Raw genomic sequence first — 144,179 nt, 5'->3', positions numbered from 1 at the left:
ATCCGAATTTTTAATTGCTGCCCAATATTTGACGAATCATTAAAACCAAATCTCACCATTGTGATTTGGGCACTAGCCTCAACATTAATTTATGTACCAAGATTAAACTAGAGGCGTCTGCAAGTACGACTTGCGCAAATACATACTGGCTAAACGGAATGTCACCCTGGATCATTGTGTCAGAATTTATAGCCCGGTGCACCTAGTAACAGAGACCATATCATCGGAGGTCTATCATCATATTGCCCTGCGCCAGTGTCCACACCCTGGATCAAGTGGTGTTCATTTGTCAGGTGGAATAAGATTCCACGCATCACGTGAACATGATTGCTCCCACGAAAACTTATCCGGCTAAAGGCGCCAATTCCGAAAATTTGCTCGATGCTATTCGTAATAATTTTTTTAGCAGGCCTCAACAACCACGCCGTAGTTATTCACACTTTCGGAGTCACATACCTCCTGCTTTGAAAGTTTTCAATTGCAACACCGCTTCGCACAGAATCCTCGGTCTGTACCTCTTAACCCTAGGACATACTACACCGTGCCATCGCGTCCCATACGCCCTCATCAACCTACCATCTATACTTGTCAAAAATGTGGTACTTATCACCAAACACCACATGACTGACCTGCTGCTCAAGCTACGTGCTAAAATTGTCATCGTCGAGGCCACTGGGCCAATTTATGCCGCACTACAGTAACCGCACTGACTGACGCACCCGATTCGATGTCTTCAGTTTACGATGCTGGCCTGACCTACTATCCCGTCAAGCCATACTACTCTACTGATGCCGTACTCTCCTTCGACACGACCTTGATGATCTCTATATGCTTTTAATTACCACTACTCACTTTAGTACAGCTGCTCACACCAACGACGACTATTTGGATGAATGGTTTGACACGGTATACCTCAAACTGGACACTGGTTCCCAAGTCAATATCCTTCCGAAAAGCACATATGAGCCTTTACCTCTCAAGCTTGAGCTTCAACGTTACTGATTTCGAGTCGCTTCCTAATCTGGCCACCCTGTATCGATTTTGGGTGTAATCGCACTACCCTGTGCTCCTCATCTGTGCTCCACATCTTATGATTTTTACGTCACGCCCTATGACTTCACACACGAGGAATTCGATAACCTTTGGGACGGATCTGATCCCAAACTGAGTAAATATATTTGTCCACGATGTCACACTAAACGTAAAAAAGAACAACAGAAGCTGTTAAGTGCGAGTGTTTCTTCTTCAAACTCTAACACTACTTCTGGTACTTTGGGGGAGGGTGACTCCTCTCATGCCACAGACTGTAGTACCTCGAAGATGAATGGTTCAACCAATTCAAGCTCTACTCTTCCTAAAGGAGTTTCTAGGGAGCGAGACTTTAGCGACTTCAACGATATTCTTAACGAGGTTTTCAAAATGGACAGTCTTTCACGTGACAAGCAGTCGATTCTTGACTCCACTCATACCAACATCATCTTACTCGTTGACCTGGTCAGAGACCTTCAAGTGACAGTCTCCTCACTCGCCTCTGACAATGCCATCTCCAAAGCAACCATCTTTGCTTTAACCTCTGAAATAAGTGATCTTCGTTATGAAATCGCTACTCTAAAACACATACCTACCGTACAACAATCAACCTACCCCACTGTTTCAGCACTCGCTAATGTTAACACCTCCCATATTGGAGAATCTCCTCTCGCAATGTTGCCGAATAGCCAAACTTATGTTAAGTCTGTTTTAAAGACATCACAAAATTCAATAGTTCCCAAACTCTCATCCATGAGCAATCGTGAACCCATTGCAGAACCCATTCCGGTAATTCTGAACGGAAACCCTAAATCTGCTATCTTTTCTGCTAAATCTGGAACGAAGGCTTCACGAGCTAGCTATAGTGGAACAAAACGTGAGTCTAAACTCAAAGCAGCCACTGATCATCTTCGGCCGCCTAGGAAAGCGCTGTTTGTGACCAGGCTTGCGGTTGGACTGAGCGATACGGAACTATTGGAAATCTTGTTAGACGAAACCAAATTGCAATCCCTTAAATGTACTAAACTGAAAACGAAATATGATACTTACTCTTCTTTCCATGTTAGCTGTGATGAATCTGAGTTTAACCAGTTACAGGACCCGAGTAACTGGCCATCTAACTGTTTATTCAAGGAATTTAACGGCAGGCTGAGAAATGAATACCTATATTCTGTAACCACCTCTAACCAATAATGTCTAAGTCTCTTAAAATAGGATATCAGAACACAGGTGGCCTTCGCACTAAATCCAATACTTTCTTTAATCATGTTAATTTAACCTCCATGGACATTATCTGTATTACGGAGACGTGGTTCAATGACAGGCTGACAGCCACTTTGATGAAGATTACTTCCCTAACAATTTTCAAATTTTCCGATCGGACAGAAACAACTCTGCTGATCCCAATATTCGTGGCGGCGGTGCTCTTATAGCAGTGAAAAACAACTTTACGGTTATAAGGCGTACTGATCTTGAGAAAGTCCCTGAATGCGTATTTGTGGAGGTCAAGATTACCTCTGTTTCTTCCGTATTCATTGGGAATATATATCTGTCACCAAGTATTAGCGATAAAATATATGAGGAATTTAGCCTACACTGGGCATCTCACTGGGCCAACATTTCAAATATCTTTATATTCGGGGATTTTGATTTATCTAAACTAGACTGGCCAAATTTCAGTACGCTAGACTGTAGCTATACAACCAAGCGGAAGGCGTCCCACGTCTTTGATATTTGTTACTCAAGTAATCTTCGTCAATTAAACTATATACAAAATGATTGTGGTAATGTACTCGCACTTTGTCTCTCAGATATCAATGCTGTAAATATCTTTCCGTTAAAAGAACCCTGTATTGAAATTTGCAAACGACACCCACCCTTTTATGTAGAGTATTTTACGAACTTCGATAATACTATTTCCCATTCTACGCAATCTTTTCATTATCCTAAAGGAAATTATCTCCAATTGTACACATTCCTACGCGACCATGATTGGTCAGATTTTTACAACCAAAATGACGTCGACATCTGCGTTGACATTCTAACCAAGGCAACACAAACTGCTATGAATAATTCTATACCTAAAACAGTAAAACAATCTTTTAAAAATTTCCCGAACTGGTACTCTAATGAGCTCATAAAAATTCTAAAAAGAAAAAAATACTTTCATAAGAAATTTAAGCGAACTCAGAATTCTGAAGACTATAAGCAGTACAGCAATTTACGAAACATTTCCAAAAACCTCATTGATAGAGATTTTAAAGTTAATACTAAAAGTATTTGTGATATGGCTGTAAAGCATCCCAAAATGTTTTGGGGCTTCGTAAATAAGAATTTAAATGGTAAACCTATGGATATTCGGTTAAAAAATGAAAATGTAATTTTATCAAAACCCACTGCTCTCGCAAATGAATTTGCCTCTATATTCTCCAAAATTTCTACTGATACTATAACTGCTAACCATTCTATACTTGATGGTCAAAATTATTTGCATTCAGATACTTACAGTTCTTTAACGATATCTCAAAATGACATAAAAGAAGCCATTTTGAGTCTTAAATTAACCTTTTCTACTGGCATTGATGGTATCCCAGCTTTCATCGTCAAGGGCTGTGGTGACGTTCTTCTACCCTTATTAGAATTTATTTACAACCTATCTATAAAAACCAATAAATTCTCTACATGGAAAACCTCTGTAGTAAGTCCAATATTCAAAAATGGCTTTGCGGGAGACCCCAAAAATTATAGACCTATTTCGTTGCTTTCTATTTTTGCTAAAATTTTTGATTATATCATACACAAATATATTTCGAACTGGTTCAACTCATTTCCCAACTCTCCCCAACATGGGTTCTTGAGAGGGAAAAGTGTTGAAACGAATCATATGAATTTCTTAAGTGACGTCACCACAGCGGTAGAAAACCAGAAACAGATTGACGTGGTTTTCTTGGACCTTTCCAAAGCTTTCGATAAAGTCTCGCACCCATTGCTACTGAAGAAAATTGAAAAGTATGGACTTCATGGCAGTCTGTTGCGTTGGTTAGAAAACTATTTGTCCGATCGTAAAAACATACTGAAATGCAACGGTGTTTTAACCGACGTCTCCTACACTGCAAATTTGAGGTACATTTAAAGAACACAATAAAAACACATTAAGATCACCTAAAACGGTATCGATTTAAGATCACATACACTTCCGGAATGTTTGAAGAACACATACAAAGTGTCCTAAAAGTGCTCTAATCATGTTCTTAGCACTTTTCAACGTTCTTAAAACGTTCACATTATATGAACTAAAAATGTTCTTATGATCTAAAAGTGTGCTATTAAAGTGAACTTAATATGTTCTAAAAGTGTATGGTGCTCTTAAATTCCCAATTTAAGAGCACCTAAAGTGTTCTACAGATGTTGTTTTTGGAAGTGTACTTAAAATGTTCCTGGAAAAATAAAAATCAATTTAATGGATTTTTATTTACATTTCATTACAAATAAATAAAAATTAATTTAAAGGAATTTTATTTACATTTAATTAAAAATAAAAATGAAAATGAATTTAATGAAATTTTAATTATATTTGTTTAAATAAAAAAACCTATTTTAATTTGAAATAGAGATTAATTTAAGAAAATGTTAATTATATTTGTTTAAATAAAAAACCTATTTTAATTTGATTCAGTAAGTAATTTTAATAGGAAATAAAACTTCACCAATAATTCTAAGATACAGTCGACTCGGTTCAAATAATAACCCCCCCCCCCCCCCAGGGTCAAACAGAAGTTACCCAAGGTACAGCAAATTAACCCAAAAAGACCCACCAAAATAATCTAATACAGCTGCCAGTGGATTACATAAAAGTCTAGAAAGTCTGGTACTGCAATAGAAATAGTACCTGGTGGCAGTATACTTGACCATTACAAACCAGATTTGTGTTTTTTTCTCATACTTTTGTTATCCACTGGCAGCAGTATTAGATTATTTTGGTGCTTCACACTTTGAATAGTTGAGAAATAACACCTGGTGGCAGTACTTGACCATTACAAACCAAATTGTATTTTTCCTATACTTTTTGTTATCCACTGGCAGCTGTATTAAATTATTTTGGTCACTGGCACTTTGAATAGTTGAGAAATTGTACCTGGTGGCAGTACTTGACCATTACAAACCAGATTTGTGTTTATTTATCATACTTTTGTTATCCACTGGCAGCAGTATTAGATTATTTTGGTGTTTCGCACTTTGAATAGTTGAGAAATAACACCTGGTGGCAGTACTTGACCATTACAAACGAAATTGTTTTTTCCTATACTTTTTGTTATCCACTGGCAGCTGTATTAGATTATTTTGGTCACTGGCACTTTGAATAGTTGAGAAATAGTACCTGGTGGCAGTACTTGACCATTACAAACCAGATTTGTGTTTATTTCTCATACTTTTGTTATCCACTGGCAGCAGTATTAGATTATTTTGGTGTTTCGCACTTTGAATAGTTGAGAAATAACACCTGGTGGCAGTACTTGACCATTACAAACTAAATTGGTTTTTCCTTTATTTTTTGTTATCAACTGCAAGCAATATTAGATTATTTTGGTCGCTCTCAGCCTCACACTGAGTAGTTAAGAAATAGCACCCATTACGAATGGTCAAGTACTGTAAACTAGGTGCTATTTCTCAACTAATTTTAGATCAAAACACCCAAATAATGTAATAGAGCTGCCAGTGGTTTAAATTTAAAGTATTTAAAATGAAAAATCTAATATTCTGAATCAAAAAGTTTTGAACATTAAAATGTGTTCAAAACCTTAACACGTTATGCCTGTGTAATATGTAACTAGAGACATCTCAAGATCACTTTGAAAGAATTGTGTTCTTGATATGCGAACCAAACGTTCTTGAAATTGAAAGTGTTCTGAAAATTTTAATTCTACAATTTTAGAACACTTGAACACTTTAATAACACCATGGTTTACAAGAAGAACACATAATGATTTTTAAGAACTTTTTGAGTTCACATAGACACATTACAAGATAACATGGGAGCACATAAGTGTTCTCGACATGTTCTCTAAATGTACCTCAAATTTGCAGTGTACTGTGTCAATACGGGGGTTCCCCAGGGGTCCTCCCTTGGTCCCCTCTTATTTAATATTTATATATACGACTTGCAATTCGAAATTAAAAATTCCTCCTTGTATCAATTCGCCGACGATCATAAAATTGGTAAAGAAATTTCAAACTTTTCGGACTCCGTACATCTACAAGAAGATCTTAATCGAGTTTCACAATGGTGTTCATCTCACAATTTGGCTATTAACCCATCAAAATCAGCTCTTGTTTCATTTAGTAGAAAAACTGAAAACATTCGGTATATTTTTAAAATTGATAATGAACCTATTCCCCGAAAAAAACTTAATTAAAGATCTTGGTGTGATTTTCGAAAAAGGCTTATTTTTTAGAGAATATATTCAAAACACTATAAATAGCTGTAGAAGATTATTAGGCGTAACTTTAAAACTCAGTAAGAAAATAAACTCTAAAAAACATTTTATACTTCTATATCATAGCTTGATTAGGTCCAAATCTATGTACGGATCTTTAACCTGGGGAGGGTGCAGCAATTATCTGTTGCAACATATCGAAAATATTCAAAAGAAATTTGTAGAATATCTTCATACATATTTTTAAAAAAATACTATTTATAATTATTCAAAAATTCTAAATGATCTCAAAATTGACACGCTGGAAGACTCTCGGAAAAAGGCTGAACTAATTTTTCTTTATAAACTACTAAACAATATAATACCCAGTGAAAAGTTAATTTCTAAACTAAATATATCTGTTCCTCAGTACAATACTAGAACTACAAAAATGTTTAATACTGAAAAGAGTACTCTGAATCCTATTAATAGAATACAAATAACTGCAAACACCCACTCCAATGAAATAGATTTTTATATCTGTAAAACATCTGAAATCAAAGCATTGCAAATATATGCGAAAATTTCTAAATTTAACAACCAATTGTATCTATTCTAGTTAAGTCTTAGATATTTTATCAGACTCAAGTTTTTTTTTTATAAATTCAGGTTATAATATATCTGATTTCACTACTGTGATATGTAAATATGTATATCTAAGTAACACGCTGTGTACCAACTAGTTGACACTGTAAAAAGGGTTGTTTTGGAACACATTAAAATTTCATTTCATTTCATTTCAAATTATTATAAACGTAATTAAATTATTATAAACGTAATTAAATTATTACAAACGTAATTAAATTATTATAAACGTAATTAAATTATTATAAACGTAATTAAATTATTATAAATGTAATTCTTAAAATATTTTTATGCTCTCACTTTCAAGATAAACTATGTGTGGCGTTGGTAGCTCCTACATAACATAGGAGGAGTTACTCTGCACCGATTGCTAATGCTACCTGTTCAACGTGGCAGAACTGCGAAATATTACAAACTAGCCGGGCCTCAGTTAGAACTAAAATCCCGTGAAGACTGTTCCAGCTAGAACTAAAATCCCGTGAAGACTGTTCCAGCTAGAACTAAAATCCCGTGAAGACTGTTCCAGCTAGAACTAAAATCCCGTGAAGACTGTTCCAGCTAGAACTAAATTCCCGTGAAGACTGTTCCAGCTAGAACTAAAATCCCGTGAAGACTGTTCCAGCTAGAACTAAAATCCCGTGAAGACTGTTCCAGCTAGAACTAAAATCCCGTGAAGACTGTTCCAGCTAGAACTAAAATCCCGTGAAGACTGTTCCAGCTAGAACTAAAATCCCGTGAAGACTGTTCCAGCTAGAACTAAAATCCCGTGAAGACCTTTGGATTTAGGGTCGAAATGTCCTAGGGGTAAAAGGGTCGGTCGACCGTCGCCCGCCTACAAAATGATAAGTTAAGTTAGAAGAGACCACCTATGGACTGTGAGAAGGATGATAAAATACGCGAAAAAGTAGATTAGTCCATAATTAAAAGGGATAATATATCTAAATCCTAAACCAATTGACGGCTTTTAAAATTCATTTTGCGCGTGAAAATACCTCTACATGTTATGGTCAAAAAAGTACGCAAAGAAGGCTGTGTGCCCAAGACATGTACCTGTAGTGTCGCGCGCTAAAACGTCATTTCAAAATCCTAAACCAATTTGAAGAAATTAAAAAACTTACTAATAACTCGTACCGATAGGTCTTCGAGCGAATCTCGGATTAAATAGATCTTCGAGTAATAAACTACATAAAAACTAAATAAAATAGCCAGAAATTCCAACGGTAGACCGGTTTCGTTCTATTTGGAACTCATCAGTACCGTGCGGGAAATCTGGCTGGCGACTGTTATATCGAAAAGAGAAACTAAGCCTAAACATTAAAAATTTCAAAACGCGTTGCATAGCAACGGAAAGCCGACAAGGGGGGAGTGTAGTGGAGAATAGTATATACGATAAGTTAAGTTAGAAGAGACCACCTATGGACTGTGAGAAGGATGATAAAATACGCGAAAAAGTAGATTAGTCCATAATTAAGTAAGTAAGTTTTTTAATTTCTTCAAATTGGTTTAGGATTTAGATATATTATCCCTTTTAACTATGGACTAATCTACTTTTTCGCGTATTTTATCGCCTACAAAACGTCGACTCTTTACCGCCTTTTAATAGACCTAAGAACCGACTCCGAAACGACGTCATCCCGACTTAGAATTTACTGTATAATTACGTCGAAACGACTTACTTTGTGATATTTTAAGTGACTGAAAATAACCAAATAAAACAGTATATATAGCTACATATGCATGTATATAGTTGGTCAAGTCCCATGAACGGGAGTGAAACAATGAGTTTATTTCCGTCAATCGGAAAGCTCTTGAATCTAGAGTACACAGTTCTAGAGTTTCTTGAGGCTTAGGAAAAGTAACGAATAAATCTTCATTAATAATATCTTAGCCTAACATATTTAGCTATACGAATGTAACCTACTTGAGCTGAGATATTTTTAATAAGGAAACATTATCAGATTGAGTATATAATATTTTTCGAAAAAATATAATACAGAAAGGAAGTTATTTTAAAAATATTTCAATTTGTTTTAATAAATCGCCAAAGTTTCACAGTTTTTAGCGATTAATTGGCAAAGCGCGACCTTAAATCGACTCTTTGTACTTCAGGGGTAATAATTAAATGTAAGGTCTATTTTAAGTCGGATAATGGTCGGCATACCGACCATAAATAGTCCCAAAAAAGGATTTACGGTTTTAGTGTCGAAAAACGTTCGGACGGTTTTAGGTCGGCATTTGGTCGTCGACTATAAAGCGACTTTTCGACCGTACCCCAACCCTAAAACGACTTCATGTGCTACAGGGGTAGAGAAACAGACGCAAGACAGACAGAAGACACTTAGGAATATAGTATAGAGAGATAGATAGATAGATAGATTAGGTCCAGACACCTTGAAGATAATGCAGAACACACAGGGCCATTTGATGCTACTAATAATTGATGAGTTTTCTATGGTATCTTCGGCTTTGCTAGCTTATATCCATTTAAGATTATGTGAGATAACTGGTAAAGAAGAACCGTTCAGTGGGATTTCAATTTTGGCTTTCGGGGATTTGTTGCAATTACAACCCGTTAAAGGGGATCCTGTATTTTCTATGCTTACTCATATAGAAGCTCATAAACTTATTGCCTCAGTTGGTGGATTCAATTTATTTCGTCAGTGTTTCCAATTTGATAAGTTAACAATTAATAAAAGACAGTGGGAGACTTTGCCTACGGAGAAATGTTGAGTAGACTGAGGGTTGGGAAGGTCACTTCTGAAGATGTTGATCCTTTGAAGACACGCCTCATTCCAAAAGCAGAGAATATTGAGGAGGTTGCGAGCTATTATGATACATTGTGCAAAGAAGGTAAAAAACCTATTTGTCTGTTATCAACCATCAAAATGTGCAATGACATAAACAGTGCTATGCTTCAAAAATGTGGTAATCCTATTTTAGAAATATTGAGTGAGGATAAGGCCTATGGGCACAAAAAAATGCATAAAACAGTTTAAGAGCAGCTTGGGAAGCATGAGAGCAATTTATCAGTGACAGCAGGATTGGAATCCAGACTTCTGCTTTGCCTAAATGCACGTATTATGTTAAGGAGAAATCTTGATATGGGCAAAGGACTTTTTAATGGGGCCCTGGGTACTGTAAAAATGTTTAAAAAGAGTGCGAATGGAATTATTTCACAGTTATTGGCTTTATTTGATAATCATACCATTGAAGAGAAAATTGAAAGAGTTACAGTGAAGTTTGAAATTATGACAAACCTTTATATTTCAAGAAGTCAATTTCCAGTGGTTTTGGCTTATGGGATTACAAGTGTCAAGGTATGAGTGTGGAATGTGCTTTTATAAATATAGGACCAAGCGTCTTTCAAAGTGGGATGGCATGCGTCGCTCTTTCGAGAGTCACATCTTTGGATGGCCTTCAGTTGCTTGATTTTGATGCGTCTAAAATATATCCTGATTGTAAAGCAATAATTGAGTATAATTGCCTAAGAATAGAGTTTAGGCCTGATTTACCACAAATAACCTTTAATCTAAAAAGATCAGCAAAAACAAGTTTACCCGTGTGAGTAACGGCATTTGAACAAACTGGGAATGAAATGGATTTGGGTATTGAAGCTGTTGTAAGCAATGAAGCTGGTCCCTCCAAGGCTAGAGTGCCTATAAGTGCTAGTATTCCTAAAGATAATTCACTTTTGGTTATTAAAGGATTTTTGAATAACGATAACTCCTGCTATGCTATCTCCACTTTACAAGCTTTTTTACAAATTCCAGAATTTGTCAGAAGCATTCGAGAAAAGGTTATTTCTCCAGGACCAGCAACTGTTGCATTGCAACAATTGCTGCGTCAGAGGGAAGATCCTGATATTTCACTTTTAGGAACTTCTATTGTCAGGGGTACACTTGATTACTCTGTTACGAAAACTTGAAGATGAAAAAGTTCTTATTGATAATTTATTTTCATGTCGTATGCAGTATCAAAGTAGATGTCCAAATTGTCCTAATGATAGAGTTTATAATCAGCAACCTCATGATGGTAATGTTTTCTTTGTTAATGTATTAGCTGATAAAAAAACTTAAGTTTTAATGAATTGTTGGACTACTGGGAGTTGTTCGAACACCCTTGTGTTCAGTGCCAAAATAAAGTGAAGGAACGTCAAATGATTTTGTATTCTTCTAGTAAATATTTAATTTTGAATTTGGCCAGGTTTACTAACCGGGGGGCTGAACAAATTAAAATTCACACCCCAATTAAAGAGTTTAGTTCTGATAAAGTAAAAATTAATGATTCCTTGTTCAGAACAAAAGCTGCTGTAGTTCATATTGGAAACGATTGCTCAGCGGGGCATTACATAGTTGCTCTAAAGAATCCTGGTTCTGGAACAGTGTGGACATTTTGCAATGACAGCCAAATAAGTCAAAGAAAATCTATAATTTCATAAATGGCTGCATGTGTTGGAAATTATACTTGGTCGAGGTACTTTAGTGTGTTCTAAGTACTTGGATCAAAAAGTTGGATTCCCTTGACATTCAAAAGTTTCTGATGGCAAAGTAGTATTCACAAAAAACGTGAGAGAAATTCATTGGTTGTATTAGTTTGTTACCAAAAATAGTTTCCAAAATTGGTTAAGTAATATATTGCTCCCTATTAGTTTATACTTATAGATAGTACTATTTTATAAGTTATGGGAGGGTAAGAAATGAACTGGAATACGAACGATGTATGAGACAAACCCTGCAATCATTTTTTCTGTTTAGAAAATGCAATTTATCATATTAGAAAAGTTAATGAAAAGTTGTTAATTTAATGACCTAAAGTAAGTAACAGAGCATTAGGATTATGTTTCATGTATAATTTTATTATTTTTACTACTTGTGTTTTTTTATGTAGAAAGAGCCCCCTTACCCGTATATTGTAGTTTCTTATAATGCAGTTAGGGTTTTAAATATGTATTAGTTTTATAAATTTTAAAATTATCTTAAGTTATGTTGAAATTTTACAAGTAATCATCTATAGGACTGGGAGTTACTGATTAATAGTTTGGCTTGCTTTTACTACAATATATTACTTCACAAACACTACTAATTATTCGTTTACTATATGCTGTTGTAACAATCAAGAAAGAAAACGTTTTTGTACAGTAACATTAGTGGTTTAACAATGCAAAGCAGATATCATTGGACCAGTGCCGTATATTTTGCTAACCCGTGGGACTGTGGGGACTGAAGAATGTGAAAGATCTTGTAAAACATTTTCTTGATGGGAGTAGTGGCATAATTCTTTGATATCAAGTGGCTGGATACCAGTTTATTTCAAATCATTCATTCCTAGATAATTAACTGTTCAATTACTGCCAAATATTCATCTACTAAGTCAGTAAAGGTTTCGTGCTGCTACATTTCTGGAATTGGCATACAATGTAAAACAGCTGTCATTGGACTAGTGCTGTATATTTGTCTAACCCATGCGACTGTGTGGACCGGAGAATAAAAGTGACCTTGTAAAAACATTCTCTTGGTCGGAGTAGTGGCGTACTTCTTTGATATCAAGTGGCTAGAGACCAGTTTATTTTGAATCCGTCAGTCCTTGAGAATTCACTGTCAAAATACTGCCAAATATTCATCTACTTTATACTATTGGCCAAATCAAGACAGAGAAAGGTTTTCTACTGCGACATTACTGGAATGGATATATAATGCAAAGCAGGTGTCATTGGACTAGCGCCATATATTTGTCTAACCCATGCGACCGTGGGGATCGGAGAATATAAGAGACCTTGTAAAAACATTCTCTTGGTCGGAGAAGTGGTGTACTTCTTTGATATCCAGTGGTTGGAGACCAGTTTATATCAAGTCAGTTAGTCCTGGATAATTCACTTTTCAAATACTGCCAAATATTCTTCTATTATATACTATTGTCAAAATCAAGACAAAAAGGTTACTTACTACGATATCAATGGAATGGATACACAATGATTAGCAGATGTCATTGGACTAGCGCCGTATATTCGTTTTTTTCGTTGATTGTGAGATGATATCAATTGGCTGAGAAAGTGGTTTATTTGAACTCAGTCCTTTATAACTCATTGTGCAGATGCTGCCAAATATTTATCTATAATATATCAGTTGGATATCCAAAAGAAAAAAGGTGTGTAGATCTAATTGAGCGATTGCAGAAATTAGAATTCTAGTGAGCTTACAAAGTTGATGTACTATTTCTTGTGAGAAAAACCTGAATAAGGTATTTTCACTAATTTTCCTAAACAATTCAATTCAATTCAATTTTATTAATTAATTTCAGCGCAGGTTGGGGGCCGAAGTCATCTTGTGACCTATTTGCAAGTTTTATTGATTGCTTTTTTGGCTTTTGACTGTCTAAATTTTTAATTCACTCCATCAAGGCAGCAAACTAATGAAATTTATCAATCACACCACAACATGAAAAGTGTTGTATTTTATTTTACAGACTCTTGCACTGGAGTTTTACAGAGGTTTTTATTGGGACATAGTTCAATTGCTGAACTCGTGAATTAGTATTTTAGTGTTATTTTGAAATGTTAAACCCCTTCCTTTAGTTATTATTGATATTTCCAAGGTGCCACTCGTTTCATTTTTAAAAATGGTTCTAATAAAAAAATTCAGTTCAAGACAATACTTTAAATAAAGTATTAATAATAATATTCAGCTAAGCTAAGGCTTTATGTGACCCGTTGACTTTAGTCAACTAGCGAATTATAAAGTCGTGTCTGGGATATGCTTACAATGTTAGTTTATAAATGCAGGTTTTTTTCAAATCTGCAATTTAAGGTCAGTGGGTTTGTTGAATGACGATGTGGCACCAGAACATTTATTAAATATGGTATAATGTTATTATTAAGTTCAAAATCATTTTCATTTATAGATAGAATATAATTAAATTAAATGGAGATAAACGTTACTGTATGCAATTTGCAAAATAATTTAAGAATTTAACTCAAAATGTATTTATGGTTTGATTTGAAAAGTAACATTGTACTAATTTTGAAAACTATTTTATTTTTGGAATGACAAATTCAGTACAAAAAATAATATATTTCAATATTGAATCAGCAGCTGTTTTGATTTATAAGTGTAATTAGATAAGAAAGTTATAATCTGTGTATGTTATAATTTTATAAACAATGAAATTTGTATCTCAATGTACATATTTTAATTTCAATTTACTAAATTTAATATAACAGTACATCAGCTATTTGGTGTTATTTGGAGACAAAATAAATAACTTATAATAAATTACAACTTTTTAAAAGGAGCAATTTTTTATTGTAAAATTGAAACCCTCTTTATTATTGTTTACATTAAAATCTAGTACAATGGTCCTGAAATTTTATTTTATTCCTCAGTTCAGAAGAAGGGTAAGATATTATCGGAAAAAGCTCAGCTACGCTGAGAAAAAAGGGGATATATAGGTACACCTGGGCATTTTACTGCGGCTAAGAAGGGACAGGTATTAGGTAGGATGGTATTAATTGAAAAAACCCTAACTGACATCGTACCTATTGACATCTTATTTAGTGACATTGCCTTTAGTAGAATAGTACCCAGTGGTATCGCCCTAAATGGCATATAGTACCTGGTGGCCTTGCCCTAAGTGGGATTGTACCTAGTGGCATCGCCCTAAATGGCATATAGTACCTGGTGGCCTTGCCCTAAGTGGAATTGTACCTAGTGGCATCGCCCTAAGTGGAATTGTACCTTATCTGGTACTGAAGTCTGGTGTGTATTGAGAGGGGAGTTTTGCTTTTCAGCCTATATATCACGGCCTTTACAAACTAAATGGTCGCAATGGATATCCTGTACTGCGAATCTAAATGGTTTCTCCTGATATCCGACTACTACTTTAGGTATCCGGAACTGATCCAGCTCAAAGATCAGACGACCAACACCATTATCGAAGCGTGAAAATCTATCTTTGCGAGATATGGTATCCCTGAGTTTTTATATCGGATAATGGGTCACAGCTGGCGGCGACGAGGTCAGATGCGTTCAGGAGATTTTCAGAAGAGTATGGTTTCAAGTCCGTAACCAGTAGCCCGAAATTTTCCCAGAGTAACGGGTTTATAGAAGCTGCTGTCAAGATCGTCAAGGGTCGACTAAAAAAGTCTGAAGATCTCTACTTGGGACTGTTGGCATATCGTGCAACTCCTCTAGCAAACGGATACAGTCCAGCGGAGCTTCTGATGAACAGACGACTACGTACAACCGTTCCAGTCAGTCCATCCAGTCTACTTCCAGCCATACCACCACGAGAGCTTGTAATTAAACATGAATCGCAGTCTAAATTGGCCCAGAAAACTAACTACGATAGACGCCATGGCGTTCGCGACCTGTCAGATTTGAAGAACGGGGATCTTGTGTGTATTCGAGACAAAAGAGTCGACGGCTGAGTAATCCGAAGAGCTGAGTGCCCGAGATCTTACGTGGTTGCTATGTCGTGTGGGGAGCTACAACGCAACCGCTATCACGTCATTCCACTAACGGAACCTGCCATTGATCCGTGCTACTACCAGTCCAAATCCGTTCAGGCTACCGTACCTGATGTGGACCGGAACGAAGCAGATCCGCCGACACTAACAACTGAGTCATCTAGTCAGTTGAGGTCAAGTCCAGTTCAACAGAAGTCTACACCGATAACCACTAGATATGGCAGAGCTGTTGTTCCACAGAAAAGTTTGAACCTATGAACTTAACTTTGAATAAGTAATTATAAAAGTCGGGGAGGATGTGTTATCACGGTTCTGATAAAGAATGTAAAATAATATTTCGTCTATTGTGTCGGTTTAAGTGACCTTGATATTATATATATATATAGCCGTACAGAATTATTAGGGTCACTCTCTATCTCACTCCGTTACTTCAGTGCAGTTGTTTTTACTATACTTTTATGTTACGAAATAAATTATGAGTTTAACTGTTGAACCAATTTGTGTATCTCAATTGAGCCTACCGTAACATTACAATACCAGATGGCGCCAATTGCCTTGTTTGGTGAGAAGGGAATAAATAAATAAAAAAAAACTATACACTCTTATTTTGGGAATTTTGCTGGGCGCGTTCATGTTGAATTTACCCCCCTTAACCCCCATTCTCCATATCCTGGGACCAAAGACCTAGATCCCCCACTGGTGGTTCCAGGTAATGGCCGACTAGCGGGCGGCCAAAAAGAGGGGTCGAAAAGACCGCGAAAAAGAGTGTATAACCAAAATTTAACGCAAGAAATATTCCGCAAAAAGAAACCCGTTAGAAAAAATATTTTTCGCAGTTTTTAGGTAATTTAAAATATCCATCTGGCTAGACTTGTGTAGTTAAAGAAATTAACGTGGGTTAGGTTGACTATACTTTATTTATTTATTTATTATCTAGGTGGAGAATGAGGTGCTGCCCCAACAACTACCTAGTAAGGAATGCCTAGTGCCCTCTATGTTTTATACCGCGAACTATTACGCCAGATATTCAAATACAACAGACACGCTTCTTTTAATGACGTTACTAATGTAAAAGGATCTTTCCCGTTGACAAGTGTGTATCAGTCTGTGACAAAAATTTACGTTAATATTTAAGAAGACACACAAGCTTCCGTTTCTTCATGAAGTGTCATATTATGAGCAGCTCAGAGAACCAATCTATCTATTGCATTGTTTGGCTGACGTCTCATGGATATTACCACAAAAATATAGTATTGTTCTTAAGAGCGAGTTGTTCATCTACCTACCTCACTAATGTCATTCGCTCGAAACATACAACTTCGTAGGCTCCCGGCGATTTTTCAAAAAACGTTAGGGAAATGTAGACCCTAATACCTTGATTTTCTATTACTATTTCTACGGTAATATATGCTTTATCAATAGGTTATAGCAGAAGTAAATGAACCGAAGTTATCAGACTGCTATAATCCCCATGTTGGAGGCGTTTTCCTCATGAAGTTACATTTTGACCTCGAATTTGAAATTTTCCTAGGCCAAAAGAAGTTTTTATTTTTATGAAACCGTTTTTTGTACATAGAAAAAGTTATACCCACAATTCCCAAGTGCAATTTATCGCGTCAAATGACGGGGATGGAAATTAGCTTTTATTTGACTCGATTTTCATAAGGAAAACGCCCTCCGATTCTGAGCGCTATTTCGATAACTTCGGTACATTTACATTTATAGAGGCTTCAATAAAACTTCTTCAAGGAAATCGCCTAGAAGTCATATTTCCGAGAACCAGGATCTGCAAGTTAATGTTTATATGATGCTTGTTGAAATAATGGAAACTTTTTACATGTAAACAGCACGTTATGTTTTTCCAGTCTTAATATATCAAAAAAGCTAACAGGTTAAAAGGAAACAGTGAAATTTTTTCCATTATTTTATGATAATCTAAACTAACCAAATACAACTTAACCAGCCCAATTAACATAACGTAACTTAACTTATCCTTACCTAACCTTGAACCAAATGTTCTGATGAATAATTCATAAAAGTGTTATTTAGTTGCGTTGGCCAACCCAATTGGAAGCAGCAGACGAATTTATATAGCAGACTACAATTCAGAACAGTCGAGTGTTGTTCTTTCCTACTTACACAGATTGCCGCTACTATCGAACAGTAGTAAATCGTGTAACAACAAACGTCCCAAATACATCGAAATTATACCAATAATTTACAGTGCTATGTATTTAGTGTAAAATTGGGAAGCGCGTGCAAATTATCTTGAAGGAGATAATTTCCTTTAAAATATTGAAGAAATTACGTTCAGATTTATGTTCTTACTGAAATTAAATTATAGAAAGATCAGTGAAACTTTTTAATTTGCGGAAGTAAAGCAACTCAAAATAATTGCCGGCTTAAGCTTTCGATAGACAAATTAAATTACTTAATTAAGCAAAATTGGAGGAGATAAAATTAAATTGGTTCGATGTCCGAAATGTTAAAGACCTTCTGTTTTATTTACTTCCTGGCTTTATAGACAGTTTGTTTGGAGTATTTTGACCTTACCACGAATGGCCAAACACTATTTTTAGCTTCAATTAGAGTGAATTTATATCGTGGGAAACAAAAAAAGCCCTAAAGATTGTTTAGAGGTCGTTGGATCCAGGAAGATGCTTGAAGAAATCAAGGGGTAGTTTGTCACGAGCCGTCGGAAGACATTAAATCGGATGGATGGCGACAGCGGTGACAGTTCAATGTCCCGCTGAAAAACTTGGCAAACAGACAAACCGACCTTCAATTACGAAGAAGGAATTATTATATCTCAAACAATATTTAATTAAATCAACCTAAGTTCGAGGTAAAACTGCTAACAAAGAGGACAAAAATTCGACCTTTTTTCAGTAGCTGAGATGGAGTGGTTTAAAGTAATATTTCTATCTCAAGAAAAAGATTTGCAATCAACCACTGAGTCATAGCCTTTACATGGTGGTTACCAGGGCGATATAAACCATTATGAAATAAAATAAATATACAAAATTAAATTTTTAATTACATTTATGAGATAAAATGAAAGAAAAAAGTGTTGGGTAGTATTCTCCTTGCACGCCAGTGTAAATGTAGTTTAATGCTCCAACATCCGTTTTGAGTCATTTATTTAAGTTTAATAAGTTTTAATAACGCTTTCTTCCATAATATGCAAAATATTGCACAAGGAATAAAGAAAGAAACGAAATTGTTTTCTAATTTACGTTGGGAAAGTTGTTCGAGAAAGAATGATTTCCGGTAGACCAAAATGTGTTTTAAAGTTTACTAATGTCCATAAGAACTATTTAAAAACCTTTAAGAATATTATTATGTGTGTATTTTCTTACTGCAAAATGAAATTTTTATAAAATAATATCTGCTGAGTCAGTCGTTATCGGTCAAAAACCCCGAGAGTGAAAAGCCCTTACGTCGTCTGTCTTATTATTAGTTTGTAGCTTTTGCGTCGTTGGGTTCACATGAGAATCAATCAACTCATATCAAAAACACGCAATCAATTATCTTACGCCATCATACGGAAAATATATTTCGTTTAATTTTGGAGTTCAGATCCCAAAATTCCTTTTACGCTAGAGTTATCTTTACAATGAATTTAGAATTGAGCCAAAAAACCTATGGAGTGCCTCTATACTTTCGTGTAGGAAAGTGTGTATTTATTGGCGATCGAAACGAGTCTAGGTGGCGCTGCGTTGCTTTGTTCTTCCGAGGTAGCGCCTAATACCTCGCGTCCTAAAAAATGCCTAAATCTGTTACCATGGAGGAAACATAAGACTAAAATATAATAAAAATTCTAATATTAACTTTTTATAACTTTTATTTCATACATACCAGAAGCCTATAACAAGAGAAGACTCTAACTCGCCCAAAATCGTGAAACGCCTCGTTTTCGAACTAGAGGAATTCGGAGGGATACAGATTTGTTGAGGCAATATGTGGCCAGAAAATATAGTCCTCTCGATATATTCATACACACAAATCAGCTGTTAAATCACTTGAAATCATGTAAATTTAGTAGCTTTAAAAACTTTAATCAATTAAATAATGAAATCACTTGAAATCTGAAATCATATGTACAAAATTTCTAACATAGGAATGATTGAATAGCCCCCCGATCACGGCCCACTGCGCATGCGCTCACGTTATCTCGCTTCATAGCGGCCCGCTCAATTAGCCCAAAATAGTGAATTCCATTTGTGGCCGCTACGTAGGCTGTGGCGCTATGATCTGACCCCTCTTTAACATTGAATACTACGGAGATATGTTGGTTTTTGATTCACTATGAAAAAGATTGAGAATTAATTGGCATTTTCAAGGAAATGAAAGGTAAATCAACTCTTTTTATACGTTTTAATTACTTTTTCAAAATTTTTCCTTTTGTTTTTCCCACCGAAAATAATATTTTAAAATCCAAGATGTCAGAAGCTCTCGCTAGAGTCGCTATTGAGTCAGCTCATGGACTAATTAGGGACGGTCCGGCCCGGGAAAAAAGTAAAAAGAACAAGCATCGACGCCCTCTAGCGGTATTCGCGGGCATAACAGGAAATGCTTGTATAGGCTGGTTATTCAAAATAAGCGGGGGGTGGATGAGAAAATATTGAAAGAAGCTTCCTTGGAATGCTTGGAACTTAAAAGTTGAACCACGAGATTACCATGCGGTGCTAATATATTAGTCTTTTAAATTAATCATCTTAAAAATTTAGAATGGCGAGCTTTTCCGATCGTACATACAGTAAAATATTCTGCTTACCGTCTGGAAGCAATTCCCAAATTTGTTACGGTAATTATTATTATCATATAATATTATTCATAAATATAAATGATTGTACCAAGGCTTAATAGTTGTTTACCTTTTCTTATGATGAATAATTTCCGAGATAATTTCGAATCTATCTTAGAATCGGAGGTGGAAAACGTATCATTTAACTATACCAATTATACTAAAATAATAACTATAATTATAGTTATTTAACGTGATAACATGGATGGTTATGAGAGACGTTTGAAAATTCAAATCACAACCGCTAAAACCGTTAAAAATCAGTTTCCTGTTTATGACGTTTGAATCACCAGGATAAAAAATATTTGCCTGGCAACGCTGCTGAACGCGTTAACACTTTTATTTGGGGTCTTTATAGGGAAATGTTATAGATCTGGGCCGTCCCTGCACAGAGTAATGTTGTCAACACATCGATGTAAAGAGACTGCTTGGATAATCACAATTTACGCTTATAGCTAAGCCAATAGCAAATATTTTAATAACTGAGAAATTGAAAGTAAGCTATTATTAAAATATTTACAATCCATAATATGGAGAAGTTTAAACAAAGTTATTATTTATCTTTTTCCAGGAATGACTGCCGTAAATGTTGTATTGGACGTTTCACATTTTGAGGCTCAAAACTAAGTTCTTTAAGTTTCTCGTAACAAGCTGAAATTTAACCGTGTTATATTATCAACTAAAGGTGGAATTATTATGTCACAGATAAATTTTGCAGAAGTTGAAGCATGAGTGTCATTGAAATCACACAGTAAAAGAGCACATTTAGAAAGCTTCGGCAATAGGTAATATTCCATTTTGTTACAAGTTCCAGGAGTTTCTCGGAAATATGGAATTTCTCCCTCTATGAAGGTCAAAACAATTGAGATAATCATGACAAACTTCTGCTTTGGATATTTTAAACCACCTCTGTCTGATAGTTAAATTAAATCAAGGAGCGGAGAATAGTAAATCCCAATTCGAAATTTGATTCGTTTAATCAATAAATCTAATATTTGTTTGAATTTGGTTACTTAATTTTTAAGAGGCAAGAAAATGATTAAACATTATTTACATTTTTGAGGGGCTACTATGAGATTTTTAGGTTGGGCTAATTTTTAATTTCAGGTCAGTATATCCCACCCCAAGGGTCTAGAGACGTCAGTGCATTTATAACCAAATTGTTTACAGGTTCTTTGAAAATGTCAAGCCCCACAAATATTGTCTTTTCAAAGATGAATTCTGTACCTTTACGATAATCTGTGTCACTAAAGTGTAAACTGCATACTACACTTGATGCTGATGTGTCATTTATTTTGTAATTATCACGTGATGTGATATGATTTTCAGCGATCTTTCTCGCAGAGTTTCATCACTTTTTTAGATTTGCAATAAGGAACGCAACACAAAAGCATTTAAATCTAGTTAAGTTAAATTCAAAACCACATAAATATATGTTGGATCTTATTCTTAAAAGGGTTTCAAATAATGTAAATCTTAGAACATGTTTATAATCAAAATTGACAAATTCCACCTAAATAAACATTTTATTTTCTTTAGAAGATTATATAGTTATATCAGAAATACATAAACCGAAATTATCAGCGACTGCTTTTTTATTCTGAGGCGTTTTCCCACAGCGCTAGGGGAGGGTGACAAGGAAGCATTCAAATATTTCAACCCACCCGCGGCCAAGGTATATTTTTGAGTGCATGCCGGGTAGAGTATTATGCCATCTAGTGAGTGAAAAATGAAATAGTTCCAGTTGAACGAAGGTCAAATTATCGAACGTATTATGGTCAAAGGCTTAACAGTCTTAGTTTGTGATGTTGTAAATTATTTTGAATTTATATTACTTTTAATCAAATTACAAACCACCGATTTATCCTTCACTTTAGGCTTGTTAATTAGAAACATATTGCACTGGGTAAAAGCCTCCTTAATTGACATTTTGACGTTTTAATTTGAACTAAATTGATATCTGATATAATGGTAGCTGTAATTCTTTACACTGACTGAAAAAGGTACTTTTTAAGTATTTTTTTAGTCCGTGTTTTTTTAAAGTTTCTCACGGCGGCCACCACGGTGAGTATTCAAATCTGCCCCACGGACCCGTAGAGGATTGCATTCCGCGGAGGGAGGGACTACAACCGAGTAAAGAGAGGGGGAGACGGGGAAAACGCCTTTAGTATAAGCGGGATAGGTCGCTGATAATTTCGGTTCATGTATTTCTGGTTATATCAGAAATTCATGTATTTCTGGTTATATGTATGGAAAAATGGCTACAAGACAAGGTAAAAGTTGTAACTAAAACTATCTAGGGTTAACTTTCTTCCTAAACAATTAAAAAAAAACTGAATTGAAACCTGATTTTTTAAGTTATAAATGGAAACGTAACTTTCAATTACAATTTAAAAATGAAAAAAATTCGCTTTAAGAATATTTAGGTACTTTTTAGTACCACGTATGATGTTAAATCGGCTGTAAAAGATCGGAGAATGCATTTGAAAAATGCAGACAATTCTTTCTTTACATTTTAGCTTGTAGAATTCCCATATGATTTTGCTGGGGATTTTAAATTTTGAGACTCGCCTCGTTTTGATTGAACTTGGTAATTTCTACATTTTAAAGGTAATAAATGTGAAAACTATATTATTTTCTATCATAAATATACATACTTATGAGCAATAATCGTGACTCTGAAGGCGATATCTCCGTATCATTTTATCAATACGCTTTGAAAAACCTTAAGCCTTGTCCGTCTTTCGCGTTTAAAATTTAAACCAAGGATGATCTATACACGGCCAACTTTGATTTCGCGCTGCCGCGCTATAGCGGCCATAACAATCGCCGTGTATTTGCAAAATAAGATTTTTCCCGCCAGGGAGAAGTAGCGATAGAGGACCTCACATATTTTCACTTTTTATTGCCGCCTTCCAGTGCAATCAGCTGTTATTCTTCAAAAGTCGTTTTTTTCAGGTTTTATATTTTTATTTTATTAACGAAAGAATAAAATAATATTTTAGTTATATTTAAATTATATTTTTGCTTTGAAATATTTTTAATACTCTATAAAAATAAAAAATGTGTGTCTCCGGCTCTGCTCCAGCAGATGTGGTCAACACCTTATCACGGTAATGCGTAATTATGAAGTCTTTTTTATAAAACCAAAAATTCAAATATTTTAAATTAGGTAATTATTTACCTACATCTTTAAAATAATGTTGTTGATAATCATTCTTGATATTAAATAGATATATTTTTGTATAGTTGTAAAGTGAATCTTTGAATAACAAAGGAAATGTTACTGAAGTTTGTATACTTTTCTAGATATTGGCTTATATATACAAGCTCTTTTACTTTTTCATGCTTAGCAGAAATTGTGCGCGTTATGTTATCAATAACCGGAGGGACTATTTTCTGACAGACTATTCCTGCAATTAATTTGGCCTGTTCTGAATCACAACTATGAAATAGTGGACAGAGCTCGTGCTTTGACAAAATGCATTTCTCAAGTTCATCGTACACATCTTGAGACCCGCAAATGTAGGGGTATGCGCTTTGCAAAAAGGTGACTATTCTAGATACAATTAAAACGAATGGACGACTTGGATATTTAAGATTTCCTCCATCTTGGTTTTTAATCAAACCCAATAAAGGAGAGCTGTGACATGGCTGGGAAATGTTTTCAACGCAGCAGCCACAAAATTCCTTCTTTTGCAATTCCCTCAAAACATACCCAGCTAAGTATGCTACACAGGCTAATTTTAAGGTAGAACATTGAGTTTCAGGAGTGATCAAAAGGGCATATAAAATATTTTTACAGCCTTCAAGAATTTGATTGTCTGACGATTTAGAAGGTCTTGTATCACACCAAGGAGATGGCTTTTGTAACTCCCGTTTCACCATCAATTTTTCCAACGTACCTCTTCAGTGTCATCTTTGATGGGAGCTTGAGGAAAATAAATTTTTCCTTGAAAATTGGTAAAATTTAGAAGTTGCAAAGTTCCAGATTGCACATAGCCTTACAGTGTTTGTTGACCATGTGGGACGTTTACTTTTACAATTTCTTACTAAATCTAACAAGAATAAGGCTTCTTGGTTTTCTGGCTCAGCAGCATCTTCAATCATTTGTACTAGTTGCAGGTAAGGCTTTTGTTTAAATTCTAATGAGCTCTCTCTTAATGAGTCAACTATTTTTTGTTGCTGCTGTAATTTTTGGTTTTGACGCCAAATTTTTTATTGCAAGTTATTTATGGTGACTTTAAGTTTTTATATTTCTACAATTACTTTTTCGATTTCATCGTCAGCCACCTCAGAAATATCTTTTCCTGAAGAACTTGCACTAGCACTTTCAACATGACTGATAAATATTTTTTTAAATAAAGTTACAAACCTGAAATATAATCGTCGTCCTTGAAATGTAGACTATATACTACATCTTTGCCATTTTCACTCATTTGAAAATCTTTTCGTTTAATGTTTTTTAACCATAATAACCGAAGATTTTCATTGCTTGGGAACTCGTGAAAAGACAAATCTTTTCTATTTCTTGTATTTGAGTATACAAGACGGTATGGTTTCAAATTTATATACGTTTTATTAATAATAACAAGAATAAATCAAAAATTACCGAGACGTTTCTAAGCCCGATTTTCAAATAATGCTTTCAAAAATGACGCCTTGTATCAATAACGCGTCTCTTTATATGAAAATCTCCCCTCTTTGACTAAAAAACACATTTCCTATAATTAGTTTAGTTTATCTGGCAATTTTACCCGAACATAATTCCAAAACATGTTATTTTCATTTATGACAACGTGTTTTTCCCGAAAAATTATGTTATTACGAGAGAAAACGTTTTCTTCGGATTTAATTCGATTCCCCGGCTTTGCCTGTAATAAAATTTACATATTTCGGGAGGAGACGTAGCGCCCTAGCGGGACTATTTTCTTTCGCTTATTTACATGGGATTTGAAAATATTGTTATGACCACTATAGCGCGGCAGCGCGAAATCAAAGTTGGCCGTGATCTAGACCTACGTTTCAGGTTTGACAACCGACGTTTTGGAGAGCAAACTACTTTTTCGTTACAAAGACTAAATATAGCGTTCACTAGATTCGCTAGTCCTAGGTCGCGTTAATTTCATCTTTGCTCCGTGTCGAGAACAAGACGTTTCAAAAGTTTTACGTTGGCGGTATAGAGAGTTAGAGGCTTCTCTTATTATAGGCTTCTGATAATACGCGTAAATCCTACTGGCTACAAATGCTAGTAGCTATCTTATCTATTTAGGTTTCAACTGCAACCAAAAGGGGGCGTGGCGATAGCTTTCAGTCACGAATACGCGATATAGATATTGACAGATTCTAGTTCGTTTTGAACAAACGAGATGGCAATGTTCAGCTTCACCAAAATACGGTTGGATATTCATCTAACTCCTGAAACGACATAAGGGGTCATAGATTCGTTTGAATTTTGAGAAGTGGAGCTACATAATCACGTAACGTAATTCTGAAATTCGGCAGAAATTTCAATGGATTCTGTGAACTTTTAAAGAGACAGCACTTTAATTTTTAAGCAAATTCAAAAAATGTTCTTAATCTAAATATTTATTGATCCCATGGATTACGAAAGTCTCACATTGAGGGTCAATTTTTTTTCATTTTATATTGAGTGAACTTCACTGAGGAACGAAAAGATAGCCTGAACAACAGATCAAGAATGTATTTATTTATACCTAGGGAGAATGTCTATGTCGAGACGGTTTTTAGTCTTTCTCTCAGTCCACCCGTTGGTCCCCCCAGTACACTCCTCCACTTAAAATAAAACGAATAGTCTTTGTATTTCATTGGCTGCTTAAAATTTACGTCACCTAACGCGATGGTAATCAAACGCCAGTGACGTGTTGTCTTTCCCCCCGTGCGAGACGGGGCAAAGGCGTTCAACGTGCCCGGCGATTGTCACAACATAATCATTCTTCCTAATTATAAATAAATACATTCTTGAACAGATACTCTAATTCAAAATTGTAACAGAAAATTTCGGGTCTTTTCCATGAAAATCAGGGTGAATATTTCTAAATTGTATTTGATTGAAATTTACAATACACAAAGTCACTTAATTCAGTTAGTTCATAGCACATTTATTGTTGTGTTATAGCTTATAACGAAATTATCTTAGGAACCATCGCCGCTATCACGAAGGATTCCCAATTAGTAAACATAATTCAAATATTTAAATTCCAAAATAGACGTATGTGAAGTCCACTGGAAGAAATATTGTTTTTCTGTTCAAATAGAGATTCGAGCCTTGCCCCGTGTAGCGACGATGTCCAGAATTTTAAAATTCGATCCAGAAGCTCAATAATAATAATAATCTAGGCTAATACCATTATACCAAAGGCACTACCTTAGGCTCAGGCCAAATCATCAAGCGACTTTTAATGCCTTTAAATCCGGTGGCCGTGTAACAATGCGTAGGAGGGTGGTGGCGAGCCCTTCATGCCACGCGAGCCAACGGCTCCCAACACTTACTGTTACCGTTATTATTATTACTGTGTAGCGAAGATGTCCCGAATTTTAAAATTCGATCCAGAAGCTCAATGGTCTCCGCGTTTTAAGTGTAACTGGCCATAAATTGTGATTTACCCACTCGAGCTACGCTCTATCATCTATGTAGATTATTTAAGGACGTACTAAATGAGCAGCAAAAGGTTAAAATTTTCGTTTCCGATAATGCTCAGAAAAATAAACTCAGCGTTGCCAGTTCCTGAAACTCAAATTATCGTGCCACAGAAAAACAATCATCGATCTCAGAAAAAATTATCGTATGCCTGAAAACTGGCAGTAGATTTAAATTGTGTGTGAAATAGTGACGTTAAATTTTAGAAATAAAAATTTTTAATAACACTTAAAGCTCGACCGATTAAAAAGTTATGTTTAAAAATCTCAGTTTTAACTGGGTTTCAGGCAATTAAATAAATTATCGTACATTATCGTACGCGTGAGCTGAATTATCTAAAAATGGGTACTATAAGTAATGTACGCCATTGAAAATATCGTACGTCCCAAAAATGATCTCGAAATTATTGACGTGTACGATAATTATCGTACGTCTGGCAACTCTGAATAAACTTTAGTATAGTTCTCGATCTGGCTACCGCATGGCGCTACTCAGATATTTTTAACCCCCGTGGTGAAAATCCTCTTTATAAATCATATAAATCCTCTGACATACTTATGTTTAATTAAGAAATAAAATGTAGGGTGATTTATAACAAACTAAACTCTTTCTCACTGAATACGTTTCATAATAAAACTCAACATCTACAAAATGTCATTTCTCTTTCTAACCCTATATGTAACTGACTAATTTCAAACATCCAAAACACGCGCTCTTTAAAATACGTGACACATTTTATATTGATATACAGGGTGTTTCAAAAGGTTATGCAAAAATTTAAAGGAGTTGTAGGGGTGAGTTGAGAAGTATGCCGGTTTTTTCCCCATTTTCCTACGATGAGTTAAAAGAGCGCCAGAGAGCTTCAAAGTGTGGCCTACTAGCCCCTGGAAGTAGGCTGAAACAAGCTCAAAAGCAGCAGCAGGGAAATGCGAGCATTAAGGTTTGGGTTCGTGTGATAGGTGAAAAAGGACTTTGTAAACCAATCGAGGTAGCCAGCGTAAAAAAGTAAACTTAAACAGTATTTAAAGTGGTGATGGACGCTGTCGTCTTTGTGTACGACGCTACCTTAGAGCAAGAGTCAAGCAAGTCTAAAAACCCCTATTTGAGAAAAACCAGTTTTAAGTTCTAAATCTAGCATAATAACAATGATAATATAATAATGAAAATTGATAAAAAATAGATTGAAAATATATATTGAAACTTTTTTACGGAGTCACCTTAATTTAAAAACATCAAGGATTCTTATTTTGAATTTCTTTCAATAGTCACGTATCTTGACTTAGTTGACTTTTGCTCTCACGTAGCGACGAGTTTTAGGAAGAAAATTCGAACATTTATTGTAACTTGTACAAAATACACATTTTCCTACTTTGTTCTTCTGCGTTTAAATAAACTCATTGCACATTTCTTATTTACTCATTTGTTTTTTTTTGTTATTTATCTCAATTCCCACGCATTCGCAAATTCATCGTACCCCTGAAATCGCAGTTCCCTGCTGCTTGGGTTTAGCTTGCAGCCTACTTCCAGAGGCTAGTAAGCCACACTTTGAAGTTCTATGGCGCTCTTTTCACTCATCGTAGGAAAATGGGGAACAGAACAAGCATAGTTCTCAACTCACCCCCTACAACCCCTTTAAAAATTTGCATAACATTTTGAAACACCCTGTATATATTTACCACGCATCTATAAATATCCACTATTTCTTACAATTTTGATAATAAGGCCTGAAACATTATTTTACAATACTATAAAGGTAATCATGAAATGGCGGCGCAATGTTGTTATCAAGAAGTCAATTATTTAACCCGCATCATTTTAGCGACGGTTCTCAAACAAAGAAGAGATTGTCTTTTGTTTTATGCCAACGACAGTCCATGTAGGGGTCCTTTATTAATCAATGTTCCTTTTTTGTCAGCAGACGTTTCTATAGCCGCTCGTTTTCACGCCTGACCAAAAAATAAAGCATTTTGTGACGGAATGATAACCCGAAGGTTAAACAAGCTATCACAGCCGACGCGTTGTTTCTCTCGGTCGTATAGCCTCACGCTAAGCCTAAACGAGTATATACTTCGTCTATTCGAACCAAGTGACCCGTCGGAGTGGCGTTACTTTATGACGAATTATCCTAATCCACGCGTGGCTTTCGAAATAGCGCGCACCTAAGCCTATTTATAAGCGTTTGTTTAAAAGGCGGCGCTGCTTCCAATATCCGAGAGTTATTTTAAAAGTCGTCGAAAAAACGATTTGTTTGTAAATTTCTCGTATCGATTCGAAATTAGCCCCTTCTCGGCGCACCTACACGTGCTCGAGAGACCGATGCTTGCGTGTATACTTAGAGAGTCGAAGTTCCTTGGTCGCTTAAAAACTCTGTTGCCACGGCAACGTGCATGCGCTGTCGGCAATTCGAGCAATCCCTAAAACCGTCTATCTCCTTCGCGTTTAGCGTAGATCGATTCCCATTTTCGTCCCCTCCTTCCCACCCGCCCCCGGGGGCCACTAACGCCCGTTTTCTGCCCCCCCCCTTCGGTTCCTGGCGGGCGGGTCTCGGCGAGTTATAATACCCAATGTCCGAGCTCAGACTGTGTTCGGTTGCGTACACCTTCGTTATCGGAACTTGGGTGTGGGGATAGTTTTTGTTCCAACGGACGCGGAACGGCTTTTCGGCCACCATCCGAAGATCTTCGTAGCAAATTTAGGCCTTTGACAGGGACATCGAGATCTTCAATTTGCCCGACAATCCTCCCCGTTTATATTTTCTCGATAATATTTTCGGTTTACTTATTTGGATGTAAATGTTTCGAATTTTTCCAACTCAGGATTTTCATCTCGGCTGTATCTCGGAAAACTCGCTCTAGCGCCGAGTACTCTCTCGTGTCCCCCCAGTCGCTTTCACCTCAAAATGGTGCTCGTTTCGAGAAATGTTTTCCGTTTAGATAGGTCAATTTAGTAAAGGACTGTCCGTTTTCGGCAAAAAATTCTGAAATCGAAAAATCTTAAATGTTCGATCAGAGAGATCGCCCATTACCAGGAACCATGAACATCGCGGGTGCGGCGCGTGCAGAGTTTGATTTGGTTCCCGAACAAAACTCGAAGGTCTCACGTCGCGGCTAAGAGAAAGAGAGAGAGAGAGATATTTTATCGGATCTGAATATCAAAGGGCATCAGGTATCGCGCGAAGAATCTGCGGCCAGCGGCGGCGCCACATCCACTAACACCCGAGGAGAATATTTCCCGCCGCTCTTTCTTTGGAGGGAGTGCTGCATTTCATCTCGTTGATCTGTCCTCTTGAACCCGTGATGAGAAAATGCCAGGTGGAAGACGAGGTCTTGTGGCTCCTCAAAACACTTTCCTTGAAAACATCATCCGGCGATACAACTCATTGCGTAAGTACCCACCACCGCTCAAGGACACTTCTTCGTCCTCTGTTTTTTCTCTCCAGACAGACGCCTTCCGATTTAGAGTGACAGATTTCTACGTGGAAATTGCTACTAACGACTTAATATTGTCACGAGTATGATCTCGTGTTTAGTTGAAATCTTAGAAGGTTTTACATTCAAGGCGAGGGGTAGTCACTTAGGTAATTAGGTGTACAAATCGTAGGTAATCACGGGAATTCACTTAAAATCATTACCGGAAATCACGTAAAAATTGTGAGTAATCACTGGTAATCACCGAATTTCAGCTGTACAAAATATTTACGAGTGCTTACTATCTCGATTCAAGTACAAGTGAAATTTGAACGTTTACCGGTTGAGTTTAGTTATAGAGTTCTGGTTTACTGAATACGTCTATTCTTAAGGCAAGACAATGTGGGGTTGTACAATTTTAATATTAATAATAATAATAATCAGATAGGCTAATTAATACCGAAGGCACCAACCTAGGCCCAAGTCAGTTAGCGGTGGACGGGTCACACTAAATGTATACGAATTCGAACCAACCACGTGAATAAATTTAAATCATACTTCAGTTCACATTGAGCAAATAATCTATGGACGAGCTTCAACTTTTCTATGTCGTTTTTACGTGTTTGGACTGACACGTAGAAAGGTTTTGTGTAATAAGTTATTTTTAGAAATACGAGCAAGTTATACCTCGCGAGTCCAAGGTTGGCTTAGAACAGGTTGTATGGACCTTCTCCCTTCTAAGGTTGCAACTGAAGCCAATGAGATGATATGCAGTTTTTGCGAATATCTTCGGATAGAAAGCAATTTTCGAGAAAGTCTAGTAATTTATCCGAGGATATTGTCTGTCATATTTGGACAGCAAAGTCGTGGAATAAATTTCAAATTGAAGTGTGTAAATGCAATGTTGGTTTTATATTAACTATTTATTTGAAGTGCAAGTTGTTTAACTTACACTTAATTCATAATAATTATAATAATAATCAGCTAAGCTTATACCCAAGGAATCAACTACACTACAATCCACTGGTCTAGTTATAACGTTGGTTTTCGATACTAAATGATTAAAACTTGCAATTACACTAGAAATAAAGACTTAGTCTCAGGTAACATTTATTCATATTATAGATCAAAACATTCAGCGCATGTACCATATTTACTCTCATTCCGAAATATCTTCTAATCCAGAAATCTGGTGTAAGAGAAGCCTGAAAAAAATCGAAAACTTCGTAATTCTGCAATGACTGAAAATCTTAGCGAAACTATAGCACACTTTCTTTATTTTCCAAATTGATCTTCAATATAACGGTTTCACCTTCAAGAGTTATAGAAACTATCGAAGTTATAATTCGTTCTCACTGAATTGACCTTCTCATAAAGAAATACGAGGCTAGTTATAAATAATATTCGTTTTAAGTTTAGAAACGGCTTATCAATGACATAGGAAGAATATTGGAATTAAAGCGCTTTCTTTCTGGTTGCAAAAGACAGCACCCTAAGAAGAAATCAATACTTAGCTAAGAATCGCGATGAATTGAAAGATTATTCAAGTGTTATTCGCGCATACTTAAAGAACTACGGGTCTAGATTGAAAGTCTCCGAAAAAGCGATTGATATGATCCCAACCACTTTCATTTAAACGGTAATGTCTTAAGTTAATTAATTAATCGAATACTCTTTTCATACGCGGCTTATAAATCGGATTTAGGAAACCAAATATCTTTTTACATTCATATTTCAATATAAAAACTGACTTAGGTTTACCAAATGAAGACTAAAGACGGGTTTATAAGCATTGTCAATAATTTGAGCCACGATCACACTATCTAATTAAACTATATCATGATTAGTTCTTTTAAATTGGTGTGTTATATACTATGTTTTCTTTTTTTAGTTAGGACAAAAATTTATGGTTATTATTAGGTACGGTAATTTAAATGTAGGCTTTAATTATATTTTTGATTTTAATTTTGAGTACAACCTTAAAAGGCCAAATTCATTTAAGCGAATTGATAGATAGTTTAATCACTTATTACTCGTGATACAAAGGAAGCGAAAAAATCATAACATTTAGAGTAATGATGATATATATCTTGCACGAAATGTATCAAATACCATACGCAAGTACATAATGGTGTCCAAATTCATGTTCATTCTAATGATTATCATGAATAAAGCAATTATGGCATTGCGGAACGAAAATGGATTCTTGGTAATATACTAAACGTAATGTACTATACAGTAGTACCACTCCGTAGCTTTCGCCAAGGTCACCATTTTGGAGACAAGTTTCGTATTCGGTTTACTTCCAAAATGCCGTATCTCAAAAGTGGAAGTTTCAAGATAAATCGAGATTTGTTACTCAAATATTGTGTAAATATAAAGATTTTTCAAATATATAATTTGAAAGAAGTTTTGCTTGTTAATAATTTTTAATTGAAATAATAACACTGGGATTCACTACAATTTAATTAAAATATTTTAAAGAACAGTCTTGTACATATAATTTTGATTAATATCTCTGAATTCTAGAAACTGTCGTCCACTAAATGATGACCCCGCAAACGAATGGCAATTGCGTAATTAAAAAATTCCGTCTGCTACGACAGTAATTTACAGTAGGTAATCTCTAGTGAAATTTAACCAGCATAGGCACTATGATATGCATATGGTTTGGATGCATAAAAACAGGGAAGAACTTAGAGATCCTGGGCCCATAGGCGCCTGGGCCTATAGGCGCTACGTTGGCCTAGGCGGAAATACGGCACTGCATAAAAAGCATAACATAAAACGACGAAATAAGGTATCTGAAGATACGTTAGGTTGGAAATGAAATTACATACTTCGCAAATGGCCTTTGGCATTTCGTCTGAGGGATGGGATTAACGGATGCGGTATAATGCACCTTTAAGATTAAGTGTACGCATTACCTAATGCAAAAACGCGTCACAATCAACTATTGACCACTGCGTGAAGCTAATTAAATTACAGCGAAGATATTCCATACAAATAGAGAGAGACGCGAAGTAGAGGAAGTGGCGTTTTACACTCAATAAAGAGGCTGTTTGCGAATGCTCGCCCATACGGCCACTTTCAGAATTTAAGTTTTATAGCGCCCTAAATGGCAGAAGCTGCTTTATTGGTTTGGTAGTTCTCATATCGTACATTTAGTGATTAGCTAAGTGCAGCGGGATCCACGACGGAGGAAGGCGATTCTCGGACGAGGAATCGATTCCCGCTATATAGAGATATTTTGGGCTCGCGACGGAGGCGATTTGTTGAAGGATGATAACACCTGGAACGGGCGATATTTGCCTGAACTCGGATCAAAGGAACCGCGAATGGAATGGGACCCGTTTCGAACTTAAGCGAACGCTTCTCTTTAAATTAGAGGTTATTCGGAGAATATCAACGGCGCCGCTTTAAATATGCATGAGTCCTTTGTTGTTATCATTCAGACGCACGTGCCTGGTTTTAAACTCACGGGAACAATAAAAGGTGCCTTTTAGGGGTACGTTCAGTAGGGCTGATGAGCGGAGTGACGTTGGCAGTTACGGTCAGATTTTTTTTATTACGTTTTATCGTCTGTTAGAAAATTATATATTTTATATGATACAGGGTGACCAAAGTTCCTATATATTTCTTATTTTTCCTATAATTTAACGTCCTTCCTTTTTTCTCCTATAATTTCATTAAAATTCCTAAAATACCCTATATTTCCTATAATACCCTATATTTTAACTCAAAAGTCTAAAGAAATTAAAAAATTTGATATTTTACTCTTAGAAGTCTTTAGAACGTCAGTTTTTAAAGATGCTTACTTTCAACACTGTTCACCGATAGTTTTCGTCTATTTCTATCGGTTATCAACTTTATTTTGAATAAAGCAGAGTGGTTAGCACTTTCGACTCGCAGCAAGAGGAGCTGGGTTCGATCCCAGCTTGTGGCACTGGGTGAAAAGTCGGAACAACTCCTTTTGCGTTGAGTTTGCAAGTTCTCTCCCCACTGGTTTATGGGGTTTTACCCCCAGATCTTCGGTTTCCCCTTCCATAAAAACTTGTCGAGGTTAACGGTAATAGTGAGTGTAGTGAGCTGTTGGCTCGCGTGGCATGCAGGGCTAGCCACCACCCTCCTACGCATTGTAACCCGACCACCGGAATTAATGGCTTTAAAAGTCGCTCGATGACTTAGGCCCAAGGTGGTGCCAAGGGTATTAGCCTAGCCTATTATTATTATTATGTTATACCCACTTTAAACAATTTTGACAACCGTTTCCTATTATTGTATAATATTCCCCCCCCCCCAATTTTCTTCCTTTATTTTCCTATATTTCACTGATAAATTCCTTTAAAGGAATTTAAAATATTCTGTGGTCACCCTGATGATATCAATTTAATATATCTATTTGTACTTAAGAGAAGTGACTACGTCGAGACGATTTTGTAGCTCTAAAAACATCAAATCAACCAGGTATCTAATTGGTTCCCTAACACTGCCGTCTTCTGCGAGATTGAAGACCACCCCGGTGACGTTTTTCCTTCCCCCCTCTCGAGCCGGAGGAAAATTAGACCACGATGGCCGCCGATTGTCTCAACAAAGTCATTCCCCTTAAGCATAAATAAATACCGAGCGATAAATACATTCTTGATGATATTATGAATATAAATGGTAGCATGAATCTATTGAACCCATGAATATTAAACTCTATCATTAGCCACGGTATACTCTGAGCACGGCCAACTTCGATCGCGCGTACCGCGCAAAGCGTGGTACCCGTGATCGAAGTTGGCCGTGCTCTGAGAGAACGTGGGGCGGAGCCTATTTTCGCGCCATACGAGTGATTCTCTTTTTTAAGCGAATAAGAACGAATTCGGAAATTATTTCATTTTAGCGCCAGATAGTTTACGAGAGCAGAATAGCCGCGAAATTACTTCTCACGGACGGTTCACTTTATTTTGTTAAAAATAAGCTTTAAATCTTTCTAGAATTAAAATATAAAATGAAAAGGAATGTTACTCCGATATTTTGGAAGCGATGCTATCGAGTGCCTGTGAGGTTTTTAACAATTTAAACATACAAACTATCTCTGAAAAGCTAAGCCCTCGGTGAAACTTTGGAAGAAAACCAGGAGCCAATGTTTGCCATATTATTATTAAATAATAAATGCTCTGATATAATTTTATTCTAATAAAAACTATTCTAATAAAATATTAAATAGATAGATCTATTTATTTAAATAGATTAATGATAAATACTGCAAAAAGGAAACATAACCATAACGCGTCATTTTAGGAACTAACGTTTCGACTGTTTATAAATAACAGCTGACTCAGCTGAGTTCTACTTAGATTACGTCACTATAAATTGACGCCTTTTAAAATTCATTTTGCGCGGGAAAATACCTCTACATGTTATGGTGAAAAAAGCACGCAAAGAAGGCTGTGTGCCCAAGACATGTACCTGTAGCGTCGCGCGCTAAAACGTCATTTCAAAATCCGTTAATTGGCTCCGCTCCACGCGTCGCCGGAGATGACCTAAGGTATTCCAGTTGAATATTCATGGGTTTAATAGATTCATGATGTTAGTAAACTGTAGCCTTTCGTGTGGGGTGAAATTATCGAAACAGAGTATATCCTTGGTGGTATCTCGAAAACAATCAACATTTTGTCCTAAATATGGATATTGAATTGGAAAATGGTATTAAGCCTAGGTCAATCCGTTCAAAAAAGATCGTACGTCACTCATTGGAAAAACCAGCAGCGACGAGTATCTAAGTTAGTGTTGTTAGTCGGAAAATGACCGAGGCCTTTTTTCCGGAATATTTTCCGTATTTTTCCGAAAAAAATAAAAAAGTTTTCATTCCATGATAAGTCTAATATACTGTTTGCAAATTTAAATAAAGCGGCATTTTCGCCTCATTTTTTCGAATCTGAAAGTAAAACTAATCCTCTAGACTAGTTTAAACTGATTATGAATGTAACAATATTAATGTTTTGTAGTATGCTTACTTATATTAGACATTTTATATCGATAAAAAGTTAAAAACATTAAAAACCCTTAAGAGTAATTTATGTTTCCTTTTTTAATTTTTCCGATTTGCGGAAAAGTTTCCGCCTTTTATTTTTACGGAAAATTAACAACACTAATCTGAGTTTTACTGTTTTGGGGCACGTGTTCAGAAGAGTAATACTTATATTAGCCAGTTTTTAATTAAATCATATCATAAGTAACATAATAATCATAAGTATGATCATCATCCCCAAAGCTATTTTTTAATGATCGTCTGTTGCGCCAAAAGCAAAATAAATCATTACGTGGCTAAGGACTAACCGCTAGTTGTTACTAGTCTTAGAAAATTCTGGCCTTTAACGCTTTTTAAAATTAACAATAACGCTTCGACTGGGAAAATTATAATGAATTATTGAATCTAAGCATCAAAATAACTTTTATTAACACTCACATCGTTTCTGAATGTAGTTATTTTCTAATTTTAGAACTAAAGGTATTTTCCCGTGTATTTATCGCCATCAAACTTAGCTGGCAGAAATTTTACAAAGTGACGAGTTTCCTGTTCCGAAAGTTGCGTTTTCGCAATCGCTCTATGACCTACTATCATTCACGCAAAACGCGGTACAAATTGTGGTACATTTAGCGAAATCGCTCAGTGTCAACTTATCCATTTTATGTTACTTATGAACATACTTTGTTTCAAATGAAGCAGATAAACTCGGACGAGCTTAGAACGTTCTATGGCCTTTCCGCGCATTAGTCCAAACATACCTTAAAAATTGGAAACGTAAGACTTTCGCGTTCAGGCGAGAGGTGCTAAAATTGCTCAGTATTTAATTAAATTCCTCATGTAAACACCAAACAAAACGGTTATTTTGTTTTTGGGGTTTGGAAGGAATCTTGTGATTTTCCAAATTGCAAGCGGATGAAACGGAAGAAATTGTCTACTTTTTAAAGACTTTTTAAAACTTAGATTGGCAACTGAAAAACTGCCACTATGTATTATTTCAGAGAAAATTTCATACAAACCCCCTCTGTACACGCCACTGCTTAAAAATTATGTATATTTACAATAATAATAGAGAGGCTAAGCACAGTTCTCTAGAAGTTCGAACGACAACGTCGAGAGTCACGTGATCATCCTCCACGGTTTTATTTTCACGACTATACTTCGGAGTCGGAACCTTTCCTAACTTGAAGACGACGCCCTATTTCTGGCGAGCTAATGTGACACGTAGTATAATATCATAAGCCTTTCATTGAATTGGGCTGAAGGGCCTATGTATTCAGCACTAGAAAGGCGTGGAACAAATCCAAATTAGGATCTACGCTACCTGGCGGAGAAAAAGAGTAAATCCTTCCCCTAACCCCTACCACCTATACCTCCAAGCCTATACTACCTCTTGTCGTCTACAAAGTAGTTTGCGGTAGAATGCATTGGCGGATCTGTACATAAGTTTCGCTTTTTCACCTCCAGGTGGATTCATGTAGCCAGTTTGGTCAGTCATTCGCCGAACGTTAAACTCCCATTCGTTTCAAACTTAGGGGGGGGGGGGGGGGCTTGATAATATCTATAGAGTTGAAATAAAAATTCTGAATATCACAATTTTCCTGCTTAACAAATAGAGATATAATTATAGTAGGATGTTCCTTTTCTAGCAACATGTTTTAGCAATCGAAGATTCTGGTTGAAATTGAAATGTTCCTAAGCCTAGTTTATTATAGGTGAAATCGGACTACGGACACCCATTTTAAGTAAAGCAGGGTACACGAAAAAAAAATTTAGTCTTTAGACAAGGCGTACATAAGGAGCGTTTTAGTATTGGCTAAACATGTATGATTTATAAACAAAAAAATATCCTTATGCATTTTATTCGCTAAATTATCAATTAAATGAGAGGCGGTTCTATTCCACCTTGAGGCCGTTCAAGCTCAGAGCAATAGGTGTTTTCATAAAATCTGGCTATGTTGTTTCCCCCCGACCAAAATTGCCCCCTCAGTCTTTGATGGCAGTTCATTTCAATACGTTCCAGTTCTAGAACCGTCGGCGCGACTCCCATGAATGGACGTCCACAAGCTGGCAAACATGTTTCCCGAAAAATCAATAAAAACCAAAGACTACATACAGTTACATGTCCCTTCCTATAGAGAATACCACCTCCTAGGCAGTTCTTTGATGGGAATTTATGAAAACACCTATTCAAATGAACTAATTTCGACATTTTAAATCGTGGTACATTTTGAGTGGAGCGTTGTACACATTCGTGGTTTGACGGAAAATTCGCTCCTACTGAATGTCTTACTTCTTTCGTTAGAGATATATTATCAACTTCTGATTATATGTAACGAGAAAGTAGGAACGAAGAAAGGGTACTTAGGCAGAATAGGCACTCGTGGCGGGGTTGAGGTCTCGGCAGAAAGCGATTCGCTGATTCGATCAAGCGAGAGAAGGAAGCCACAAAACATTGTCGAGTACAGGCATTTTCGCCGACAAAAGGGTTAATGCGGAACAAATTATCCCTCTTAGTTAACGTTGAGCCAGCCACCTAGTGGCCAACGTAGGAACCTCAATTAGCTACTGATTTTTTATTTGGCTAAGCAGACACTTTGTGTCTAAAAACGACAAAAGCTTCCGCTAAACAGACGATAATCTAGCGGCTAATGAATTAAAGAAAATCCACCATCTTGGAAAATGGCGGCCAAAATCAATTAAAGTGCCTAAAAACCGGGTTGTCTTCATCATATACGGCCTTTATGTAATGAAACTCTGCATAGACACTGGTTTGAAGCGACAGTGCGAATCTCGAGAATTCCGATCTTTTTACCAGCATATTGAAGCGAACAATTTCAATTCTCTTTACTCGTTTGTTAAATGATTTTCCCGAATTTTTATTTGAACTTTGGTTTTGCATATTTCATTAAGATTCTGTACATTTAAAATTTTTCTGGCAGTATTTGTTCAGAATCTGTCTAGACGTTCTATAATGAGAAATTTTCTGAAGCGTTTTAAGGTACACCTCTTGAAAATCGTTTCTGCGCGGGAAAAATAAAAAGAATACTTTTAATAATAGTACCCCTTGGGGCATCCAAAATTACAGAGCAGCAAACTGTACTAAATATAATCATAATCCGAAAGGTATTAATACAAAATATGAATGGGAATACATTTATTTTAAAGGCACTAAATCCAAAATGGCATATTTATAGTAACACATATTTTTAGGATTATAAGTTTATTCACAGAAAACGTTAGTTTTGAGCGAAATGATTAATTTTTCCCAGAACATTTTAGTTTTGAGCGAAATGATTAATTTTTCCCAGAACATTTTAGTTTTGAACGAAACGTTTAATTTTTTCCCAGAACAGTTTAGTTTTGAACGAAACGTTTCATTTTTCCCAGAATATTTAAGTTTTGAGCGAAAGGTTAATTTTTAACAGAACATTTGGGTTTTGAGCAAAATGTTTTTAAAATTTCCTAGAAAATTAATTTTTTGAGCGAAACGTATAATTTTCCCCAGAAAATTTTAGTTTTGAGCAAAACGTTTAATTTTCCCCTGAACATTTTAGTTTTGAGCGAAACGTTTAATTTTCCCCTGAACATTTTAGTTTTGAGCGAAACGTTTAATTTTCCCCTGAAAATTTTAGTTTTGAGCGAAACGTTTAATTTTCCCCTGAACATTTTAGTTTTGAGCGAAACGTTTAATTTTCCCCTGAACATTTTAGTTTTGAGGGAAACGTTTAATTTTCCCCTGAACATTTTAGTTTAAGAAAAATATTTTTAATATTTCCTAGGAAATTAAAGTTTTGAGCGTAACGTTTCACTTTTCCTAAAAAATATATTAGTCGCTCTGACTTCTATATTTTTATTTTTATATTTAGTTTCTCCAATGCACGATAGGTTGCGTCCTGGTAGAGGGTGGGTTTTTCAGATCTCGCGTTGGTTCGTTTAGGACGAAACTGCATTTGAATACGATTTCCTGGTCTGTCGAAATTTCCAATTTATGTACTGTTCCTCCATAAGGCTCAATTCTAAATGGCCATCTTTGGAATATCGTCTTGTGTGACCTAAATTCACTCAAATTATCGTTGGTGATTCGAGAGTATTTACAATTAAATATCGGGATTATACGATCGGATGAATCTCAATTATTGGAGTCTGCGGCTAATATAATTTGCAGAAACAAATAGACTAGTGTAGAAGCTCGTTTAAGTTTAAAATAAGGTTGATTTTATCGGTCACCCGTGTGTATTTTGCTTCATCAATAATTGCACGACGACTTAATGAACGCCTAATTCGGAACTACAAACTCGCTTTCATTTCGATGGATGAACCATTCTACAGCTGGAAGTCTCGAACTAAATGATTCAACATTCAGTCGGTTAATGTTACATCTGGTAAAATGTGAAAATGCCACCTTGATAGTTATCTAAAATTTAAATTCGAAGTACAAGTCGTTTCTGTCTTTATAATCAGTTAGTTAGGCAAACTAAAATAAGGCGTCTTTGCAGATTCGCATCTTTTGTACGAGGAAACAAACATTTGGAGATAAACCATTGGAGGTTCCATTTTAACGCTTTAATTATATACTAGATGTCACCAATTTAAAAGTTTTGCCGGGAATGGATTAAATTTTTATTTAACCACTTCTTACACTATATTAAGCGGTGTGTTATGCTTAAATATAACCAAAAGTGGAACTCAGGAAAATAATCGGAATTTAAATAAAAATATAATGTTATATTTTTATGTTTCAGACTGTTGGCGCCATCTGGTATCATTTCGTTATTTAAAAAAGGTCCTTTAATGGTGCTAGCTCCGTGAAAGGATCTTCTTTTATTACGTTAAATGCGTGAAAAAGATACGTGCAAAGGAACCGAAGAATTATTTCATCATATAATTGTTCTTCGTGGATTTTTTGCATAGGCATAGATCAAGCAAATTAATAATGAGAGCCACACTCATTACTAATTTACATAGGTGGAAGCGTGAACCAAAAAATCTTGAGTGGGACTCGAGGTTTACATTTTAGTGACACGGTAGTGCCAGGTGAACAGAAACTATGAGTTATTGGCGATAGTTACATTCAAAATAAGCTTTAGAGCGTCTTAACGGATGATTTTTCGACCTAATTTCAATATACTTCTTTACTAACTATAGATCAACGAATTTGATATTTCCACCACTAAATTTAACAGAAGCAAGGGATGAATGCCGCTAGTTATGTTAAAAACCATTCGGAGCGCGTTTCAACAGACGATTTGGGTCTTTAGTTTTTACGCCCCTTATACCCATATATTAAAAGGTGGGTTAAAATGTCGACCCACCCTACCAAATTGGAATTTATATAGAGACGAATTTCCTGTCTTGCGTAGTTTCGTGTTTCCGGTTTAAAATCGTCTGCGTTTCAGACGACGTGTCACGAAAAAACAGTTTCTCATTAGTCTTTCATATAAATTCAAATTTTGCTGGGTGGGTCAGCATTTTTACCCACCTTTCTTTATACGCGTATAAAGTTTTCTTTGAGAATTTGCGATTAGCGAATTTCTATCTAAACTTCCATTTCGTACATTAAGTGAGAATGAAAATTGCTGTTGGATATGATATTTGAAATCCTGTCGTATTCGATATCAAGTTTGTAATTGACGTGACTAAAATTTGTTTTAACGGGATTTTTTACTCGTGAGAAAAATTTAATCCTCTTACAGATTTATAAGTCCTAGATATATATAGTAAATACTATTCAAACACGTATAAAAAAGAACATTAGGCCAATGAACTAAAGACATTGGCACGAAATAGCGCAACGCGATCATAAATAATATATGTTGTCGTGGAAAGATGGCGGGAAAGCGTACCGTGATAATGCTCTAACTGCGAACAACGACCACAATTCCCAATGGCAAAAGTCCAGATTACTAAAATATAAAGCATATTTCCAGTATTGTAGTTCAAAACTTCGATTTCATTTTCAACGTATACATATTGCGTGAGATTTTGAAGCCAAAAGTGGCTCATCTTATGTTTTATGGATTGTAATATTCGGGCAGCTCTTGACAACGCCGTGGTCTTAGTATTTATAGGAATTGTACGGAGGACATCGGCGAAGAGGTTTTGCGGGACGAACGAGATAAAAAAACGGATTTACGGTTCTAGGGCCGCGCTATTATTCTTACTTTTGAAATCGGCGTTAGCCGTTACTACCTACGAAACGTAGACGACCCTCGTAGCTCTAAGCTTACATCCCCGGGTAACGTTGTTCCCGAATATATCTCGTTCGAGCACCTTCCTGGAATGTAGAATTATTGATGTAAAGACCGAAGCCAGGCGACCTTCTTTCCCGACAGCCACGTTTCCAAACAACGAAAACTGATACGATATAAACGAGAGTTACTTCAAATGACTTCGCAGATACTCCTATAATTGAAAAAATCTAATGCGCTCCTACATGACCCCAAATATCACTCTGACCAAGAATGTGTTTATTTCTGTTTCGGGAGGATGATAATGTTGAGGCGATAAAAATCAAATCCGCCCGGTATCTCATTGGTTGCCTTAAACCTAGGAGCAACCAACACAAGGTGAACGCAGCTCGCCTTTAAAAAGCCAACGCAGCGTTGTGAACAATTGCCATTGAACGAACCTTTAATCTGAATGTTTTTACTGGCGGGGGAGGACAATTTCCGAATTTTTCCCTTCCGACGGCAGCAGGCGCTAAAGCGTATAACCAATGAAATTCGTACACAAGAAAATGCACGACTTTTGACGGGCTGCGTTCTCCTTGTGTGGGGTTCTGTGTTTATTGCTCCTAGCTTAAACTGACCACATTGAAGCCCACGCCGGTGATATCTTCCTTCCCTCCCCTGGTTCCTGTGGAAAATTCGACCATGATATCTTCCTTCCCTCCCCCTAATTCCTGTGGAAAATTCGACTATGATATCTTCCTTCCCTCCCCTGGTTCCTGTGGAAAATTTGACCATGATATCTTCCTTCCCTCCCCCTAATTCCTGTGGAAAATTCGACCATGATATCTTCCTTCAACCCCCCTAATTCCTGTGGAAAATTCGACCATGATATCTTCCTTCCCTCCCCTTGGTTCCAGTGGAAAATTCGACCATGATATATTCCTTCACTCCCCCTAATTCCTGTGAAAAATTTGACCATGATATCTTCCTTCCCTCCCCTTGGTTCCAGTGGAAAATTCGACCATAAAATCTTCCTTCAATCCCCCTAATTCCTGTGGAAAATTCGACCATAGCCTTCCCTCCCCCTAATTCCAATGGAAAATTCGACCATGATATCTTCCTTCCCTCCCCCTAATTCCTGTGGAAAATTCGACCATTATATCTTCCTTCCCTCCCCCTAATTCCTAATTCCTATGGAAAATTTGACCATTATATCTTCCTTCCACCCCCCTAATTCCAGTGGAAAATTCGACCATAAAATCTTCCTTCAATCCCCCTAATTCCTGTGGAAAATTCGACCATAGCCTTCCCTCCCCCTAATTCCAGTGGAAAATTCGACCATGATATCTTCCTTCCCTCCCCTAATTCCTGTGGAAAATTCGACCATTATATCTTCCTTCCCTCCCCCTAATTCCAGTGGAAAATTCGACCATGATAAATTCCTTCCCTCCCCCTAATTCCTGTGGAAAATTAGACCATGATATATTCCCTCCCCTGGTTCGAGTGGAAAATTTGACCATGATATCTTCCTTACCTCCCCCTAATTCCTGTGGAAAATTCGACCATGACATCTTCCTTCACTCCCCCTAATTCCTGTGAAAAATTCGACCATGATATCTTCCTTCAACCGCCCTAATTCCTGTGGAAAATTCGACCATTATATCTTCCTTCCCTCCCCCTAATTCCAGTGGAAAATTCGACCATGATAAATTCCTTCCCTCCCCCTAATTCCTGTGGAAAATTCGACCATGATATATTCCTTCCCTCCCCCTAATTCCAGTAGATAATTAGACCATGATATATTCCTTCAATCCCCCTAATTCCTGTGGAAAATTCGACCATAGCCTTCCCTCCCCCTAATTCCAGTGGAAAATTCGACCATGAAATCTACCTTCCCTCCCCTAATTCCTGTGGAAAATTCGACCATTATATCTTCCTTCCCTCCCCCTAATTCCAGTGGAAAATTCGACCATGATAAATTCCTTCCCTCCCCCTAATTCCTGTGGAAAATTAGACCATGATATATTCCCTCCCCTGGTTCGAGTGGAAAATTTGACCATGATATCTTCCTTACCTCCCCCTAATTCCTGTGGAAAATTCGACCATGACATCTTCCTTCACTCCCCCTAATTCCTGTGAAAAATTCGACCATGATATCTTCCTTCAACCGCCCTAATTCCTGTGGAAAATTCGACCATTATATCTTCCTTCCCTCCCCCTAATTCCAGTGGAAAATTCGACCATGATAAATTCCTTCCCTCCCCCTAATTCCTGTGGAAAATTCGACCATGATATATTCCTTCCCTCCCCCTAATTCCAGTAGATAATTAGACCATGATATATTCCCTCCCCTGGTTCGAGTGGAAAATTCGACCATGATATCTTCCTTCCCTCCCCCTGGTTCCAGTGGAAAATTCGACCATGATATATTCCTTCCCTCCCCCTAATTCCAGTAGATAATTAGACCATGATATATTCCCTCCCCTGGTTCCAGTGGAAAATTCGACCATGATATATTCCTTCCCTCCCCTGGTTCCAGAAGAAAATTCGACCATGATATCATTCTGGCCTTAGAAGTATAAAATTGAACCGCGAAATGTTTAAATTCGATGCTTTCGAACCTCCTAACGAATAGCAATCGATTCCAAATATACTACTCGATTCGATTGGTATTCGATAAGATGTCGATTCGCTTATCACGCCCGACAAGAGAAAGGGAAGCCGATACAATTTAACGGGGCTAGGTATACCTTCTCCCGAGTTTCTATCTGATAATGTATAGTAATTTGAGCCCGGAATAATTTATTACCGGGGCTCGGGCTCGCTCTCGACGGCCGTGTTACGTTTCACCCAATGGTACGGTACATCTTGGTGTGAAAAGGTCGATATTCGGGATTGCAAAAATGTTTTACTTCCGCTGGATATTTCTTTAGCTAGTAAGCTAACAAATGGCGGGATGAATTTTGGACTATTTTGGGGATCAAATAGACTTAAGACAAATACTAAAATTTCTTAGCCAACATTCAAAGAAATGGAATAATAAAACGTTTGATTTATCTGCATACCCGCAATGCGCTTTTAAATCGGTAAATTTCCGTAAAACTTTAAGTGCTCCCGGCTACGACGTCGCGTGCAAAGAACTGACTTATTCACTGATAGGTCTATATATCCTACTTTGGCAAAAGTAAATGTAGATGGTCATCTTTAAAAGTATGGATTGCATGAGAAGCTGATCACACCGCGTAATCGGTGTACACGCCCACGTAATCTCAGCGTACTCCGCGAACTCTTCACGTAATCGGTGTATAAGCTTATGTAATCTCAGCGTTCTCTGCGTAATCGGTGTACACGCCCATGTAATCTCAGCGTACACCGCAAACTCTTCGCGTAATCGGTGTACACGCTTATGTAATCTCAGCGTAGTCTCCCCACAATCGCGACGTACTTCCTTAAACTTAGAGCACACCTAGTGTTGGTAAAGTACTCCTTGTATTTATTTCGTTCTCCTTGATTACGTAAACGGTGTACAAGCAAACTCAAAGTATTCAACCCCAATATCAGTAGAAAAATCCACGACAGATGTAGCATTCCCATTTATGATAGACTATACTTTTAAAATTGAGCGGCGCCAAAAACTCCACTCTTAATAATTTAGAGACGAGCGCGGTCAGCTCATTTTTGGGTATGTATTTTCAGCTCATGGCTCGGATTCACCCGCCAGGAAATTAGATCGACTCGCTGGCCGCTCATGTTGAATCAGCTCGGTTCGTGACCCGGATAGTTTCGCTGATGACGCAAGAAGAATTTTTGCTCCAACGTAAACAGTAAATATCCCTTCAGGGGACGAGAAAACGACCGCATTTTAGCCCCCTCACCACCGCCGCTAACCCCAGATGATGCTGGATATACAATGGAATATATATATATGGCCGTTCTTTCAAAAAGGGATCTTTCAAGGTTGTTTGTTGTTCGTGATTATCCTGGTCTCCCACTGTTTTATGTTGCTCGCTACTAGGAGCTGACTAGGATCATTGACGCCTTTAAGAGTCACACGAGTCAACATTTTTGCCTCATTTTGTTGGTGAGCATAATTTTCAACTATTGTTCGTTCACAAAACAAATACCTCTTCTACTACAAAATATAAATTATATTGATTATATTAATTAATTAATTAATTAATATTAATTATATTATATTTGCGTAATCAAAAGGAGGTGTACGAAAAGTATTTGAATATTTTGAGCTAAACAAAAAAAGCATTTGGGTGGTCAACAGTTGTTAAAGGGGAACCGTCAAGCTTTAACCAGTTAGATAGCCCTATAGCCCGTTAAAAACTAAAATTTATGACGAAAACCGCATAAAAAATATTAAGTGGTTAATGTTTAATAAAATTGAAAAGCGCGCGTCTGCTGCGACACCTGGTGAAAAATCGGTGAGACAGAAAGACGCGAAGGATTTGTTTTGCACGCGCGGCGCGTTCCAGTTAAACGAGGCCTAAGTCTAAATTGCGCGATTTTAAAAGTTATGATAGTTCGCAATACACCTTAAGATGGCGGCGAAAACTCAAACCTAAATACTTGGCGTTATTTTGCGTTTCAACTTTTTAGGCCAAAAACTATTTTTTCAAGACAAAATAAGGTACGTGTAAGTATATTGAACGTCTTGTTGATCTTTTGATATGCAAATAAGGCAATATTTGGAAAAGCTTGGCCGTTCCCCTTTAAAATATTTTCCTAATTAACGCTGAGCAACTTGCCCTTAGCTGTAGGACGACTGCTCGGCAGTGAAAACAAATTATGTTAGGTACTACCTCACTTTTTCCGTGGTTTCTCAGAAATTACCAAGCAAAGCTTGAGTGTGAAATGGCAACCTAGGTTTTGTTGAGTTAATTTTATTCATTGTTTAAAAAAAAATATGTTCGAATACCATCAACATTAAAGAGGAATGCAAAGATCGTACACGTTTTGGATATATTTTATTTTAAATTATAATCATTATACAACTTCCGACTGCGCAAAAATTGAACTTTTAGTTGTTTTCGCCTTTGTTATTTAACCTCGGGTAACCCTAACTAGGTCTAGAAATGATCGTTTCTAATGGTTTTTTTTTCTAATGGCAACGCCAGGGAGAGAAACACGTTTTACATTAGGACGTTGAAGAGTCGCAAATGATATTTTTTTATTATATTAGTATCTTCATCGTCTTTCTGAGAAACTCAGAGTATTTGAAAGTTAATTATTTTAAAATTGATGGATATATGTAAAAACGTAGTTAATAGCTTTTTTCGGTTTTTGCTTCTTTAATTTTGCTATGCTTTTATTTTAAATTTTAGTGCGAAATACTGCTACGAAAAAATATCGGGGTTCTCCTTGAGAAATCGCCTTGGAATGCTCTCTAGCAGAAAATTTGTCTGAGTTGAGACCAAATTTAGACCAAAAATACTTCATTCAAGGTCTCTGTGCTTTTATCTCTAGAGTTTCGCCAAAGACTTGGGAGTTTGGAAAAAATTTATTGGTGATTTGAAAAATATCCGAAACCTTCGACAGTTAGTTGATAAAATGGCAAATTTTACTAACCAAAGTTGTAACCGAAATATGTATGTTCTTTATTCTAAATAAATCTGCTTCAACTAAGATTTCATTTCTAATTTTCAAAAAATTGGTGGCAATTTTAAAGCCACCCTCTTATATTTCATTATAAGGCCTGAAAACGTACATCGGGACATCCACAGCACTAAGGGTCTAAATTTCCTATACGTTTCTAAGCCCCACGAGAAGACGCGTGCAATAAATGCAGTGGTGGATTAACAAGTAGGATGAGTAGACTTAAGCCTAGGTGCCCGGAACTGAACCAAGCCCGGGCTAAAGCAAGGCCAGCGGAAAGGCCCCAATAAGGCTCAAGCCTAGGGCCCGTGTGATAGTTAATCCACCCCCAAATAAGTGAAAAACTCAGCCGTCTGCTATCATGGACCAAGAATCTACTATGATTTTGTGTAATTGAATTAAATTTCTGGAAACCTCGTGTAGTCAGTTAGCGATTTACTGGAACTAAATCTTCAGAGCACTTCGATCAGAGCCGAGCAGAGGGGGGGGGAGGAAATCCCCGGGGCCTGAGTGAAAAGGGCCCATGAGGGACTAGTAGGGGGCCCGTAGCTGTAGGGCCCATCGAAGAAGTTCAAGGAGGGGGGCAAATCAAGATAACTTGGGAAACGATTTCAGGGCTCGAGGGGGGGAGTGCAATTCGAAGGGGCCCGCGAGTAACTTTGACCCCGGGCCCCAGGATACCTCTACACGGCCCTGACTTTGATTGAAGAGAAGCTAATTCCAACTAAGCAATTAAGGCCACAAAAAACAGTTTTTTATTCATTCATTCTACCACAATTGCGTACACTATCGGAGAAATCAAAATCGTAAATCACTTCCCAAAATTTCAATTAAATTTCGGAAATATTCGAAATCCACGTGTTTTAGAAATCCGTCGTAGAGAAACGAAACTTAAGAGGTGGGCGAATAGTGAATTTCAGATACGAATCGAATTCGAATCGAACAGTAAATCCCAATTCGAAATTCAATTTGGTTAATTGAAAAATCAAATATTTTTCGTTTGAATTCGATTAATCGTTTTTTAGAGGTGCATGATCACTGATTATTCAAATTTCCGATTAATCGTTTTAATCTAAAAGATAATCGTTTTAAGGAATCAGAATTAATCGAAATTATTTTTTAAATAATGAAAAAGTAAAAGTTAGACACTGAAACAATTTGATTTTATTTTTATTTAATTTCCGTTTTTTCAAAAATTAAATTTGAAAACAACGAAACATTAATTATTTTTTTTCTCTCGAGTTTACAGAGAAAATAATTAAATAAACCCTGTATACCGAAAAAAATCTTGCAAGAAGGCGAGACTGGAAATTACTCTGGCTTCTGGAAAATATTGTAATGGCCGCCTTCTAAATTTTCGTGTAAGAGCACTAACTGTTCAACGTTGTCACTACAGAAAGAAAAGTTTTACTTTCATTTTCAAACGATTATTCGGTTATTATTCGATTTTTACTAGTTTTTAAACGATTATTCAGTTTTTATTCGTGTTGAAACGATTATTCGGTTTCTATTCGTTTTTAAACAATTATTCGATTTTTATTCGTTTTTAAAGATTTTTTTATTCGTTTTCAAACAATTATTCGATTTTTATTCGTTTTTAAAGATTTTTTTTATTCGTTTTCAAAGATAATTTTTTTAATCGTTTTCAAAGATTATTCGTTTTTATTCGTTTTCAAAGATTATTCGTTTTCAAAGATAATTCGTTTTTTATTCGTTTTCAAAGATTATTCGTTTTTTATTCGTTTTCAAAGATTATTCGTTTTTTATTCGTTTTCAAAGATTATTCGTTATTTATTCGTTTTCAAAGATTATTCGTTTTTTATTCGTTTTCAAAGATTATTCGTTTTTTATTCGTTTTCAAAGATTATTCGTTTTCTATTCGTGTAGATAAGAGGTACTGAATTTTTTTCGAATAATCGTTTAAAATTTCGAATAATCGTTTTTCACGAAATTTAAAATTCGATTATCATGAAATTTCAAATTTGATTCTCATGAAATTACAAATTCGATTTTTTGAATCAAATAATCTATTCGAAACAAACGAATACTATTCGAAAATTTGGTTATTCGCTCAACCCTACTAAGCCTTTAAATCGGTCGCAAAATCGCGCAATAAATCACAAAATAAAGAAATCTTAAAATCAGAATCTAAATCACGAAATCCATCGTAGAATCACGAAATCTCAAAATCTGTCGTAGTATAGGAAAATCTTAAAAATCGACATGAAATAACGAAATCTTAACGTCTTAATCTGTCAACTCAGTTTTCAAATCCCTTTTATAATAAAAATTTTCAAATCATATGCGGGAGATTGAAATGCGGTAAATCTTTGTAAAATTACAAGAAATCCCAAAATTAGATTTATTCTGTAGCAAATGTTTAGCCCTCGGTTATCTCAAGACATTCCTTATCTTGTCTAGCGTTCAATTACATTTATTTTTCAATTTAACGCCACAATTGTTTTTCTTGTCTACCATAAATATAGTGATTCCACTGGGAAATTAAGTTTTTAGAAGGTAACACTAAGAAAATGAAAAATGAAAAATTTCATTTACTTATTGAAATATCTATGTGATAATACAGATAATTGAAAATTCTGTTGTTTCATTTGGTGCTTAATTCAGAAATGTTGGTTTCTGAAATAATTTAAAATATAAAATTCACAATATATCTAAGGAACGTTTAAATATTATTTTAGCACCACTAATTTACGAGAGGCGTGGTGGAAGGGTGGGGAAATGCAAAGTGGAAGGGTTGACGCTGGCTGCTGACAATATGAAGTGGTTTCTTTTCGCTCGATCCGGGATTTCGGAGTAGGGTAAGAAAAGTAACGATAGGGCGTCATTTTACTCCGAATCTCTGGTGGCAAATAATTTGAGTCGAAGAAAGAGGCTACGTTCAGCAGCAGTCAACGAAAAAAAACCCGATGGATTTGATATTTTCCACCGATGAGCTTTTTCGTCATAATGACGTCGTAAGTTGCTGAACGCTTTTATTCAGTCATCGGTGTTTTTTAAAATGCCGCAGCTTTTATAATAGTTTTACGTCAGTAATGACGTCAGTCTTCGGAAAAACCGACACTTCCAGCCGATGACTTCGGTGAGTAACCGATGACTATCGTGACGTCAAAACCGGAACCTGACAAAGCGTACAGTAGAAAACCGATGTCAACGAATAATAATCGGTGAGTCCGATGAGCGCTGCTGAACGTACCCAGAATGACTGCCTGTGTGGCCCTTTTAGCAGATAAATTCTGGCTAGCAGACGACAAAATCCGGTTTACTCCTTTTCAGGAGGAGTAAAAAGAGTAGCCCTAATACTCTGGAACAAGCGAATAGTTTATAGGGCGGAGAAATTCTCATCGACGGAACAGGCGAATAAAACCTTTTAGGGTAAAAGAGTACACTTTTAGTCCGAGAACAAGCGGAAAGAAACTGCCCAACAACCAAGAACGGATTTACAAAATTTGCGCCTTAGGTACTAATGAAAATATCGCCCTTAAAATTAAAAAAACAAAAAAAAAACACACAATTTATTTGAAGAAGGAAATTTTCCGCCCCTACAAATGTGCCGCCCTAGGCACGTGCTTGGTGTACCTAATGAGAACTCAAGTACTGCCAACAACCTTTGAATAAAAGATTCTGAGGAACGCTGATTTCACCATTATTTCCATTGTAATGGAGCTTATTATATGGAGTTCTTATGATAATAGACCAATGTTAACATTTTATTTTCAACAACCTTTAACGGTGTTCACACCATTAAAGGGAGTAAAAACTAAATCGAAAAATCTTCTTCTAACAGGCTCTAGATAACTAGCGTCAATTACTTGGGCCTATGGTGGTGCCTTGGGTATTAGACTAGTTGATTATTATTATTATATATCCTAATCTCCCTTAAATGGTTGGGCAGAAATGAGAAATCCGTTGTTCCATCATAAAACTGGAAGTTCAAACTCCCTTTAAGATGAATTCGTCACCAAATTGGTTCGAATTTAAAAATAAATAAACTATGATTAACATCTTTTTCGTATAAACTCATGTTTTGTTATGAAAGGTTTAAAGAGGTGAAAGGTAATAGTAAGTGTAGGGAGTGGTTGGCTCGCGTGGCATGAAGGGCTTGCCACCACCCTCCTCTACGCATTGTAACTCGACCACCTAATTTAAAAGCATTTAATTTTATTTACAACTCTAATTCACGGGATTCTTTTCCATTTATCCGAGGGGGTAGTCACTTGTAAATATTTTGAACATCTGATTTCTGATTTTCGTAAAACAATCGGTGATTACCTGTGATTGCTCATACGTTTTCGATGATTTTCAGTGAATTCCTGTGATTACCTATGATTTGTACACCTGATTACTTAAGTATTTACCATTGAGTTGGGAATAAATAGAGGTACAACTAAATCTGGCTGGCGCGGGACCAATTTCGTTCCATAAGGAGACTTTATCAACTTTATCGTTCTACCGTGGCGGCATCTGTCTCTAGTGGTGGCAACTATATTGCAATTTAATTTTTTTGCGAATCTGATGCGAAATTGAAATGTATGATTTATCGTAACAAACAAACCTTTGAAGTTGTTTAAAAATAATTTTATTCTGTCAACACGATCCTTTTTAACTCAAGTTACGGTGAGTTAGATAAAAAAAAAATATTTTTAGCCATATAACTTTACAAAATATAGATGGCGCTACCACCTAATTATAAAGATGAATTTCGTACAGTCTTCTCAGAACAGTTCCCGCGTAACCATGGCAAATTAAATCGTAATTGTTATTCTAGCAGTATTATTCCCAATTCAATGGTATTTACCCCCTCGCATTTATCTTTTATACATTTACCATGAATTAAAATTTATATTTATGAAATATTTATTAACCATGGTAACAAAAGAAAAAAATTATGAAAATACATTATTGTATCTACTATTTGACCATAAACTAAGCGGAAAAAAGGTTTCGATTATACAAATTAAGAATGAGATAGAAACGCGACTGAAAATAAAATGAAAAGGGCACGTTTCGTGGACTTCATCGCGTCTTCTTCTCCGAGACAGCGATAACAACAAATAATATATCGCGTAGCACCGGATTTTAAATGATTATTACCTCCGTCGTTGTTCCAAAGAGTGCCTTAGACTCTTCGTAATTAGAAGATAAATTCACATTTATAATATCCAAACTGCGAAAATTGCCAATTTATTTTCATCGCTTCGAAGTTGTTGCGGTTGCAAATGTACCGATAAATCCCACTGTTACACGCGGAAACCTATTTTGCATTAGCCTCATTTCCAAATATTCTTATTCTAAAGCAAAAATATTTTTCTTCTTCTTGTTAAAAGGCGAACATTTGTTGAAACGACACGTAAATCTTCGTAAAGTAAGAAAAACGTTTTATGGCACCTCCCCCCGAGGACCGCCCCTTTCATTATGAGCTGCCGAAATATTTGCGCAAACAAATTCGGAGACGAACTGGAAGCTACTCAAATGGCAGGCTGCCAATTTGTCTTCTTTCCCGCTTCTTGGGAAAGAACCGGTTTTATTATTTCGAAACCACCTCTATTTCTAATGGGGGTACGTGGCACCCTCTCTCTCTCTCTCTCTGGGCGCGCAACGATGCCACGATGGCGATCGAGCAAAGCGGCGCCTTCGACATCTCTCGCTTTTGTAGACCGGCATATCGTAAATGGAGAAGGCATTATGCTCTGATAAAGGGGGAAATTTTATTAAATTCGTTTTGTTAGAGCGGCCTTTGCATGTCTGCAAAATGACTACCAGGATTTAAAGGGAGAGTATACACTCTTTTTCGCGGCTTTCCCCCTATCTTACACGCTCCCCGCGTGGGCCCGTAATGGGTCAGAGTGTGCAATAACTGATGGCTTTACCGTGGAGTCGGGGTCCGGCCTTTTGGAGCACACTGGGATCTCCGGTGCCAGCTGTGCCGGGTTGCGTGTGTGCCCGTCGTGTGGGTCACTGGAGCCTGTGGAGGGCTCCATACCCGGCTCTCAAGGTCATGTGATCGGGGTGCTGGGTCACTGGAACCTCATGGGTGTTCCACACTCGTCATTATGTGACCTACTAAGGAGGGTAGTTTGCAGTGGAAGAGGAAGCCACTCTAGTCCTCAGCTGTGCGAGGGTGGGTCTCGGGCAGCCCATGGTGTCGCCTTTTGTTGGGCCATGATGAGGGCGTTTGTTTGCTATATGTGAGGCAGTCAAGATGGCTGTTTCACTGGCCGAACGTTGTTTCGCAAAGCGCACTTTTGTCCGGGGCTGGTTGTTTTAGGTGGCCGCTGTAGTGCTTAAGGCGGAGCAGCGGGGTACAAATACATATATTTATGTGTGCCCGTCGTTCCCCTTTAGGAGCCCTTTCTGAAGGGTACGGCTCTCTACCTACGTAGGTAGGGTTTTCGGCTGGAGTTGCTATAGCATCCACTCTCTATCCTACAGCTAGTGCTTCCAACAGCTATCTGTTATCTGTTATTTATCTGAATAGTCCTGGTTTTTTTCATCGATTTCCTAATCGGATGAACCCTCTTTTTTAAACATGCGCAGATAACAGTTGGTCCGATGACACTTATCCAAATAGAAATATCCGATTTAACCTATATCTAGTTTACCTAACCGCCTTTACAATCTGATTTTTTTATCCGAGCAATCAGATAAGAACGTTACGTATCCTTCAACGAAGATACTTCTTTGACAAAAAATATTGCTTCCGACTAAAAAAGTATATAAATACTTGTTTATTAGCTGTCATTGATATAAAAAATTTAGTCAGCAAGCTAGTCGAGTTTATTTAGGAATTGACAAATGCTTTTCAAATGGCAATATTAGTTGGTTAAACCCGATTTTATCCAATTTTAAACATTTTAGGTCATTTTACCCAATTTTGGTCTTTTTACCCAATTTTTGTCGATTTAAAAAAAATTATTTGACAATACCCTATTTTGGTAAAATTTGCAAATATTCCTTTATTTATCAAATTCAATGAACTTTTCTCAATTTTACCCAAATTAGGTTTAAGTTTACCCAAACTTGATGAATTTCACCCAAAATTGTTCAAATTTAGAATTTTAGTTGAAATTTAAATTTTTTTTTTTTTTTTGAGTTTTCAAAAGTTTTCACAGGGTACCCCCTGTAAAACCGAGAAAATCCCATGCTTTTTTAAATGTAGATTTTTTTCATTTTAATTTGTCAAAAGAATTTTTGATTGCCATAGCAAAACGGAAGCCCCGCGTAACTTTTCCCTTGGTGAAAATTCATTGTTTCCAAGGTCTACATTCCCCCGAGTTTCATCAAAATCGGTGATTTACCCCTCGGGTGGACTCCTCGTGAGTGAACTCATGCTGTCACATGTTTTTTTTATGTAATTTGATAAAGGATTATGGAAGGTTGTGTAGGGTTCTAGGAAGGAGTTCTATCATGGCCCAACGAGTAGGTATAGCAACTGAACTACAAATAAAGCTCCTGTCATTAAGTTTTTGCACCCTGAGCTATACTAAGCTAGAGCCTTTCTCTAAAAATATTCATTTACTTATAATATTATTCTATAATCTGTAGCAGACAACTGGTTTGATTATCGTATTTTTAAAATAAAAACTAAACAGTTAAATTATTCAGATAAGACTAACAGATTTTATCTGAGCAGATAAACTAAAGGGGGACGAAGTTTTTTTTATCTGCTCGGTTATCTGTTTACAACAAGTGTAGAAGAACCAGATACCAGATATACCTTTTCAGATAGAAATTGGAACCACTACCTACAGCTGTGCGCGAAGTTATTATATTCAATTAATCAAATTAAGATTAAATAATTAAGTTAATTTAAATAATTAAATTAAATTAGTATTAAATTAAATTAAATTAGTATTAAATTAAATTAAATTAGTATTAAATTAAATTAAATTAGTATTAAATTCAATTCAATTAGTATTAAATTAAATTAAATTAGTATTAAATTCAATTCAATTAGTATTAAATTAAATTAAATTAAATTAGTATTAAATTAAATTAAATTAGTATTAAATTAAATTAAATTAGTATTAAATTAAATTAAATTAGTATTAAATTAAATTAAATTAGTATTAAATTCAATTCAATTAGTATTAAATTCAATTCAATTAGTATTAAATTCAATTCAATTAGTATTAAATTAAATTCAATTAGTACTCAATTCAATTCAATTAGTATTAAATTCAATTAAATTAGTATTAAATTAAATTCAATTAGTATTAAATTAAATTAAACTAGTATTAAATTAAATAAGTATTAAATAAATTAGTATTAAATAAATTAGTATTAAATTAAATTAAACTAGTATTAAATTAAATAAGTATTAAATAAATTAGTATTAAATAAATTAGTATTAAATTAAATTAAACTAGTATTAAATTAAATAAGTATTAAATAAATTAGTATTGAATTAAATTAAACTAGTATTAAATAAAATAAGTATTAAATAAATAAGTATTAAATAAATTAGTATTAAATAAATTAGTATTAAATAAATTAGTATGAAATTAAATTAAACTAGTATTAAATTAAATAAGTATTAAATAAATTAGTATTAAATTAAATTAAACTAGTATTAAATTAAATAAGTATTAAATAAACTAGTATTAAATTAAATTAAACTAGTATTAAATTAAATAAGTATTAAATAAATTAGTATTAAATAAATTAGTATTAAATAAATTAGTATTAAATAAATTAGTATTAAATAAATTAGTATTAAATAAATTAGTATTAAATTAAATTAAACTAGTATTAAATTAAATAAGTATTAAATAAATTAGTATTAAATAAATTAGTATTAAATTAAATTAGTATTAAATGAAATTAGTATTAATTGAAATTAGTATTAAATGAAATTAGTATTATATTAAATTAGTATTAAATTAAATTAGTAATAAATGAAATTAGTTTTATATTATATTAATGAAATTAGTAATAAATGAAATTAGTATTATATTATATTAATGAAATTAGAAATAAATGAAATTAGTATTATATTATATTAATGAAATTAGTAATAAATGAAATTAGTATTATATTATATTAATGAAATTAGTAACAAATGAAATTAGAATTATATTATAATAATTAAATTAGTAATAAATGAAATTAGTATTATATTATATTAATTAAATTAGTAATAAATGAAATTAGAATTATATTATATTAATTAAATAAGTAATAAATGAAATTAGTATTATATTATATTAATTAAATTAGTAATAAATGAAATTAGTATTATATTATATTAATTAAATTAGTAATAAATGAAATTAGTATTATATTATATTAATTAAATAAGAAATAAATGAAATTAGTATTATATTATATTAATTAAATTAGTAATAAATGAAATTAGTATTATATTATATTAATTAAATTAGTAATAAATCAAATTACTATTATATTATATTAATTAAATTAGTAATAAATTAAATTACTATTATATTATATTAATTAAATTAATATTCAAGTATTATTAATTTTGTTTTCTCGCTAAATGTTCAGTTTAACGATTGTAGGTGGCGACGTACTGTATTTCACCTTTGGTCAACTTGTTTTCGGGTTGAAAAGGTTTCTACCGCTAAATTGAATATTGATTAAAAGGGAAAAGCAAACCTGAAACCCGAATTAAAGCAGCTCTAGTTCTAAATGTCCTTTATTAACGACTCGCATTTCTAAGCGACAAAAAAACTAAGAAAATGTTTTCCAACGTTAGATTCTGGGTTGAAAAAATGTGCGTGCGCGGTTGGGAGCAAAATGGGTCAGCGGAACGAATCCAAATTTCTGGAGCAGTCTAGGCGTTAGCTATCTAGCTCCCGTTCCAAAATAAATAGCGTCACCTACATTACGTGTACGTGAACTAGAAATGGCTTCACTTATAGACTCTTTCACCCGATTCAATCTATATTGGCAGCGTCTACAATGGCAGTTTAAGAGAAACACCTCAATAGAGCTCTTTTTCTAAGTAAGTCGACCGGATTGTAATATTTTTAGGCAGAAAAGTGTCATTCGTAAACAAACTTTTAATCGTTGTAGAAATAGATACGAGACCTTGACTTGTACGGTTGTACTGTAGTTTTCAGTGTAATCGTATTCAGATTTGAATCATTAGGGTTGCCCTACTTACGAGCGCTTCAAATGAGCACTTTCCCTTCGGAGTTTCACTATATAGGTTTCAACACTTTTAAGCGCAAGAAAATAATAACTATGAAGCAGCGTCGGATTAGCCCAAAGGCAAAACTAGGGGCGCCTAAAGCTTGGTCGTCTCGAGGGTTCTTCAAAATTAGTTAGCAATTTAAACAAATAATAATCCCTTTTACATAAAGAGCCTTAAAACATAATACTCCTTTTTGGTCAGATAATGGGGCGGAAAAGGGGAAGGGACGTGAGCATGCGCCAAACACATTCTTGTTTCTTTTAGACGCCATATTTGAAATCGCGCCAGCTATTTTGTATGGGAAAAATTCAGGGGTAACTTCGAAACACAAATTATTAAATGAAATATGGTTTGGTGCAGCATATTTGGTTGTAAAAGTATTTATGGAGCTCAAGGAATTATATTTACTCGCTTTCCAAAGAAGAGAACTAACCTTTGGGCAAGAATATAACACGGAAAAAATTGGAGCCCAACGCCGAGTTGGCGGGTTTGTAGCAGACATTTTCGGAGCCTAAGGATACTGACTGGATTCCAACGCTAAATTTACCATCTAGTAGAATAATACTCCAATCAAAACGTGAATTAGTGGGGGAAAAGACAGCTAGATAAGAATAAATATGAAATTAGTTAGTTACGATATATTAAATGAAATTGGTTCCTAAACTTAAGCCTTTTTAGTAACTTAAATTTCTAGAGATTATTAGATTATGCCTTCTTTCTAGGAAGAGTATAAAGTTTCTATGAATGAATTGGTTCACCAGCAAAGACTTTCACTACATTTTCATAATAATTACATGTCACTTGTAGAGATATAACCATAGAAGATAATATGGGAAACTATTCTAAAGAAGTTGAAAACTTGTTCCGCCGTTAAAAAGACAACCATATCACCAATAGAGAATTTGCATGAAAATTTTATCCAGAAGTGAATGGAGCTGTGCCTACGGAAGTTAACCTACTACCCGAGGCTTTTCGATTAAAGTTTTGTTCTAAAGGAACCCATACAGAATACATGAACCTGAATTTGAGAACCGAACTTTACGAGAGAGAGAGAGAGAGAGAGATAATTAAAGCACTGAAAGAGGAAACAAGGAAGGTTTGGGGATTAGAAAAAATAAAGGCCTTTTCACACGAGCCAACTTTTCAAATCAAAATGCTGAGTCAGCAAAAATGGATCAGTGATCCATTTTTTACTCGCGTACTTTTTTGGTGGATCAACTCATCGAACTTTTATTCACACGAACCAACTAGTTGACTCAACTCAAGTTGACTCATCTAGTTGGGTCAAAAAGTTGGCTCGTGTGAAAAGGCCTTAAGAGGCAATGATGAAATGACAAAGGTTTATTATTATTTTAAAAAAGGGAGCTTTTTATTGTGGATTAATTTATCGCTGTCATGTTGAGACAAAGTCCAATTCGAGTCTTAAATTTATTACGAGTCTACAATTTGCAGTTGAGCCCAATCTGAGCCTTATATTAGTCAGAATCATTCCAAAAATTAAATCATGTTTAAAATTAGTACCAATGTAATTAAACATTTTTAAATATTACGAAGTAATTAACTAATTTTCTTCAAAAATGTTTTTTAAATTTCTAGATTTGTTGGTTTCTAACTTACAACAGGAGCTGTTTAATATTCACCAACAATATACCATAGAAAAATAGAATATATTTTACATTTACATTTCACAAAATCAATGTTAGAAATCTCTTAATTCTAATCTGAGTCAAATATTAATGTATAAAAAAACTAAAAGAGCTTAGAAAGGAACTTTGTTTTAGTTAGCTGTATAATTTTATATAACATTGAAATTATTTTTAAATTTCCTATAAAAATAAAATACAGAAGTTACGAATTTTCAATCTCTTAAAACTTAAATCCTTAGTAATCCTAATGAAGTGGTTTGAGTAAACCATATCAGTTAATTTTCCACTCTGGTGTACCTTTCCATGTAAAAGAGTAGCGCACCTACATGACTCTGATGTTATAATATACAAAAAATATATAAACCATTAGAAAAATTTTAGAACTTGCTAATAAGTTACAGAAAATATAAGAACACAATTATACCCAATAACCAAATCGCAAGCCCCACCACAAATAGTTCTATAAAAATTGTCAAGTCCGAGGCGTACCAGCCCGGGTTCAGGGGTACATTTTGAACCGTGCGCCTAAAATACTCCTATCTTTAAAATATCAAAGCTATTTATAATTTGTTTTGTGAACCGGGTACCATTTACCCACAGTACGCCTCTAGGTCAAGTACCATAGCCACAAGGTAACTGTCAGATCTCATAGATGGGTAACACCTTGATTTGATGTAAAGAAACTGCCCATAAATTTATTTATTTAAAATGAAAAATTAGTCACAAATTAAAGCAGGAATAAATTAATCGATATCACTATCAACTCACCACACTCGATTCTAACCCACCGATAATATCGTTCGCTTCAAGATGGGCCACTGCTTTTTCAAAACCTTTGAAATGTTTATTGCTGTTGTTGTCAATGATCAATTTTTCATATAATTGTAAATTTCAACAGATGTAATTTGTAGTAGAGTTGAAGGAAGGGTACGAGTTTTCCAGTAGAATATTTTATCTGGTTGTGGAGCATCTTTCCCGCATAAATCTATTCATTAAAGATATAAAATGTTTAATGACTTAAGTTATTAAAACCTAGCAGTATTTTTTTAATCAACTTACCTTGGAAAAACTTATGAACACCACTACCTAGCAAAATTTCAGGCTTGTTCTTTTTGGATTCCTTTGATATTGTAGTTGGAGCTTTTCTTTTACAAGAGCATTCCTCCAATAACCATTGTACATATCAAATTCTTAAAAAAATTGTAGAGCTTCCTCAAATTTTAACAAAATAGTTTAATGTGCTTTCCAACTTCTGTAGAAATAGAAGGCCGAACAACATCCACATTTTCGTCAAGGCCTAGATTTCCATCATGATCTAAGTCCGGCAAACCGTACCTTACATGTAATATTGTCTCGTTTTCGCTCTTTTTCTTTAATTCAGTAATATAATCACTTTTTTCATTTAAATTTAATTCCTAAACTTGTGTATAACACTTTCAACGTTTTATTATAAGTTTCACTAAACATTCGTTATCCATAGTTAACATACGGAGAGATATGCCGTCGTCTGCTTCTAAGAAACATTGGACCGTAAGCGCATGCGCGAAATAAAAAGCAAAAAGGTGTATTGCACCTAGAAACATAATCTATCACTGGATAGAAATTGAGAACTAAAATTTTCAACACTTGATTGAGTTAAATTTTAATAAACATATTTTAAATATCCATGAAGTATCAGCTCCTTTGATATTGATTTATTTTTAAACTTTTAAAAGGTCTCATGTGGTAGGTGCAGGGCCGTCTTTAGCTTTCATGTCCCCTTTTTCATATGGCCGGGTCTTTATTGAATACTTTACAATTAAATTATAAAAAATATATAAATGGCTAGACGGCACCCCTACGCAGCGCGGTGCCCTTGGGCGTAGCCCTACCTAGCCCAATGATAGAGATGGGCTAGGTCCGTTGATTAGAAGGTAACGTATAAATTGAAATAATTATATCTGTTCCTGGTGCTGTGTTGCGTCAGAAACTTACAATACAAATGATAATTGCGGAGAAGCATGGATTGGTGAAATGGCAGCGTGGCACAATAGGTGGTTTATTTTCGCTTGTTCCTGAATTTCGGAGTACGGTATGAAGAGTAACGCTAAGAAGTCATTTTACTCTGATTATGTGGTGGCGAATAGTTTGAGTTGGAACAAAAACATTCTTCCAAAATGGCTGACTTTGGCCTTTTAAGCAGGTAAATTCTGGCTAGCAGACGACAAAATCCGGTTTACTCCTTTTCAGAAGGAGTAAAAAGAGTAGCCCTAATACTCTGGAACAAGCGAATAGATTATGGGTTGCAGTAATTCTCATCCCCGGAACAAGCGAATAAGACGTTTTAGGGTAAAAATAGTATACTTTTAGTCCGAGAACAGGCGAAAAGAAACCACCTACTGTACACTCCTTAGTCCTTACGGGATGGAAAATACCATAATGTTATTGATCAGCTCCGCTAACAAAACTAGTGCATCGAAGGTAGCACCGCACAAGTTTTCTAAAACGTGTCCAACCTGCAAACTGCAATTTTTCCGAAAAATAAAGATTCAAACAACCTGCACTTGCCGGCTACTTAGTTTGAAAAAATATAATAATAAAGAAATAATGTGAAAATTTTAGAAGTTGAGTTGTAAAAAGGTTTAAATACATATTTTATGAACATAAGATTGAGCAGGTATACTTTTGTTCGACCTCCACCGCGATTTTTTACACGTGGTGAAGAAGTAGCAATTTACGTTATGATATTACAGATAAATTGCATTCTTGCCATTGTGCTACAATATGCTCTACAAAACCTTTTCACATGCCTGCTCTGCAACCTGCTAAACGTTTTTTATGTGATCTGGAGGATCTGATCTGTACAGTTACCACATTTGTAGCACATTTCGAAGTACCTACGCGAAATTTTCCTCGGCTTTTGTCCAGTGGTTATCCGTAACTAGGGTGAGTGAGGGTTAGAATGGACATGGTGAAGTTTGGACACTTTTGAAAAATATTTAATTGAAAATTTATTCTTTGATGCCAAAGCGCAAAATTGGTCTCATTTTGAAGCCTTAAACATACCCTAAAACATGCAATTTATTACTAAATATTTACACCGCGACAGATTATACAGCAAGTCTTGAAATAAAACAACTAAAATTATCGAAAAAAATGTCTTGAAATTTCATTGGAAATTTCGTTTTGTGGCTTAGGAAATAAGATATAGCATGCAAACATGAAATGGTGAGATAAAAATAAATTGTTTAAGTATTATTTTAAGCAATTTGGCGTTTTTCTAGTACACGAAATTTATAATTTAATGAAGGTTTTGCCTTTTTTATAAGCATTTAAATTAACTAGTGCAAAGTTTAAGATTGGACAGCCTACTTTGTGATCAATCACATGTCGATTGTATTCAATTTTAAACGAGGTAGGATTTAGTTTAAAGTCTTTCCTTGAAAGGAAACTTTAAAAACAAGTTTTCATATTCAAATTTCCCGGGAAAGCAGACGGCTGACTGTGTACGGCTGTGAGGTTGGAGCTCTACGAAACACGTAGCTATGAGGCTGCCTTGCTTACATTGCTAGTGAAGGAGAGTCGAGGGGTCCGACAGTCGACACTCTTTCAAATTTCGTACACGCCAGTGATTTGAAAAATTCCAAATTTCAAATTACGTATTAAATTTTAGAAAATCTTTTCAAATTTCTCAAATGTTTTGGAAAATTTTAATTTTTTTTATCGATTCCAACAAATTTCTCAAATTTAATAAATCTTGTGAAATTTGATGGTTTTCCGCAAAATTTTTATGAAATTTGAATTGAAATTTTAGCAAATCTTGAGAAAATTCATAAATTTCTACGGGAAATTTAAGAAATCTTCAAAATTTAGAAATTTACAAAAAAAAAACCCCGAAGGAGAAATTTCCAAAGATACCGTAAACTATTTCTGTGATAACTGGACACGGGAAGTATAATGTGTAATATATTAATATTTTTATATATTAATATTGTAATATTACAATATCTACCCTTCTTGTCCATAGTTTTCCTAATAGTGTCCAAAGTTAGCACCCCCCAGGCTAATTAAAAACTATTTTGTCCAATGTTTGACTTACTCACTTCATTTCTTAAAATAATTATTGTTTTAAAAATTCACAAATTTAAATACCAAAAACCAGAATATATTAAAAATGAACATTCATTATTTGTATTTCAAATCGTTTTAAAATGGTCTACTCTCAATTTGTGTTTTTAAATCGAATTTTACAAAAAGTGTCCATTCTTACCCTCACTCACCATATAATAATAATAATAATCAGCTAGGCTAATACCCAAGGCACCACCTTATAGGCATCAAGCGACTTTTGATGCCTTTAATTCAGGTGGCCGGGTTAAAATGCGTAGGAGGGTAGTGGCAAGCCCTGCATGCCACGCGAGCCAACAGCTGCCTACACTAACTATTACCGTTAACCTCAACAAGTAATACATTGATCGGGCTGCGTTAAATTTAAGAATTTCCCAAGTCAAAGACTAGACCCACAATCAGTACATATATTCATGGCTACGATAACGTCTATAGTCATCGCCATAAGTTCTTAATTAATGAACTAAAAAAACCCCAAATTTATTTTAAACACTAAAGATATATTTTATGATTGAGATGTACTTCTGGGATGTTATTAATATTATAAACCAAAGACTTTCTATACAGAGGCCGGCGCTACGTTTGTTTTCGCTTAGGAGCCCACAAACTGACTTGAGGGGCCCCGAACTCAAGTCGATTTTTAGGGCCCCAAATTAAAATAAAATATGTTATAATAGTTAATACTGTAAAAGTTTAAAAACCTCAATAATATGGATATAATAAAATAAACTACCAACAAAAAAACGAAATACTAAAAGTTTTAATCGATTTAACCTGCAATTTATAAATTACCTTTTAGCATTGACAAATCCGGAACTTTCTATATTTTTAATTCTGCCGTCGTCAGTTTCGAGTTCGTTCCGTTTTCGAATTTACTAACATTGGCTGATCGACCGACACGATTGTCGCAAAATGAGTTGTACAAATCCTTACGATTTTAATGTTGATAGTAACAGGGAACACTTAATAGAGTAATGGCAGTGCTACGTCACACGATGTCACCCATGCTTTTTCCTATTCATAAAAAATTCGCGCCCCACATTGGCGGCCATGGCCAAAGCTACAGAGTGCTACTACTCTATAGTAAGTAGGCAGGTTTTATTTTTGCAAATTCTGCTAGCAAAAACAGATCGAAAATTATGATTATCGTGAAATTAGTTCGAAGTTATTTTATATTAAGCCAATATATAGGGTGGGGGGGGGGGGGCAAAATTGAGGAACATTACAATTAGCCTACACCTAAATATCTCCGAGCGCCGCCCTTGTTTCTCTAATTGAACTTAAAACTCTATTTCAAGCCGTTCAATCTTGGATAAATAATAGTAGTTCCTACCTGGATATATCACTCTATAGTTCCGCGTGCATTTGCTAAGTGTTTGTTACGGGTTCTGCCTTGTAGAAGGCTACGTGTTACAGGAGTTTCGTAAATTATCCGCTAACTCCGCCGAAGCGGCGCTGCTGTCGCAAAAGCCATTTGCTGGTCAGGTTTTTTTCAAGTGATATATCCAGGTAGGAACTACTATTATTAATCCAAGGTTCAATTTCAATTTTTAAAGCTAACACTAGCAATGCGTAAAAAATTAGATAGATTTCAATAAATCACAATCAATTAGTTCCCTAGTCAAAGACAATTATTTGTACCATATCGACGTCCGACGATAATGTCGTAACGCTAGTATTCAACGTGATTCAACCAACATCAGCCGGCATTTCGTGAATCACGCGAGCGGGTCTTGAAAGGCTTCCACCCAGCATTTACTAAGATCGATTGCGCTACAAGTCTAGAACGGAATATAAAGTTGTAGGATTAGGATAACAAGATCAGCGTACAGGCTGGTGCCGTCGACGGCGTAGAAAAAACAGACTCGCAGCGGTAAGAAGAGTTCTGGCCGTGAATAGATAATTAAGACGCCAATTTTTATATCACGAGCAATTATTTAAGCTCGTAGCCAATTAAGTAATGGAATGTAGAAACCTATTTTTAAAAATATAGGTCAAGCGCGGTTTCGCGGCATCACCAAGCGTCTATTATCAACACACGCTTGAAACAAAAAAAAATCAATTGCATGCCCTCATTATCTTTGTACAAGGGGCTAGCGTGCTGTAGCTTAGCATTGACCCATTTTGAACATTAACATTGAATTTATATATAAATATTGGGTGGATGGTTTCGTACCTACACGCGCAAATCGTTACTCTTTAATCATTACCAAGACTTATTCCCAGCGCACGAAGCTAAAAGATGAACTTTTGACTATAGAAAGGTTTTGAAGTCACTTTTCTAACTGAAATTTTCTCACTTAAATTATAATTAAGGCTTTTGGTCAAATTCAAAAATTTAAAGGGTGATTCAAATCAATGTTTTTTTTTTAAAAGTCAATCGATTGAAAACAGTGATTTGACCTTCACTGTACTAACCCTTAGCCGTAATAGACAATTATTCTGAATTTCACACATACGAACAAAATTTTGAGCTACAATAAATCTGTTAAATATAGTTAACATTTATTGTAGCTCAAAATTATGTTCGTATGTGTGAAATTCAGAATAACTGTCTATTGCGGCTAAGGGTTACAGTGAAGGTCAAATCACTGATTTCAATTAATTGACTTTTAAAAAAAATCATCAGGAGGTCTATAGCATTTCAGAATTTATACGTATTGTCACGCGCAAACAATCTGAGCAAACTAAAAAACCAAAATCATAAATAAATTTAATTAAGATTTAATTTAATTTAAGACTATATCATCATTAGAAGCAAAGTCAATCAATATTAGACTGGAAAAAGCCAAGATCATTGTTGAAAAATCAATAAATTTAATAAAATCAAAATATCATACTTATACAAAAATCGATTAATTTAACTTAATTAAAAACAAACATTTTTAACCGCGGTTCACATCATATTACAACACTTCGTAACGTTTAATATTACCAGAAAATGTTTTGAAATTTAGAATTATTAATAAAAATGCCAGGATTTTAGCTAATTATAGTATATGATGATAATTATGAAGTCGAATTTCTCATATCATGTGTATAAAGTATATAAACTCTATTACGCGTAATTTTAGGATCTTGCCCTTATTTGTTCGTCCTCAATTAAGTTTTCATTCTCCGTCTCCTTCTGTATATATATATCTAATTGGAGGTTTAGCAATTCTATTTTCCCCCGGTATACTGCGCCAATAATACACTTATCTTTTCAATCAAATAAATTTCCATCTAAATGGATTAAGAAGCGAACGTTGTAAGGCGTGTCCACGCTCAAGATAGGGCTGTCTCAGCATAGGCAAGAATGCATTTGGGTTAACGGAGAATATGTAACTGCAACTATAGCCTCTGCTTTCATGATAACCGGAAGATATTGCCCGCCTCCGATTGCACCGGAGTGTCTTCCCCCGTAGCGGCAGAAGGGGGGCAAAGATTACACGAAGAAAGACTTAGGGGCGTGGTTTTTCTCCTGGGTATCACGAGGCGAACAGGGTTTTGCTTACATATTCCGTTTATAGAGTAGCTATGATCGCCATTTTAGGGGAAAATACTTTAACATGGTAAAAACAGTAGTCTGTTCTAGGGTAGCTCAAATATGCAAATGAAAGTACTGATAGTCCTCTTGCAAAACCTAACCTGTTACGTCGTAATCAATAGCACTTCGCGGTCATTTTACCATGACCTGTAGCACTAATTTATTCGAAAATATTCTTCGCAAATTTAAGGAAAATAAATTTGTTGATGCAGTGTTTAAATTGGCTAATACATCTCATTAAAGATTTAGCAATTCTAATTTTTAACGACTTTACGCGCAACAAATTTCAAAATTGTTAAAACGTTTCCTGTCTGTAAATATAAAAAGTATAGTATCAAGAATTTATTTATTTACACTTATACAGAATGACTATGTCGAGATGAGTGAGTGATTATCATTCAGTTGAAATGAAGCCCCTTTTCTTTAAATTCAAAGTAAGCTGAGAAGCACCATAAGCTATCTACTATTTGGGCTAATTTGATTAATTAGTTAACTATTTTAAACATAATTAGAAACTGGAACATGCTTGAGCTCTGCTTTCCAAGTTAGACTGGTAAATTCTCAGTAATCTTAAATGCGTGCTTGCTCTGGGTGAATATGATATTGTTGAAAGTGAAGGGTAAACTGAAACAAACGATATTTTGAAAATAAATAATATTTTTCTATTGTGCTTTTATATTTACATCATCTAGTTAAATTCCAAAACGATTTTCAGTTAAAGAGCCACTTTGGAGTTTGAAAGATCAGGGTGAAAATTGAGTAGCACCTCGTGAAAGCAGATACAGGATTTTTACAGTCCTTTTTCCGCAACCTACGCGGAAAAGTTATTAAATTAACCTTTATTGCAACAGTAATGATTTCATTCCTACACAGTACAGCGAAACTTGTAGCCTCTCAAACTATAATTTACAGTCGAAGTTGCTTTTAAAAGAGGATAAATACACTCGATTTATGTTTTGACACGACATATAAAGTCCTTTAAATTGCCCCTTTACGTGATATGTTCATATTTTTATGGCCGCTTAACTCCGTGTTCCCCAAGTTGCGGCGCAAACTATAATAAAATGTCGTTTGAAATGCTGTAAAGTGGCCCGTGCCATTTTACGTCGACAAACTTTTGATTAAAAACTGCTCGTGCCAATATGGAGTCTTCAAGATTTACGAAATAAAATTTTATCGTAAAAGAACGTCCCCAAAATTGCATTTAAGGTACCAAGAATATGTGAGGATTGCCATTTCCTATCGTACGTCCGCTTTTTAATCACGACACGATTGTCTATGTGAAAGAAAAATATGTGCAGTCCAATTTTCTTTGGCACCAGACTGCATTCCGGATGATACTCGACCTCGTTTAGTTTCGTGGGCGAATTTAATGAAGGGAACCAAACGTTACGATGTCCTTGAGCAGTGGAGTTGTTAGGGGTATTAACGCCGGTCATAGCCTACTTTTATTTTTTTTTGTAGTATGTCAAATTTTGTAAACGTCATTAGAATAATAGATATTTTTCCTATTTAAAATAAATTTGAAAATAATTAGAAGAATCGTAAGCAGCATCACTACGTACGCATCTCTATTTAATCAAGAAATGTCAATAAGCCACAGTATTAATTTATTGATGCGCCATCTACGGCAGTTTTTCGAAATCCGATACTATTTCATTTCTGTAAAACCTGCGCTTGCTCCGACCGTATCACTAAAGTTTTGTATTAGTTGAGATTTTAATTATTATCTTTAAGAGAGTAGAGACTAGATCAAGAAATCGCCTTCTAGCACTACTTGTTGTTAACGGTAACTAGCTCCAACCATATCTAGCGTCTGTTCACTCTGGTGGAAGAAATATTAATCTCGTTGATCCACAAGAGAAAAATAAACAGAAGTTGGTAATCTAATTTTAACCCAAAATTGGGTGATAAATTTGTGTTATAATTTGGTGGAAACTGAGAAAAAAGATATTTATGATGAAACAACATTTCATGGTCAAAAAAGAGAAAGGGTACAAAATGCGAGGAGATAATATTTCGGCGAGTGGTCGATTTATGCGCATCTGATCCCGGGTTGAGTTAAGCGTGGAATATGAGACGACAAACTGCCACTTCTCGTGTAGCGAACGAAGCACTTGTCATCATTGATAGGTCACTCTCGACTTTTTTTACTCGGTTCGAGCTCGGCGTCTTGGAACATAAGCTCTTGCAATGATGTCTGGAGATAGTGGTCCACGCAAACAACGACCTAGACAGAAATTCGTCAGGGGGAGCGCCATTCGTCACAGGGGGGTGTGTTACGTCACAGGGGGAGCGTCTTTCGGCACAGGGGGGGGGGCGTAATTCGTCACGGGGGGGGGTGACAAGTCCGTACACTCTGGAGAAAAAGGATTTTAGAAATCTAAAAAGCAACTTGAAAGTCCCAAAATCTGGGCGAAAATCAGTTCCAAAATCTCGAAACCAGCCTACAAAACCAGAAATCAACACGAAAATCGTACTTTGAGATCTCAAAATCTGTTTCTGATATCACTCTAAGATACAAAATTTCCTAACGTCCGATCCCTCGGTGAAATTATAGAGTGGTCTAAATCAACATGAAATGTAGTACAAAAAGGTTAAGAATCTCGCACTACCGCCCACATGATATCGTTTTCGAACGTGCGACAATGGTTAGTCAACGACTCGCAATGCCGCTATACGCCACAAGATGTAGAGTTGTCGCTTCCCTTGTTATTTTATTGTAGGGTTCTTCTCTATCGGCCGCTTATGACGTCAAGAATGCGTTTCATGCCACTTCCAAGTAGTTTCCACTAAAAGCGTTCGTACGAGCCAAACTTATATTACAGTTAACGTTTTTAGGAACCTGGGATTTCGTATATACATCAATACTTCACGTAGAATAAACATTGATTAAATAGTTTTTACCTTAATTGGTAACGCTAAATGGTCATTTCAATAGATCTTTATTTCCGAATCTTTTTTTACGGAGCTATTTTTCTTAAATAAATCCAATAAAAACTTTGAAAGCTTTTGAAAATGAGAGTTCATTGATTTGCACGAGTACCCTTTCCAAATAATATCAGTGTCCAGCCAATCCGTAAAATGCAATGTTAAATTTCAAAGTTCCGGGAGGTTTTATAGATAAGACTATAAAGCCGACTTTATCGATATCCCTCGAGTTAAGTAACATCCACCTTTCGTACGGAAATATTGATTACGGCTGTGTTTTTCGGCGAACTTTCCGTTAAGCCTTTGCTGCCACGGAATAAAACAGTTTTTCCGAAAACCAGATGCCTTTGGTCTATCAGTTCAAGGCCCTTTTTGGAGCTTACGCTCTCACTTTGGGAGTTGAGAGCTGGGAATGCTCTTCGCGAAATCGATAAAAATACGCTGATTTCGGAGCAAAATATCCGGGCCATTTAAATGGGTTGTTTTCCATTGTTTTTGGGGAAAGCTTTTCCCTGCACTAATTCATTAAGTAATTAAAAATTAAATGATTGTGTGGTCAGGTTACGAAGGGTCTCAAACGATAGGTAATTTGATTTTAAATACGCCGAAAATACCAATAAAAACCTGAACTTGATTTCCGAGTATTGAGTTAAAAACATCTGATTACTCTGTAAACGTCTACAAATATATGTACGTCATGAACCGGTATTTTAAGTAATTTTAGACGTGGTTAAAGCCTTAGAAGGGCATAAAATTGTTTCCGCACCCCATCAGTCGTTTAAATTAACGTCCACTTAAAATTTTAATAGGAAAAACAATATAAATGTATTATGCTCAGCAATTCTGCCATTAAATCTTACACCTATTTTTTTCCAGTAATTAAAGTAGCTATCCTTTGATAGATCCCTAAACATGATTAGACAAAGTAGACACTTTTACTGCTGTGTCTTTTAAAAAGAGGGATAAAGCTGGTTAAAAATCGTTAATCTTTTGATCACATTTATTATTGCCGTGATTAACATAGAAGTAAACATCGCTAGAGACCTCTCAATCTGATGACACAACAACCTAATGTCTAATTTAATAATTAGTATTGTATTTATCTAAAAAAAAAGACAACGCAACCTTTTTAAATGTGTGAATTTTTTTTCCACAAATCAGTGTATATTTCTCGATTATTTAAGCCAGCTCTAAGCTGCCAGCGGTATCAGAGAATTCTGGCGATAGCCTATTAAGAATTTATTCGAAAACAAGTTTCTCGTTTCAAGGCTGAAGCTGGCTGCTGGCTCGAGATTGAGCTCTCCGTCGTTTAGCCTTTAGGGCCCAGCAGGACTGCAGCCCAGCACATCGATTTTCGTTTTAGGCCGAGCGAAGCTCCACCCTTTCCAGTTATTATCACGGTATACTGAGCGCGGCCCATCATCTACATTCTACAATATTTTTACTTAAAACATTTTTACTTGGTCCGCTTGAGCGTGAGCGATTGCGCTCAGGCCGCTATACAGGGTGTCTCAAATTGCTCTGACGTTGCGCGAAGGTTTTATTTAACCTCAGACCACTTTTAACCAACCGGATTCGTAATGTCCCTAACGTTATTATATGCCAACATGGATAAATTGCCCTGCAAGAAACGTGAATAGCTTTTTAATTAATGATACATCTTTTGACAGTTTCTATAAGTTTTGAAGGTGCTTCGTAAATCAGTTTTAAGTTAAAATACTTAATATTTTTCCAATTACTATTGTTCTTAGTAAATTAATATTTATTTAAAATATTAAATATTTTTCGGATTTAAGACTAAGCAAATTAATACCGTTATTAAATATTATTATTAAATTCTAATTATTTTTAAAATGCGCTTAGTAAGATTGCATTAACTTACAAATGATGGCGTCACCAAACTTAAGCCTATGCCGGAAGTGACGAAGGTTTTCAGCCGGATCTAGAATTCGGTTCCTGGGATTTGATGGAGCCGGATCTAGAATTCGGTTCCTGGGATTTGATGGAGCCGGATCTAGAATTCGGTTCCTGGGATTTGATGGAGCCGGATCTAGAATTCGGTTCCTGGGATTTGATGGAGCCGGATCTAGAATTCGGTTCCTGGGATTTGATGGAGCCGGATCTAGAATTCGGTTCCTGGGATTTAATGGAGCCGGATCTAGAATTCGGTTCCTGGGATTTGATGGAGCCGGATCTAGAATTCGGTTCACGGGATTTGATGGAGCCGGATCTAGAATTCGGTTCCTGGGATTTGATGGAGCCGGATCTAGAATTCGGTTTATGGGATTTGATGGAGCCGGATCTAGAATTCGGTTCCTGGGATTTGATGGAGCCTGATCTAGAATTCGGTTCCTGGGATTTGATGGAGCCGGATCTAGAATTCGGTTCATGGGATTTGATGGAGCCGGATCTAGAATTCGGTTCCTGGGATTTAATGGGGCCGGATCTAGAATTCGGTTCCTGGGATTTGATGGAGCCGGATCTAGAATTCGGTTCATGGGATTTGATGGAGCCGGATCTAGAATTCGGTTCCTGGGATTTAATGGAGCCAGATCTAGAATTCGGTTCTTGGGATTTGATGGAGCCTGTGCCGGCTCCGGGTAAAATTTCCAACCTCAACACGCATGAGTACGTTGCCAAAAGTAAAACCGAAAATAAAAGCTAAGCTATCTGTAAACCGTAATAAAAACAAATACGAATTTTAAAGAATAAAATGTTTTTCTTCGCGTCACGATCTAAAGTTTTTTAGTACTTTATTGGAACAGGAGTTTCAATTCAAATTCCAAAATCTTTATCGACTCCAGCGCGTGGTTTCGATCTTTAATATTAATAATAATAATAATAATAATAATAATAAATACCACGTGACGTAGAAAAAACATTTACACGTGACCTCCCGTATTTTATAGAAACACCATAATAGATCTTAAAATAGGTGATTTGTGTGTTTCGCTACCTTATTTCCAAAATCAAGTAACTCGAAAAATGTGGTTTGTCTAAAAATTAATTTAAATAAAGGTGTTTGCGTTTCGCTACCTTATTTCCAAAACCAGGTAACTCAGAAAATTCGGTTTGTCTAAAAATTCATTTAAATTAGGGTGCTCGCGTTTCGCTACCTTATTTCCAAAACAATGTAACTCGAAAAATTCGGTTTGTCTAAAAATTAATTTAAATTAAGGTGTTTGCATTTCGCTACCTTATTTCCAAAACAATGTAACTCGAAAAATTCGGTTTGTCTAAAAATTAATTTAAATAAAGGTGTTTGCGTTTCGCTACCTTATTTCCAAAACCAGGTAACTCAGAAAATTCGGTTTGTCTAAAAATTAATTTAAATTAAGGTGTTTGCGTTTCGCTACCTTATTTCCAAAACAATGTAACTCGAAAAATTCGGTTTGTCTAAAAATTAATTTAAGTAAAGGTGTTTGCGTTTCGCTACCTTATTTACAAAACCAGCTAACTCGGAAAATTCGGTTTGTCTAAAAATTAATTTAAATTAAGGTGTTCGATTTCCTTTTGATGCTTTTTTTAGTTTAACAGTTGTTTAAAATAGTGTGAGTAGTTTTATTTTTTTAAATAATTCAGTAGGTATTTATTACTTTCCGATAAAACGTTTATTTGGCACCATCTAGCATAGATAAAAGCATTGTAGTTGAACCTCTAGATGTTTGTTTCCCTGTACGGAATTTGCGAATCGTTCAGCTTGGAACACACGTAGATCATTTTCGACATTAATGGACATAAAATTTCTGAAATCCGGTGAATATTTCTCAATTTTTCTGAAGTTTACAAATGGACGTGATTCTTATTTCCTTCAAGCGGCTGATTTTGGAAGTTGATGAATAGAATTGGGAAGAAGATGATATTTAACAGGTTTTCTATCCCCTTTTACTTCAAAAGATGCTTGGCAAAACAATACTGTTCTTCAAGAACTACAAAAACAGTGTTGCCGTAAATTATTGTGTAAAAATAAATAAATTGGAGCAAATAATGCATGTTAAAATATCGTCTGCTTCCCCAATCAGCTTCCAAAATCTGACACTTGGAAGAAATAGGAATAATAAGCAGCTAGGTTCAAGTCTTCTAGCCACTTATAATGCGTTTAAACAGGTGGTCGGGTTACAATGCGTAGGAGGGTGGTGGCAAGCCCTTCATGCCACGCGAGCTAACAGCTCCCTACATTAACTATTACCTTTAACTCCCTACACTAACTATTACCGTTAACTCCCTAACACTAACTATTACCGTTAACCTCTAACGTCCAATAAAGCGTAAGTTGCCTTATAACCATGCCCTCATGGCCGTAACTACAATTTCTGGGAGCCCAAAGCTAAATATAAGTAAAGGTCTCCACCTCCTCTCCCATGCGGGCTCCCTTCATGGCTCCAAGCATTGCTTATGCTAGTGGTGCCAAGTCACTGCTCTGATCTGAACATTTCACGATTCTAAATAAAATACGTTTTGAGAAACACCCTGTAGAATAATGGCCTCCAATTCAAGGCGTGGGTTAAATTTTTAATTTGTGTGCGTACCAGATTTTTGATACAAAGCGCGCGCCGGGGTATTTTCCAGATAAATGCTGCTCCCAGTTATTATAGCCTGTTACCGAAAACGTTATGTTATGGCGCAGTAAATTTTTCAGGCCTATTTGTTAAGCTTGCCAATCTTTCTTCCACCAACGACAAAAAAATCCACAAAGTCGTCCTTTCCGTTTGCAAAGATTGACCGTTAAAATGCCACGAAATAAATGAAATACCGCAATGCGTTCGCGAATGGTTGTAACGAGTTTTCGTGCAAAAATGTGTACTCCACCATTTTGCACGAAACGCAGCGTTGCAAGATCGTGGAAATCTACCCGGAAAATTATCGATTTCAGAAAACAATTATCGTTCGCTTAAATATTGGCAATAAATTTAAATATTGTCGAACATTTGAATAATCGATAATTTTTGGGGCCTTCCTACTATATTGCGATTATTGCGATGTTCACGATCTGGTAGACTGGCAACTTTATTTATTCAATATTGGTTGAATTTATGTTTATGAGAAATTAACAAAATTAAAATCGAAAATAGGTATGATAATTACCGTGCGTCCGGCAACACTGTAATTTCCTAGCCGTCACACTAGGCGCGACAAATATTTTTTTTATTTTTTTTCTAGATAGATGGCGCTTGAATTCTGAGACAACTAAACACCTCCTGGACAGATGGTGGCCCTCAGAAAACCAAACAAACGTCCCACGTGGTGATTATCTCATCGCGTGTTCCACTGTGCTCTTATCGCGTCTGCGCTAGTGAGCCTCCCTGAATCAAAAGGGACCGAAAGGAGCGGGAAAAGTACTGCTCAAATTGAACTGAATTGGTACGAAATTCAAATTTTAAAACGAAAATCGACCAAAAGCACTAAAATATGCAAATGACCAACTTTTAGACTTCAGTTAAGAACAATAATTGGGCTACGGAGGGTTTGATACGGGCTATCGATTCACGTATCATTTTAATTACCATTATACTACAAACCTGTCGATAGTTATACCCCGAACGGCAACGGCGGCTACGTACGAAGTAAAAATAGTACACACAAATCCATTAGGGATTGTGAGTAAAAAGGGTCCAGCAAGATTCTACGGTCTCAGCGTAAATATTTTTTTCATAAAACGGTTTTTTCTGGGTTAAGCCCTAGTATCTACGTTTTTAAAATCTGTCTACTTCATATACGGAAAGGGGAGAAAGCATAAGCCAAGGAATGTAGGAACATGAGAGGAATTTTACAAAATCAAAACCTACAGTCTACCAGTCTACGCTAGTTGTTGCAGAATACCAGAACATGCCAGAGTGGCGGACAAAGAGAGGGGATTTGGTGGCAAAGGCGGCCCAAACATTGAGGCGAAATAAAATCTATAAAGTTATATCCAAAAATAGTGACTGAAAACGTAGTCCATACTCTGATAGACATTATGCTATTAAATAAAAAAGTTTTTTGATGGCGAATCTTTTTCATTGTTTGTCCCAGATTTTGAGTTTAGAGCAGTGATTCTCAAATGGAGCTCCGGGAACCCCAGGCCTGCATTTCAACTTCTAAGGGCTCCACGAGATTTTTTGCTGTGCTATGATAGAATAGTTCTTTTTATAAAGTAACGTGGCCTTCTTGTTTCAATGTGGCTCTTACGTCACAGTTAGAGCCTAGCGCCGAACCGCCGCCGCCGAGTCATATACCTTTCGGAGCGCCACCGATAAATTTTGGTCCCGCCGCCGAATTTGTTTTGAGATTTTCTAGGTAACTTTCTTATTTTTCCTTCAAAAACCTTTTAGAATTTTTTTTATCCAAATTTTCAAAAGGGGAGAAAAACTATTCCCCTTCACGCCGCCGAAAAAAATAAACGCCTAAAAATCGGCGTTATGCTGTAGTCTTATAGCGTTTTCCATTGGGAACCTCCGAGGGTGATCCGGATTTGTTGAAAGACGTCACTGCTCTCTGAAGGAGGCGCTCGGAGGATTCGCCCTGGTAACTCCCAATGAAATACGAAACGTTTTCGGAGCACTTTTTTGGTTCCCCCCGACTCTTGAGTTGGGGCAGCTGGGAGCACTCCGGGAGCACTCCGAGAGGGTGTCGCTTGGTCAATGGAAGACGATCCTCCCTCTCGGAGTTGCCCCTTTTTTCCCAATGGAATACTGTTTTGATTTTGGAGCACTCCGGGAGTGCTCGGAGGTTACCAATGGAAAACGCTAACAGTCTCTTACTTTTAGACGTCTACGAGCGCGCGCTACAGTCGCCAGAGGAATATAGCTTTTTCTAGCGCGTGTAAATCGCTAGTTCGAAGAATATATTAATTAAGCAATATTTTCACGAGTTAGTCAAGACCATTTTTTATTTTATAAAATCAATTATTAATTTCAGTGGCGTAGCAACCAGGAGGACAAGGGGACTATGTCCCTCCTAAATTTCCTACTAGGGGACAACACCCCCCCCCCCCTGAAATATTCTGAATTGGTTTTCACAACCATTATGAAAAAGATAAATTTGTCGTTTAAAACTTTTAACAACAAAGTAAGAGCGAATTAAAATTCAACTTTCGATTTTTGGTCAAATTGAAGTAAAATATCCAAATATTTGTCAACTTTTTTAATATCATATAAATGTGAGGCTCTCAATGTACCCCCGAAACTCAAAAACGCCCCTACGCCCCTAAGCCCCTGATTAGTTTCGACAGAAAAAATATAAATAGCAAACATATTTCTATTTAACTATCGAAAAACACATTGTGAAAATCAGTGTTAATCGTCGCACTAAAATTTTAAAATAAAATATCGTTTCTTAATTTTCTTAAACTTTATTTCAAGCGAGGGTTCCACAATAATTTTGAAACTGAAATGGGCTTCCACGAGGTGACAAAGGTTGAGAACCACTGGTTTAGAGTTATCGGTCAGCAATGCAGTTGCGTAGCTCCGGCAACGATCGCTTATGGCTTTCTTGGAGGTTTAATTTCGAAATCGAAAATCGAAGATCCATAATACCTCTGATTTCGAAGCGGAAAGTTGGAAAATATTATAAGGAACACCATTATCTTTTATATACAAAGAAATGGCGATATGCAAAGTGTATTTTGTCAAACGACGTCGGAGAACCCGAGGGCGTCGAACGTTTTCGGCCAACAGAATTGCCTTCCAGCTGTTGGCGGTGCCATTTTAAAGTTGTCCTAGACTTTCTTCTTACGTGCGGAGCCTTCTTAAGGGTTGCCGCAATATTTTTAGATTCAAATTCCCTGAATTTTTCACTGTTTTTCTTAGACAGTCTTACAGATTTTCCCGGGCCTTTTTAAGGTCAAAATTAGACAATTTATAAATTTTATTTTTTACTCTTAACTGTTAGAAGTTAATAAATTTATTTCAGCTTATATTTTAATATAAAGGTAACTCCGAGGGTAACTCTTAGACTTATGTTTTAACTAAAAACTTTTTATTGCAACCTTGAAATTACCTTCATAATATTTTCAAGTTAAATTGAAATTCCCCGACTTTTTCTGGTTTTTTTTAACAAATTTTGAAAATTCCCTTAACTTTTCCCAATCTTTTAACAAATTCTGAAAATTCCCTGACTTTCCCTTGACCTTTAATAAATTCTAAGAATTCCCTAACTTTACTCTGACTTTTTACAAATTCTGAAAATTTCACCGAAATGCACTTTACGGAAATCGATTTAAAACAGTTGACTTTATTTCTAAGCAGATTTAAGATAATTCGAGCAGGTGCACTGATAAACAGAAAGCAGAAACTAGGCAAATTAAAATTGTAGCAACATTGTGAAAGCGTGTCTAAAGTCTAGCTACGTTCTAGTTTGAAAATATTTATACATTAAAAACAATTGCATCGGGAAAAAGTAGTTGTATATTAATATAGAAATTCCTTTTTTACCAAGGAATACTTCTGCACAAGTTTCTATACCAGAGTGACTGATAAAAATCAAATCACCTCGGACAGGAATCGAACCTACAGATTTCGGGTTACCGTCCCAACGCCACTAGCATTGGATGTCCGAGGTCTTTTTACCCGTGGTCTCGTTAGGCCAACGGTAGTGGCGCTGGGACGGTAACCCAAAGGTTTTAGGTTCGGTTCCTACCCGAGGTGATATGGTTTTTCCCAGCAATATCTTTGGAAAGACTCGCGATATGAATGTAATTAGGAAGCCATTTATAATAATAATAATCAGCTAGGCACCACCCTAGGCCCAAGTCATCTAGCGAATTTTATTGCCTTTAATTCAGGTGGCCGGGTCACAATGCGTAGAAGGATGGTGGCAAGCGCTTAATTCCACGTGACTATTAAACTAATGGGGAATTTACGTCGACACAAATAATTCGTTTGCGTTAAATTCCTCGCGTTCTTCTTCTATGAAAGCTGATTAAATTTTATAAAATAGCTAATGTTATCATTAATCTAAGCGAAATGTTTCCGTAATGCCGATACAATTGACTGTTGGACATAGTTATATTAAAGGGAGTGTAAAGTAAGACGAAGAATGTATTTATTTTTAAGCTATAAGTAATATAACATCAATACGTTTTGTATGGTTATTTGTAGGGCTGTGCGGGTAGTGCTTTTTCGGGTTCGGGTCGGGTATGGGTAAATCAGAAATATTTCTTTAGGGTATCGGGTCGGGTAGCGAATTTTTATCGGGTATTCGGGTATTTGAGCCTAAGCAAAATAACTATTCGGATACTAAAAATAACGGGTAATTATCGGGTAGTTACATTATTTAAGGGAATTAAATAATTAAACTTTTATTTATCCAAAATTCAAAAACAATCCTTTTATTTTAGTATTTTAGTACAGTTTCATTAGAGACATATGTTGAAATATCACATTTTAGCTGTAAAATATGATAAAATACATGAACTTCAACTTGAGATCATTTAGATAGCTAAGGAAGACTAGAGTAAAATATGAAAATACTAAAATAGTCCTGGACGGTTTGGTCAAGGTTAACTAACCTAATCATAGTCCTGGACAGTTTACGGTTTAGTTTACTTTCTCACGGGTTTCATTTCATCTTCCTCTTTAAATTCTCATGAAGAAGGGTTAGCTGTTGCAAATGTTCTGGTAATAGGCTCTCTCGGCGTTCTGTCATGATGTTTCCAGAGGTTGAAAACTCTCGCTCACTAGATGCTAAAGATGCTGGAATACCTATATAATGACGAGCTAACTTGGCCAGTCGTGGAAAATTAGACTGGTGAACTCTCCAGTATTCATAGACATCACCATCATTGGAAATAGCTCCTTCGTTCAAGTACACAGCCACTTCGTCTGCAATGCATTTGGCGGGAAAATTTTAATACCTGAATATTTGGCGGGAAAATTTGAATACCCGAATATTTGGCGGTAAAAAATTTAATACCCGATCACTTTCGGGTATTTAAAAATTTAAATTTCGGGTATCGGGGCGGATAACTTTCTGATTGACGGTTTTGTTACGAAGATTTTACCCACCTCCGGCACATGACCTCCGAAAAATCGGCCTCCATTGGTCGCTGCTATACCTATCATGTCCAACTTTGATGACGCGCTGTTGCGTGAACAGCGCGTCATCAAAATTGGCCGTAATCTTATCTATGTTTGTTACCATGGTAATTATGGAGCTAATTTTTCTGAGTTCCGGCAGGAAGTGACTACTCGCCAGGCTATTATTTCGAATCTAGGGTACAAGGTTTATATTATCTCTGGAGCCACTTACCAGCCAACACGAGAAGCTAACTTAGCTGCTAAATTTCCGTCTGCAATAGCAACTGGTTTGATTAGCAACTAAAAAAACCAACAGCTGACGAGCTTCACGCGTTGGCCGCTTCGTGAAAAAACCGAGATCTAGATTCCCATTCTAGTACGTATTTGGTGTATTAGTCATATGGCTGTCAGTGTACATCACTTTTAGTAACAGGGTCGACTAAAACGCAGTGATTAATACGCCATCTACTTTCGGAGAAGAGAAATCGTTTTAGTTAATTTCCTTTCCTCTCGTTTCGACAAAGCCTTGCCTTTCGAAAAACTGCAAGAGATGGCGCCGTAGTAAGTACTGAAGTGGCATATACTGGAAGCTCGAATGTGTTATTTGTGTCAGATAAATGCGCAAATTAAGCTATATATGATGATGGGTCGATTTGTTCTCAGTAAAGAATATCTCTATTAGTCTCGGAGTTAATCTTTAACGCCGCTGTATTAAATATCTTTAAATCGAATATCGTAAAAGCTACCGAGAGATTACACAATGACATAGATAAGCTCAAATTTGAGAACTCATTATGAGAGAAACGTGATGGATGAGGTTTCGGCCCTTCAAATCCATATATCCGTATTGGCCAAGGCCTAGCCGTAACCGAATATAATCTCTAAAATAGTTCGAACGAAACCGGCCACGCAGCGTTAGCTCATGTGTATATACAGCTAGAAAACGCGTTATTGAAGGGCCTTGTTGTTGAAGATCCGCAGTTCGATTACTGGCGGCGCTGTGTGCGAGGAGTTAAAATCCTATAACACTGAAGGCCAACATCGGATACATTTTTCCAGTCTTTGAAAAATTTCATTCCTCTATATTATTGCCGTAGCGCCACAAATTACCCGCTTCGCCGGACGAAACGCCATCTATCTGAACAGCCCAGCAGATTTCGTCGACGAGATGATAAAATAAAAGAAATGCTCCTCGCAAGCTGCGCTCCGGTGCCCATAAATAAAATCCATAACTTCAGAAAGAATCTCAAATAAGAATTCTTCGCCATCTTCGCCTCCGCCACTTTGGCACGAGGTTTACAGGCCGAGAAGAAAACCTGAGCCGTAAAGTAATGAAAAAAAGAGAGAAATAAAAGAGAGCGCTGTCTATTCGACCTTTCATATCTCGTTCGCCGAGAGAGATGCTAAATCTATCTTAAAATTTATAACGATTGTTCGTCTAGAACCCCGTAAACCTTTCTTTTACAAGGACGACGATGTGCCGTTTCAACTTTGGTGTCTAAGGCTTTTGGCTGACACCATGAGTTGTTTTCCAAAAAAAAACCAAAGAAACAAAATGGCGCTTCAAGCGGTAAGCGCAGCTGCTGCTGCAATTGTTTACATTTGGAAGACCAAGCACCAAATATTTGGCGAGATCGTTCACTTCAAATAATCCTCACGGGGTTACTGAGATGGGCCTTTTCCGTCTTTCTTGCAGTAAACCACTGTTTTTAAACACGATAAATAAGGTTATTGTTTTAAAGCCGCCTCTATTTTTCATGCCACTTTTTTGAAACTTTCAAGAGGCATATTTTATTTGTGATACCTTCTTTCGAGGAGTCGGACATTGGTGAATTTACTCGGATTTCAATTTTGAAGGTTATTTCGGAAACCCAAAAGTTGCCAAAACCAATTTTAAGATTTACCCGTATGTGTTTATCATTTCTGGTTTTCTATGTTCAAGATTTAGAGTTTATTAGGTTTTTTCTGTACAGTGCATGGGTTGTTTTAGGAATATTCATCCCCTCGCCTTCTTTAGCTTTTAAGATTACAGCATTAAGAGGTTACTGAAACATACGTGGATGTTGTTCCAAGTACCAGAAATAACAACTTTTATTCCAAAAAAGGCCAAACAAAAAGCATTTGGATTCCAGCAGTGGCGGTACCAGGGGAGGGGCAGATCACAACGGTTATTTATTTCGGCACTCTTCGTATGATTAAATCTGATTAAAATCAATTTGTAGCTTTGACTGTATAAAGATTAAAATTGATTTCATCGTGTTTAAATTTTCAATCATGATTGTTAGGACACCCTTCGTATGATTAAATCATCATTAAATCTGCTTTTAAATCCTGATTAAATCTACTTTTATATCATGATTAAATCTGCTTTTAAATCCTGATTAAATCTACTTTTAAATCATGATTAAATCTGCTTTTAAATCATAATTATTCAGCTATTTGGGGCCCTTTCAAGTTGCTTTGTGGTCCCCCTAAGTGAAATGAAAAGTAGGCTATAAGGTCCTCAGAGTAGGCTACTCAGGCGAATAGTCTGAATAGCCTAACCTTGGCCCCGGGACCCAACTTAAATTACAATTTTTGCATAAATGTTTCTTGGTTGATCATGGAGGTCGTTTAAAATCAATAAATGTAAAACTGTAATAGTGTCGTGTAGCAAACCATAAGTATATAACTACGTGATATAAGTTTGTAACTTAATCTAAATAGCTGTGTGAGGGGTTTCGTCTAATTTACGTCATACCATAAAAGGAAAAGAGCGCCTCGGACGATAAAAATACGCAACTTGAAAACAAATTATCAAGCACCGGTACCACTATGACGGCGAAGTTAAAAACGCGTATTAGCTAGCCTAATGACTTAGTCATAAGTCCAACCAAAATTGCGTGAGCATTCAAGAACTGGCTCTCAGTAAGCATTTCACACGCGAAAGATAGAGAACTGACCGAGAAGCTAACCAATTCTTAAAAATTGACCACCGATTACAGCCTTTGGCAATGTCAAATCCGTAATTATTTACAGTCAAAGTTACAATCTTGTACGTCGATTACGGGCAGTGGATCAACCCCATCGGAACTGACATAATTATAAACTTCCACGAAGGCTCGTCTAAAAGTAGGCCTACGATCTGTGGAAAAGACATAAACATATTAACGATGTTAAGCGTGCCATTACCTTGGCGTTCCTACTAAATGAAACCGGCTCACAGTGAGATTCGAGCCCTCGTAAAACGTAGGAAAGGCGCGCCAAATTTATTACGTCAGTGTAACCTTGGAAACACAATCGATCCGAAATATTATACATGGCATCGCGGTACACTGGCAGGAAACGGAGGAAAAAACTCTACTCCTTAAGAATTCATTGACTTCCTTTTTCCACGTTTCCTTCTCGGCTGCCGTATTTTTTTACCTGAAATAATATTGACCACTTTTTTCGATTTTCAATTTATATTGAGCTTTACAGCGTGTGGCGTGGTTTAGTATGATTTTTTTAATTTTATAGTTTTGTTTTAGAAAATGTACATTTATATTCACTATCGACAGCATTATTTTAAAAGGAGCTAGTTATTAAAATTAACACGTTTCGCGCCCTAAATGTGGGCGCAGCCATTTTGAAAAATGGTTTGTTTGTATAGTAGTTAGTATACTTGCTTTGCACCTAGTTACCGAAACAAAAATACAATTTTTTTTTTAAGTTGTGCAAGTTCTGTGTATTTTTTAAATCGTAAGTCACAATATTGATTTGTTGCGCGTAGCTAAGGTTATTCTACGCGACGAGAGTATTTTTCAAAATATATCAATATTATTAATGGAATATTTACCTAATCAATGAGATATCGGGTTATAAATGTACACAATTGTTTGTCGGAATATTTTACCGATAAATAACTAACCCATATCTACATATATAAAATCTGGTCAAACCTTCGCCCCTTCAAAATAAAAAGGGGAGTACACTGTAACCGAAGTTTATACGTGGGAAGAAATTTCCAAAACTACCACCTCAATATGGCGGACATAGTATGGGGATATGGCAGCAATGGCGAAGTGCTGCTTTTGGCGCGAAACCATCTCTACAGTGACTGCTATTAAAGGGCAACGCAAGTGAGCTGGCATTTGTGTGCCTATGTATGCAAAGTGTGAAATTTACGGTAAACTCTGCGTGGTCTCGTCAGTACCGAGTGGGGGTGTAGGGGGTTAAAAAGCTTGTTGCTTTTTCTTTCTTTTTTACCACAGAGCTTGCGTTGCCCTTTAAGCATTCCATATACAACGGATGGAGACGATCATAACTAGCCGAACCGTAAATCACACGAGATATTAGTACTACATATTTTCTTTGTAAATACTTATTTCCCCCAGAAATGATATTACATAAATAAGTATAGTATAATAAATGTTTTACGAGAGAATTATTAATATATGGGACCTAAAAATGGATCTGATTTTCTCCCTCAACAAACACAAGTATACACAGGGTTCATACAACTAAGGACCACCCGATTTCCCTGATATTTCCAGGTTTTACGACGGATATTTCCCTGATTTTTCCAGATGCAAGATAACCACAATTAAAACTAAGATTTACAGAATAGCTCATTTCATGATAGTCATTTAAGCTAAATTGGTTCCATTTTATCATATAAAAGGTGTATTATTAGTATTATTTGTGCAAAAAGGTAAATACATTTTTATAAGAAAACTTATTGATGAAAATGTGTACTCATTAGGGAAAGTTTTCTGAACTATCATAGATTTCCCTGAATTTTTCTAAAAAATGGGAAAATCCCTGATATCCCCCTAATTTTTAGAAAAAAATGGGAAAAATCCCTGATATTTCCTTGACTTTTCTGTCAACAATCAAATTTCCTAATATTTCCTTGACTTTTCTGTCAACAATCAAATTTCCTAATATTTCCTTGACTTTTCTGTCAACAATCATATTTCCTAATATTTCCGTGACTTTAATATCGACAATCCAATTCCCTGATATTTCCAGGTTTTCCATGTCTGTATGAACCCTGATACACGACATCACGGCTTAAATTTCGCACGTGTATCACTCTGGTTAACGATGTAGTTAAAATTACGCAGCGTAGCAGTATTTAGTTATTTATAAATTATATTTGGTCCTGATCTTGTAGTCTTATAAAATCACTTAAAAGGCAAAGGGTCAACCTTCCGTCATTACTCACTCGTGGTGCGATAGTCTAGAATGTAGCAGAAACGTCTATAGCAGAAACTCCAAACGATATTTCCATACTCCTCCCAGCAGCCTCAGCAGGATGGGAAAGTGGAATTTCATTCTAAGTTCTAGACTATCGCGCCACGAGTGAGTAATGACGGAAGGTTGACCTTTCCCACTAGGGTTATATTCCATTTAATAAAGAAATTCTCGTGTACTATTTATTTTCGAAACTTAAATTGAAGAATAAAGCTAGAGAATGTCCACGTTTAAAGCGAGTAAACGTCTAAGATCTATATTATGAACTTGCGATGATACGGATTATGTAGATGCGAAATAACAGAACGGCAATTTTAAAGCGAGTTTGAAAAATCTGAGTGATAAGGCGGGGAAACTATAAAATTGAAACGCTAGTGTTGTTCTTTAAATAAAGTACTAATGTTTTCGGTACTGGTGTAAAAATATTTTACATTCACGAACTAATGGTTTTTATCTAAGGCAGATCCCAAAATTAATCTAGAACGCGTTCATTTCCGCGTTTTATGGCCCAAAAGATACATAAAAATAATAGTTCCAGCAAGAAATAAATTGGGTTTGTCGAGCAACGCGCATGCATGGACAGCTCGACCTATAGGACGCGACCCAAGATGCCCGATAAATGCGTTCACGGTGTCAAGTAACAAATTAATGCTTATCTTCACAGTCTGTGATGATTAAAGCTTGATTCTCGTTTGACATTCTTAGCTACCCAGCCTACGTTTGATCAAAGCGGGATCACTGAACAAATTGTTTTGGGTTGGTCCGAAAACTAAATAGACTGGCAAAGTTAAATAGCTTCGAAAACGCTCTAGTCGACGCAAAAACCTAATCAGATCGTAAAATTTTTAAATCTCCGTTAGGCCTAATGCAATTGTTTTTGTCTACGCTCACTCTAGTGCATTTTTCCCTTGTGAAAACCAGTCTTTAACAGTGGCGTAGCCAGGGGGGGCACAGGGGGCACATGCCCCCCCCCCCCGAAACGTATGGTCGTACGTACAAATATTTTTATTTTTTTACTTCATGTTTCAATGGTGTGCCCCCCCCCCCGAAACAAAATCCTGCATGGCTACGCCACTGGTCTTTAAGCTTGGTTTCCACTAGCGAGCGTAATAGTTTTTTTTCTTAACGCGCGTAAAGACGTTATTTGTACGTGTCAAAGTTGAGTGACGTGCCATTACGGGCTGTAGTGGAAACTAAACCTTCGGTCTCATACCATTTTTTTCCGTCGTCGCTCACGATTTTGCTTTAGTGAAAACCAGCCTTTAGATCCAATACACTTTTGGCGTCGGCGTTGGCGATAGTGAAGTTTTTGCCCTTGAAAAAACTCTTATTTTCGGTCCCGCTTTAAGCCCACGCGGCAAGGACCATATTAAGAGTATCTTTCATCAGGGATTAATTAACTATATATAGCTTCGAATATATATTATTCATCTAATTTAGTTAGGTAAAAGGTTCTAACACGGGTGTATTTAGGGATGCACCTGGTAACATTTTTTTTAGGGGCGTATAAATAAATTAAAGTGCTTCAGCTACTGTGGGTAAGCTGGTAGAAGGCAGAATGACTACCAGGGCTGATGGCGAAAAAGAGTTTCAATAAGATATCCTACCCTTGCTGAACTTGTTTATATTTAGCTCATTCGTCACGAAATACGGAGAAGTTCAGTTCACTTTTTGCTTAAAAACAGGGTGCCTCGTCGAATAGGCGAAACTATAAAGTCCAGGGGGCTGAAAAGATGGTAGTCACGTGACTTTGCGGAGAACCGCAGCACCATCTATCCTAAGAAATACGAACTATTATTCATTTTATTTTGCTAATGGTGGTTTGAATTTTGATCTATTCATCTAAATTATCTAATTATTATTATGATTTTAAACTTCTTATAATAGAAAGGTGGAAGTTAATTAGCTGTCTGCAGTATCTGGAAGGAATAATGTTTTCCTTTACCGTCGCACGACCAACTATGAACACGAGTTACCGAATCGAAGTTGGCTGTGATATGGTAGTCACGTGATTTGGTTTCCCCATTTTAACAAGTTGGTTAAGACCAAATTTGCTTCGCCTATTGTGAAAGCCTTGTAAATTTTCAGTAGGCCATTAAAATTCCCTGACTTTTAGCCCCATATTCAAATGCCCTGACTTTGCCAGTAATTCCAGGTACTGTGACATCACCATTCAAATATTTTTAAGAATAGTTTTTCTGGAGGGGGGGTTGCAAAATGGGCTATAATTTTAACCAAGTTTCATTACTCATGGAAAAGCCATTAGTTTTTGTTTCAAGATCTAAAGCACTGAAACGTTAAAATCTCCATTTTTATGTAATTTTACACTGTTTGGCCATTTTATAATGCCAAGAATACTTATTTATACTCAGGGAGAATGAATATATCGAGATTATTTTTAGCGTTTCTCGAATTTCACCCGTTGGGGACCCGGTATGCTCCTCCGCTTAAAACAATTCAAATAATACTGCAATCTCATTGGTTCCTTAAAAATATCGTTTCCAGGCGCGATTGACGTTAAAAGCTGGCGCGATTCATTATTATTATCCCCCCCCCTCCTCAGCGTGACGGCGTTAGGGCCTCAACTTGTCCGTGGATAGTCTCGACATATTCATTCTCCCTGAGTATAAATAAATACATTCTTAATAATGCTATTATGTTGCTTTTTACGATATTTAGGCGCCATCTTATGAAAATACATTCCATTATTGCATTGGAGTTACTTGTTTGGATTGTTATTACAATAAAACACGGCCGTAGAGTACTGTTTCAAACCATAAGCGTCGGAATACTTGTATAATAATATCATATTCAAACTGGAACATAATGTATCCAGATTAACTTAACCCGAAACTTCAATATCTTAACTATAAACCTTAAGTTAACGTTTCGTAATCTCATTATATTCCAAATTAAAGTCGCGGTTAGTATGGCGTATCGCGACGGACAAAAATAAATATAGCTTGGTATTAGGCGATTTCCGCTTGACGTGTCTAAGGGCAGCAGTTTCCGATCTATATCGAGACGAAGGTTGTAGGGCTTCACCTCCGGGGACAAAATGAGGACGTACTACGTTCCATCATTTCTTTGTAGTTGCGCTTCTATTCCGTCCTGCATGTCTGCCACCAACTATGCCAGATATTCTTCCCGGGAAATCAATAAAACACTATCGGGTGTACGTTTGAACCCACGCTCAGGTTTGACAATCTACGGAGACAAAATTACAGGGTTTTACATTCCCGGGGATTTTCTTGCACGGCTACCGAGATTTGGATACTCTGAGTTTCGTCCTGCCAAGAGCTGAATCACTTTTCCGTTTTACTCAATTTATTTTTGTGAAATTGCCGCATTATAACGCATAACCGACGCGCGAAAATCTTTTAACCTGCAAATTGCTTATAAGGAAAAATATATTTAGAGCGAATCCATTAGAGGTACGATTTTATTGCTTTTAGTCATACTAGATGGCGCCAATTTAAACGCTTTGACTGGAATGGAATAAAGGCTTTCTGATTTATTAGAGGAAACATTGAGCACTATTTTTAGCGGTGTTTCATGGAATAACTTTCTACGAAACGTCACTTGAGATTAGATTTCATATATAAAAAATTACACGAAAAAAATATAATTTTTCGCTTTTTTTTTAGAATTTAAAATAATTCTTAGCGACATCAGGTAAAACGAGGTGTATTTAAATATAAGCCTTGTTATGGCGTTAGCTCCGTGAAAGGATCTCCCCCCCTTGTCAAATGTGTAGCGTTCTATTTTAAGTCCAATGGTGTTCTTGATGAATAAATGTATCTTCGTTGACTTTAGCTGACCATTGAAACGCTCAAAACAATTTCTCCGAACTATACGAAATTTACCGGCGATATATATAAAATAGCAAAGGCAATTTTTTGAAAAAATAATTTCGGTCGAAATTAAGCTAGGTTTCCAAATCCGATTGAAAATACAAAAGAGCCGGTCTTGGGTGATTCGCCCAACTACGTCTAAGGATATTATCATAAGCCTATCAACCCTAAGTTTGAATCGAAAAGCAGTGTTGGTTCAAGCAAACGACTGGCGAAAGTACAGTGCTAAATCCACCCGGTGGCGGAAAAGAGAAACCATGGGCAAAATAATGATAAATCCAGAACATGACCGTCCAACAGCGCTAACACCCGACCACTATTGCCCCCTATTGGAAAAAATGCGCGATCGCGGACCTACGTCATTTTGGGGGCAGTTTTCAAAAATAATACACGTGGTCGTCGTAGTAAATATCCTGGAATATTTATTCCCAGTTATCATATCTAGTGTGGTTATTAATGTAAGTCCGTTTATCCTGGATTTATCATTATTTGGCCCATGGAGAAACTTAACGCGTCCCACAATGCATGATGCCAGCTAGGAGCAACAAACACAGCACCCCACACAAGGAGAACGCAACCCGTCAAAAGTCGTGGATTTTCTTGTGTACGTTTTTCATTGGCTAGACGCTTTAGCGCCTGCTGCCGTCGGAAGGGGAAAATTCGGAAATTGTCCCCCCCCCCGCCCGTAAAACGTTCAGCGTCCAATGAAATTCGTACACAACCCTTCGTTAGCGTGTTTAAAGGCTAGCTGCGTTCTCCTTGTGTTTGTTGCTCGTAGATGCCAGCTGCTTGGGTAAGAGAGAGGTGCGTAGAGAGAGAAAGGGGGAAGGAAGAAGCTTCAATTTATCTCTACGAGGTGCCGATACTGTCGCCTGATTTCTTCTTTTTCGCCCGTACAGTTGTGGTACAAAGGGCGCTATGCGCGTTTCAAACTTAGAGGTTATAGGCTTATGATATTATGTACAGCGCCACCGACCCGCCTAGGTAGAAGCCCAAGTTTTTCGTATTTCAAACCGTAATTTTAACGATCAAATTACTGGCAACTAGCTGCATGTGATATGTAAAACCTTTGTTGGTTGACGTGGAAATCAATCACGAAGGCACATGCCATCCGATGGTACTGTGGGCTGATTATTATGTATGGCCATGAATAATAGGCCTTTCTATAAAGTAACATTGGCCTTCTTGTTTCGATGTTGCTGCTGCGTCACGGGTGACGTATCGATGACGTTTTACTAAGAAAAACCCTGGACATAAGAGTAAATTCGACGAGGCTGCCTGTTCTTAAGCATAAACTGAACTGAACTTCTACGTATTTCGTGACGAATGAGCTACATAAAAACAAGTTCAGCAAGCGTAGCTTATTTTATTGAAAGGCCTATTCGGTGGTGGATTAACAACCGCCCGGGTCCCTCGACTTGAACGTTATTACGGGCAATCTGACCTCGCTCGAGCTTGGTCTCGGGGACCCCTACCTTTTGACCAATTCCGGGCCCTAGGCTTAAGCCTACTCAGCCTATTGGTTAATCAGCTACTGCGTGTATTAAACAATAGTACAAACTAGCTTTTAAACGAGAGTGGCAAATCTTGAATTCATCTATTGTACATTTTACATTTTTTTTATTGTTGTATTACCGTAGAAAAACAAATTGTATTTTCATCGTTTATTTAACAGTGAAAAATACGAAATGTGGTTTAACCGCGCCCAGAAAAATCTCTACGTGGGCGGCTTTGATCATTCGCCTGTTATCTGAGATGATATATTAAAAGGAATATAACCTCGAGTATTTAGTGTGGAACACCAACGTTTGCGGCTCTGGCCGCTCTGGCCTTTGGTTTTTAAAATGTTTGGCGCCACTGTACAGGGAAATTTGAAAAATTGAAGGGGTCTTCCGTAAAGATTGCTTCGCAGGTTATATTCCCTTTAACAAATTAATTACGTCAATAACAATCGAAACGGATTAGGAAATTGCCTTTTACGACCGTGAGCCCAAAGGTTTTTATAATAATAATAATAATAATAATAATAATAATAATAATAATCAGCTAGGCTAATACCCAAGGCACCGCCTTAGGCCTAAGTCATCAAGCGACTTTTGAAGCCAATAATTCAGGTGGCCGGGTTACAATGCGTAGGAGGGTGGTGGCAAGCCCTGCATGCCACGAGATCGAGCCAACAGCTCCCTACACTAACTATTACCGTTAACCTCGACAAGTTTTGGTGGAAGGGGAAACCTAAGAACTCGGGGGAAAACCCCTTAAACCAGTGGGGAGAGAACTTGCAAACTCAACGCAGAAGGAGTTGTTCCGAGTTTTCACCCAGTGCCACAAGTTGGGATCGAACCCGGCTCCTCTTGCTGCGAGGCGAAAGTGCTAACCACTCCGCCACCCCAAGAATGTATTTATTTTCACATGGGGAGAAAGACTATATTTAGACGATTTTTCGCGTGGCTCCTAATGCCCTTCGTGCTTCTTTGTTTAGTAAAATCATGAATTTATTTAAACATTCAGCGGCAGATTATGTTCCTTTGAGGACCTAACCACCATTTGGTTAAAGCAGAAGTAAATGAACCGAAGTTATCAGACTGCTATTCTCCCCATGTCGGAGGCGTTTGCCTTATGAAGTTACATTTTGACATCGAATTTGAAATTTTGCACGCTCCTAGGCTAAAAAAAAAGTTTTGGTTTTTATTAAAGTATTTTTTATACACAGAAATAGCTATACCCACAAATCCCAAGTGCAATTTATCGCGTCAAAAGACGGGGATGGAAATTAGCTTTTATTTGACTCGATTTTCTCATCATTTTCACAAGGAAAACGCCCTCCGATACGGAGCGCTATTTCGGTAACTTCGGTTCTTTTACTTCTGGTTAAAGTATTTTTTACTTTTGCCAGTGCGGATATCATGGTGTGCTACTTATTAGTCAAAACGTGTAAAAAAGGTTTTTCGGATTTTATCTAGATTGTGTTTTTATTTTCTTTACGGTCGGGTGTCACCCCCGAAACGGCCTCAAACGGGTGGCCTATTTTCGTGCCAAATGATTGGAATTAGTTAAGCCAATAAGCACAAGGCCGGCTAGCTTACGCGAGCATACGGTTGCCGCTGAGGCCTAATCATGTACAACTATAATAGTCTTAAGCCTTGCCCCAAGTGAAGAGATTAGATATTCTTTAGATCTTTTTTCGCTCAAAATACTTAAATTAATGATCAACTAGAATAAAATTTGTGTACACTATTTTAAATTTTTGAACAACATCAGTAGTAGCAGCGCCAGGGTTTAGATCGAGCATACCATGGCATATCTTTAAAGGAACATAACCTCTAGCCTTCGGTCGCCCCCAAAAGGGTTCCAATATTGGCCGCTTCCTCCTATATCTTTTGATATTTTTGGCGCTGCTTAGTGTTTTGTAATCCCAAAAAATGTTGGGGTCTTCTATAAAGAAAGTTAAAATTAGCGAAACCTTCGATCCCAAAAAATGTTGGGGTCTTCTATAAAGAAAGTTAAAATTAGCGAAACCTTCGATCCCAAAAAATGTTGGGGTCTTCTATAAAGAAAGTTAAAATTAGCGAAACCTTCGATCCCAAAAAATGTTGGGGTCTTCTATAAAGAAAGTTAAAATTAGCGAAACCTTCGATCCCAAAAAATGTTGGGGTCTTCTACAAAGAAAGTTAAAATTAGCGAAACCTTCGATCCCAAAAAATGTTGGGGTCTTCTATAAAGAAAGTTAAAATTAGCGAAACCTTCGATCCCAAAAAATGTTGGGGTCTTCTATAAAGAAAGTTAAAATTAGCGAAACCTTCGATCCCAAAAAATGTTGGGGTCTTCTATAAAGAAAGTTAAAATTAGCGAAACCTTCGATCCCAAAAAATGTTGGGGTCTTCTACAAAGAAAGTTAAAATTAGCGAAACCTTCGATCCCAAAAAATGTTGGGGTCTTCTATAAAGAAAGTTAAAATTAGCGAAACCTTCGATCCCAAAAAATGTTGGGGTCTTCTATAAAGAAAGTTAAAATTAGCGAAACCTTCGATCCCAAAAAATGTTGGGGTCTTCTACAAAGAAAGTTAAAATTAGCGAAACCTTCGATCCCAAAAAATGTTGGGGTCTTCTATAAAGAAAGTTAAAATTAGCGAAACCTTCGATCCCAAAAAATGTTGGGGTCTTCTATAAAGAAAGTTAAAATTAGCGAAACCTTCGATCCCAAAAAATGTTGGGGTCTTCTATAAAGAAAGTTAAAATTAGCGAAACCTTCGATCCCAAAAAATGTTGGGGTCTTCTATAAAGAAAGTTAAAATTAGCGAAACCTTCGATCCCAAAAAATGTTGGGGTCTTCTATAAAGAAAGTTAAAATTAGCGAAACCTTCGATCCCAAAAAATGTTGGGGTCTTCTACAAAGAAAGTTAAAATTAGCGAAACCTTCGATCCCAAAAAATGTTGGGGTCTTCTATAAAGAAAGTTAAAATTAGCGAAACCTTCGATCCCAAAAAATGTTGGGGTCTTCTATAAAGAAAGTTAAAATTAGCGAAACCTTCGATCCCAAAAAATGTTGGGGTCTTCTACAAAGAAAGTTAAAATTAGCGAAACCTTCGATCCCAAAAAATGTTGGGGTCTTCTATAAAGAAAGTTAAAATTAGCGAAACCTTCGATCCCAAAAAATGTTGGGGTCTTCTATAAAGAAAGTTAAAATTAGCGAAACCTTCGATCCCAAAAAATGTTGGGGTCTTCTATAAAGAAAGTTAAAATTAGCGAAACCTTCGATCCCAAAAAATGTTGGGGTCTTCTACAAAGAAAGTTAAAATTAGCGAAACCTTCGATCCCAAAAAATGTTGGGGTCTTCTATAAAGAAAGTTAAAATTAGCGAAACCTTCGATCCCAAAAAATGTTGGGGTCTTCTATAAAGAAAGTTAAAATTAGCGAAACCTTCGATCCCAAAAAATGTTGGGGTCTTCTACAAAGAAAGTTAAAATTAGCGAAACCTTCGATCCCAAAAAATGTTGGGGTCTTCTACAAAGAAAGTTAAAATTAGCGAAACCTTCGATCCCAAAAAATGTTGGGGTCTTCTATAAAGAAAGTTAAAATTAGCGAAACCTTCGATCCCAAAAAATGTTGGGGTCTTCTATAAAGAAAGTTAAAATTAGCGAAACCTTCGATCCCAAAAAATGTTGGGGTCTTCTACAAAGAAAGTTAAAATTAGCGAAACCTTCGATCCCAAAAAATGTTGGGGTCTTCTATAAAGAAAGTTAAAATTAGCGAAACCTTCGATCCCAAAAAATGTTGGGGTCTTCTATAAAGAAAGTTAAAATTAGCGAAACCTTCGATCCCAAAAAATGTTGGGGTCTTCTATAAAGAAAGTTAAAATTAGCGAAACCTTCGATCCCAAAAAATGTTGGGGTCTTCTACAAAGAAAGTTAAAATTAGCGAAACCTTCGATCCCAAAAAATGTTGGGGTCTTCTATAAAGAAAGTTAAAATTAGCGAAACCTTCGATCCCAAAAAATGTTGGGGTCTTCTATAAAGAAAGTTAAAATTAGCGAAACCTTCGATCCCAAAAAATGTTGGGGTCTTCTATAAAGAAAGTTAAAATTAGCGAAACTAATCGAGGTTTCTTAAGCCGATTGGAAAAAGCCGTCCTTATTTTAGTCACCAATCAAAAGATTAGATTAGATGTCTGGGAGTATTAGGTTATTAATAGGCTCCACTTATCGCCCTGGGAGAGGCGGCCTGAGTTATTGGCATTGAATATTCATGGGATCAAGAACCGATTTACGCAAGCGAAAATCTGTAACAGGAATAGTTCTCATTTCCATGTAATTCTACCATTTATTTATTTTGTGAAACTCAGATTTCGCCATCTATTGAGTGAAATCCAAAGTATTAATAATAACGACTTACACAAACACAAAATTTTCTACATTTCTAACTACTGCTAAATATACTTTTGGAAAGTACTGTAACAAGAATTAAATTGTAAAATAGGTACAATATTATAAATGATTAATGATTACATATAACTACATTATATAAAAACAATGATTATAATAAAAAAAATTAATTAATATGATACTTCCGAATAATGTTTCGTATTCGGTTTAAAGGATGACTCTCAATAGCTAAAATCAAGATGGAGCCTGAAATGGGGTGGGGCATTGATATAACAGCATAAGCTGAAGTCCCAAGTTTGAGATGATTAAATATATAAAATTATGATTAAATCGAGTTAGTGATTAAGCCTATTAAATCACGTTCAGGTTGATTAAATCGCGATGAAAAAATAAATATATTTCAAAAATTAGATCGTGATTAAATCGATTTAATCACGACTAAGTCGGTTAAATCGCGATTAATCAGATTAACGTGTGTTTAAACCGTGATTAAAAGATTATATCGCGATTAATCAGATTAACGTGTGATTAAATCGCGATTAAAAGATTAGATCGTGATTAATCAGATTAACATGTGATTAAATCAAGATTAAAAGATTAGATCGTGATTCATCAGATTAACTTTTGAGGAAATCAAGATTTAAAAATTAGATCGTGATTAATCAGATAAACTTGTGATGAAATCAAGATTAAAAGGTGAAATTAAGATTAAAGGATGTAATCAGGATTAAAAGATGAAATCAAGATCAAAAGATGAAATCAAGATTAAAAGATGAAATCAAGAATAAAAGATTAAAATCAAGATTAAAAGATGAAATCAAGAATAAAAGATTAAAATCAAGAATAAAATATTAAATCATGATTAACTCGGATTAACACGATTTAATACATTTAATCATGCACCCGAAAGAGGAGTGATTTTTTTTCTTCCTTGCGCCAATCGGTTCTTGATGGGATACATAAATTCATAACAAAATTGGAGTTATCAGCTAGCAACGATAATTTATCACCTTTTCAACTTTATATTTATATATTTTTTACAATATGGATTTGGTTGCATAACAGCCGCAAGCTAGACATCACTTTTTGTTTCCACGTTTAAATTAATGAGTTTGGTGACAATATATATTTTATTCGAATGTGGTTACAATAAATATAGCCTCTGTACTATTTATGTCGGCCCCAAAGGGTTGGAATACAGGCCGCTCCTCCTATGGCTTTTGACATTTCGGCGCTGGTTAGTGGATTGTTGCGGAGGTAATATCTAAATTGTTAGGCTCTTCCGTAAAGAACGCGTTGAAGGCTATATAATCTTTAAAGGCAGTATGAACTAAATTAATAAAGGTCTGTCAACACACGCTACGTCTTGTTTTAACGTAACTAGCGTCAATTTTCTGTTAAACCTGGTGGCAGAAATGTGATATTCGTTGATCCACTATAAACATAAAAGTTCATACTCTTTTTAAGGGTTCAAATAGAAATTAAATACATATTTTGGTCACCTTTTGTTTTAGTGTATTGTGGCTATTTACGTAGCTTAGTACATATTTTATAATTAATATAGAACATCAGTTTAAAAAATAAAAAAACTCTGTTTCCTAAATTTGATTAGTCAGACATCCCATATTAATATTCTGATCGCTTGTAAAGAATCTGCTCAAACTGCACCGTGAAAAGGGAAAAACTGTAGCATGATCTAGTTCAAACAAAGGTACCAATGACAGTGTTTGAGGCGGTTCTGTCACGTAATTCTTTACAAACCTGCATCTGCAACTCTTGCTCCACGTGGTACGAAAATATGATTTGCAAAGGAACCGTGATTACACGAAAAGAAAGTTTACAAATAAACAGGATTGCCACAATACCTGGAAAACCTGCAATTTCTGGAAATGTCAAGAAATTTTAATATGGGTCTAGAAGTCAGGGAATTTTAAAATTAGTCTAAAAGTCAGGGAATTTTAAAATTAGTCTAAAAATCAGGGAAATGTCAGGGAATTTAATTTCGGTTTCAAATAGGGAACATTTACTAAAATATTGATTAGTATTAATATAATCTCCGTAGATGGTCAGGGAAAACCTGGAAAAGTCAAGGAATTTCAATTTGAAAAAATGGTGGCAACCCTGAATAAATTTTAAAATTTAAGATTTTAAATAATTTGGTTTTTTAACCACAGTAAATTTTTTTAAATTCTCCTTAAGACAGGCGGAATTTTCTGAGACTTGTTCTTCTATTTATAGTGTTTACGTACAACGTCACTTAAAATATTGTAAAAAATGGCGTTATATAAAAATCTGTATTTATTGCTTTCTAACCAAAAAGTGAAAATTGGGGCCCTCTATTATAAATAAAAACATTAAAATCGAACCTCCAATGGCGATATGTTTGTTTCCGTCTAAGGAATATATGTAAATCGGTTAACTGAGCAAATAGAAACATAATATGCTATAGAGATAACTTGGAGTCTAAGAAAATAGTACAAATACTGTTTATTCGTGGCTGGCCGAAGTGTTTCCTTTACCGCCCTCGGAGGTGAGAAATTATTTTCCCTAGTCAGATATTTGATCGGAAAACTTCGGTATAGTGTTCAAAAGTAACAAAAGAGAGGTTTACCCTTGAGCGCGACAAAACCTGTCTAAGAGCTATCATAAATCCAACGTAGGAAAAACTGTGGAGACCCCACCCAATTCAAATTTCGAAGCTTGAAGGCAGCGTACATTCACTGAGGCGGGTGTGGTCGAAAATTACCCTCGCAAATCACGTGAGAAGTAGCCTTTATAATTAAAGGCATCACGATATCACGGGCCGAGAACGGAGGGGATGAAGGATTTCCATCTACTCTTAGCATTTTCTTAACCGCTCTCCTTTATTTGAATATGTTAATGTGATTACTTTTCGCTCGGTCAGCGCCCCAGTTTACGTCAAAATTCCCTCAGCATAATTAATGAGAAGAAAACATTATACCTAAACACGTCAGCCTCTAAATAGGAACTTCTAGTTCGCGAGTATAGTACTACATGTTTCACTAAGTTCCTCAAATTATTAGATATAGTGGAGGATGCAAAAACATTACATTACATTAATGACTTTTTGCTAAATGTAATTGAAACGCGATGGTAAGAGACGCTACGAAATCTGTCTCATGAGCAATTGAGCATTCGTTTATACAGGACCCGCAGCAATCTTCCAAAATGGGGCTCATTTTTCGTCATATGAAAGTTCAAACAAGGGCTTGGGGAAAACTACGTGGCAAAAACTGTTCACAACTGCACCTTCGCATTGCAACTCGTACCTTCAGCGTATTTCAACGCCTTAGATGAATTATCTTTGAAATAAATCCAGACACAAGTTCCCCGTTTCCACAATGTCACGGTCACGGTGCAGTTCGAATAGATTCTACTGTTTAGTTTTCCCAACGCCATTTCTGTTGGCTTTTTAAAAGGCGAGAAGTCCACGACTACCATTTCCCGAGTTGAGAACAGAATCTTCCACGGCCTTTGAAAGCTATATATTATAGCCACAAAAGTTACACATAAAATTTGTTAAAATTGACAAAATCTTAGAAACCTTTTCTTTTTTTGGAAAAGGAGTTATAATGATAATGATAAACAGCTAAGCTAATATCCAAGGTATCACACAGTTTCATACTGACCTAAGTCAACTAGTGACTTATGAAACCAATTACAATTGCGCAGAAGGGTGGTGGCAAGCCCTTCATGCCATGCAAGATAACAGCTCAATACACTATACTATTACCTTTGATCTCGGCAAGAAAGAGGAAACCGAAGAGCTCGAGGGATAAAACCCTCTAACCAGCAGGGAGATAACCCACTTCAACCCATTGCCACAAGCTTGGATCGAACCTGGCTCATCTTGCTAAAATCTATGGTATGCCATCCAGATCAACACTCAAAATATTTTTTCCAAAACAATATTTCTTGTAAAAATATAAGAAAGAAATATTTTGAAAAGTATATAAACATAGATGGCTCTACTTCCTGGTAAGAGAATAAATAGAGGAACTGCAGCTAATGGTATCATTGACGAAGAATGTAGAGGGACTCACTTGGCTATGAACTCCTTTTTTTCCGAATTTCCTCATTTCTGTGTGACGTCAATGGAACCCAGAAAACCTACATGTTTTCTACTTCTACTTCCTGCAGTGACCCGATGGATAAAGCCATCAATAGAAAATGGCTCAAACAGTTTATTTGGCTTCTTCCGTTGAATTTCAAGCAGAATGATGGACACGTCATACTTAGGACGAGGACTAAGGAACAATACCATTCGCTCGTCATGTTTTACGAGCGAATGCTCATTAGACGGAAATTTTCCTCCCCCGAAGGCACTATGTTCAATTTAGAAATTTCAGGGGATGATGAATTACACAAACCAGGGTTGTGCTTTCGGGGAAGAGATAAGATGACCTTGGAAATCGCCGGAAATTAAAAAGGAGGGCCTCAAAGTCACACCGTTGGTCACTGTTATGCCCATATTGGGCTGAATTTTTAAAAATACTGGTTCGTTAACAAGGATCTTCGATTTTTTTGTGTTTTGAAAATTTGCAAAAAAAATGTAACGAGGTTTCGTTTTGCCATGGCAACCGGACATATTTTCGTCAACTAAAAGCCAAAATTTATTAAAGTGAATAAACATAAAAAAGATTTAACTGTCATTTTATAAATAACATTTCCATTTTTTTTAAAATGTGCTTAGCCTTAGCGTAACATGAGAAACTGTTTTTTATTCCTGTATACCAGAAATATAATCATCAAAACCCGTTATATCAATTTGAACCTTTTCGTGGTAATGGAATAAATATCAAAAACTACTTACGTAAACACTTAAAAAAGAAACATAAAGAATTTCATATTATTTGGGGTGTTTGGATAACTTCTAATATCAAAGTTTCAAACTGCTGGCGCCATCTGGTAATACTTAAAATTTGACCTGTAATATCGTTGCCGACGTGAAAGAACCTTCTCCCTCGTCAAATGTGTATTATATGTCTATTCTAGTACATCAATATTGCAGACTCCGTGGAAATCCCATTATTTGAATGCTATGACATTTTTTAACCTTTAAAAAATATATAACGATATTTGACATTGGCTACCGTTCTCAGAGAGCCTTCCTGAAATAATGTATTGGTGCGCCTGGAGAGTATAATCCCACGCGGCACATCGGACCAATAATTAATATCGAAAGAAATATTATTCCCCGACTCTGTCTCAATGAAGTGCCATTGCGTTTCCCTCAGGGGAAACTAAAGATTCATCTCGCCAGAGCGGTGGCGAAAATGAGGTCTTTGAGCATTTGCCGCTAGTGGCCACTATACGACCTTGGGAAAGCATTTCCATTTTCCACAAAACGTCGCCTCCTTTTCATTTCACGAGAGACATGTCTGTCCGCAATGTTTGCTTACTTCCAGCGCTGTCACATCGGCGAGCACGTCGCTTGAGAGTCAAAGAAGAATTTTCTAACAAGCTAGGAATAAGAACATTAAATATCACCAGCAATTTACAATTCCGAATAATTTATTTATTTCCTGTTGGTTATATTCTTTATTTGTTTTTAGTTAGCATTTTTACACGGGGTAGATAACTTTCCATCGTGGAACACCTGACACCTGTTGTCCATTTGAAATACTGCTGCTAGAATGTTAATGACGCTGGAAATGGATTCAAAACGAAAACTTTGACGAAAGAATAAACAAAAACGGAAACTAGAAAAGGGAATAAATTTCTCTTTTTATCATCACAAAGAGAACTTACGGCCTCAGACTGATACTTCTTCTTCGGGATCCGGGATCGAAAATGCGGGAAATTGTTATTTAGGCCATAAGCCTAGTTTTCAGAGCGCCTTAACGCGCCAAAATTTTCTTTGCAGCTTGCCGTTAAAGTTGCTTTTCTGCCGTTTTCTAGACTTTATTTTTCCGCATCTATAAGCCTCGTGCATAATTTAAATTTTGGTCAGAAATATCACGCTCATCGCAGGGCCCACCGAGGTTTATATCGAAGGTGTGAAAGTTTTTCTCTCGGTACAAGAGGTGAAACTTTCAAAATACAAACTATTAATATCAAATTTAAATAAATACTCTTTTTTACTAACAGTTATTAAAGTAGATGGTGGTATTTTCCCAGCCGAAAAAGATAAAATTAAACGAATTACCAAAAGGGGTATAATTTCGAAAGCGTTGGATAGGCTTATTTATTAAAATTATTTTCGAAATAATTAGCAAGATATGATTAGCAAACGGTGGAAATCTTTAAGATTAGGCTTAATATTTACCGCTAAGCCTTAGCAAACTGAATTTTCCCTTCCGTTGTGAAAATTCCAAATGAGAAGTTGCCGCGTTCGTTAGCCGATTTTCAGCAAACCGAAATTCCACCGCACTAACGTTCTCTGGCGTGTTATGCCCAATGGAGACTATGAGGCAGTCTAGATGGGAAATTCCAATTACCCGCATCGATTGTTTACGATCCGATGATGGCGCGCTCATAAAACGCCGATTGGAAATAGGTCGAGCTTGCTTTTAGAGGCATCACATCTCTTCGCTTCATCACGCGGCGCTTCTGGACCTCAGCGGAATATCGAATAAAAATGCGCAATGAATCATTCTTCTTTTTAATGTGTCCAATGTAAATGTGAAGGTCAATTAAACTAGAACTCAAAAATATCTCTACAGTGGTCGGATTCTTATTAAACAGTTTCTAAATATACATAAAACCAAAAATAGTTTTAAACGGAGTATGATCAAAATGAAAAAAATGTCTGTAATAGACGCTTCAATGAAACAATCGTCTTCAAAGAAATTACGAAGAAAGACCTGCAAGTTACTGTTTACATATTGTTCGTTGAAATAATGGAAACTTTTCACGGTATGCAACAATACTGTTTCCTTTTAACCGGGTAGTTTTTATTTACATATTAAGGCTTAGCAAAAACACGACGTTCTATTAACAGGTGAAAAGTTTCTATTATTTTAAAAAGCACAAGATAAATGAAACTTTTAATTTGGAGGTTTTACTTTGTGAAGAAAAGACGCGTGTATTTAGTTTTGAAAACACGCATAGTCAAGACTGTTAATAAAATAAAATGGTGTCGTCTGCTTACAGGATTTCTAGTGGTAGAAAGTTTGTTTTTACATCCCCATTACAAGAAAGTCACCTAGTGGACGAGACAAACCGAATAGTTGGTTCATTAATTATAAAACCATATCGTTTTTCTGCATTGAGTTTGTAAGTTCTTTCCCTGCTGGTTAAAGTGGTTTCCCTTTTCGATAAAAATTTGCTAAAGTTAATGGTAATCCGCGACCGAAAACTATCGCGGCGCCCCCTTTGGTTCGCCATTGAAACCTAGATAAGTAGCGGCTAAAGCAGACGCTATTAGTTTTTCCTAGTGTTGTAAAGCCTGGTTTTCACTGGGCTAAAAAACAGCGGAATTGGCTTTCCGCGCCGTTTGCGGAAAAATATTTTCCGCAAAATTTTACGGAAAGCTTGTGATATTCCGCGAAAAAGCGCGGAATGGAAGTTCTACTTTTCCGAATTTTTAAAACGCAACGCAAGGCGCTAACCAATCAGTGAAGATCATGCGTTGACGTCACTATCTCACTACTCTCGGTGTGATTCAATTTGTTAGGCCTAAAAAGCGACGCGTTTAGTTTATAAACATTGTTATTATAATTTAGTCAGTTTGTCACGATGACTTCTAAACAAAAAAGAATGAATGGTAGTCAACAGGAGTTATTCATAGAACAGGTTTACGCTTATCCTTTTTTATATGACAAAGCAAATAGATGTTTTAAAAACCATGAAATGAAAGAAAATCGGTGGACTGCTATTGGAGCTATCTATGGCGTGCATTTTAATTCTGTGAGTCAGTAAAGATACAACCTTCAGCGCATGCGCTATCGAATCTGCCAAATTACAAACCGCTTGAAAAAATCCCCAGTGAAAACCAGTTGCGGAAAAGCCTTGGAAAATCCGCCGGAAATATATTTGCGTAAAACAATTTCCGCCGTTTTTTAGCCCAGTGAAAACCAGGCTTTTGTCGGAAAATTTTCCGCGGAAAATTACCGGGGCCTTTTTTCCGGAATATATTACGTATTTTTCCGGAAAAAAAATCATTCCATGATTAGTCTAATATATTGTTTGCAAATTTAAATAAAGCGACATTTTTGCCTCATTTTTTCTAATCTAAAAGTAAAACTAAACCTCTAGACTAGTTTAAACTGATTAACAATGTAACACTACTAAGGTTTTTTAGTATGTTTACTGATATTAGACATTTTATATCGATAAAAAGCTAAAAACATTAAATCCCTTAAAAAGTAATTTAGGTATCAATTTTTTATTTTTCCGATTTTCGGAAAATTTTCCGCGTTTTATTTTTCCGGAAAAATAACTACACTAGTTTTTCCTCATTCGTAAATTTGATTTTATAAATAATGATACATGCACTTTCATATAATTTTGGCATCGTTTGCTTGTATTTGGATAAGTTTATTTAAAAAAAAACGTTGTTATGACTTTTTAATTTGTCTGTAGCAAACGCCGTTACGCCATCTAGGTTCATTTCGGTCGCGAATACGAAGTGTAGAAAGTTCTTAATTCGCTTGGCTTGAAGGGCTTGTCATCAATTTAACCCGGCCACCCGTAATTGGCTTCAAAAATCACTAATTGACTTAGGCCTGTGTGGTTCCTTGGGTATTAGCTGAGTTGATTATTACTATTTTTATTATTATATTCGACGCTGCTTGATATAATAACCCTTTGTTAAGTTAAGAAAACGTGTGTCATTTTTAAAGAAAGGTCGATTTACGATTTCTCAAATTGGTGTAGCCAATTTCCGGGCCAAAGATATTTATTTAAAAAGAAGGAGTTTGATTTCCCAATTCTAGACCGTGAACGAGTTCTTTGGATCGATGATTTCGGTGTCTGTTTCAGGAGGAAATCTAATGAAAGCAAATTGTTTGGAAATGAAATATACGCCGTTCAATACACAATCTCCAAATGTAACTTTCTGCGTACGTATAGTTGATATAGAACGCTTTACCTCTTTCTGTTGCCCTCCTCAAAAGGATTCCAATATTGACCTTTGACATTTTCGCCGCTGCTTAGTGCTTTGTTGCGAAAGTAATCCCTAAAATAGTCGGGGTCTTCAGTTAAGAACGCGTTGCGGGTTATATACCCTTTATAATCAAATATTAAACTGAAAAAACGAGTTCGTTCTACTGTTGCCTCGAACATTTTTAAACTTGGCCCGAGGGAGTTTTCTGACGTAACATTTAATAATTTTTTTTCTGTAACCTAAATAATGAAATATTTTCAGTTATAATCAGATTTTAGTACTTATTTATTTATTTATTTATTTATAAATTTTCTGCTGGTAAAAAGAGAACTTTTTTTTCGTAAATCTAAGCAATGATATTTAACAGGAATTCATACCTCTACTTGGAATGCTTATCCTGGCGTATCGCGTATGGTAAGATAACTCTGACGGCTTTGGCCCCGCCTACGAGAGAAATAAATCCCCTCTGCGCGCGCTCCCCTCTCACGTAGTTGTTTGTTAAGTTAGCCTAATGACGTCAAAAAAAACCGTCAGCCACATCGAGACGAAAATCTGCCGCGATAAGCATTCCAAGTAGAGCTATGGATTCCTGTATTTGACGGTAGGTTAGAGTATTTGTTATGTAATTTCGAAAATAGCGATCTTTCCAATTTTCACGCTTTGGTCACGAGGTAAAAGGCGTGTCGGAAAAGCGGATTTTTGGCGTAATGTTATATGTGAACAACCTCTCGTGACAATTATGAATTAAGATCCTAAAGAAACGTACTGGTAATTATGGTAATTTAAAATAAAAGAATTACACATGGTGCCATTTAAAAAAATTAAAAACATTTATTATGGTTGTTTTAAAATCATAGTCCTGCTTGAAAGCTTTGAACTTTGATGCTCGCTGGCGCTCTTTTAACTCATTGTAGGAAAATGAAAAAAAAAACAGGCATACTTCACAACTCAGCCCCTACAACTCCTTAAAATATTTGCATAACCTTTTGAAACACCTTGTATACACAGGCGTATGTATAATGTGGTAAAATAATTATGTAAAGAAATTAAATTAAATAAGAAAAACTTAATCAAAAATAAGGTTTTTTAAACTCAAAATGCGTGACACGCGTGGATATAGCGCCTGGTTTATGCAAACTTTCATATTTTAAAATTGAGGCACTTGGGTTAAGGTAATTTGGTTATTCCTTACCATACATGTAAACCCTTGAGCCGTGAAATTATTTCAAATCAATTTATTTTAAGGCCTATTGTTGCGTGAAACGCGTTCCAAATACCATAGTGTATCACAAAAATCCATTATTTCATCCATGAACAAATTTGTTTTAGAAATTTCTCAAGCAGTCAATGTAAAGTGCTTCACTTTACGACGCTTCTTAAATCGAGTTACGCCATATCATAAGTAGTAAAATAACAATAACTCTTCCTATTGTTTTTCACGATCCTTTTTTCGACATTGACTCTCTCGTTCAGCTATGAATACTCTCAATGCAAACTAGCAGCGCCGCCACGTGAGTTCGCGAAATGCATTATGGATGTTCGATTTCTCTCTCAGTGACGTCACCAAACTAATGGAAAAGAAATGGAAGCGAATAAATACGAATAATATCAAAACACGAGCTAATTTGACAGTTTAACTTCGGTAATGGTTGGGAATGGGAAACCTTATATCAAATGTAAAATGGTATGGGTTTTACTAGGAGCAACAAACACAAAGAGAACGCACCTAGCCTTTAAACACGCTGATCGTTTTACGGGCGGGGGAAGACAATTTCGGATTTTCCCCCTTCCGACGGCAGCAGGCGCTAAAGCGCGTCTAACCAATGAAAAATGAACACAAGAAAATCCACGACTTTTGACGGGTTGCGTTCTCCTTGTGTGGGGTGCTATGTTTGTTGCTCCTAGGGGTTTTGGAAAATTACGTAACGGTAACGGATGGTAGAAAAATATTTTTAAAGAAGAGATGTCTGATTTAAATCAATTTAATTTAAAGCAATCATCGATTTAAATCATGTATTTATGAAAATGTATAACAGTTGGTTCTCTAGCAATGTCTATTTGGGACAAACTAAATTAATCTAAGTTTTTAAATTGTGTTTAAATTTAATAAAGATTAATTCAAATTCCAGTGCAAATTATCGTTTCACTCGAATTATTAATCAATTTGTAAAATATTTATTAAAAATCCGATTTAAATCAAATAATGTTTTTTTAATTCTAATAAACTCGACGACCTTGCGAAATGAAACGGAAATTAAGGGAAGCGTTTTTGCTTCAATTGCAGCTCTCTAATTATCTGTATCTTTCTAGCTTGTCTGAACAGAAGATGACAATTTATCTATTAAACTGGCTTCGTCTTTAAAATATTCTTTAATGACATTGTTTTTTTAATTTACAAAGTCTTAATTATAGATTTAGCTTGTACATAAAACGCTTGTTAAATAGTTCAAACAATTTTCGAAGTATAAAAATACATTTTACCATACAATATGTGGTTCCGAAATCTTATTGAGCAAGTGCGGAGCGTGAATGAAATGTATTTATTTTTCCCGAACAGCGGATTGCAGCTTCTTGCTGGCCAACGCGCAGATTGTGGACTATCCCATCGTTTACTGCTCAGAGTCGTTTTGCAAGATCTCGGGTTACAATCGAGCTGAGGTGATGCAGAAGAGCTGCAGATGCAGCTTTATGTACGGAGAATTGACAGACAAAAACACCATCATGAAAGTCGAGCAGTGCCTGGACAATCTTACGCAGGACCAGTACGAGATCCTACTTTACAAGAAAAACAGTGAGCCCCCCTTTTTTCCGTTTATTCAATTACATTTTATATCGCTTGTTGAGCTGCTTCCAAAACACGGCTTCCTTTCTTTTTCCGCTTCATTTACAAACAATTAAATAGCTGCTTAGAATCTCTATAACTCTAATTACCATACTATATTTAATGCTTAATTAATTACTATTAAAGGGAGTATAAAATGTTTAGAAAATTGTGGGCTGTTAATTTAATTTCAAATCCCCATTTCACACTCAACCAAATCTTCATTCCTTTATACTACGATAGGAGGTTTATCTAACAAGGAGGTGTTTATTTCTGATTTTGTTCAAAGTCGGGCTTATGTAGACCTATATCAGATATGAAATTTCCCAGAAGGAGACGTTGCACTACCCATTCGATTCGCCATGGCAACCGAAAATGTTTTTGATCACTTAAAACAAAAAATCTCCATTTAAAAAGCATGTGATTTTCTCGATTTCACAGGGTCCTAGCTACGATTTTTTTTTTAATTTGAAAATCACGATATGTGTTATTTGAACCACATTTAGGTAAATTTCATCAAGTTTGGGTAAATTGGAACATTTTTGGGTAAAATAAGTAAAAAATCTTATGTTTGTTTTAAGTGGTCAAAAACATTTTCGGTTGCCATGGAAACGTCTCCTTTTGGGAAATTTCATAACTTATATAGGTCTACATTGAACAAAATCGGAAATAAACACCTCGGGTACTCTCCTTGTAAGTTTACCCAGTGAGCTGTTTAACAGAATCTTCTTTGAACGAATCATATTGGCCACTAAGCTCGTAAGGAAGCCCGCACGTGTACCAATTTTGTATAATAAAGCGGTAGGAATAGAGGCTACTATTGTATAAACAGATATACAAAAAATATATTTGTTTATCGTGGTTTGCAAAATTTTTACGCTTCCCCCTTTCTACAGAATGTTCATCCGAACAAAGTAGCTGATGATTCATTTAAACAAGTTGTTTTATTATCTTAAAATACTATATAGTAGCTACTATACTCGATGGCAATTTTCATTGAATGCTTAGAGAATTTGTACTAAAAACTTCAAGCAAAATTACTTTAATACTTGTCAACTAAATAAACGAGGAAAGAGCAGACGACCTTTGCATTTAAATGTTTCTATACTGAAACTTTCAGCTGTTAAACGGATATAATTTTGTAAGAGCAGACAGCTTTCGCACATGCAATATAAAAATAGGTCGGTAAGTGGCGATGCCTACTGGCCAAAATTTAAACTACACACGTAGCTTATATTCAAAATCAAAAAAGTTTCTACTTTTTGGCATATCTGGTGGTTTAAATGTGAAATTGGGTGATTCACCATAAAAATTTAACTCTATACTCCCTTTATTTTATCGGAATATTTCTATGTCAGAGTCGAGAGGTCAAATTATATTACCGAAACGTTTAATAGCATGAAATAAATATTAATTTATTAAGATAGCATTAAAAAGGTTTTTTTAAATCTTATTTATTTACGGCTTGCCTTTCTTCTTTTGACTTTTCTATCTTGGCTCAAAATGGACTTTCAATAAATCATAAATGGACTGTATAGTTCCATTTATTTATTTTAAATTACGAATTCAAAATCCTCATTTTCAGTCGCTCTTTCGCCAAACAGAAAAGCTCACTGTTAAATAGTTTTCAATCATTTCTATAGAATAAGGATAACGATTTGTTTTCATTTTTAAATCATGTACGGTACTTATTAAAAGGGTAAACTACGTGGCAGAAGCTGTTAAAATGTCATCGTGAAACTGTGGCAGGCTCTAGTTCTAAGGAGCTCAGTTATGCTACCCTAGAAGTGCGAGCTTCAGGGTCACAGTGTGGTATGAGCAGATTCTGCCATTTAGTTTTCCCAGTGTAACTTTTTTGGCCCTTTAAATAATATGTTCTTACCATAAAGGTTCCGAAAATATCTTCTTCAAACATGGCCATTTTATGGCAAATAGACTGGAACCACTTTCTAGAATTAGTTTGTTCGATATTATATGAAATTCAATGCTAAGACTTTTGCCGCCTTGTTGGTGACCAAGTTAGTGGTCCTTCTCAGACCACTTATATCCAACGTGACTCATATTTCCACACTAAAAATATTCATCACTTACGACACTGAAATTTTGGTGGCGCCATCATTTATCAGTTCATGTACATTTATAAGGTGCCTTTAAATATAATTATTGAAAATAATCCGCAAAATATTTATTATTTTAACTAAATATTAATTTTATATAACATTTAAAGCTATATTTATTATTTTAACTAAATATTAATTTTATATAACATTTAAAGCTATATTTATTATTTTAACTAAATATTAATTTTATATAACATTTAAAGCTATATTTATTATTTTAACTAAATATTAATTTTATATAACATTTAAAGCTATATTTATTATTTTAACTAAATATTAATTTTATATAACATTTAAAGCTATATTTATTATTTTTACTAAATATTAATTTTATATAACATTTAAAGCTATATTTATTATTTTAACTAAATATTAATTTTATATAACATTTAAAGCTATATTTATTATTTTAACTAAATATAAATTTTATATAACATTTAAAGCTATATTTATTATTTTTACTAAATAGAGGTTGACGAAGCACCTTCCGAACTTATAGAAATTGCTAACAGATGTCGCATCACGCGATTTCTTACGAACTATCTGTTTATACGTGGATAATTTGTCTGTCGGTGTGTAATTGCAATACGAGTCCCGTTGATTATACATGTATGTGGTGTGATGGTCCTCGAAGCTGACGACTGTTTCTTTCATAAAGGAAAAAAACCGCGTCGTCTGCTTAGAGGAACTTTGGCTGGGTCACGAACCTTGCGGAAAACGTTTTAGATTACATCGTTATTAAATAATTATTTTAATTTACATAGTGATTAAGTATTACAATTATTTTGGCAATAGTGACCGTTTTTGGAAGAATTTAAGGAATGGTAAAGCAGACGCTATTTTAACACGGCTGCCATGCATTTTTTGTTTGAATTCATTTATTTGACATCGAAAATCTATGGCAGTTGAAAATCATTGCAAGCTTCCAAAAACACCCAATTGTGGGCAATAGGAATAACGTCCATTGTGACAGTCAACATTTTATAAAATTGTTTTATCTCTAAATAAACATTGAATTTTATGAAAATGGTACGTAGCACCCGGCTGTCAACTGAGCAATGGAGGTGTAACGCAATTCGCGACTAATTTGGCGACGACATTCTCGCGAATATAACGGAGAATGAAAGCGTTGGTCCATTTTGAGCATGCAATAACAAAGCGCACTTAGAACAGCTGGTCAATTCATGTTGAGCGCAGGTCTCTTTTCTGGTGCCGTGCCAGGGACGCCGTTATGGTTGTTGCTCCATGTGGCTCCAATCAAGAACGAGAAAGATCAGGTGGTCCTGTTTCTGCTCACCTTCAGGGATATTACCGCCCTGAAACAGCCACTCGAAGACGATGCTGTTAAAGGTAATTCGCTAAAGTGTTTTTCTTCCCTAATAACTATTGCCGTTCTATAAGATAACCCGCATGCTTCTATCGTAAGCCATCTCTATCGTTTCTCTTCTCTTCGCAGATAGGCAAACGGGGCTAGACATATACGAGCTCAGCTAGCCGGGTCCTCGGACAGATAGGGGTCATGATTTCGTTGTTCTTCCTGTGATATATCTGAAACTGTTTTTTGCTAATCTAGTGTTATCCCTTTATCCAAAATGCCAGACAAGGACAATGGGTAAGATCAATTTCGAAAGTCAGTGGTGGAAAATTCCCTTCCCCTATCTTGCGAAGACTCCTTTCCCCCGCGTGGTCATCCCTTGTGCTTGGGAGAGTTAAAGAACAGACGACATTATAGCCCGGTTCACACTTATCCGTAAAATCGCTTTGTTTTAGATAATTAGTTTTCAAAACGAGCGTGAGAAATCGCTTCGGGAAGCAATAGGCCTTTCTATAAAGTAGCATTGGCCTTCTGGTTTTGATGTTGCTGTGCGTCGTGGGTGACGTATCGATGACGTTTTACTACGAAAAGCCCTAGACATAAGAGTAAATTCGACGAGGCACCCTGTTTTTAAGCATAAACTGAACTGAACTTTTACGTATTTCGTGACGAATTAGCTGCATAAAAACAAGTTCAGCAAGCGTAGCTTATTTTATAGAAAAACCTATTCGTGTAAGTCGGTTCGCTTATAATCGCTTTCAAAACGTCAAGACGGGGAAGAAAAATTGTTCGTATTTTTAAAAATAATTGGAATAAAATTCTAAATAATGTCAAATAATATTAATGTATGTATAGTAAACATGATTAACTAATTATTTTGGGATACATTTCAAAATTCTGGTTATAATTTGAAATGACGTTAGGCCTGGGCTATAAGCGAACCGGGGTGAAGCGATTTCACTCGTGTGAACCAAGAATTATTGTCGGCGGTCAAAACTGGCATTCAAACTGACCTAAACTGGGTTTTAAGCTCTAGCGTGACCCTGGCTTATGACGAAGTGGAATTGAAACTACACGAAATAGGGAAGGGAATTTTCAACCACTGACTTTCGGAATTGATCTATTTTAGAAATAACGTTCTTGAAATAATTTTAACCTTAATTTCTGGTTAGAATTTTTTTTAAATATTCTTAAAGTTAAAAGACGTGCAAATTAAAAGAACGTTGGTTGGATAAAGTTAATTTACTAAATTAATTTTTCTAAATACTAGTACAAATTTCCCATTTTATTAATTTAATAACCTTAAAAGTACATAATGGGAATTAAACGCCGAAAATATTTAAAAAATGCGAAAAAAAGTATAGAAAAATAGACAGTTCTAGGAAGACATTCTAATTAAAGGAAAACCTTTAGGAAAAGTGGTAACCCTATTATCGTGTTATATAAGCAAGAATCCATAAATGTAAACATAAATGAAACGTCAGTTTGGTTTGTTTAACCGCACTTTTGGAGAAATTATATTTAGGAAATGACCGATTCTTTTGCTTTCTAAATTCATATTAATGGATTCTTGGTATAAACGAGCCAAAATCTGGATTTCTGAGAATGAAAGACGGTTTATATCACTTAAAACGAAAAAACCTTCAGGCAAAAGATAACGATTGGAAGAAATAGCATTTAATTGACCAACGTTGAAAAAAAAATTAATTTTTGCACGAATTTTTATTTGGATTAAAGGGAAAGCTTTTAGTATTGTTTGGGAAATAAAAAAATTCTTGGTCTTTAATAGACGACAATGATAAACGAAGAAGGCCTACAAATCCGAGTTGTTTGATTTGATTTAAATCGGGATTTAAATCTGCGTTTTAAAAATCATCTAAGAAAATTTTATAAAGTGTACCAAAATGGTTGTCGTTGTAAAGAAAATATACGAATTAAATATAAAAATTAATTTAAATTTTTATGTACATTACTAATGCATGCAAATTATCCATAAATTTTCAACGGAAAAGACAAAAGAGGCATAAAATGTTTAAAAATCTATTTAACTAAAAATTAAAATCCGATTTAAATCAACTAAATCGATTTTTATTTCTTAAATCATATAAAATAAAAAATAAAAATCACTAAAAATCCGATTTATAAAAAAAACCATCGATTTTTCGATCTTTTTTTTTAAATATCAAATCAATCAACAACCCCGCTACAAAATGAATGGCAAGGCTTACAAAATAATGAGTGTTACTAATCTGTCTCTTCTCTTTCTTTGCATGGATGTGCTTCTTTCCGTCTAGTGTTGAACGATATTTAAATGTTTTGTATTTCAGATTCTCATTTTATTTTTCCAGCGGGTTTGAGCAAATTCGCCAGGTTGGCCCGGTCCGTCACTCGAAGCCGTTCGGTGTTAGTCCAGCAATTCTCATCCCATCTGCCTGCCATCAAGTCAGAGACTACCAAGCAATCGCAAATCGCTCATGTAAGCTGGTAATCCACACGCACAAACTCGCTGTCTGTCCGCAGGCACCTTGCCAAAATCTCAATACACGAATGCCAAAGTAATACCGATCACGTATTAGCACCAGCAAAAACGCTTCGGAACACACGACGATTGCTTAAATGGCAGTACTATTTTACAACAAACGAAGCTCGATTCTATCATACTATAAGTACATCTCGCGTATTAGGCTTTCAGTATGTCAGGAAATTATTTACACGTAACTTGCAAAAATTGCGCCCCCCATATAATATAATAATAGTATAGAAAAATGATATTTAGGTGTCCCTAGACCCTGCCTAGCTATGGCCCTGCACGTGTGTCTACACTTGGAATGCCTTAAGAAAGTCTTGGCTAGAATAGAAGGAGATGGATCATTTCTAAAAGGCGAGGAAAAACTCAAACTTCGCGAGTGAAATCTACGTCACAAGATATCGAATTGGCGCTTTCCTCTGGTTTTATATTTAACTTATATTTAATCAGCTCGGCTAATACCCAAGGCCTAAGTCATCGAGCGACTTTTAAAGCCTTTAATTCAAGTGGCCGGGTTACAATTCGTAGGAGGGTGGTAGCAAGCCCTGCAAGCCACGCGAGCCAACAGCTCCCTATTGTAACGTTTAACGGAATCACGAGGGCATCCTCATCTCCCTCTCTCGCTCGGCAGTTTGTGACGTCAAGAGCGCGTTTCATCCCCATAAAAGGTTTTCGCTCGGCAGCTTGTGACGTCAAGAGCGCGTTTCATCCGCATAAATTTTTTCGCTCAGCAGCTTGTGACGTCAAGAGCGCGTTTCATCCCCCTAATAGGTTTTCGTTCGGCAGTTTGTGACGTCAAGAGCGCGTTTCATCCCCCTAAAAGGTTTTCTCTGACCCTAAATTAGTGCTGTAAGCATTTGTACGAACCTTGATGTTAACATAGCTCATTTCTTTTCTTAACCATTTAAATTCGTTATTTTATGAAAATCTAAAGCAATTACGATAAAATATTAAATTTCCCATGAACTTAAATCCATTTTCCTCAGTTTATATTCCGAGTGAGCGTCTTCCACCGAATAAATTTTAATGTACATGTTCCGTCTTACATTCGACGTTGTAATTTGAACCCGGCCCAGTCCCCCAAGTGCCTTAAACTTTCCAAGTGTACACATATGATTTCCTGGTTAATAAGCATTTGAGAAAACTAAGTTGCTTATTTAAAACTTAACAATGGCGCCACCAGGCACACTAGGAAAAAAAGCTACCGAAAACTTATCTCACTGGCCTATTTCAGTCCGCTTTCCACGTACATGTACTTGTAAAAGTTAATTAGCAATTTTGAATTATGCGATTTTTGGATTTATTTTCGGAAAACAAAACTTTTGTTTCTTGCGAGCTATGTAAAAAGGTGAAGTGATTTAACTGAAGATTGTATAAAGGTATAATTTAGCAGCACCTTCGAAATATGTCAACTAGGGTAATACATTTGTACCACTCGTACGTTTCATTTTAAGACTGCCAGAATATTTTAATAGGGGTTGATTCTAGAGTAGCCCTTAAGTCATTTGCCTGTATATTCCCATAGGACCCGAAAGTAGTTTTACTGGGGCTCGTACAGCCTGTGGGGCCCGGTTTTAGACCCTTCTCAAAGGTTTATCTCCGTAAACGTATTCGCGACCGAAAACTATCGCTACGCCCCCTTTGGTTCGCCATTGAAAACTAGATGGGTAGCGGCTAAGGCAGACTCTATTAGTTTTTCCTGATCGTTATTCGTAAATTTTACTTTATAAATAATGATAATTGTATTTTAATATAATAATTGCATCGGTTGCTTATATTTTTGATAAGTTTATTTAAGTAAAAACGTTCGTACGGCTTTTTAATTTGGGGGGGGGGCGGAATTTTCGGTCGTTTTTCATTTACAAATGCTACGATAATATTTTGATTCATCCTTAAAATTTCTAGGCTCTCTGTAATACATTTCAATAGAATTTTAATGAATTTAGAAGTTAACCCCGAAAGGTTTTCGAAAATTGCTTGGGCCTCCTTTAAATTTTTTATTAAGGACATGGAATTCCAGGCCTACCACTTGGCGCCGCCTTTGTATGGTACCACCCTCGCGTTCTTCGTGGCGAAGTTCGTCTGCTTTTTAATAACGAAACGTATTGCGTGAAATTGTGTTACGAAAAGCCGACGAACTTTCGCAACGTAGTAGGCGCTGTTCTGGTTTAGAAGTGAGCTACCCAAATGCATTCTTTGTTCCGTCTAGTAAGTAATAAATATGAAAAGAAGCACGGAAGATGGGCTGTGGCAAGAAAAGCGGCGAACGCAGCAGTGAATAAATGACGTTTTCGCGTGTATTTTGACGCGCGCAGATGATGAGTTTAAATTCGGAGATTCTTCCACAATATCGTCAAGAAGCTCCAAAGACCCCTCCGCACATCCTCCTCCACTATTGCGCCTTCAAAGCTATTTGGGACTGGATCATCCTCTGCCTCACCTTCTACACCGCCATTATGGTGCCCTACAACGTGGCCTTCAAGAACAAGACGTCCGAAGACGTTAGCCTCCTTGTCCTAGACAGTATTGTCGATGTCGTGTTCTTCATAGATATTGTTCTTAACTTCCATACCACTTTTGTTGGACCCGGAGGAGAGGTCGTCTCCGACCCCAAAATCATTAGAATGAATTACTTGAAAAGTTGGTTTATCATCGATCTCCTCTCGTGCCTGCCATACGACGTCTTCAACGCCTTCGACCACGACGATGATGTAAGTATCAAATCCGCGATAACTAGCGACCCCTACGTCAGGCATATATCTCTTCGTTAATAGCGATTGAAATCAAGTGATACCAGAAGTTCATCGAGAACGGAGTATTAAACGGTGGTTGGAAATCCAACTTTTAATATTTCACTAGCTAGCGTGTATTGGTTTTTGAAACGTGTGCCAACCAATGAAATTTTAAAGGGCAATTCAAACGCGTTTGGATTTCGGATATAGTCCTATTACGCTCTAAACATTTTAACAGTGACCTTTCAATTTAACCCACAAGCAAACTGGACCAAAAACGAAACATGGATGGCGTGGCGTTTTGCCTCGTAATGCATGACGTAGAATTTTGTCATAGTGACTGTTGTAAGGGCTGAGCTTAGCTACCACGTATGGCTACGAACAAACACCCAATTTGAACCAAGTTTTAGCGATAACATCTCGCGTCGGTACAGGCGTTTCCGCTAGACGCCGTTCAAAGCTGAATACTCCAAGCTCGATGAACACCTGATCATAGAAAACCCGAACAAAGGTTACTTAGAGGGTACGCGCGTTTCACCTTCGGTCAGTATCCACGTTAATGTGAGCTTTTCATTCGCTATTCTGGAACAGCAAGGGATCGGAAGCCTCTTCAGCGCTCTGAAGGTGGTTCGTCTACTTCGCCTGGGACGCGTCGTCCGAAAACTTGATCGGTACCTGGAATACGGGGCGGCCATGTTGATCCTCCTTTTGTGTTTCTACATGCTGGTGGCGCATTGGCTGGCCTGCATCTGGTACAGTATCGGTAGAAGTGACGCCGAAAATAACATCACGTACAGTTGGCTCTGGAAGCTGGCAAACACCACTCAGAACTACTTCAACTACACGGAGAATAACGTGACTCACAAGCCAGAACTTTCCGGTGGCCCAACTCGAAAAACTATGTACGTCACTTCCCTGTACTATACGATGACATGCATGACCAGCGTCGGATTCGGGAATGTTGCCGCCGAAACGGACAACGAAAAAGTCTTCACGATCTGTATGATGATCATTGGAGGTAAACGCACCACATTTACACCCATTCGGTAAAGAGTCTTTTGATAATTTGAGGGTATTAGTTTTGCCCGCAAAGGGCAAAAAAATTGGTGTGAGGAAAACTACCTGGTAGAATCTGCTCAAACTGCAAAGAAACACACATACACTCGTATCTATCGATAAATAAATCCAGAAGTTTATATTTCTTATTTCTTACGAGATAAGGATGTATCTACACCATAAAAATGAAACGCGTGCTTTCCCAGGCTGTAAGGATCGAGTTTTCAATGGACGCGAATTTCCCATCACGGCTGAAAATTTACCGCCAGTATTACTATGAAAACGATCTGAAAATTTTGAAAATAAAATTTCGTAGGGAAATTAACTTATTTATAAATTATATTTGTTTCAGGAAATAGTTTTAGTATATGACATAACGATGTATTTAGAATCACAGTATTTGTTCTTCCAAAAACCATTTCGAAAAATCAGCGGGAACCTGCAAAGATACATTTCGCTAGTGTATATATAACATCAGCAGAATAAAGAGAGAAAGTTACTTATCTCGTAAGAAGAGATATTATATACGTCTGCTAAAAGCCATCACTGCACGTCCCTACTTTTCGAGTTAAGTTAACAATTGCCATCCAACCACCGAAGACACACATAAAAAGTATAAAAATAATTTGAGCTAGAAAATGTCTCAAGAATTTTATAAACAAGATTAGTGCCCTTCAAATAATGAAGCTGCTTCTTGTTTGGCTAACACCTTCTTGTCGAAAAGTTTCTAAAATGATTTATCAACTCATTAATTAGGATCGAATGACACTCCCAGCAAAATCAATTAATTTTCCCGAAAGTGCAAGTTTGTGTTTATTAATATTTTATTATTGAACTAAAAACTTGCTACGATATTTTGAGCTGTATATTATTTTTAATAAAAACCATCTCATGCCCGTAGTTATTATTTTTTTGTGATAGCCGATAAAAGCATCAGGTCACAGGGGACCCATAGATGCTCCGTAGCCTAATAGAAAGGAGCGGGGATGGCGGTACAAATGCTTATGGAGGAGAAATGGTGAGGAGATTGAGAAGTTTGAACAAAAAGATAGCGAGCACGCGCAAGAGCGGGGGGCACTGTCGGGGAGGGAGAGTATGAAAGGCCAAGACATGATGCAGGGAGCAACTATTAGGGGTAAGCCGACGCATCAGCACCCCCCTAATAACGGAAAAGCGGGGGCAGGTAAACACAAAATGGGTGAGATCTCCCAGGACGGCACACGTCCTGCAGAGAGGGGTAGGTGACCTATTGAAGCGAAACAAGACCGCCGGAGTTGGGAAATGATCCACGAGCGCCAGAAACAAGGTACGCTCCAAGGGGCGACGAAGACGCAAGTTCCATAAGGTCGGGTAACCAGGGGAGGGACAGACCGAATATAAGAAACGACCCACCGAGAGCGAATCCCAGTGATGCCCGTAGTTATTTTTTTTTAAACTGAAGTGAAATTGTGTATTAGTGTACAAAATATTTTATAACATGTTTTGAAAACTGGTGGTAGCAATCAAGCGGGCAATAATTTAATTTAAAATCGTCATTTCACTCTCAACCAAATCTAAGCTCATTTAGGGTAACAAAAGAGATTCCCATCAAGTTTACGCGGTGAGTTGGTTAGTAGAATCGTCTTTAAACGCCCGCTAGAAAGGTGCTCGAGTATGAATTTCGCATAACGTGGTAGTAGTAGAGGCCTCTACAGACCTTTAACCCTAAATGTTAATCAACAGCTCTCCTAACGTAAAAAACGAACACCTTCCTGCTTTACGTTCCCATTATATGAATTTTCATGCGAAGTGACGATAATGGTTTGTTTTATAGCACTTCTTTACGCCACTATATTTGGTCACGTGACGACTATCATTCAGCAGATGACGTCAGCAACGGCCAGGTACCATGACATGCTCAATAACGTTAGAGAATTTATGAAACTCCACGAGGTGCCTAAAGCCCTGAGTGAAAGAGTTATGGACTACGTTGTCTCAACGTGGGCCATGAGCAAGGGCATTGATACAAAAAAGGTACGACAACTACTATTCTTTATATTTAAGAAATATTAAAGGCTCACAGGATCTTTGGAAACGTTCGGGCTAAATTTCACGTAGCTCTCCCCTTCCGATACGTGACTCCGGCAAAACTTCCTACTTCGGAAAACACGTGATTCTTTCTGTAGGCCCACCCTCAAAATTCAAATGACTTTGTGGCCCTTTTAAGGACTGAAATTTTTAGATTATACGACCAATGTCTTGCTCGGAGAATATTTGGAATTTCTTTTGAAAATATTATTATAACCTAAGCTTAGAACTATTTATTTCGTGTAAAACGTTTAGAACATACTTTTGATTTCCAATTTACACCCAAAAAAGGTTACGTCCTGTTCTGTTTACATTTTAAGCGATAGATTTCTTAGGAAATATAGACTTTGTTTCACGTCAAAATGTTAGCTTCGCCAATTTAAACAAATCATAAACGACAACACTTCCAATTGTTTGTTAGTACGTAATATATTTTCTTTGCATAGCTAAGGTAACCTACGTTAAAATATTTTTTTTCAAAATATAGCAATAATTTAAATATAAATATTACACTATCAATGAGATATCTTTATTTCACTGTAAACATTTCGTTGTTTAAAAATTTAGTAGATAAATGTATAAGGTTTCGTACAAATATCTAAGTACTTAAAATCTGGCCAAACGTTTGCCCCTTCATACTCCAGCTTACCAGAAGCCTTAGAAATGAAGAATTTTTCAAAATCTTACTAGGGAATTGGAAAATTAAAGAATCCTTGACACGTTAAAACTAACGATTTATTTTGCAATAATTAGCTATTTTATGTGTTATATCTTTCAGGTGCTTAGCTACTGCCCAAAAGACATGACGGCCGATATTTGCGTCCATTTGAATCGGAAGGTTTTCAACGAACACCCAGCCTTCCGACTGGCCAGTGATGGTTGTCTCAGAGCCTTAGCGATGTACTTCAGCATGGACCACAGTGCTCCCGGTGATCTGCTCTACCACACTGGCGAAAGCATAGACACGCTTTCTTTCGTAGTGGCCGGCTCCCTTGAAGTCATACAGGACGATGAGGTCGTTGCGATTTTGGGTAAGTACAATTCTCTCGCCTTTATTAATTTTTTTATTTCGAAGCCAGCTTAGAAGTTTTGACTTGGATGCTACGAAGGCTACGCGATCGCATGACCAATTCTAACTAACTATTTCCCGATTTTGGTCATCCTGTCATCGAGACGAGTGCAAAGATAATTGTTGTAAGCCCGGTTCGGACGGAAGAAGCATTTTAGTGATTTTTTTGCGGTAAGCCAGGATACATGAACAATGTGATTGGACGACACTACAGATATCATAAGTAGCCCATAGGACCGCTGTCCATGCTTACTTCATGGTTAGCGTGACCTACTTTGAATAAACTCGCGTTCAAACTATTTTAAACAGATAGTTTTAAACGTAGTACTTAACCGCTTTAGCCCATCAACTGGCTTTTGAGTGCACGGGCTTTAATTCAATATTGAGTTTTAAATAAGCTCGGGACCTTCAAAATTTTTATATCGAAAATATACTCATATCTTATAATTAAAAATAACTACTGTAAACAATTCCATATTGACCTTGAGAATGGTGATCTCGACCTTCAAAAAACGTGATCTATGTAAAAAATTGTCCACCCCTGTTCTACTAGGTACAATCACTTTTTTTCCTACGTGTATCCTGCTTTATCATGAAAGCTGGTTAGCAAACGATTTATTCATCATAACTATACCTTCGTGTTACTTCGCTAACCATGGCGCTGATTGGCGCATGAAAAGGTATGAACTTGGCATTGTCAACCTGTTTTGCTCCCACGATGACAGAAATCGGTTTCAAATTAGTTAATTAGGGGTTTGATAAGCATCAGTCCAAGTAACGTATATTGCCTTTAAATGCATATACGCGCCTGCCAAACTTATCCGAACTCTTGGTGACTTTTATTCTTTGTCTGTCCAGGTAAAGGTGACGTTTTCGGTGACGCTTTTTGGAAGGAGCCAACCATTGGTCAGGCGTGTGCCAATGTAAGAGCGTTGACCTACTGCGATTTGCATTCAATCAAAAGAGACAAGCTTCTGGAGGTGCTAAATTTTTATCATGCCTTTGCAAACTCCTTTGCTCGGAATCTACTACTAACGTATAACCTCAGGCACAGGGTACGTATTGAACTACCAAAATGGAATGTCCGATTGGCTTGTTTCAAAATTATACAGTTTCCGCAACTCAATGAAATAATTAAACGCGAACGGCTATGCTATTTTCAAAGAACTTGAAAAGCCCGGCATTTGAAAAGCAATGTTAAGTTAAAAGGAACCACCTATAGACTGCATGGTAAAGGATGATAAAATTAGCGAGCAAGTAGATTAGTCCATTATGAAAAGGGATAATAAAGCTAAACCCTAAACAAATTCGGTGTTATAGTCGCAAGCCAGATTTCCCGCACGGTACTGACGAGTCCCAAATAGGACGAAACCGGTCTACCGTTGGAATTTCTGGCTATTTTATTTAATTTTATTCAATTTTCCACTCGAAGATCTATTTGGTCCGAGTTTCGCGTCTTTTTGTTTGCTCGAAGACCTATCGGTACGAGCTATTAGTAAGTTTTTAAATTTCTTCAAATTTGTTTAGGGTTTAGCTTTATTATCCCTTTTCATAATGGACTAATCTACTTATTTGCTAATTTTATCATCATTTGAAAAGCAGACGACGCGACGAATGAATCCCAAAAAAGCATAGGTTTAGGGAATCCACCAGGCGTTAAAAAGTGAAAACCGTTTTGCTTAAAAATAATTGGGAACGAAAGGTCCGAGACAGACGTAGACGTTCGCATTTAGACATTTTCATGAGTTGCACTAAAGTCTATTTTACTGACGAAATGAGCTTATCTGAGGGTACCTTAAATAGATGTAATTAAATTTGTAGCCCCCAATCTAGAATTGACACATATGACCTTCAGCATATGCACTCTTTTTCGCCGTATTTTCCTAGGCGCGTCCATATTTGGTTCTCCCCTTTCAGCCCCATCCTCCATTACGGGTACCCAAAGAGTTGATGCTAGACTCCCCGCTGGGGGCAGAGGCAATGGCCGATGAGCGGGAGTCATTAAGAGGGGTAAAATAAAGGCGCCAAAAAGAGTGTATAGTTCCCGAATTATTATGGACTATTAAAGAGCAACAAAAGTTGATAAAACTACGTGCCAGAAAATGATAAAACGGCACCGTGACACTGTAGAAATTGAGATCTAGTTCTAAGGTATTTCACCTGTGGGGCTGGCGTATAGAGGTATCCGCTTCAGTGCCACCATTCAGTTTGAGCAGATTCTGACTCTTAGTGTTCCCAACGCCACTTTTGTTGCCCTTCAAGGCCAAAGGTTCAGAGTACAACGACCTCTTCATACATACTTGGCGGGGACTTGATAGGTCTCTGATTTCAATCTGCTTTTTTCCAGTTAATATTCAGAAAAGTGTCGGACATGAAAAGAGAAAAGGAGCTGGCGGAAAGGAGGAAGAACGAACCGTTGCAAGATATCTCTCAGGATCATCTCGTTCGTAAGATATTCTCCAAGTTCAGGAAGAACGGCCACGAGAAAGGAGTGAACAGCAATCAAATTCTGCCTTCCCAGCAAGACGTCGAGAAAGGAGAGAGAACGTCTTCCGCCCTTTCCGAAAACACGAACGAATCGAACTCTAGGCCTGGCACCGTGGTGCATCTCTCCGAAACAGCGAAAAATAACAACAATAATTCTTCCACGGCCACGAATAACGCGAGGAACGGGAAAGTGTCTCGCTGGGGAGCGTTCAAAGGCGGCGGTGGTGGCGGCGGCAGCTTGGACGAGGGAGGAACCGCCACAACAACATCGGCGACCACGCCGGCGACGGGTACGCCAGCCACGCAAGAACTGAAAGCCAAGGCTGCGGATCATTTGGTTTTAACTAAGAGAACGGAGACCCCCAATAAATCAGACCCCCTTCCTCAGCCAGGGAAAGAGACTCGATTGACTTTAACGGGCGGCGGTTCTGGTTCCGGCGTCGGCTCGGGTGGTGCGGGCAACGGCGGCTCCGGAGGCGGCGGGAAAAGCTTCGGCGGCAAATGGTCACGCATGATTAGCAAACACGAGACTATCGACGAGGTGGTCGAACCGGAGTCAACGAAAACGGACAGTTCGAAGGAACTCACACCGTCGGACCGGAAATCGGACGACTCCGAAACGCCGCAGCAGCAGCAACATCACGCGCAGCCTCCCCATTTCCAACATCGCCAACCGCAGTTGCAGCGGTCTGAAACAGATACCTTCATGCCCGACGTGTTAAGTAACCGTGGTATGTCCAACCAGGACTATCAACAAATTGTAGCTAACTTAATGGATATTCGCGTAGACTTAAAATTAGAAATACAAAGGCTTAGTAATAAAGTTACGAAAGTCGATGACCACATAATGGAACTATTAAATCATCACAAACAGTGCCTAAGTACGTCTTGCTCGTCTTCGTTAGTAGCTAGTAGAAGCGTATCTAGCTCGTTACAGTCTCCAGGCGGTGGCGGCGGTCCTACGTTAGCGATTAGCGGCGACATCGCGAATTTGTCGCATTCTCCGAAGCCGACGCGGGCCGGCGAACACTCGACGAAGCAGCACACGTGCAGCAAAGCAGCCTACAAACGTGACTATTCCGTGCCTCCGGAGAAAGGCGCTCTCGTCAAGAAGAAAAGCTCCAAGTCGAAGAGCGGCAAGACCGTCTTGACGCCCAGGACATCCCCGACCGATTCGGCCATGAGAGAAATGCTAGAAAGTGAAATCGAGGAACAAGAGAAGGATACATAGCGAATAAACGGCCGTATTTTGTAATACGAAATTAAATTCATCGTTAGAGAAATGGCGTTGTAAACATCGCCAATCTCCGGAGAATGCTTAGATAATATTTTGCTTCCAAGAGAGAAAAATCCTTGTTCCACGGATTTCACCGTCGAGGTTTGTCGTGCTTAGTTTGCGAACTACAATGGGCTACGTAATAGTAACACCGTTGTATAACGTATAAGGCCAATTCGAATTATTTTTATTATAAATTATACGAAGACTATCGATTTTACGAGTAGGATCTGGCTCAGCCTTGATATATATTATATATTATATATATATATAAATATATTAGAACAGTACGAGACAAGCCGAGTTATTATAAATAGATTAATAAATCCGAGAAAATAGAGAGTGGAAAATGCTCAAATCGCGTCTGGCGCATTCAAATTGAATCAGTTGAAATATTTACGCCACTAAATTGAGCCATGCAAATTACAGGTTGTGACACCAAAGTATGCAATTTACCGTTGCACGAAATGAAATATATAGTACGTTTCTTCCCACTGGCTCTGTTTAAATTGTTAAAAAAACAGTATTTTAATCAGTCAATTCGACATCGCGAGATTAAAGCGCTGTAGAGGACAACGATTTGGCTTCGACACTAAATTCGACGTAACCAAGGCTTCAGATAGTTCCGCCGTAGACGGTGTAGAATTTCCCCGCAAACGGTGTAGAACTTTCCCCGCACGCCTAGAGTAAATAATCTTTTTTCATACAAAGCCCAAGACAGTCGGAAAAGCACACAAAGTTCCAATAACGTCACATTGCTCAAACCAAGTACTCGAAGAGTCAGTTTTAGTTTTAATTATCGTTTTAAAAAACTCGTTTCTGGTACGCTCTCTCTATCTCTATTGTATCTCCCCGCGTTGGGCGGTTAGACCGGTATGTGTGTAATAATTCCTCTTTGCATCGATTATTTCGATGTCGCCTTGAAATGGACAGTTTAAGAGGTTACTTTCCTTTCTTCCAGCCTTCGTCGTTGTTAGGATATACCCCCCTAAATCTAATTATATAAAAGTGTACTCTGCCAAGATAAGTACGGTTACATTTTCTGGTTAGAGGCAAGCTTCGCTGTGTATACTTCTAATTGTCGTGATACCTTTACGATTACATCTCTTTATACAACCCTGTATTCCTAACTCCGCATTGGACAGCAATCGGACGAGACCGAGTTTTCTTATAACGATACGCGTCGACCTTAAGTAGATCCCCACATTATATTAGTTACACTTTTGAGAGATTCGATGCGGTGCTCATCGGGTGATGTAAAACGTCTCAAAAAGCCTTTCACTTTAGCGTGCTTTTGTTCCACAATGAAACCCCACGCCAAAATCTGTCATAAAGAACTTATTTAGGAATACCGAGAATTTTCATGTCATTCCCTAAGTCCTTCCCTCAAACGACTTTTCCCTTTCGAAATTTTATAACGCCATCTAGTATCGATCTTAGGAACAATTTATTTTTGTTACCAGGGTGTTACTAACCCCATGCATTAAAATACTAAATAAAAATAAAAACAAACCACTTTTGCATAGTAAAACTTTAAAACATTTGATTAAAAATGTTGGCCACAACTAGTTTCGCTGCCGTTCGGTAGCATCATCTGATTGATCATCAGGTGTTAATTTATTTTTGTCTTCGATATTTAATCACATAAACTTTGAACTTAGTTATGTTCAAATTAAATTAAAGCTCAATTTAACCATTAAAATGTTGAATTAATTATAAATAGTCAGATAGTGGATAACTTCTCAATTATTGTCTCAATAAAAAATGAATACTAATATAATCCTACAGATAGTGATAATATTTCCAATATAAGCTCCGCCCACGTGTATTGAACACGGATCGACTCGTAAATTCCCAGTAATCTGCAATAAGTTCTCGATGTTGCCTTTTCGTTCAAGCTAGTAAGCTATCGCTGTAGTTCAACGCATAGAAATCAATATTTTGTTTCGATAGATCCAAGAACGTAATTTTCGGTTACAAGCACTCGATCACTGGCGAAAACCTAATCGTTGTTCGATACCGGCTCTTCATTAAAAGCCCAAAAAGATTACCGTAGTTTTCTAAAGTCCAAATTTGACAAAAACAAAATAGTGGAAGACATAATTGCGCCCAGTGAGCAGAAACGTACTACGTACTTATACCGAATGTATTTCCAAATAAAAACTAAGGTGTGTTTTGTATTATAAAATAATATTCATCATAATTCTCTATGCATTATATTCCTTCGTACTTTTTAACAAATCCGATTTTTATTAAAGAAAAAAAAGTGTCAGTAAACTCAGAATATAAGCAAAAAAATGAATGAATACTCAGCCGACGAAATAGAATTTCTATAACTATGAAAACAAAACCAATGTTTAAAAACCAATTGTCTTTCGCGAATTATTCTTTAGCTCTAATTAAGATCCGAAAAGTTCTTCTAAAGTAGACGTCATTCTTCGTAGTGGATGAGACTATACGTTCAGCCTGTACATAATAATTATAATAATAATAATAAATAATAATAATAAACGAGCCAGTAAGTTAACCGTACTTATCTTGATTTGTAAATCAATGAGCTTAGTTCACCGCCATATTCCGGTGCCAAGCACATTGGACGACAGAAAAAATACCATCAATTGTATTAAAATATATGAATAGGGTTGTACAAAAATGACGTCAATTTCGCTGAATAGACATGATCCCGTAGTTAACAAATTCGTCAGATTTCGTCTTAATCGACTAAAAAGTAATCCCGCGTTTACGTAATCATAATTTACAATTATTGTATTACAATAGCGCCGATGCCGGCAGAAAAAAATGCGTTGGTGTCTAAGGCTAACACCATGAGTTCATTTTCATATAAAAAAGGAGTGAGGCGCTGATTGGGTGCCTAAGGCCTTTGGCTAGCACCGTAAGTTCATTTAAGTAAAAAAAATAAACTCAAGCGCGGTGTTTTAGTTGAGCGAGATGAATTTCAAGTAAACTGTGGGTGCTATACTAAGTTTTTTTAACTAAATTTAATCAAAACAAATAGGGGGAAATAGTAATTATAGCCTGAAATGGCATAGGCGCTACATAGAGTATTTATAGGTTTCGTATAATTGCTGAAGACTAGCTGAAACTGAAAATGACGGCAGGAAAAAAATCGTTGCTATGTATAAAAAAAAACCAAATGACTTTTATTCAACTCATTGTGATATTTCTAATATCTAAAAGCCTTTACAACCATGAATTAATAAATAGGGAACTCGGTTACTTCGTTCCTTCACATAACGCTGTATAATTTCGTTCCTTGTAAATACAGTTCACGAGAGATGGCGCGATGGGTGATATATTGAACTTTTTTCTTTGGTTCTTCAAGACCTTCTAATATTATACTGTCAAATCCTATAGGGTGGGCGAATTGCGTTTCAATCTACACGGGGAAAATGGCCCATAATTTAAAATAAAATTGTGCTAACACGGTGCTCGAAGGCTAAATAAAATTTTCTAAAACCTTTCAGAAAATTCAGTCAAGCGTTTATCATTTTTACCTCTCATCCATTTTTCGTTAAAAATATTTGAATGTTAGAAACCTACGAAAAACGCTCCTTTAACGAATATTCTTTCTAAAACTTAAATGCGTAAAAATTATCAAGTGTAGGCAAAATGTTTAAACCGCATTTCCAAAGCAAATTTTCAATAACTGTTCATAGGCACACATCGCTGAAGCTTTAAATATTGTGATTGTCCTGAAACGTACACGTGGAAATTTTTACGTTCTAATTACTTATATTTTTTATCAATTTTTTTTGAAATGTTGAAAGTCACTGACGGTATAGAAGAGTGCTAACTTTTTAATTTTCTTTAGAGTTCAGTTGATAGAGCGTTAGTGCAATCAATTTAAATTAAACCCTTTTTCACATTCCAAGATTGACACTTACTAATAAAATATTTATTCATAGAAAACACCTAATCGACTAATTTTCGCCCTACCCTTATTCCACGAAGCAATAGATTTTGTAAAAGCAGTTCCAAAAAAATAAAAACATTTGGAACCTAAAAAAAATCGATACTTATTTTGTATAAAATCATCGTTAAAACATGGTTCATAGATATTCGTATGATTTAAATTTACCGTTCATTTTATAGATAATGTTAATATTGCCTTAACGAATACATCTTAACAATCAGGCTATAAATAATATTGTAAATATATCTAACGAAAAAGTTACGGTAATGTATAAGAATGTAATTAAAAAAAAAACAAATACTAACAAAATAAGGGAACCTTTAGTCGTGTACCATATTAAAATTGAGAGACAATACTTGTAATACCTAAATGCCAAAAACATTTTCGTAAAATATGTGAATCCTCGCGTTTCACCCCACGACGGTGAAATTCAAATGCACTCGCTCTGTATTAGATTTTAAAGAATGATGAGAGAAATGCGAATAAAAATTTAAGCAAAAATGAGACGCGATGTAATACCAAATAGCTGAAATAATTAATTTTACTGACGCCATATTTTGCAAAAAAAAATAAAATAAAATAATTATATAAAAAATCCAACCGGTTATACTAATACCTAATAATAATAATAATAATAATGAAACACGTTGCGAACAATGATATGATATTTAAAGAGAAAATATATGAAACCTAACCGATTTATATTGAGTTTTGACCTGCAAGACTAAATATTGTCTGTATATCCAGTTTGATTATATGACAATTGAGATTTCACGCAGTGTCAAGCCTTATGCCGTCCATTTGATTATGATTTAAATTCTTGGCATCTTAGCCGGTGATATAACACATGGCCGAATGTTATCACGTTTCGCACGTGGAAAGTAATTAACCTAAGACCTCTTAGCCATGATATGCGCGAACTATTAATCTACAAAAAAGCTAGTGCTTATTTTAAAAGTTCGTTGCAAGTTCGGCCGAAAATGTAACTTGGAGAGATACAAAAACAAATAACAGTAATTCGCTTAACTTGTACAGTTTTTTGTTAAAATTTAACTTATTTCCCAGAATATTAAAGTTGTTCTTATTGAAACAGTCCATTTCTTTCTGTGAATCCTACTTATATTAGTAAAAGCATTTTAACACTACCATAAGTATCATATAAAACAGCAATGTATGACACTGAACGATTTCAGTTAGAATAGTCTGTCGAGAAGTGGTTGCGTAAGAGGAAACTCTTCACAACCTAGTCCCTTCGGACAGGCTAGTGTGATGGGCTGATGGCGATAAATAATAGCGAAGACACGTTTAGGTGTCAAATTCGAGAGTAATTACTTCCATAGGGGTGGTTTATAATATTCAAATTCTTTAGTTTATCACCATTTGGCCAAAGTAAACGTTACTTTAAGAAAGCGTCTCAATTTTCAATAAGCGTTGGCTGCTTCATCAAATAGGTTTTGGGTGTTCCTAGCACTTAAGAAAACTTAGACTTGTTCTGAATGATTAATATGGTCAATGGTGAAACAGAGTTATCTTTTATAAAATGCTTAGCAAACGAAAATCCAGCAGTTATTGAGCTTCTCGTAAACTAAAAAGGCTAATTAAGCTTGAAGAAAAATAATGAGTCATGCTGTAAAACTATTTTTAACGCGCGAGTCGGACAATTCGAGGGCTGACGGACAAGGCGTAAACACCTGGTCTTAAAATTGTCATAAAACAATATTCGTCATATTTTCTCCATGATTATAAAGATGATCCGATACATTCTTTAAATTCAACGACGCAAAACACAGGTAGGCAATTTTAGGTAAGGTACCCCCAAGTTGAAATTTTTTTTATCAATTGAACAACACGGTCAACACCTGTTTATCTAAATTTGCTACGTTTAAGTTCCTACAATTTTTTTGCAGGAAAAACACGTTTACCTATGCGGGTTTCCGGTTTCCTCTATAAAAATTTTGACACAAACATTTAGGGGTGCGATTGCAAAGCTTTTATTAATACTTTCTAAATTAAACCATTGTGACTGGATGGAAATACATAGTTACTCTCCCAAAGTATAAAAAGCGCGTTCTATGTTTGATGTAAAAACTGTAAACCAAAGTTTCACTGATCTTAGAACAGGTTCTCTAAACGTGTTTTTCGTTTTAAAAGCACCTGTCGTCAATATTAGCAATTGATTAAATACTTATAGAAAAGATAACCAATGGAATAAATAGAGGAGCTCTAACTAGATGTCACTAACACCGTAAGTTTGGTATTAGATCCCCATTCAGCATCAAAATAAATAAATATAATATTTTCACGGTTCTTAGATAATTTAATATTTCACGCTGCAGACTGTACAACTATTTCATGGAACTACCCTTTTAAATAATCTTATATTCTTATATGTATTAATCAAATATTATATCTACCGTAGGGGATCTAGTATAGTTTTAGTGTGAATGACGTATTGGAATTCTGGATTCGAAACCCGCGAATTAGACCAAAAAATTTCCCAATGTAGTTGATAAGCTCTCGATAATGGACGCTATATCAGGACATACAGTAATATTTGCCGCTGAAAGGAATTCAATACGGGTACGATTCGGTTGTGCTGTAGAAATGAAAGGTATTTTAGGGTCAGGTGAATATTGACAATGAGAGGGGTGCCTTTGGGCCTAAGGGGCCTAAGGGCACGACCCGTCAACCAGCAGGCGCAGGCTTTATCAACTACCTTCCGGTCACGTTACCACTGCTTATTTACACAGGTTAGAATTCAAAAGCGATATGTGGGGGACCATTACGAACTACCAGCCCGCGGCCCAGGGGAATTATGGCGTTCAACGCGCCATCTATCGATGAGATGTTGGATTTTTTTTAGAGTTTTTTTGTTTTAATGGAATATGGAGTCGTGACTCGTGAATTAGCGGATGTTTATTTTAGTTTCTGAAGATAATTTAAATAGCAGTGTGGAGGTAAATTATTATGTTACATCTTCAAATTGTTTAATAAATAAACCAGTTTTTAAAAATTAGGGACCAGGCATGTGACTTAGGCTTTAATCATATATTTCTTAATTTAGCCTAGGCTTAGCCATTTCTCATGATTAGTAAACACACGGCTAAGCCGTGGTAAACATTTTTCGCGCTTTAGGAGTAGATGCCCGTTAGTAGCGCCGCCTGTATTCCAATTTTAATTATTGGTAGTTAAAATATTATTTTTAAAGTACGAAAATAGTATTTTAAAACCGAAATTTTTGCTTTAGTTATAATTAAATTAAATAATACAAAAAGTATTAAATAATAATAATAATTAGTACTTTTTTCACAATCAAGGTGGCGCTTGGGAAGCTATAATTCCCATGGGGATAAAGGTCAGCTGTACGTAACGGTCCCCCTTCTTTATAGTACGTACGAATGTACATCGAGTTCTAACCTGTCTATATAAGCCATAACGATACCTCCCAGCCGTATATATTTATTTGTATTTGAGACGTCAAGTTGATTGATCTGACTCTGAGAGGACTAATTAAACTGTATACGTCTTACTTCATACGAAGAGTTATTAACTTCATTTTTCCAAAGATTCGCCAATTTTAAAATGAATAACTTCCAAATATTCTGCATCTGATCTTTCAAAATAATACAAATAATGATAATATAATTAGGAACCCTTCCTGGTTGATCGCCTCCATTTTCTTCCAATTTCCTCTGATTTCCATTGTTCTGTCACTGACTTCGGAGCAACACTCGATTTACGAACTTACCCTCCACTTTTTACCTCTCCGAGGGGACTTTGTACCCTAGGAGGGGTTATACAATCACCGTGTCTGTCTGTGGGTCTGTCTGTCAGGCCTGCGAACGCGTTCGCATTTTCGGGGCAAAGGGTAATCGCTGCGTACGTAGGTTTTTCCAAAAGGGCCCGTTTTTTGTTGTCATTGGGTGTATTATAAATATTTTTCAAGTTGCGTTAGTACCGGGCGGGATTCGTACCTGAGCCCTCCTGCACGTCAGGTGAGCATTCTACCACAGAACCACGGATACATTGTACACCTCACTGAAAATTAGAAACTCTTCCGAGGAGAGCTATATTTTGGCTTGCCAACTTGTTAAAAAAGTGCAGTTTTCTAACTAATAATCAAAAAGTGTACGATTCGGTTACTGCATAGTAAAAAAATGAATAACAGGAATGGCAGTTCCATTTATTGTCACCCGTAAAGAATGGACACAGTGCAAGAAACTTACTGCTCCAAATAGTCCCATGGGACATTCTTCAAGCAGTCGGTGCAGCTAAAGTGTTATGTAAGTGTTAGGAAAGTCGCTAAATCGCTCATTTTTATTTCAGAATTTCAAATCTTAATGGGGTCCTTGGAGATCGTTTCAGGAATTAAGGAGCTTAATAGTTCCAGCTCTTCAGCGACCATGAAACCGTCTATTATCCCCGAGGGGTCCGTCACTTCGAGGAATCTCGTACGGACCTTGATTCCGTGATTCCGAATCTCAAGAATCTAATCAGGAATCTTGGGAATATTCGGAATCTTGGAATCCTACTCGAAGCGATGAATCACGGAATCTAAGATTAAACACGGAATCTCGTCCGAATAACGAAATCTAAGATTAAGCACGGAATCTAATATTGATTAAAGGAATCACAGTCATAAGCCTCGGTCACACTTACAGCAACTGTTGGCTCTATCATTGTCACCTGTATTATGAAAACTTGAAAAGACCCCTGTTATTAGAGATGGACATGAATCTATCCGATTCTTCGAAAAAAAAGCGACTTGAGTGGAGACCGCGGTGCCATCTATTAATGAAAAATGAAGTTAAATTTTAACGTTAACTTTGGATTTTATGATGTGTTCCGCGTGGACTGCGTTTCTCTCCCACCCCCGGCGAAAGGCGCCAGGGGTGGCGTTGCGATTCTGGTTGCTGGTTCTCTTCCGACGGTACAGCTTCCTTCCCCAGGATGTGTCGGGATGGAAGTGCTGGCTATTAAGATCCGCTTTACCACTGTATGGATTACGCTTTTTAACATCTATGACCCGGGTGGTGTAGCCTCCAGACAATTTTTCGACGATCTTCTCCTAGGAGTTGACACACCAGCCATTATCCTAGGCGATTTCAACCCACTCTGGGGTAGTAGTCATACGGATCAGCAAGGCCGGCTCATCCAGAGTTGGCTAGAAGCCCAGGTCGTCCTCAACACTGGAGACCCAACTCGGGGCCCAGAGGCTGCCCTCGATCTGACTTTCGTAAGCTCCAAATTGGCTATCTCCCTCCCCTGGACAGTCTTAAACCGAGGAACAAATGATCATCTCCCTATTTATAAAGGTGACCCAGCATCATACATGGGCAAACCTCCGGAGGTTTTCCCTCGTATGCCCAGCACACACTACACGTTCTACGGCAAGTGGTATGCATTGCCACTATCCAGCGGCGGACAGGAAACGTTTTAGAATCCTTTTGGATGACACACTGGGGGACGCTCCGCTATCGGTATACTCTGCGGAAAATATTCTCCGGCCACGATTCCTTTCAAAAAGGGCAGGGGGCACTCGTCTCCTCGTCAGCCTCCATGGCGGGATGAACGCTGTTCTAACAAGGCCAAGGAAGTCCGTCAGCGGTCGGGACTCCTGTTGGACCAGGTTGCTTACATAAGGGAGAAGGCTGTCTATAATCGACTGATTAGTGACAAGAAGCGTGCTAGTTGGAGGGCCTATTGCGACAGGCTACATGCACACACGCCCCTGCCTCAAGTTTGGAAGCAGGTTAGGTGGTGCAAAACAGGGATCTGCCCCAGGAAGCTCCTCACGCTCCATAGTGGTGCTGTAATACTCGCTGACCAGAAAAAGGTTGTGGAGTGTTTGGCATCCTCAGCTGGCGCTGACATACATCCCCCACCAGTGTATGTCCCTGAACCATTACTCGCGCGACCTACCACCAGGTACAATGTCCCATTCTCGGCAGAGGAACTATATCGCGTCATCTCCGGGTTACGCAATACGGCTCTGGGCGTGGACAACATTTCTAACCTTATTATCAAAAATACTACTCCGATGTTCCGCACAGCATTTCTAAGTTTCTACAAGACCGATCGGGGTCCGGAAGGGTCGGCGGGTGACGTATAATGCTTTCCGGTTGACTACGGCGGCACAGTGCGCCTTAGCAACCAACCAACATTGTTTATAAGATGCCATTGGGTAACCTTCTCAGCTGGGTGGAAAGCTTCTTGACAGATCGTACCTCCCAAGTGCGAGTCAACGGTTAAGCTCGGTAAGTCCCCTCCTCTTCATCATCATGCTGGATGGCATTCCCTTGCTATGTCCCAGGGCGGTCGACCAAGGTGAACACGCAAATGATATCACTGCCTGGATACAGGGCCGTGCAGAGGTATCCTGAGGCCCGGGGCAAACTTACTCGCGGGCCCCTTCGATTTGCACCCCCCCCCTTGAGCCCTGAAAACTTATCCCAAGTTATCTTGATTTGCACCCCCCCCCCCTTGAGCTTCTTCGATGGGCCCTACAGCTACGGGCCCCCCTCGTGGGCCCTTTTCACCCGGGCCCCGGGGATTTTGCACCCCCTGCCCCCCCCCTCTGCACGGCCCTGCCTGGATATCCAACTTTGAGCGTCTATATACGACCATGCAGGTCACCCTGGACAATGTTTCGTCCCATGGCGTAAGATGGGGTCTAAACTTCCAGCCGCTGAAATGCAAATACATGGTTCTATCCAAGGTCAAACAGATTCCGGACGCTCTTCAACTTCAGCTAGGACGCAATATCCTGTCGAGGGTGACGTCATACAGATATCTAGGGGTTACTATAAACGACAATCTCTCATAGGCGGCCCACATCGACGGGCTGATCTCGACTTCTCTGGAGCGTCTCAATCTTTTGAGGGCGGTTTCGGCGACTGACTGGGGGACCAACAGAGCAGTCCTTAGAATGCTTTACACCCATCTCATTCACTCCAGGATGGATTATTCCAGCTCTCCCTATGAGTCGGCTACCTTCACTGCTTTTGCTAAGCTCGACAAGGTTCAAAATGCAGCTCTCAGAGTCATCCTTAGCCATTAGTCTCATGGAGGCGGAAGCAGCGCTTCATCCATTGTGCTTCAGATGCGATTTATAGAACCTTCTCAACCTCGCTCCGTGCGCCGCGGCTGACACTCCTTCTTACTACACCTCCTTTTTGAGGGAAGGATTGTCTCCTCTCGAGACTTTGGAACATCGCTTCCCGTTGGGACGTTTACTATTCCTCCTCAGGGCTTGGCGTTTGGCACAAGCCCACAACCTGAGCTGGCTCTTCAACACCTCCCGTCGCCATTTGTCTTTCAAGGGTTAGCATCCTGGCAACCGCCCGCCGCGCCGTGACGATTCTCTCGACTTGGCTCACTACCGCTAAGGAGGATAACAGTTCGGATATGCTGCGACAACAAAATGGGCCAATTAAATTTTCGGAGGTTTCGTCAGTATCAGCCAATCACGATTCAAAGAGTGACTACGGCAACGACTCGTTGCCATCTAGTTTGAGTTACTGAAAATAATAATACGATTATGGATTACGTCACCTTAAGAACCCGCATTTGATTGGCCCACGTCAATCGAGTCACGGCCCCCTGCACGCGCTACAAAATGTCTTGGCATCAGGTTCTCCCGCAGACGGGAGCATTCTAGGTAGGAGTATAAGATTTATATGATCTATACCGACAGCTCATTGGCTGAGGGCTTGGGTGTGGCTTTCGCGATCCCGGCTATCAATGTCGGCGCGACGCGTCTTGTGGATTCCGGTCATCCCATAAATAGGATCGAACTCTTCGCTATTCAAATAGCTTTGTCTTACGCAGCTTCACTCTCGTTCTACGGACCCGGTGGTCACCACGATTCACGACCTTTGTGATGGATACCAGTGGCCCATAACTCTGCTGTGGTGTCCGACTCATGTTGGATTTCCGGGCAATGAAATGGCGGACCGTCTGGCGGGAGTTACTAAACTTCTACGCCCAGCAAAGATGGACTTCCTCCTCGCGGAGGAAAAGGGAGCCTGCCGCAGGGGAATTTCATCGACATGGAATCAAGAGTGGTCAGTAACTAGGACACAATGGCGTCTTCTGGACTCTAAGCCTTTTAATGGCTCTCAAGCCATTATGCGGATAACTTAAACGCGGCGGGATGATACGCTACTCGTGCGCCTCGGATGTGCAGACTTCCCACTAGGGCGGTTCTCCATCGCTTTAATCTAAGTTCCACGGCCTCCTGCGCTCGGTGTGGAGCCGCAGTCACCCACGCCTTATTCGCTTGCCCACCACGACGGACGGCTCGGGCTTTTCTTCTTCGGGCACTTACGTCTAGGGCTCTGCCGGCCAATCTAGTAGACGTCCTCAGTGCAGGTACACGCTGGATTCTCCGACGTCGTTGCGGCCACCAGCGACATTTTACGTAAAACCAATCAAGCTTGACTATAACTATTTTCGGACGTTTGTTTGGGCCTTTTGTATTACTTGAAGGTATTGTAGTGAATGAGTCCCTCTCCTGTGTGCATGGTGTGAAGGCTTCCAGCTATATTATACACCAATCTTTTACACGTTATTCTCCCCCCCCCCCCAATGATAACGTCGTTGAGTATTATACTTAAACAACTTATACTCTATTTAGTGGACTTTAACCTAAATTATATATCCCGTGTAAAAATATTGTGTATAATTGCTGTAATTTATGTTATTCACCAATTTACAAACGATCCATTCCTATAATTATCGCCTTTTGGGTCAAAATGTAACTTAACTATCTTGTTTTGATTACGACGATAGCGACATCGTTGCCAACCTGTACGATAATTATCGTTTTGTACGATAATTTCACCTTCCGTACGAATCGTACATCGGATGTACGATATCACAACGTATGATATCGGCAATTGTACGATAATTCAGTAGGATGTACGATATTACAACGTACGCTATTGACAATTGTACGATAATTCAGTAGGAATGAGTTTTTGTAATGTACGTTGTTGAAAAATACCAGTTTTGATGCTTAGGTTTGGTATCAAAGTTTATTCTTAGAAATATGTTTACAATTGAAAAAAAAATAGTACCATTTATAATATTATGCAAAATTATGATATTTGTACCATAATTATAGTAAGTATGGCAACGCTGCCGGTGATTCTCTTTGGCTTGGAATATCGCGCCATCAGTGCTCTAAACAAGGATTCTTTATTAGAGAGAGAAGAGCCGCTCTCACTTTTAATTTCGCCCCCCTTTTTTACTCGCTAGTCAGACCTCTAGATATTTTTGAAGCGTACGAATGGTACGATAAATAGGACTGAAATACGATAATTTTCAGGTGTTGGTACGATAATTCTATTCGATTAGGTTGGCAACGCTGGATAGCGACATCTGTTTAAAAAAGAGCTACTTGATGTCGAGCCGACACTTGCTTTAAGGCCCGAAAACGGTTGTTGAGTGATTTGAAACGGTTTTAAGTGATTTAACCAGAGATAATTTAGAATTTTATGTTATACATTCTCTCTGATTTAACTAGGTTCACACTTATGGTCGAAAACGATTTGAAGAGCTTCGAAACCTTTTTCGACGAAACGCGTATGTTTGAACGTGGCTATAGTTGAATCGTATTCGTATTACCGAGCGTATTAGCTCGTCGTATTCTCGGGCGTATTACAATCGATTACTCGAATTTGGAACTTTGAAGGCGAGGTTTGAATCTCATGCAGACGGAAAATACAGTAAGCCCCTTTACAGGGTGGAAAATAAGGAACTTTTTAAAGTGAACCAGTGAGTGGCAGTTACCATCGACTTAGCCTTCGACCCCATGCCCTGTAATACCTGAGCTGATCCATAATAGGTATCCGTAGACCAAGTTGAATCAAAGGCCACACCGGCCTTCAAATTATTACAATTTCCCGTGCGAAATTATGACGTAGGGAATGAAAAGTCACCTGCTACTCGATTTTCGGGCTGGATTTTTCAAACACCAGTGAGACCCTTTTATTTAGTGGTCCAGTGAGCCACTGACCCTCAACTGACCACCTTCTATTTAATTTTTAAACGGACCTAGACCATTTTTAACTGGTCATTTGCCTAGTCACACCGTCTTTTCTATAAGATTCGAACAGCTAGATTGGTTTTGGTTGCGAATAGATGAATCAATGAACCTTGTACAAGTGTGTAGCCGAACAAGAATCACGGAATCAAATAATAATCAAAGAATCAATAGTGGAATCAAGGAATATTAAGGAATCATGGCGTAATCACGGAATCTGGCTAGAATCTAGAATCTTAGCAGAATCAAGAATCTTGATTCCAGATTCCTTGATTCGGAATCTCGTACACGATTCCTCGAAGTGACGGACCCCTCGATTATCCCCGTCTGTAAGCTTTATCATATTTGACCCGTTGTCAACGTCTAAACCTAATCGTTTCAATTCCAATAACAATACATCCATTTTCCAGTACTTTCTTCAACTTCTGTGAAATTTATTAAGTGCTCATGATTTACTTCAGCATGTTCATCTTATGGGTTTACAAATTGAATGGTCAATGACATCTGTTCTAGGTGACTTTCGTCCGGAGTGCAATCAAGAATTATTGAGAAATATTTCGCTAATTTGACTCGTTCTACAATAGTTTTCCTCACTTTATTTCCCATCAACAATATAATTTCGTTCTGAATTTCTTTTCCCAAATAGTGATCGTCGATTTCATTTTTTTGTATTCTACGAACACTCGCATAACGGGATCAAATTTCATCAGAAAGTAACGAGACCTAAAAATATTCCATTATTTGCCTCATGTAGTTTGTCTACAGAACCGTAAAGGCCATCTTATGTTCAGCAAGAAATTGAACAATTGCGATGAGTCGCTCAAATACACTGTGCCAACGAGCCTTTTCATTGTATATTAATTTTTGATTTTGTTTGTCAATTGTGTTTTGTTTTGCTAGCCTGTTTTCCAGCTCGTACATGAGTAGATTTCATATGATCCTTTGATTTCTCGTGATCAGACAGTCGCACTACCTTGAATAACATTATCAATAGCAAATTATGACCCGGTGTATTTTGTAGAAAACTTATCATCTTGAACTACTTCAGCTGATATATTTTGATCTTCTAATTCTGTCACAATATTATCAATATCAATATCTGTGTTGCTTTCAGAACTCGTATCATCTCGATCTTCTTCGGCTGAGGATTCTTGGTCTTTTTGTATAACAACAAATTTGTCGAGGGACCCTTTTAATGCCTTAATTTGGTTGTCTTTGGTTAACTTTAATTTTCTCTTTTCATAGCCACTTTTATATTTACTTCCAAAATCGCGAGCTCATTTTGGTGGCATATTTCAATACTTACTAATAGAACAAGAAGTCAGAAGTTGCCAAGGTGAATACAGATACGCTATAATGAGAAGTTGCGAGCATAGCTGCAAGCGTTATTGAAACACTACTTTGTCTAAACGAAAACGAGTCTGGTTCCAAAATATTTTATACATTTATAACATATTGGATAAAACAGGGTACAAGACGAAACAAAAAAGAGTTTGAACAACACTAAGATACCCCTTTCGTATTGCAGTATTGTCTAAACACAATGTTGCCTTCGTGTACCCTGGATAATCGAAAATATCTCTACATAATCTTAGCAATTTCGCCTTGTTGATACTAGGCTTAAATGTATTTCAATTGGAACCACTGTGTTACGCTTTTTTAAATAATATTTTTATAGGCAAGAAACAATTTTCAATAGGCATCTCTTGATTTTTTCTGCGAAATTATTTATATGTTAAATGTGGCTTACTTGGGCTAATTTCTTAAGCAAAACAGCAACCGAATCGGTTTCTTGACCATTGCGAAACTGCGAGCTTAACCGACGTTTTTTTATAGACACAAATCGGTGTCGACCCAAGGCCCACAGATTAAATAACTTCGTATATATATATAGGAAACTTCATGTTGTAGAAGTGACGGCAGAATTTTGGCCGACATCTGGTGGCGGCACCCGAATAATATTATTTGGTGAAGTTCGCACTACTCGAAGTACGTACTAGAATCTTGGCTTAAGCGAGCTATATGTATTAAAAGTACTTTTTCTTGAACTGAGAGCAAATTTAAAAAATAGCACTAAAGAAATAGCATTCAGTAAAGATTTCAAGTTGGTTTTAAACGCTATTTCTGGTATATTTGAAGACATTTACCTTGCAAAATACGTTTATTCCCAAAACTCCGACCTCAAATTTCTCAATACGTTTTACGCTCTTAAGAACACAGCGAACTGGCACAGTCACTAGATGTCAGGGCAATCTCGTGAGAGTCAGTTGGCCCCATTGAAGTTTCCTATCTATATACGAAGTTATTTTATCTATGACCAAGGCCTTAGACACCAGCACACAATAGCTGATTAATCAGGGTGAGATAAGTGTAACGGCCACGCCAACGGGATGATACCATAGAAATAGAAATTAGACTAGAAGCACTGCCCTTTTCGCCAATCCCAAGGGAAACAGGCGAGCTGACATTAGGGTGGAATCGCGATGTACGCGCCATCTGACAAACGCATTAAACATTGTCGCCATGGCTACAACGCAAATTTCGAAGAGGAAAAAAAAGGCGATCCACTGGGCATCACATCGTGGGCAGCGACGGTCTTTTCGTGTTTAAATTTTTGCGTCTAAAAGCATACCCGCAAAAAAGGTTAAAAACTGCGCTTTTTTACATTGTAAAGAGAGATCTGGGAAAGAAATAAAATTCTCATTTCGTAAGTAGGTAATATTATAATAAATATTTTATAATAATCTCAGAATAAGATACTTTTTTACACTAAGATTTCCTCAGGGAAATGCTGAATTACTAGGAAAATGGGTTTTAGCGGTAAATCGCAAAAATTGGACTCCATCTTCAATTACTTCATATGACTTTGTGTGTAGTAAACATTTACTGCCGGATGAAATTTACTTTCAAAATGGAAGGCACCATTTGAAAGCAAATGCTGTACCTACACAAGTAAAAATTACCCTATAAATTCTGAAAAAAAAAACTAACTGAAATATGAATAATTTCTTTATTGAAACAAAAATTGAAAGAGCTCCCAAAAATATCTATTCCAGAACAAAGCATATTTACATCTTCTAGAGTATGCCAATTTATTGATTTTAGTCATTGTTATTTAGTTTCCCTATTTATCAGAGGTTATTTCAGAAAACTTACGGAAAAAGTGAACTACCGGAAACCACTCAATTTGACTTGACAAATACTGATGATAGTTTAAAAGACACTGAAACCAAGATTTTGGAATCTCATGTAGGCATATTTTAGACCACACTGAAATAATTAAAATTTTGTTAAACTGTGATGATTTGTGGTATTTCAGACTTACAATGATTGCGCAAAGTTAACGTGTGACTTTAAGGGTGACACGGTAGATTTTAGCTCAGTCGAAAGAGCTACTCCTGATCTCAACACAGTTGAAGTGGTTAATCAACATCCTTTCGTGGTTGAATCAGTTAGCAGTTACCCTATCGAGAAAAAAGCGGATAATTCAAATACTGCAGTTGTTGAAGCATTTACCTCGGGAGAAACGGTTTGATTAGACCTTACAACCCACAACTCTCAAGAAACGCCAATAAAAGATCAAAGTGATTATACGGTACCACAACTTTTTATTGATATTTATGTTCAAAACGTTCTATAGCTGTGATAACCATTTATAGTTTCAATCCACACAATTTTGTTGAAACTTCAACTTCACATCCAAAGCACTCTTCACAGAGCTGAAAGAGTTAGGAATTAACAACAAAAAGAAGAAACCTTATACTGAAGATCTAAAGCAATTTGCATTGACGCTTCATTTCTACTCACCAAAAGCGTATGAGTATCTTCGCCAAAGCTTCTGTTTACCACATGAAAATACATTGCGATAATGGGGTAGTAGGATCAATGGCAAACCGGGATTTACAGCTCAAAGCTTTGACTTAAAAAAAAAACAAGTCAAGAACAGCCTTTATGAAATCATCGCTGCATTGGATATTGATGGCATGGCCATTCGAAAGCACGTTAAGCTGTGTGGTAATAAGTTCTATGGTTTTGTAGAATATGGGAAAGTGCCCAATAACAACGAAGATAGTCAAATTGTTGCATCGCAGGCTTTAGTTTTTACGCTGGTAGCAATAAATTGCAGCTGGAAAATACCACTAGGGTATTTCTTTCTTCAAGAGACACCAGGTTGGCTCCTAACTCAGCTCGTGAAAGAATGCTTTTGCCAGAATTCACAACACGAGAGTCAAATGCGCGGCCTTGGTGTGTGATGGCTTGAGTAGTAACTTAACCATGGCCAGGACACTTGGAGCAAATTTAGATCCCGATAATTTGGACCCCAGTTTCCCAAACCCTGCGGATCCAATGGGAGATAGGAACTATTTGATATTAGATGTCGTTCACATGATCAAATTGATTAGGAATTTATGGACCAACTTACAGTGTATTTACAATGGGTCCACAGATCAGGTGAAAACAATAATCAGTTTTATTGAGTGGTTTAAGACAACTGCTGATAACTTTTCATATTTATAGGAAATAGCTTGGGAGTTCGTCAAACGTTTGCACCAACTGCAAGAGAGAGAGGGAATAACTCTGGGAAACAAACTGACCAAATTTCACATAAATTACACAACTCAAAAAATGAAAGTGAAATTGGCAGTTCAAACTTTAAGTAATTCCGTTACAAAAGCTTTGACATTTCTCAATGAAACTTCAAATCCAGGTTTTCGAGGTTGTAGCGCAACAGTGCGTTTCATTGAATCGATTGCCAGTTATTAAAGAATGATTATAATACAAATAATAATTTAAACCAAAGATATATTAAAACTTACTTACCTAATATAAAAATAGATATTTCGATGTACTGAATTCTCGGTCTTCATTCGCCAAAGGGTACAAAGCTCCAATAAGAAAGGCCTCTTTCCAAAGTATTCAAGGCTTTTTACTAGAAACCCAGAGCCTGCTTCTGTAATTGAAGGATAGCGAATAGTAAGAGGAAATAGAAAAACTAGCCCTTTAGGATTGGCAACATCGATTTCAAGTATTCTTGAAATTACCAAGAAATAGCTTCTCGTGCCAAATAGTCCTATGAAGTAAGTTCAAAATGAAAAATTAAATTAAAACCAATTAACATTAATTTCTCAATTTCAAAGGTACTTACTGACATATTTCAGAATTTTCAATAACTCAAGAACAATCATCAATATTTAATGAAAATGCAGTTTACTATATTTCAGGCTTTGTAATTTCAAAGCTGTATGGTAAATTAAATTTTGATTTTTGTGAAGCTTCCTTGGGAGCACGGCCAAATGATCACGATTATGCATTCATGAGGAATTCCAGCTTTACCCAGCTGAAAGATAATGGTGGGTTACGCCATCCATCCCAAAGTTTTTTGAAAGTTTGCAATTTGACAAAATCTTGCATTCGGCAAAATGTATTAGTAGACAGGAAATGTAAAAACATTAATTTAGCTATCGAAACAGCCGTCATGCGAGAATTAGTCGATACTAACATTTTCAGGGAACTTCAAGCCATATGTTTGACTTTGAGTTGGGAATGGGCCATCACCGCAACAGTCTAATTAGAAAACTAATAATGTTGTGTTGTGTGCCAAAGTTCGCCTGCACAAAATCGCCAGAGACAAAAACCTAGAAATGAAAGGCACAGCAATAAGGCACAAGCTTTCTAAGCTTATTTTATTTCAAGGGCAGTAAATGTTCTAAAAAGTTGCTTAAATGTAGTTTACGTGCACTGCCTTCTATAATACTAGGCCTAGAAATGGTAGCTACGTCGATTTTTTAAGTGACATTTTCAAACTGACATGATTTTCGCGCTAGATGTTCCTCTCTTGGGTTTTTTTGGTTGGGGGTAAAAAAGGTTAAACGGCTGCGGCCAATCAGCAGTCTCCTGTCACTGGTGGCTTCAAAACAATAAATGTATTTTTTTTAATGGATTAAAAAACCTGTAGAAGATCCAAGCTTATTTTTAAATGTTTTTTACTACATCTATTTCATTATTTGTCCTATAAATTGAATGTTTACATTATTAAAGTGTATTTTCGCTATTAATATTCAAATTTTTCGCGTACGTTAGAATTTCCCGCACTTTCCCTACCC

The 144,179-nt window shown here is 36.7% G+C and overlaps 1 protein-coding gene across 1 annotated transcript; it reads left to right on the top strand.

The window, feature by feature from the left end:
* The first annotated feature begins 30,075 nt into the window (after window positions 1-30,075).
* LOC149939895 (potassium voltage-gated channel protein eag-like) lies at window positions 30,076-125,569 on the top strand. Its single transcript, XM_090177889.1, has 10 exons — window positions 30,076-30,400; window positions 107,181-107,414; window positions 110,738-110,914; window positions 113,228-113,355; window positions 115,722-116,117; window positions 116,730-117,156; window positions 119,008-119,207; window positions 120,040-120,292; window positions 121,189-121,385; window positions 122,678-125,569. The coding sequence occupies exons 1-10, from the start codon at window positions 30,322-30,324 to the stop codon at window positions 124,046-124,048; spliced, it is 3,462 nt and encodes a 1,153-aa protein (XP_090034015.1). The 5' UTR covers window positions 30,076-30,321; the 3' UTR covers window positions 124,049-125,569.
* Window positions 125,570-144,179: the final 18,610 nt, after the last annotated feature.

The sequence above is a fragment of the Leiobunum rupestre genome, chromosome 6 (genome assembly GCF_980474605.1).
Source record: "Leiobunum rupestre chromosome 6, qqLeiRupe1.1.hap1, whole genome shotgun sequence".
Taxonomy (NCBI): domain Eukaryota; kingdom Metazoa; phylum Arthropoda; class Arachnida; order Opiliones; family Sclerosomatidae; genus Leiobunum; species Leiobunum rupestre.
Note: the sequence above shows the minus strand (reverse complement) of the source record. Positions and strands in the feature narration are given on the sequence as shown.

Coding starts and splice junctions, on each gene's coding strand:
- LOC149939895 (XM_090177889.1), top strand. CDS start 30,322: ATGCCAGGTGGAAGACGAGGTCTTGTGGCTCCTCAAAACACTTTCCTT. Junction 110,915..113,227: donor CGAAGACGATGCTGTTAAAG/GTAATTCGCTAA, acceptor TTATTTTTCCAG/CGGGTTTGAGCAAATTCGCC. Junction 121,386..122,677: donor CGTATAACCTCAGGCACAGG/GTACGTATTGAA, acceptor GCTTTTTTCCAG/TTAATATTCAGAAAAGTGTC.